The 144,179-nt window shown below is 45.5% G+C and overlaps 1 protein-coding gene across 1 annotated transcript; it reads left to right on the forward strand.

Annotated features, from left to right (window-relative positions):
• Positions 1 to 28,146: 28,146 nt before the first annotated feature.
• Positions 28,147 to 97,472, forward strand: PRKX (protein kinase cAMP-dependent X-linked catalytic subunit). Its single transcript, XM_081041848.1, has 9 exons — positions 28,147 to 28,324; positions 54,439 to 54,607; positions 67,898 to 68,161; positions 77,721 to 77,840; positions 84,350 to 84,445; positions 87,454 to 87,511; positions 90,235 to 90,312; positions 90,912 to 91,062; positions 92,989 to 97,472. Exons 1-8 carry the CDS (start codon positions 28,159 to 28,161, stop codon positions 91,035 to 91,037), a joined length of 1,077 nt encoding a protein of 358 aa, XP_080897974.1. The 5' UTR covers positions 28,147 to 28,158; the 3' UTR covers positions 91,038 to 91,062; positions 92,989 to 97,472.
• The last annotated feature ends 46,707 nt before the right edge of the window (positions 97,473 to 144,179 follow it).

The raw sequence follows: 144,179 nt of genomic DNA on the forward strand, positions 1-144,179 counted from the left end.
CTGGCGTCAGTGCATAGCTTCCCAAGGGGAGTCCTTCAAAGGTGACCGTGGTGATATTCAGCAATGAGGTGTGGAGCACTTTTTCGCAGATGCGTTCGCAAACTACACTGAGAAGCAGATAGGGAAATGGCAGTAATCTTGTAACTCACCAATGGTGAATGTTTACAAGAAGAAATTACATTCTATAGGCCAATCCAGAGACAGAAAACAGACTGGTGATTGCCAGAGGCTGGGGGAAGAGAGGATGGCGAGTGACTACTCAGTGGGTATAAAGCCTCCTTCTGGGTGATCAAATATTTGGAACCAGATACAGGTGATGGTTGCATGACATTGTGAGTGTACTCAGTGCCCCCGAGTTCTGCATTTTAAACGGGTTCATTATGTAGTGTGTGAATTTCACTTCCATTAAAACAAAAAGAAATTGCTTGCCAAATCCCTTTCTTGTCCAGACCTATGACCCAAAGAGGCAGGTATGAAACAAAGCCATCACCGTTTTACTTTCCCGATCTACTATCCTGGCTGCGTTCATGAGTCATATGTAATTTCAACGTGCCCTGGCTGAGGGGCAGCCCCAGCAACAGACCTGCAAACAGCGGGGTTCGTGGAAGAGCCAAGATTTCCATCTGCCACGTTGGCAAAAACGTCAACAAAGGGCAGAGCCCAGGGTCGGGCTGTGTGGGACGACAGTGTCCCATGTCAACACAGGCAGCAACCGTGAATGAAAGCGGACTGTGGCAGACACTGTGTGTGTACTTTATGTTCTCCCTGTCGGTGTGATCATGGCAGCGACTTAACCATTCTGGAACCAAACAAAGTGAAATAAGTCAAACAGAAAACGTAGAGAACCGTACGATTTCCCTGATACGTGGGATATAAAACTGAAAGCAACAAAGGAACACGACAGACATATGAAGAAACAAAAACTGATAGACACAGACAATAGTTTAGTGGTTACGAGGGTGGCGGGAAGAGGGGGGTCCCTAGGCACTGGCATGAGTAGATAGCTTCCCAAGGAAAGTACTTGGAAGGTGACCGTAGTGATATTCAGCAATGAGGTATGGAGCACTTTTTCTAGGGTGCGTTCACGAACTTAATTGTCAGATCTCATAAGTATGGGCTCCCTGGACATGGGGTGCGGGTGGAGGGGAAGGAACCTTGGTTTGGAGGAATCAACCACTGAAGTGTTTTCAATGACAAAAGAAGAAGCTTTCTTGAGCTGTCCCTGACAATACCACCAACCTCTAGGAAACATCGTTCTATCTGCCGCCATCAGGGTGTGTGCCACGGCAGAGACAAAGCCAGAGGCAGGCTGTAATAAGCAAGCGTGAGCCCTTGCCGTCCTCTTAGGGGCTTGATGAGAGAGAAGAACAGACACAGGTTCAAGGTGGAAGGAGCTGATAAGAACCCTGTCAACAGGATGTGGTGACGGAGTCGGCTCTGAAAAGGAGAAGGAAGGCAACGAGGATTTCTGATTCGGACTGAGGGGAACAGAAATTCTACTATTTTTCTTTTCAATATTGAGAAAGGGAACCAGATTGAGTGTGTGTATGGGGGGGAGGAGGTAGAGGGGTTAGAAACGAATTCACTTTTAAAAAAATTATTTTTACTCCATAAAATCAATGTTAGACCCTGAGCATTGACAAGAAGTAATAAGAATTAACGAATTCCTGTTATGATCACATGCAAGTCCCCTTGTGCTCGAAGGGCGTTGACCTGCTGTAACGCTCCAGAATGCTCATGTTTCACCATATTTGGTTATTACCATATTTGGGTTATTTGTTGAATTTCAGATTACTTTTATCAACCCAAGAAAATAATGAAAACGTATACTTGTAAAATAAAGAGTAAATTGTATTCCTGTATAAAAGGATAGGATCCGTTTTTAGAATTGCTTCGTGTGAAACTTTTAATCTCTTACCTGGTCTTGTGCAATTGTGTTGTCCTTTCAAGTTGACATGTAAGAGTTCTTTATGTATTATGAATACTAATCTGTTATTATTTAGAGCAAACGTGTTCTCTCAGTCTCCATCTTCTCTTTTCGTTCTTTTATTGGAGTATTGAGGCAAAGAAGTTCTAAGTTTTAATGCAGAATACATTTTTTTTTCCTTTCAGGGTTTCTGCTGGCTTCTTGGTTAAAAAACCCTGTTCTTCCAAACAGCACAACTATACGTGGTCATATTTTCTTATAAAAAGTTGAAGGTTTTGCGTTCCATATCTAACTATCTAATCTTGCTAGGTTTGACTTGGAAGAATGGTTTGGTCCCTACGGACAACCAGGTGTCCATATTGCCTAGGTCACCATTTTCCCAGCAATCTGTCACACACGAACTTGCCTTCCATTGACTCTTCTCAGTCCCAGAGCCTAGGCTACAAGACATTCATACCAAGCCTTCTTTAAAATAAGCTGGATAGTCTCTACCTTATTTTCTTTCCTCAAATGCATGTAAATTTTTAAAGTCAGGTTGTCAAGCACCTTGGAAGAAAATACTGCAGGGACTATAGTTAAAGTGAGTGACAGAAAGAGAGAAAGACAGACAGACAGATCACATCATTATACATCTTTATGCTACCAAATGTTTCAAACTTTAAATATGACACACTTCTTTAATTATGTCTGTCCAAAGAACAGTCAACTTGTCTAGTTGTCTTTATTCATGCATTTCTTTTGGTAGGCATATCCGAGAGATCGTATTTTTTTCTTGTTATTATAAATGCTTTATTTTTTTATTATATGATTAAATATTCTTGTGCAGGTGTAGTGGAAAGAAGTTGGCTTTGTTTACTGATTTTATAAATGGCAATTTGCTAAACACTTATGACTTCTATGTTTTACCTTGAAGTTGTGTTGGGGGAAATACATATAGAAAATTCCGTCTGAAAATAATATGATTATTCTTCTTTCTAATACTTGTACTTGTTTTTCTTTTCCTGATTTAATTTTGTGGGGTAGGACCTCCAAGACAATGGTGCGTAGCAAAGATGATAACAGTAAGCTTGAACTCTTCCTGATTTTAAAAAGTCTGTTTTCCAAATTTCACTATTTGGTTACAACGTGCAATAAGTTCTTTTGTAGAAAGCTTTATTAGATTAAATAAGTTTTTGTTTACTCCTGATTTGTTAAGTCATGAAAAGAGAATTAATCCTATCAACGTTATTTCTGCATCAATTCATTTAAAAAGTATTTCTTTTTGCTTTGTTCTCTTCTTTAATCCGTTAATATTTAATGTACAATCATGGGTCCATGTTGAACCTTGCATTCCTAATATAAACCAAACTCATGTAATGACTTACTTAGTTTTCCTTACACTTTGCTTTAAAATTTGCAGTTTTTACTCACAAAGAGTGAGATTGGTCTTTCATTTTCTGTCTATGCTTTCCTTATTGGGTTTGGTATAAAAGTACTACTGGCCTCATAAAGTACGTTGGAGCTGTTTCTTTTTCTATTGTCTGGAGTAGTTTTTTGTTTGTTTGTTTGTTTTGTTTGTTTTTATTGGGGAAGGGGAACAGGACTTTATTGGGGAACAGTGTGTGCTTCCAGGACTTTTTTCCAAGTCAAGTTGTTGTCCTTTCAATCTTAGTTGTGGAGGGTGCCGTTCAGCTTCAAGTTGTTGTCCTTTCAGTCTTAGTTGTGGAGGGCGCAGCTCAGCTCCAGGTCCAGTTGCCGTTGCTAGTTGCAGGGGGCACAGCCCACCATCTTTTGCAGGACTTGTCAAATGGAACTGGCAACCTTGTGGTTGAGAGGACGCGCTCCAACCAACTGAGCCATCTGGGAGGCAGCTCAGCTCAAGGTGCTGTGTTCAATCTTAGTTGCAGGGGGCGCAGCCCACCATTTCTTGCGGGAGGCGAACGGGCAACCTTGTGGTTGAGAGCCCCCTGGCCCAAGTGGGACTCGAACCGGCAGCCTTCGGAGTTAGGAGCATGGAGCTCTGACTGCCTGAGCCACCGTTGAGTAGTTTACCTAATGAAGGAATTTTGGGCTACCTGATGAAAGGTCCTGGGCCCAGCATTTCCTTGGTGGGAAATTTTGTAACTACTGATGTAATTGATTAAATTTCTATAACACTATTCATGTCTTACATATGGACTGCTGTCAGTTTTAGTAAAATAATTGTTCTGTGAATGTGCTCATAGTGTCCAAGCTTTTTAAATGTACTAGGACAGTTATTCATCCTATTATCTTATTTTCTTTACAAACTCTGCTGCCTGGAATTTTGTTGATTGTATTTCTAATTTATTTAGAATCTTTTTAACTTTATTACAGATTAAAATTTAATCTAAAATGAGATGAATTGAAGGGAAGATTTTAAAATACAATAACATTATTAATATTAAAATTAAATTTGCTCAAAGTAGAAGTTAAAATAAAACTAATTTTGCTAAACTTGAATTTCCTTGTACAATAAAATTAATTTATTAAAAATTGTAAAATGCTTTTAATTTGGACCACGTTGATCCTCTCTGTTTCGTTTTGTTTTCTAATGTAATACACACTGCTGTTTTTCATTTCTATCATTCCATTTTCCTTTGTGTGTGTTCTGTTGTTGTTTTTCTCATCTCTTGAGCTGGACCCCTAGCTCATTTTTCTGTGCCATTTCTCCTGTTCTGGCATAAACATCCGACGCCCTTCCGTTTAACGTCACATGGCACATAAGCTACATCCCACAGGCCCTCCACTGTTGGTCTGGGTACCAAGTTGTCAAAAACAGAACTTGCAAATGTTTTCTTGGGAAACTGAAATTGTCTCTGACAATATGAGGACACTGGGTATAAAAGGTAAACCTTTGCTTCATGTGAAAGCCACAGTGTCCCACCTTCTCCAAGATGCACTTGGAAAGAAAGGATGGTTTGCTATAGTTTTAGGAGAGCACCCGGTGTTGGGAGCTGGAGGCAGGGACAAGATGCCCTGAGCCCTTGAACGGACATGTCTGTCATTGATGATGAAAGAAGTAGGCAGATGGGATTATCTTCATGCCTTTCACCTGTGTTAAATTTCCCTGCAACCGCGTGGCAAGAGGACAAAATAGCACAACCAAGACCCGTGTGCAAGAACACTCCCAAGGGGAATTAGAGCTTAGATCTGCATCTTTGCACAAGACTTAGACGATTCGTGGAAGATGCTTTGTGCCTCCTCTGGGTACAGGACAGGGGTGTGCTCTGTGCTGCTTTTGAAGAGAGATGGCGATTGGGGAGTCGCTGATGGGGAGCTGGTACCCAGACCTGTCCAAAGCTCCATCGTGCCTTCTGGGCTGATGCTGTGGGACGACGGGTCCTCCTTGGAGCCTGACAGCACATCTACCCTACCTTTCCAGGCAGGAGGAAAGGAGAAGATTAACTGGACTGCTTGAGTATCCTCTGTGTGTACTAAGCCTGTCTTTCTTGAAAACGTTCATTTGTAGCTCAGCATACCCCTTTTTTTGGCATTCATTGTGATTTGTTGAAAAACAAAAACGTTGCATTAAAAGTAGCATGGCTCGCGGCGTGGTCGTGCTTGGTGTTTTTCATGGCTATTGAGCTCAACTTTACTTCCGTAGTCGGCATTTAGTTAACACCGGCTGAAGTCATGTACATCATAATATGTTTACAAATATACATCCACGCACGATTGATGTTGTAGCATTCATACATACCTCCATCTGTAGTTTCTTTACACGGACTTGGTTACCTTCTTATGCCTTTTAGTGTAGTTAAAACCTGCTGAAAATGCAATGAACTGGTCACAGGACAACTATAAAATCTTCAGAGCTGCTAGAAGACACTTTAGTTTTAGTAAGTATGAACCATATAAATAAAAGTAATATTCTGTAATAGTATGGATCACCATCACTGAGTTTTAGCTCTCTTATTGTGAGTTCAGTGGTGCCCCCCACTCCTCACCCCCCACACAAAAGATGTGCTGAAGTCCTGACCCTGGTATCTCAGAATGGGTCTTTCTTTGCTTATGACGTTGGTCAACTGAAAATGTAATTGAGTTAAGATGACGTTGTACTGCACCAGGGTGGACCCCTGGTTCAATATAACTGAGGTTATAAGAAGATGAGCTTGTGAAGACACAGAGACATGGGGGAAAAAACGTATGATGATGGAGGCAGAGACCGAATGATAAAGCCAAGGGACGTCAACGATGGCAGAAGCTGGGCATAGACAGGAAGGAGGTCCCCCGACAGCATTTACAGTGAGTGTGGACCATCCAACACCTTGATTTCCAACGTCTGGCCTCCAGAACTGTGAAAGAAGACATGTCTATTGTTTTAAGCCACCCTGTAGGGGGCACTTTGTCACTGCAGCCCTTGGAAACCTATACACTGAAAGAAGCCAGACGCGACAAGGACACAGAGCTTATGATTCCATCGATATGAAATGTCCACAACTGGAAGATCTACATTGGTGGGCTGGGGGAAGGGGAGAGGCAGTGACCACCTGTTGGGGATCGGGTCTCCTTTGGGGTGATGGAATGTTCTGGACCCAGATGGAGGTGATGGTTACTCAGCATTGTGCACGTGCTAAACGGCACTACATTGTGTCACTTTACAAGGGTTAAAATGATGAGGGGGAACATCATGGGCGCTTTCACACTCCCTCCCTCCCTTCCTCCCTCTCCCCTCCTAGAAATTAATAAGAAAGTTAGTCCCACTAGGCGCAGGGCAGAGCCAAAGACCGAACACCGAGAACTGCAGGGGAGGAATTAGAGACACTTTCTTGCAGGACACCACTTAAACACTACGGTAAGCTATTGCTTAAAAACCCAAATTAAACAATGGCTTACAATGGAGGGGCGGGTGTCAAGAAGCTTATGGGTAATCGGTGTGTGGAAAACCTGGTGGGGCAAGTTGTACTTGGAGGACCTTGGAGCTTGGTCATTTATGGTAAGGAGCTTCAGCAACGTATCTTCCTGGACCCTTCGCGTCTGAAAGAATTGTCATGTTCAAATCTAGGTTGTGTTCTGGTCCTTCGATTTCATGCGGGGAGGGGTGAGATTTTGGTTCCCAGTACAGCTGGAGGTCAAAACTCTCTCCCCTGCACAGACTTTGGCTGCGTGACTTGCAGTTTTGGTCTGTTGTCTCCGAGAAGTAACTCAGTCTCTCGTTAAACAGGATAAGATCACTTTGAGGTGGTTGTGTGTTTACACTCCCGGAACCAGACACTTCTCCAAACATGGCCAAGTTGGGGGCAGGGGAATCATCTTGCCCTTGAGAACCACTGGTCTAGTCCAGTAACGAAGAGACAACACAGTCCCCTCTCAACATTTAGGGTCATCCATCATTCCACGCACCTGCAAACAGATTAAGTTGTAACTGCTGGCTTTTCTTTTTCTGACAATTATTGTTTACCCACTTCCTGAGCACTAAGTCTTTCAAGCTACAGCTGTTCATGCATGAATCTAGTTGCTGCGATAAAGCTGTTAAAAATGAAAAGATCTACGAGGAGACAAATCAGAAACACATTCACAGACACAGAGGACATGTTGAGGGTTGCCAGATGGGAGAGGAGGGTTGGGAAGGGCTGAAAAGTGGGAGGGGATTCAGAAGTACACACTGGTTGTTACCCAGCAGTCACGGGGATGGAGGGTGTAGCATAGGAATATAGTGAATAATATTGTAGTAATTACGTATGGTGTCAAATGGGTACTCGCTCTATCGGGGTGATAGATGGGAGGGGTTTGGGGGAGAAAGGGAAAGGAATTAAGAAGGACAAATTGGTAGTTATAAAGTAGTCATAGGGATGTCAAGTAAAGCATAGGGGATATAGTGTATAATATGGTAATAACTGTGTATAATGCCAGGTGACGACTAGACATGGAGGTGTGGGGAGGATCATTGTATAAATTATATACCTGTCTAACCACTACACTGTACACCTGAAACTAATATAATATTGTATGTCAACCACAATCGAATTTTAAAAATCTAGAGCCTTTCTCCTCCCCCCAAAGGACATCTCCTCCTCCTACTAAACAATAAACAAAATTAAAATAATGACTTTGGATGGTTTTACTTGTTCACCCTCTCAATCACATCTTTAGTTTACCTGGCACCTTCTGGAAGGTTCTCAAAGCCAACAGAGGTCCCAAAGAAGGTCCTTTCACACACCATGCACAAATCCAACAATTGTTTTGTTGTGTTTTATTTTCAGGCATCTCAGCCCTATTCACATCAGAGAATACTATGGGTTCTTCTGCCTGCTGGCACAGATAGCCTGGTTTATCTTTATTGCAATAATTCATACACTTATAATAACTAAAATGGGAGCCTTGGTTGACAAAGTGCTTTCACGTGTATTGTTTGAAGTCTCACCACATTTCTGTGAAAGATCTTTCCACCAAGAGCGCAGAATTTACATTGTGGAGCTCGTATGTTCCACACAATGCAAAGAAGAAGGACCATCATCGAAACCAATGCAAGGACTCTTCTTGAAGATTTAAATGTACACTTGCATAAAAAAAGAAAATGTTATTTAATGAAGAGGAGCTAAACAAACAAACAAACAAACAAAACCCATTTTTTTCTTTTCTTTCTTTTTTTTAATAAACCACTGAGATAACACTATAATTGTTTTGTTAATGAAAGGAAAAACGACACACTCCTTTCCTTGCAAAGGACGTGCTCCCTTCATCAGGCAAATGTCTGATTATATAGTAATTAGGCTTGTAATGGCGCTTTTATTATGCATTGGATTAGATGGGGAGCATAATTACAGCAGCCGGTTAAATCTGTATTGGAACCATGGAATTGCTTGGCAGGCCTGGGTGACGGCGGGACTCAGTGTCTGGCAAACAGATTCTGAATAAATCCTCCCCCATCCACTGAAGTTCATGTCAAATGTGCTCTTTTCAAAACAAAGGAACTGAAACAAAATAAATGAAAAATAATGGAGTTACATGAGCAGCGTAGGAGCCTTTCCCAGTAAAACATGGGGGAGGCAGGGGACGACGGAAGAGCGTTCTGTGTATTTTTTAATGTTTTGTTGGTTCGAAATTGGCAAATTGTCCATGTTTCAGAGACTGACTGAAAAAAATGAGTGGCCTGCGTGGCATACAAATCACCTTCTTTGGGGCATCTCCTGGGGTTTCAAAACCTTCCAGAAAGCGCCAGTTGAAATAAAGACGTAACTGAGAAGGGAAACGTGAAACCATTAGAAGGCATTATTTTTCTTTCCTTATTTATTATTTTAATTGTATTTCTTGTTTACTAGAGCAAGCAGACGACTTTTAGGTTAAAAAAAAAAAGGCTCTAGATCTTTTCCTTTTTAAGGCTGTTTGGAGAAAGTGTATCCATGTATTTTATTATTGAATGGAGAGGGAACGCTGCAGGTAAATGTGTGAGTTTTCTCATTTGGAAATACATTGAAAAAGCATCTCTAAGAAGATGGGTGCCATCTGTGGGGTGTTGTGTGGAGTGTTGAATGGTGTCCCCCAGAACCTGCAAATGTGACCTTATGTGAAAACAGGACCTTTGCAGATGCGAATGTGGGGACAGAGTCCCAGAGGGCAGTTTCCAGACTCTTGGCCTCACATGGAAAGGTGCTGGCTCGGGTAGTAGATGGCCATCAGCTGTAACCAGTTAGCCAATTAGCTACTGATATAGTTTCTGTGGCTACGCTGGTTGGTTACTTGGTTGTCAGAGAAGCGGACAGCGGATTGCAGATGGTGCGGCTCCTGCCTCCTGTGTCTCCAACCCAGCCGCCAGCGAGAATATAGTGGTGTGACTCCCCTACCTATGGCTCCATGGGTGTTCGTTTTTGGCCTCACCATGTCCTGCGTTCTTATGTGGGGAGCGGGAGCAGAGACCCCGCACGACAGTGACAGCGAAAGATCTGAGATGAGGTCGTCCTGGATCCGGGGGCCCTGAACCCAATGACAATGTCCTTATAAGGGACAGAAAACGAGGGACACAGACATAGAGGAGAAGGCATGTTTAGACCAGAAGTCCAAAATCAGGGTGTCTGAGGCTCTCGGAGAGAATCCGTTTCATGTCGCTCCACCTTTGATGGTTTTCCGACCGACAATCCTTGGCATTCATTGGCTTGTAGCTGCCTCGACCTGAATAAGGTCTGTCTTCACACGGGCTTCTCCTTGTGTGTATGTCCCTGTTCTTCTGAGGACCCCGGTCCCATTACACTAGGGCCCACCTGAACGACCCTGTCATGCAGGGTCTCTAGTCCCGCTCCCCACATAAGAACGCAGGACATGGTGAGGCCAAAACGAAACACCCACGGAGCCATGGATAGGGGAGTCACACCACTATATTCTCGCTGGTGGCTGGGCTGGAGACACAGGAAACAGGAGCCACAATCTGCCATCCACTTCTCTGCCAACCAACCAACCCCCTCGTGTAGCCACGGCAGTTATATTAGTGGCTAACGGCTCACTGGTAACAGGACAGCCACCAAGCCACAGTGAATGGCCATCTGATTACAGCTGACGGCCATCTACTACCCGAGCCAGCGCCTTTCCACGTGAGGCCGAGAGCCTGGAAACTGCTCTCTGGGACTCTGCCCATAACCCCATCTTAACTAATTACATCTGCAACGACCTTATTACCTAATAAGGATTGCATTGTGAGGGAGCGAGGGTTAGGACTTCAGCATACGGATTTGGGAGCGAGGGATACAAGTTAGCCCACACATGAGCCTTGACAAAGAGCCTTAATCCCCAAAGAAAGGGTGTCACTGCCCCATGCGCAAACCACATTGTGGAACATCTTTCCATTCACAAAAGACCCCTAACCTAACCCCAGAGCAACTGGGTAGATGGCCTCCTTTGGCCGTCTTTTCCACTTCTGCACACGTGAGAATTGCCTGGGGGGTTCAGTAAATGCAGCAGCCTGGGCCCCACCCCACATGTGTGGAATCCGAACCTCCTGGGATGTGGCTATTTTTAACAAGTGCCCATGTGCTGGCTATTCAAACCCTCTGTGGTGAGCTCATTTTTCTAAGCACGTCTGACAGAGGCAGCCCCAATGCCAAGCAGGGACGCTATTCACTGGGTGAATAATGCAGCCTGAGATTAGATTCCTGGCCGTTGTATCAGGTGCAACGTGGAACAGGAAGCAGAGGCCGCAATTGCCACTCACCTGCACACGTGGGTTTAATTAGCGGCTGCTTTGTAGACCAGAGACAAACACCCCATCGGGAAGCATCCAGAATAAACCCAAACGAGTGCACCGTGAGAATCAAACACGGCACAGGCTTCAGAACGCCTCCTTCCCAGGTGTCACAACCTGTTTCTGTCCATGAAATTGTTGCTTTGAACTTGGAAAGACTGCTCGCCGCATGACCCACAGCTTCCACTGGGTCTGAGGTCGATAACGTGTCTGAGCCTCCATTTCCCGAGTTGTCAATAATATGGCAACAACAGGTCCCGGTCTGGGGGCCACAGAGCCCACAAAAGCATGAAATTCCTTGAAAGGACTCCAGAACAGTGGCTTCTCCCATCATCGTTGGCTCTTTCCCTAACGTATTGTGCACCTCTTCTTGGCCGAAGCCAATCGCGGAGCTTATGAATGCTCACAAGCTTATGACTCCGTGTGGAAAGGAACCGGACTCTGGCATCTGCCAAGGCAGGATGAAGCCCAGCCCGGTTCCAATCAGCCGCCTTTCAACTCAGACCCATCTTCTCTTTCAGACTTGCAGTCTTGCTGGACGAGAGGTGAAATCACGATGGCTAAGGTAGGTAGGGATACATGGGGCAAGTGTGCCGGACGGACATTTTCCAGATTTCCAAGTGGCATCAGGAGGGGCACTCCGTCTGCCCACAGCACGATGCCCACATCTGGAGCCAGGTTTCCACCAGCGTCTTCCCCTTGGGATGGTCACACCAAAACCCGCCTGCGGCCGGACAGCAAGGGCGGTGGCATTCCCACCTGACTTACAGCCAAACTCTCTTCTTGGCGCTGGTGCCCCCACCTTTTTCACCGTCCCCCATGTTCAGTTCCCCATGACTCTTTCTCCTCCAACTCTCATTACCAGCTCAGTGTAACCCGTGGCACTGGCTGTGCCATTCGCCTAATCTGTACGCGCCCCCATCTCCCCATGTGCCTTCTGGACTGCCCATGCCTCCGTCAGTCTCGGCAAACTCTATACCTGTTTTCTTCTTCCTCCCAACACCACACCCCGCACAAAATGAAAGGAACCAGCAGTGCTTTGCAATGCCCCCTTCTCATCCCCCCAGAACACCACCTCTTCCGGATGGGAGGAATGAGTCCTATATGAAGAAAGCCGGGTTCACGGCCGGCAACCCCCAGTTACCAGCAAGACATACTTTATCCACGTCACGTCTCTCCCACGATGCAAGAGACTGCCTGCCTGAGAAAGTCGTGGAAAGCAAACGATTCCTATTCTGTCGGGAGAAATGAAAACATAACGGACACAAAAACGTGTCAGCACGTGCCCAGGGCAGCTCTCTTCACAGCGGTCAAAAAGGTGCTGTGGACGAAAAACGGGTTCTGCAGACGGCAGCCGCCCGCACTGGGTCATCTGTTTGTAAATTCCTACCTGGGCAGGGCAAGGTGGATCGTCCCCTCCCAGGTAGATAACATCTTTAGTCAAAGGTTGTTCTTTGCCGTAAGCCAGCGCTGTCCTTTGTTTTCGGGCATCCAGGTAAGCGCACCTTTGAAATGCCAGCAATAACACCCCTCGAAGGCACAACTGCCCCCCAGAGAGCCCAGAATCTTGGTGACTGGCTTGTAATCCAGACCCCATGAAATTACCCGACTGTCCCTTCCTTACGTCCAAATGCGTGAAAGGAACTGCCCTCCCAGCCAGCGTTTTTCTCCGTCTGTTCAGATTTTGCTTCTAGCTGTGTCCTCTGCGTGGCTCAAACATTTTCAATAAAAATTCTCTTGGGCTCTGGATGGTCTTTGGTGGACAGGTACTGGAATCGTGGTAGTGGCCACAGCTGTCACGTGTGCCCCCATTGTTTTGGAAGACGTTTGTGGCCACAGGGGACGCACCATGAACAGACGTGACAGCATATGGGTTCCAAAGGTGGCTGTCTGCTTTGCTTTGTCCTGTGTGCTCCTGTCAGCATGGCCTGAGGACGTGCTTCCTTCACACCTGGGCCCCAGCACCCCGACACACGCAGGAGATCTGAGCTCCCCCTGAGACTTGGGACCCGGCCCAGCAGAACCCACGTGAGCCCAGCAAAGATCAGAGTTTATGATGTGTCACGTGCTTTGTAGACTGAACTCATTTCTTTAGAGCAATGACAACATGGATGATTTTGCTCTCAGGGGACACGAGGCAATGAGTAGGGACATTTTGGTTGTCACAGCTATGAGGGAGGGGGTGCTCCTGGCATCTGGTGGGTGGAGTGCAGGGACACTGCTCAACACCCCACAGAGACCAGGACGCCCCACATCAGAGAGCCACCCAGCCCCAGATGTCAGGAGTGTGTGGCCAGGAGACAGTGACACACAGTCAAATGAGCAGACGAGCCGTCTGCAATTTCTTTGTGCTCACTCCTCTTAGCGAAGCGCTTGCATTTTATGTCTTCTTATCCAGAGATAAAACGTGGGTGTAATTTTCTCCATCACTTGCCAGAGAACAATAGCCACCTTGGAATCATAAAATGCCTTTCACACAGAGCCAACGAAAATCCTCAAAATTTTAATTCTTACGCATGGACCGTTTAAACTTTTTCTTTGGCTGGATTCTTCTTCTTCTTCTTTTTTTTTTTTTTTTGAAACATTTTATTCCACTCAAATATGCAAAATATATTCTAGGAAATGCATTTGGGTTTGCAAATATGTTTTTGTAATACAGATACGCGTGTCTGGAGTCCATCTTGCGAGTGTATTTCTATATGAAAAAATAAATCATCCTACCTGTTAGTGGAACCAGCGAATATTTAAGAAATGATTGAATGGAGACTGTAGTCCCAGTAATTTCAGGAACATTGAGAACATGGAGACTAAACTCAGGGTAGAAACTACAATATAGTTCCATTCCATCTTCTTAAATCAAGGAAGTATTCATTTTACTGCTCATTCTACATTTAAGATGTCACTCACCTCATGTACTTTGCCCTTCTAAAAGTCGGCCTAGAAAGTAGACTAATTACACAGCGTTTTACAAGTTAAAAGGACTTTGTTACAATTATCAACACAATGACCATTATTCACTGTTGACCTTGCAAGCCTCATTCTTCTCCCTTCTGAAAACCACGTTGAAACAAAATATCAAATGAATGTTCCACGGGGGAAATGCCTTTTCAGTGTGTCAGGGAAAGGCAGATGAGTGAGATGTAGTGACCCTAAATTTCCCCCATGGGAAGCCCTCTGAGAGAAGCATAACCCTTACAAGGGTAGGGGCTGCTGACCCAAACCATCTCAGCACCCAGGAGGTTGGGGGCACTAATCCAGGGGTGTCTCATTATCAGAATGCAGTGGGGTGAACGCCCCTTCCCTGTGACTGAAGTCTTGTGTTCAATGACACACACGTGTGCACGTACACACGTGTGCACGCATGCAATGGGGGTGGGGGTGGGCTGCTCCACTCAAACGTTTTCAAATGGTAAGCATTAAACTTGAGCATCATAGTCCAAATATTTTAGGGTCCTCATTACCTAGCTTCCTCCTAATGTTAAGCTGTTCATTTATACAAAGTAACGTCACCCTGCACTGGAGGAGGTGAGGTCTCTCTCTGCAGGGAATTGTTACTACGTAGCAGAGCAGACCTTGGAGGTTTGGAAGCAGCTACTATTCCCAGAGGAAAGCTGCATTGCCTGTGTCCTCCTCTAAGAGAGCTCAGATGTTAGCTCCTGCAGGGAGTCCAGGGCATTCTAAGAAACAACAGAAATGAGCCTCAGAGCTGCAGAGACGTCCAGCCTCATGTTTCTCTCACTGCTCTGAAAATGCCTTGCAAATGCAAGTTGTTCCCACATATGCCATGTGGTTGGCGCGTTACCTACACAGGTGCAAAGAGAAATAGGCTAAAACACCCACAAAAACAAGCAAACAATGCTTAGGCTTCTAGAACTATTTCAACTTAAAAAAAAAAACACGCAAATGTGACTTTTTTTTTTTTTTTTTTGGTCACTGTGATTTCTGCACTGCATTTCTTGCTCTACTATTGTCTATCCACATAGAAGCTCTGCTTCCCGGAAAAGAGTCTCTTTCACGGGGTAACAGAACAAACAGGAGAGTTGCACAAAGCATGTGAGCGTGAGGTGGCTGCGGCACACTTTAATTATAATATGCTTAGCTGGGTATTATGTGGCAGCACGGACTCCTAGACACTTGTTACCTTGGTAAGACTATTCATTTTTTTTTTTTTAACATTCACTGGTGACAAATCAATAGGAAGAGTGTTTTCTTTAAATGGAAATGGTAGCCAAATTCAAAAAGATAATTAGGGCCTCTCCATGAATGTATGTCTAATATATAATATCTATCTATATCCATCTAACATCTATCATTTATTTATGTATCATCTATCTATCCTTCAGTCTGTCTATTCAATCAGCTATATACAATCCCGCCCCCCCCAGATTACTTGCGTTCTTTTAGACTGCTTTTGAACGCATAAAAAAAAAAAAAAAACAACGAAACCTCTCCTGAGCCTCTGCACCCCAAAGCACGCATCGCTTCCCCGTCGAGATTTAGGAAGGCATTCGGATGGCTTTTCACTGCAATCTCGACAGGAAGCGGGAAGGGTGGGGCTGGGCATCGGTGGCAAAGCGCTCTGAGAAGTCAGGAAGGTGACATTATGAAAAGTGTCTCAGATGAAGTGTTTCTGTCGCGTCACGCGTCCTAGGTGACCACTGACCCACTGCGTTTCGGAGAAGAGTCAGAGGACCTCAGATAAGTGGCGTCCTGTGTTCCTCTGCCCCTGAAGAAAAGGCACCTTGGAGAAGGTGCCACTGAATGGATGTTTCACAACCAACCTCACAAGACCTGTACCCACGTTCTGATCTTGGCACTCCTCCGTTAAGAAGCGGAACCTAAATTCCTTGTTGTTGGTTTGGATATGGAGTTACCATGTGCCACGGGCCTTAGTTTGCTACGGCTATCATGACAAAATACCCAGCCTGGGCGGCTTCAACAGCAGACATTTCTCTTTCCCCGTCATAGAGGTTGGAGTCTGACATCCAGGTGTCCCAGGGCTGGTCCCCCCTGAGGCCTCTCTCCTGGGCGTGTGGACGGCCATCTGCTCCCCGTGTCCTCACACGGTCATCCCTCTGTGTGTGTCTGTGTCCTCATCTCCTCTTCTTATAAGGACACAGTCCTATTGGATCAGGGCCCACCCTAGTGACCTCATGTCACCTTAATCCCCTCTTTACAGACCCGTCTGCAAATACAGTTCCATTCTGAAGTGCTAACCCTGGGGGTGAGGGCTTCAGTCTATGCATTTGAGGGGAAGGGGACACACTTTCGTCCACATAATAGAAGTGACAATTCCAGGAGTTGTTAGGAAACAAGGTACACCCTTTCTCTGTTCCTTCTGGAATGCCCCCTGCCACCAAGCAGTGAGAAAGTCCCCAGCACGTGGAGGTGGCCGGGTTGACAGTACCAGCTGAGCTCGGTCCCTAAGTCACGCCATTCCAGCTCGCCAAGTGGTGACTTCTGCATTTGCTTCCCAATACAGCCCTCAAACCGCCTAACTAGGAGGTGGACCCCATTGCACAGAAGGAAAGGACATTACGTGAACCTGACACCGAGGAGAAAGTCAAAGGGCAGAACTTGTGCTAGTTCATTCCTAGTAACGACGGGGGTAAGATATTTGGTTTATTTCCAGAATAAGTGCATGCCAGTGTTCTCCAGATTCGATTTTTCTCAGCAACTGTGCTTTTAATGTTCGTGAGCTGGTGTAGCACCTGGCCGTAGCCATGGTGACTAGGGACATACATGCACGACCACACCTTGCGGGGAATGGATCCCTCGGGCCCCACAAAGCTCCCTGCCTGCGTAGGGTCTGCATGCAAGCGTCCCAGCTCCCACCACAGGAACTCAGGGGAACCAAGACCCCACCCCCTCGAACCACAAAACAACCGCCACCTAACAACCCCAACTCAGACAACAACAACACACCCCTGGTAACAAAGCCGTCAGTCACGAGTGCCAGGGCCGTCCCGTGTGGCTTCTGCGCCCAGGTCCCACTGTTCACCGCAGACACAATTCTACAAAGAACTGTGAGAACAAGAGCAGCAAGGGCAGGTCAGAGCTTTCAAGCCGACATGCTCTGCCAAGTGCATGGCTCCTGTCGTCGGGTGGGCTGGATTCTGGAACATTCCTGCAGCCGCCTCCTCAGACGTGACATCAGACATCTCAGCAATCCCAGGCCCAACCTCCTTTGTTTGCAAAAAAAAAAAAAAAAAAAAGACAGCAAGCTGCCAAGTTGCTGAAGGGACCAGCGATCGTGCCAGGAATATCAGGATTACAGTCCTGAAGGATGGAGAAGTTTCCAGCGCATTGACAGACGGCGGCCCCCCTGAGAAAACACAGAAGGAGCACAATTTATGGACTCTTGGCTGTCCCCAAAATGTGACCTCAGGCCATCTTGTTCTCCAGGTGACGTCATGGAAGCACTCGTTTTCATGCTGATGCTGGTGCCATCAGAGGGAAAAAGCCTGTTCCTCTAGGAGGTACAAACAACCTGAAGTCCCCATCATCAACAGACAGATATATACCGGGGGAGGGGGGGGGGGCAAAAATGTATACAAGTGGACGCTTTGGTCAGCGTTGCTTAAGCAGTACTTTGCCGTCATCAGAAGTGTGTGCACCCCCTTGTCATTGCAGAAGTCAAAAGTGACTTGTATTCGTTTTTTGTTATCGGTATATATTGAGTATTACAGTTTTAATAGTTTTTTTTTTCCTTTCTAACAATGTGTATACGTTTTTCGGCACCCTCTGTATTTATATACACAGCACGCCCTCAAATAACGTCGTCGCGGTCAAGATCGTTTCCCCGTAGTTTTGATGAGATCTCAGTCTTGCTTAGTTAGCCTTGGCTCAAGTTGTTTTTGTTACACGTCATTTTGTCTGAAGTGCCAAGAACCTATCCACAATGTTTGAAAGGACTTACCGCGTGTCACAGCCACAGAGGGTACCGAGAAAAGGGAGAACTGTATTTCAGATACAGGGACCCCTCCCAACACACACTGCAGTCTGGGCGTTCCCTGGGGTGCTGGGATAGGACGAGCCACCTAAAAGCAATCCTTGACGTTCCATTACCTCCTCCAAATGGGTCCCTGCAGGTGGAAGGCTATTCAGACGGGGCCACGAGTGTCCTGGGATGTTCTTGGATGAGTGGACCCAGGTCCTTCCTAGCTGATGGTGACGCTACTGAAAACCTGCAGCCAAATCCTAAATAACGCAACGCTCAAAGCACGTCTCTCCTTGCCCTTATTGGGGGCACTGCTCCGTTCTTTCGCCATGCTGTCGGGGCATGCCCTCAACACAAAAGCCTTCACTCAAAGGTTTCATCCTCTCCCCCCAGACCAGGTCCCTGCAGCGACCTTACTACACCCCAGCAGAGGGTTCCAGAATCCCATTCCCTACAGTTCTGAAGAAGCCTCTTATCGGTCAGCTTCAACAGAACAAACACTGCCCTGCTGAAAACTAACCAAAGCGCAATGCATGGGGCTATTCCTAGCGACCTGGCTGTTTCCTGGCTCCAGCCCCGGTCCAAATGCAGCAGAACGTAAGGCTGAGACACTTGGTGAGATTTCCCAAGCCCACAGACGGGCATTGTCTGTAAAACCAGCCAAGTACAACGCTTCAGAGGACAGTTTACTTTCATGTATGTGGATGTTTTCTTTCCCCGCCCTCTCTCCGGGCGTCTTACGATGAGAACGGCTCTCACAAATTCACAGATAAATAAACAGTCCTTCGTGGCCTGAGTTATTCATAGCCCATACTTTTCGGTCATCATCACCAAAGGTCCGTGGTCTAACGATACCCAAGAGATCGTTAGCCCTGTCGAATACGGGACATGTTATTTCCCCCAGTCTTTATGTAAGGTTTTTCTTTTCTCTTTTGTCTCCATCAGCTTCATAAATACAGACGGCAGCGTGGGAACAGCAGAAAGAAACCCTAATTGTGATGCATTCGTAATACGGATCTCTTGACTACGATTAGAAGAGATAACAGCCCCGCCTGTCAGGAAAGGACATCTTTCGATCACCATCTTCGTGATCCCAGCAGCAAACACAATTAATGTATTTGTTTTAAAACGACTATTATAAAGTAACAGGTCCCATTAGGAAATTCAAACTGAACTGAAGAGGATGAGATGAAAAGTAAACTTTCCACCTGTCCTGTTTAATGCCCCCATCCTGTCCCCACCCCAATCTGTACCCGCTTTACAGCCGGGTCCTGTTTGTCAGGACCTGTTCAGGAGTTTTGGTGACAATCACAAACGAGTCAGAGAATCATATACGCTTGTCTACGGCACCAACACATTTGATAACCTAAGTTGTACCTTATCAATGTTACTTTGAGATCCCCTCTCCCGCAAATATACACGTAGAGATCATCCTGGTTTACTTAATTTTTTTTTGTCGTGGCTGTGTACATGTCCGTTGCAAAGGCATGCATCCAAGTATTATATATTCTTTGAAATAAAGACTTTCCTTCTTAGAGCAGTGATGGGGGCACAGAAAAACGAAACAGAAAAGCCCAGGGGCTGGCCTCCCGTTTCACCCAGTCTCCCCCTTAATGACATCTTGCATTGCTGTGGTATCTTTGTGATAATTGGTGAACCACTCTTCACACGTCATCACCACCAAAGTCCGTGGATTACGTTAGGGTTCACGCTTGGTGCATCGGTGGCTTTGCACAAAGGCACCAGGTCACGTGGCCACCCGTATGGTGTCATACACAATTTGTCACTGCCCTCCAACTGACTAATTCATTTCACCACCATTCCTCCTCCTCCCATAATTGCAACAGGCTCCCTCGGGATTCTCAGCCCTCACCCAGGAGCAAAATCACCTGAGGAAATGATAAAAATATCTCTGCCTGGGCCCCGCCCCCCGAGACGTCAATTGGTTGGTCTCTGGTGGGGCCCGGGCCTGTGTGGGTTTTCGAAAGTTCCGGGTGGTTCTACCCACTGTCATAGGCCCTCAAAAATTATCTTCACCTCAGCAGGCAGAGGGATCCTTTTAAAATCGAGCAGAGCACGTCACCCTTGTGCTAAAAACTTCACAAGGAGTCTGCATTTTGCTCAGACTTAGGATAGGCAAATGAAACTCAGGATGCCGTTTGAATTTGAATTGCAGACAAAACCACGAATGATTTTTTTTTTTTAAAGTGTATGTCCCAAAGATTGCATGGGACATACTCATACTAACACTCACAGTCAGCTGGGTGCTTAGTCTGAATATATACCAAATATTCCACGGGACATACTTGCAATAAAATATTCATTGTTAATTTTAAATTTGAATTCAAGTGGGTGTTTAGGGTATAAGTATATCCCAGATATTGTATGGGATATACTTATACTGACCACTCGGTTTGTAAATATGTGTAACGCAAGTTTATATATACTTATGTACACATGTTACATTTGTGTGTCTACTATGTATACATATATGAATGCAACTACTGTGTTTCCCTGAAAATAAGACCTAGCCAGACCATCAGCTCTAATGCATCTTTTGGAGCAAAAATTAATATAAGACCTGGTCTTATATTATATCATATTATATAAGACCCGGTATTATATTATATTAGATTATACCCAGTCTTATATTACATAAGACCCGGTCTTATATTGAAAAAAAGCTGGTTCTTATATTAATTTTTGCTCCAAAAGGCGCAATTAGAGCTGATGGTCTGGCTAGGTTTTATTTTTGGGGAAATATGGTATATTGTATTGTACTGTAATATGTACTTTTGTATATATATGTCAACATAAAAACGTGTATATTTTCCCTATGCAGTATAAGCACAAATATGCCCTTATTTTATGGTTTTTTAGAAAAGCCTCCCTGTTCCAAATTACGTATATGTAAATTGATAATGTAAATGGTATATTTTATATGTAAAGTACATGTAATATAAATGATATATTGTACATATAAATTAAATGTAAGGTAAATGATATAGTCTCTACATAGAGTTATCATTATTATATTTTAAAAGTCCCCATTTTCATTTCCTACTCCCTGGTCTTATTTTTACACGTGCATTTTGACACGTGAAGAATTTACTTTGGCATAAGGAATAAAGAAGAAATGCCGCTTTAAAAAAAAAAATTGAAATCACCGTGTAGCTGGCTGAGTGACATTTCCCCGGCGAGCCGTGTCCCCTCCCCCATGCTGACAGGCACTTGCATTCTGGACTCCAGAGTGATGCATTGCTCGGTGTTTCTTCTATGAAAACTACGTGTTAAATCCTGGTTCTGCTTTGACAGGAGCTAGTTTTCACCTCACGACGAGCCTTCTTTCTCAGCACTTTACTGTCGTGTCTCTCACACTTTTCTTCCAGATGAAGTTAACCTCACATTGACCTTGGTCATCCCAGAAGGAACAAGTCCAGTAGCAAATGTTTTTCTGCAAGGTCATGGAGTCCCATGTCCCTTCCGGCCTCCAGGAGTTTCCAAATGTCCTTATTATCAGTCTTTTACAGATGACAGGACCCATGACTAAGGACCACTATCTGCCTCGCTGATAAGACGCGATAAATGTTTTCTTACCTCTGCCCTGCAAAGTAAGATAAACTACAGAAGCACAACTCCTTAGCAAGGACGAAGATAACACCAGTCCAATTCATCCCGTCTATAAAAATCTGGTTTCCAGATCTCTCCATTTGTAATTCCCGTGTAATCATTTTTGGTGTGTTCTGAAGTCCGTTCCCTCACTCCAAGAAAACCTGTAGAACGTTGGAAAACAATGACAAAGAGTTGCATTATCCAGACACAACCTTTGGTCACCTGGTCCTACCTGTTTTGGGGCCACCTCTTTAGTTCACGAAGATCAAAGTGTGTCATAAACTTTGGATTCCATCTGCTGCTTACATTTCTTAAAATGTACTCAAAGTGCTTCCATGTTGTTTAGTATTTGTGAAGAGTTTCAAAGTTTCCTCACATCAACACATCAGCCTAAACATACACATTCCCCTATTTTCGGCCTTTGAATACATCTCTTTTATTTCTCTATAATAAAAATAGCCTCCAATCATGGGTAATAATCTGCTAGGGCCATCCTAACAGAATGTCACAGATTCGGTGGCTTAAAAACCAGACATTTATCTCTCCCAGTCCTGGAGGCTGGAGTCTGAGGTCCATGTGTCCCAGGGCTGGTCCCCTCTGAGGCCTCTCTCCTGGGCGTGTGGACGGCCATCTGCTCCCCGTGTCCTCACATGGCCGTCCCTCTGTGTGTGTCTGTGTCCTCATCTCCTCTTCTTATAAGGACACAGTCCTATAGGATCAGGGCCCACCCTGGTGACCTCGTGTTACCTTAATCTCCTCTTTAAAGTCGTGTCTGCAAATACAGTCCCATTCTGAGGTCCTGGGGGGGGGTGGTGGTCAGGGCTCCAACATATGAATTTGGGGGGGGGGGACAAAATTCAGCCCATAACCCTGGGTGACTCCGATCATGAAGCTTTGGATGTACTTCAAAATTTCATTTTCAGAAACAAATTCCTAGCTATAAAATTCATGGGCCAAAATGTGCGATCATTTCTGACACCATAAAGGCTTTTCATTCATGGACATTACAACCGCAAGTGTGTAAGAGTTGTCTCCTCAGCATGGAACCTCCAATCTGTCTAAAATGAGGTGAATTTTTGAAAACAGGGGCCACACTTGCTCTCAATCATAATTCTTTGATTGTTGGTGAGTATAAACAATTTTTTTTCCTTCCTAGTGGATGACCTATGACCTTTGCTGGGGATGGAATTGTCTTTTAACACCCTCTGACCGACCATACATCAGTTTGGCTCATGGACACTTTTTACATACTAGGCACGCTTCCTGTGCATGTGTTTCTATTACGTTTATGTTTCCATAATATTCTTACATTTTTAGGTAGTCAGGTCTCGTCGTCTATTTACCTCGGTGGTTCTCTCAACTTTAGAATGTTCTTCCATGAACTACCAGATATTTGAAACCTCCTTATCCTCGTCTTTTTGGGTTAAGTTTGATATTTTTTCTCCTTTAAATCTAATACTCCTGGAATTCATTTCAGTTTTCTTTTCTCCTGATGTGTTTGTGGTGTTTTAAAAATAGGGTCCAAGCTGAGACTCTACAAAAGCTTTGACTCCGAAACAGAACGGTTGATACTAGCATATAATTTATTATGTCAAGAGATACACATACAACGTGATTGGATATCATTCTTCTCAGGGTACTGTGTCATACCTTGAGTTTTTTAAAAGCTTCAGAGATGAGCACACGAGCCAGCGGAGAGTATGATCTATCCAACCCACGTGCTAAGGTCAGTTTTGTAGATACTGGAAGGCAGGTGACGAGGTGCATGGTATCCACCCACTTTTCCGCTTTCACAAGCCGAGGTGCTAAGTTTCTAAAGGAAACTCCACTGACATTTTACAAAATAGAAGGATGCGTGCCCTGGAAGAACTTCCCCTCAAGTCGTCACAGTTTCTAACTTGCTTACTTACTAACCATCACTGCCATTCTCTGGATACAATATGCCCTTGAAAGTTCAAGTTCAGAAATCCAGTGAAACAGCCACCGGCCAGGAGTGTTACCATTACGTCCTCTTTGGGGGCAGGATGGTTCTGCCCAGCACACGTGTAGGCTTTGGAAAGCATTCTTCACCTGCGTTCCTTCAACACGGGGAGGGCATTTTCCAGGGACCCCTCTGGCGTCTGAGAAGTAAAAACTCTCATGTGTGGTGTGGGTGTGGTGTGAACTCAGAAGACGGTGTTACCATCCTCAATGCTTTCCCGTACAGTTTGCTTCGAAATCACTCAAGAGAAGCCTCCGAATACATAGACACATGTGGAGGCAATTATTTTTAGAAGTTAGTGCTCCATCCTTGGATGAGAGCATGGCGGGGAGAGGGTGGGGAGTGACCGCTGAAATGTCCTCGTACTTTTTCACATTGCCAAACTTCCGTTTGTGGAGAGAGCGGATTGGGGTTTTGTTTTGTTTTAGCGATTGATGATGGATTGATTTTTACCTAACTCTGCAGTCATTTAACCACTCAGGTTTCTAAATTAATAAATTAACCGCTCTAATCCCGTTTGGTACTCACGACCTCCCTAGCTAGAGGGGTGATATCTTTACGGTAAAAACTTCATTTCTGTCACCAGAGAGGGCGTGTCCATGTGTCCTACACCTAGCTTGTTGGGTCAGGGCATGTCTTCAAGTGACATTGGAGCTGTTTGAAACAGGGGTCCTATGTGCACGAAAGATCTCTAGAGAACCAAGTGCCACAATGTGGCACTCAGAGACCCTGCACTCACTCAGGGACCTGGCAGAGGGTCACCGAATAGTCATGATTCAGCTGGGCTGGGCCTGGAACAGGTCTGGCATGATTGTGGTCACTGTTATCACACTTTATAATAAGTTTCGTCATCTGTCAGTAGTCACGTTCGGGCAGGCTCCATCTGCAGAGGCAGAAGGAATGAGGATTGCAATAGAACCCAGAGAGCCAGCTAACTAGGTTATCCTGAATTCTTACCACATTAAACCAACACAAATCCTCCCCAGGGTCATCCTGGGCTGAGGGAGAAATGAGAAGCAGGTGATTGCCGAGCTTCCCACCCACAATGAGTGATCACACCTCCTCATCCTTGCTGGGAAAATGCTCTCGGGGATTAGGGCGAAAAACCCCCAAGTCCCCACAATCGGCTTTCCCACAGCTCATCTGAGGATGTCTGAAGAGCACTGAGCCTGGCAGATATTCCTCTTACAAAGTGGAGACTCCGGAAAGGCTTCATTTGAATTAGGGTAAAATCTGAGTACTACAACCTGAAGCCGTATTCTGTACGTGAACACCTCTCGGATTTTCTGCTTGCCTTCTAGGCCCAAATCTTACATGGGCATATATCATCACCCAACAAATGACACGAAATTTCCATCCCTGCCCGGGTTCGGATTCAAACCGATTCCTACACGGCACGAAAAGTCTCTTTCCAGGCACCTGGGGAGACCTCTTCTGACATGTGGGAGAATGCCATCAATCCCTGCCACGGGTCTTTTCACCTGGGCAAGGGGCAGTGGACGTAGATCCATTCATCTCAGAAAACATACAGACATATTTTTATTTCTCAATGTTTCTATACATGTACGCTGACATGTCCGTGAGGGCAGCTGAACACTTCTTTTCGAATATACATTAGAACGTGTAATAAAATATATTAGAATATATAAGATAGACTACATAGTACAGAAAATATTAGAATGTAATATCTAATATATGTAATACCTAATATATGTAGTCACTGTAAATCTGCGGAGGAACACTTCTTTTAGAATATACATTAGAATGTATAACAAAATAGATTAGAATATAGATAAAATAAATTAGAATATATACGAATATAACATATAGTATATATAATATCAAATATTATACATATGAATTGGAAAGTCTGCGACGGCAGCTATACACTTCTTCTAGAATATATATTAGAATACATATTATAAATTATAAGACACATTAGAATGTTATAAAATATATCAAAGTACATATTATAGAATATATTAGAATATGTAACATATTATATATATAAAAATTGTAGGGGCAGCTGGGTGGCTCCGTTAGTTAGAGCACGAGCTCTGAACAGGGTTGCCAGTTCGATTCCCACATGGGTCAGTGAGCTGCACCCTCTACAACTAGATTGAAGGACAATGACTTGGAGCTGATGGGCCCTGGAGAAACACACTGTTCCTCAATAAAATTTAAAAAAAAAAGTGTTTTAAAAAAATTGTAGGGGGCCGGCCCGGTGGCTCAGGTGGTTAGAGCTCCGTGCTCCTAACTCCGAAGGCTGCCCATTCGATTCCCACATGGGCCAGTGGGCTCTCAACCAGCGGGTCCTCCTGGTTGAGGCAGAAATTCATTCCTTGTGGGTCACAGAGCTCATTCTTTCTTCACACCCCACAACATCACATGCACATCACAGAGGCAGGACCGGCCCCAGAACGCCCAGCTGACAGGGATTTTTCTGGTCTTTCAAGGGCTATGCTGTGGTTTCTGAGGAATGCTTATTATCCTTCCATTTGTGAGCTGCTGTGTTCGGCCAGGTGTTGCGAAACCTGCTGAAGACTTTTATAGGAAGAGGAGGTACGTGGTCAGGCTCACCGGTGGGTGAGGAAGAGGATCACAGCAGCTCCACAGGCCAAAGTGGAATTCTCCAAGTTCCTGCGTGGGTGCAGTGAGAAGGGCAAGGGACTTCCCTGAACGCAGTGTGAAACCCTGGCCTGGGCCACTGACCTGTGTCAGCCAGCAGCTTCACAAGGTCTAATCCACCGAGAGGCCGCGCGCTCCTGCGGGGAGACGCGCACTGGCCTCGCGTGGACTGTCCTGGTCTCCCCGAGCCCGGCGTCCGGTGGATAGGGCCTGATGGCCGAGGGCGGGGGACGCCTACTTGTTGTAACCAGGCGCACTGGCACGCATTTTTCGCATGCCAGTTCAAGATTTGGCAATCAGCCGGTGGAGATCAGGAGTCACGCCAGGGGAAAATGCCACCCACCACGGGCAGATGAGGGTTGGGGCGAGGCTGGCAGGCAGGGCCAGAACGCCACACCCAGAGCCCGCTTCTGCTTTCCTGTCGCCCCCTCCCGCTGCGCCAGCAGGCTTGACCCGGTCCCTGTAAAACTCCTCCGTTCTGAAGTTGTCACTTAGACTCGGCCATGCGTCTCCACCCCGGGCCGAGGCGAGGACTCTCCCTCCATGGACGGAATCGCTGGGTGATTCCCAGCAGGGTGACCTCTCGCTGCTTACACTGCGGTCCGCGGGCCGGCAGCCGACAAAGCCCCCGGGCCTGGTCAGGTCCACGGGAGCCCAGGGCGCATTTTCACCAGATCCCGCCCTGCCCCCACCGGGGGGGGGCGGGGCGTGGGGGGAAGGGAAAGTGGCCAGGGAAAATTCAGGACGTGCAATCGCATGAGAATTTCAGATACACACCAGTCGTTTTGTGGTCGGTACGTGTGGCCTGGAACACAGGGTAGGAGGACAAAAAGGATGTGATTGTGTATTTGAAACTCACGTGTCTGGGCGCCCTGCACTGCCTTTTCCTGGGGGGTGTAAACAGTGCGCAAGTTGCCTGCAGCGCATTTGGTTGGGCTCTTAAATCGGTCTCTCCCCACGATTCTTTTTTTTTTTTGTAAACGTCTCTTTTGAAATAATTGCGGCTTCAGAGGAAGCTGCTAAGAAACGCCCCGCCCGGGGAGGTCCGCGCACCCCTCCTCCCCACGCGCGCCGCCAGCGTCTCGCGTGGCTCTAGCCCAACAGCGAAAGCCGGACGCCCACCCGGGCACCGCGGCCGCTGCGTGGGTAGCGCGCTGTCCACCAAGCGTCCCGTGCGCGTTTCACGCCACGTTCCGTTTTGTTGTTTTTTTTTAAACTTTACTTTTGTTGGAGCCCCGCCCTCGGCGTCCGCAGCCGGCCCCGCCTCCAGCCTTCCGGTCGGGGGCGCAGCGAGCGCGGGACCCGGGCCGCGCATCCCCCGGGGAAGCTCGGCGGGGACCCCAGCCCCGCGCGCCCCGGGACGCGGACAGGGCGCGGGCGCCTCCCCGAATCCGCCCGCCCAGCGCCGGCCTCGCGCTTCCAGGGCGGGGACTCGGCGAGGGCGGAGCGCGGCGGCGACGGCGACAGCCCCAGCCCCCTCCCGGCGGGCGGTGTCCGGGCGGGCGGAGCGCGCGGCCCCGCCCCGCCTGCTTCCGCCAGGCCCCCCAGGAGCGCGAGCGCCGGCGCCGGTGGCGGCCGAGCGCCACTCGAGGAATGAGCAGGGAGCCGGGCACCCGCGCCCGGGACCCCGCGTCGCCCCCGCCCGCCCGGGCCGCGCCCCCCTCCGAGGCCGCCGGCTGCTCCCTCCAGCCGCTGCCGTGAGCGCCGCCCCGCGGAGCGCCGTGGGCCCCGCCGCTCCGCCAGCTGCGCCGGGCCGCGGGCCGGGAAGCGGGGGGCGCGCATGGCTGGGCGCCGCTGATGCCGCCGCCGCCGCGCCGCCCTCCGAGGCTGCGTCCCGGGAAGCCCAGCCCCTCTCGCCCCCCGGCCCGGCCCGGCGCCCGGGACTGGACCGCGCCCCCATGGAGGCGCCGGGGCCGGCCCACGCGGCCGCGGCGGACCCCGAGCCCCCGGAGAGCCCGGGGGACGCCCCCGACGGCGCGCCCGCGCACTTGCCGAGCCCCGACGCGCCCTCGCCGGAGTCGCCCGCCTACCGCCTGCAGGACTTCGACACGCTGGCCACCGTGGGTGAGTGCGACGCGTGGGGACCCGGCCCGCAGGGGCGCTCGGGGCCGCCCGGGACGCCGGCGTCAGACAAAGGGCCGTGTGCCGTCTCCCGCCGCCTCCCGGGCGGACTGAGCCCGGCCCCGCCTGCTCGCGCTCCCCGCGCGGGGCTGCGCCTGCACCGTCGGCCGCCCGGGCGCCCCGAGAGTTGGGAGCGCGTCCCCCAGGCCTCCGCGCGCCTCCCAGCCTGCGGGCGTGCTGCCTCGCGCCTCCAAAAGCCCCTTATGTAGACCTCCCCCCACTGAACCACCACGATGCCTGGGCATCCAGACGTCACCAAACTTCCTGGAGGTCACCTCACATTGGGGACCTCAGGCTCCTTGCTGGGCAGGGACCCCCCCCCCCCCATAGGACAGGGGCAGAGACCCTGAAGGCACCTGCAGACCTCACCTGGGCCAGTCTCCCCTCTGCCCTGCGGCAGGAGTCTCCTGCGTGCACTCCAGACCTCACCGGGGCTTGCGGGACAGGTGTCCCCTGGCGTCGGGGGGCGGGGTGGGGGGGCAGGCCTTGGAGATGGATTAGACACTTCCTTACATCGCGCGTGCTTTCCGTCCGGTGCTTCCCAAGCATGGCATTCTTTCATCAGACACTCACTTCTTTTTGTCCTCTGCCGTTGAACTTGACCCCAACCGGGGAGCTGGAAATGTAGGTTTCCAGCTCCCTAGACTCGGGGATCTGTAAAAACGCTGTTTCATGGGGCCGCCCTGACTGGGTCAAAACATCCCAGCTTCAGCTGGCTGCAGTATTGGAGCTGTGGGCACAAGCCAGCCTGTGGCTTCTTGGCAACTCTTTGTTGCCAAGGGGGTTGTGCCAACATGTTGCTGGGTAGGAAGGTGAACAGGGAGAGTGTGACCGTGGGACCCTGGGGCAGGGGTGTTGAGGTACTTTCCTGGGCCTCCCCTCCAAATTCCGAACGGTGGAAGCAGGAAAGCAGCACACAGTGGGCCCAAGGTCATTAGGGGTTACTGACACCAACCAGCATGGAAACCACCAACAAACAGGGGTTCTTCTCTTTTCCTCGGTGGCCTCTTTGCCCCTGTGTACTTGGGTGTGAGGAAGGGACAACCAGGAAACCTGATTTGGGAAGGGGGGGGTGGGAGGCAGGCACCCTGTCTCTCTCCAGCTTCTTTCCCTGTCTCCCTCTCAGCCCTCTCTTTCTCCTCCTTCATCTTCTCTCTGTCTCTCCTCCCCTCCCCCCTCCTTCCTCCTCTTCCTCCTTCCCTCCCCCCTTCCTGGGAAGGTCCCCTGGGAAGCTGTGCTGGCTGATTTCAGAGCAGGCTGTTTTGCATGGCATCAGGGCGGGACAGAAACCCAGGCCAGTGCAGTTCCACAGTAGGTGGAAATGCAAGCGAACAATGGAAAGTTGGTGTAGAACCCGCCGTCCCTTGGCACACAGCACAAGCCATTGTGTTTCTTTTGGGCACACACTTGGGTCTATTGTCAAAGGTGCGGGGGCTGGAGGCCGGGGCAGCCAGCCAGGTTCTGGCAGATGTGTGGGCTGCAGATGAGAGCTCGTCTGGTGCCGTGTGGGCACTGCCAAGTGGGCATAGGTGCCCAGCGACTCCTCTGGTCCTTAAAAACAATGTTGCCGCCCCTGGGGCTGGGCTGGGAAATGAGTTTTTGCCAAGGCCTCTTCGCTGCTCTTCATTGAGACGATGTTTGTTCAGCAAGGATAACTTCCGGTGGGCTCCAAGGGCGTGAAGGGTGACTCAGGGTCACCAGAGTTCCGGGGACAAGGACCCAGCCTTGTGTGCGTGTGCCCCTTAAAAGCCTCACTCACATTCTCTGCGCTCTTTCACCCAAACTCCTTTCTTTAATATTGGTGAAAGATTAATCTGAACGTGATTAATCTAAGAAACTAAGAATCAGCTATAGAAACACACACGCACACACGCCTTTCTGAGCTGTGACAATCATGTCCCTTGAGACACAATCTCCAGGAGCTTTAGATCATTTCATAGGTGCGGTGGGCAAAAGTAAGGGGCTCGGCTGGACTCTGTACCTACAGTTAGAACCCAGTCGGGGTGGGCACGAGTGCCCTTTATCCTAAGCTTCCAGCTCAGGAAAACAACTTCCCTTGAAACTTCTCCTCGTCCCCATTCCTAACTGTTCGAGGGCATCTGTGTCCAGTTTTTAGCTCAGCAATGCTGCTTCTCCACTATGGGAAACCAACCCACATGCAAAAACAAACACGAAACAAAAACTCCAACCGTCTCTCTTAACCTTTCTTTACTATCATAATCTCCGCCTCTTGGAATCTTCTAGAATGAGTCAGGGTGGAAGCACTGGACTCAGCTTCTCCTCCTCCCTGAAGGCTGTTGGAAGCCTTTGTCCCCACACAGGTGAGCCTTTCCCTTTGGTCTTGGTCTCCCCCTGTGTGTGTCTTATCCTTTTCCTGACCCACACGTTCCTGCGTTTGGTGAGCTGTACACGAGGGGGGGAGGGGTGCTAGTGTAGGTGAAGGAGCCCTTGGCACAGAGTCTCTGACTCACAATCACTGAAACACAGTTGAAATGACTTAACATTTCAGTGCAAGTGGAACACAGCAGGTAAACACACGTGGGCTTCTGTTCGTTGGGCAAAGCCCATGATGACCGTGCCGACTGTCTGGGGAGAGTCCGTGAGCCAAGATCTAGCTAGAAGTATCCAGCCGAGTTCACGGGCAGCCACGACACCCTGGTGAATGCATAAGAACGAAAGTCAGTGGTCACGTGGTCTCAGATCCTGTTATTCTGTGCTTCTGGGGAAGACGGCTCTGGAAAGATGGTTGGTGGTGATGAACCTCTTGTCCACAAGGTCACACGGTTTGGATGAATGCTGAGCATGCATTGGTGAAAAATCGCATGGTGACTTCCCCCCCCGCCCCCCAAAGAGCTCACAAGGGCCTCTGGGGGCACAGAAATGGTTTGCAACCCCATTTTCCCCAACTCCGGTCCATACCCGGTGTGCATAAACGATGGCGCTATTAAAAAAAAACAACTTTGAAATCATTCTAGACGCCCAGGGGATTCCAGAAACCATACCTAGCGTCCCGGAATGGGGACATCTTCTGCAGCTTCAGCACAGTGTCAAACCAGCCCTGGCTACAGTCCTGCGAAGCAACTAGAGACCCTGTTTGCTGCTCCCCAGTTTTCATAGGCTCCTTTGCAAGCAAGAATGGGGGGTTGTGGGGAGTTCTAGGCCATTTTATCCCATCCATCGATTTGGGCGTCCACCCCTCCAACTTCCAAATCAAGGCACAAAACTCACTCCTCACAGTCCACTCGCCCATACTTGACATCTCTCTTGTTCTTCACCATCTCACATGATGGGATTGGAAGCTGGTGTTTTCTTAACGTCGGGGTACCTCGCTTAATGGGAAATTACTTAAAACCCGTTCACTGTCAAGCATTTACTACAATCGTTTTCTGTCCCTCTACCCTGAGAGGATTTTCTCCTTCCGTCTGGGTTCCCTTCAGTCGGCCCTCATTTCTCTCTCTGGCCTGGGCTGTCATTTGTCCGAATGGAATGGTCACACCAGCATCTCTGTGCACAGCTCCTGAGTGGAACCCGGGTCACGGGGATACATAGTCAGGATGGGCGGCGCGGACATAAGCCCCTAGGAGTATGGTTGATTGCTGAATTGTGCACGGAAAATCGTGCTCACCCTTTCACGCTATGTATCTTGCCTGGGCGCTTCAGAGTACATTGGTGAATGCACGTGGGTGACAGTGTCAGCTTACGGGCATCACAGAGATGTCAGAAATTAGATACAGTACTAGAAAAGAGCATTTCCAAGTACAGAAGTCTTGCAGGCTGTTCCTCTGCTTTTTATTTTTTTAAAATTTGAGGTGACAGTCACATGATATAAAAGGAACCACTTAAAGTGAACCAGCCAGTGGCATTTTGTGTATCCACAGATGTGTGCAACCATCATCTCTGTCTAGTTCCAGAACATTCCATCGCCCTAAAGAACACGCCATATCCAGGAGCATTCACTCCCATCTCCCTCCCCAGCCTTTGGCAAATACCAGTCTGCTTCCCATCTTTATGGATTTGCCTGCTGTGTGCTCTTCATTTTGTAAACACTTCTTCTCTCTCATCTTCCATCTCTATGAGGCTGACGGGCCGATGGGAAGGGAAGGTGAGATGATTGACAGCCACAAACCAAGTGTAGACGTGTGCAGTCAGAGTGACAGAGAGTAACAGTCGCACAGATGACAGACCCACCCTTGTAACACTTGCTTTCCTGAGTTGAATAGACCCCCTCCTCCATTCATGTCCTCTTCGGAATCTCAGAATGTGACTTTACATGTAAATAAGGTCTTTGCAGATGTGACTAAGTGAAGGATCTGAGATGAGGTTGTCCTGGATCAGGGTGACCCTGAACCCAATGACAGTGTCTCATCAGAGACAGAAGAGGAGGGACACAGACAGAGGAGACACCACGTGGAGATGGAGGCAGAGATGGGAGGGAGGCGGCCAGCAGCCCAGGGACGCCTGGAGCCCCCAGGAGCTGGAAGGGGCAGGAGGGACCGTCCCCTGGGGCCTCCAGAGGGGGTGCGGCCCTGGGACACCTTGATGCTAATCACAGTGTTCCTTCTGGGAGATGCGTGTTCAGAATTCTCCATCAAACACTGTCAGTCTCTGCGAGTGACATCCTCGGGCTTCCTCCGTATTTCCCCTGAATGTTTTTTTCCCCAAGTAACCTTACAGCGTCACCACCTTGAGTGCCATTTAAACGATGTGCCTCTTTTCCTGGCAACTCCGTACGCTGTTTCCTGCTGGGAAGACTAAAGTACTGCATAGTGTGGTACTCTACATAGCAGCTCTTTTCAGATGGTAAACAGTGTGCCAGGCAGAGTCCAAACATGTCCCCTGGTTTGCACAAGGATCGGTGAGGGGCCCCCCTTCTCTGCAACCATAGAGGGCATGGCACTTGCCACTTCCTTCCATCAGTCATCCTCTCCCAGCTGGGAGGAGAGGCGGCGTCCTGGGGGTGAAACCACCTCTGGGGCTGTTTGCTAGCTGAGTTTCTTTGCACAGGTGGCATCCATTCTCTCAAACCCTCTTTCCCCTCCAGAAAATGTGACTAGTGAGAACACTGCTGAGCTGCTGTGGGTGTAGGAGCTAATGCATGTATTGTGCCTGGCAGCCCCCCATAACACCATCGTCCATCCATCCATCCATCATCCATTCCTCCATCCATTCATCATCCACCCATCCACGCATCCATTTAGTCACTCACACGTAGGGGAGCCTGTGTGTCCCTTTCTGATGGGACTGTCCCAGATAACACTAAAGGTACCTCCTCTTGGGAAGCCCCTGGGTCTTCGTGCTTTTTTTATGGCTGAGTGATAGTCCAGGGCATGTCTATCCAGATGTTCTATTAGTTTGTTTAGAGAAACAAAGTTCAAAGACTGGGACGGCTTAGACAATAGACATGTATCTCTCCCAATACTGGAGGCTGGAGTCCGAGATCCACGTGTCCCACAGCGGGTCCCCCCTGAGGCCTCTCTCCTGGGCGTGTGGACAGCCGTCTGCTCCCTGTGTCCTCACATGGTCGTCCCTCTGTGTGTGTCTGTGTCCTCATCTCCTCTCCTTATAAGGACCCCAGACTTACTGGACCAGGGCCCACCCTAGTGGCATCATTTTACCTAAATTACTCTTTAGAGACCTATCTCCAAATCCAGTGGCCCTAGAGATTGGGACCTCAACATGAATTTGTTTTTTTTGGGGGGAACAAATACAGCTCAGTCCATTACACCCATGAAACTTTTAATGCATCACGTGATGCCTCAGTCTCCTGAGTTCCATCATGCCGTATTTAGCATCTCCCCAGGTAGATGGGGCTTACCAGATTTGAGGGCAGTGGCCGAGTCCTTTTATTGCAAAGGGCAGGAGACAATGGGAACAGTAGAAAGACCCATTGCCCTGCGTGGTCCTGGCGTCAGCCCTACCTGCCTTTCTCTTGTGCACCACTGTCCACCCATGCTCTTTCTTTCTGTCTCTGTTATTGGTTACTGTCACACAAAGTTGTGACTTGTGTTTTAACTGGTGCCCATCAGAGCCCGTCAGCTCTAATTCAAGTGGCAGCTTAGCAGACATCTGCCTGGGAGGTGGACATTCTTTTTTGAAAAGGGGCGGTTATGTAGATGACCTGTGTGGTCCCTTCCCTGGGATTCGTGGGTAGCTCCTGGTTCTCACATGCCAGACGTTCCAGTGGCTCTCCTTGGGTGCTCTGTGGATCTCTGTCACTCTTATCGTGACGGGCAACCTTCCCCCACGTCTGTGGGTCCTTCTGTGTTCTGCAAAGTCTCCTAGAGTAGCCGCTGTGGGTAGTCAGGCATCTCTGTCAACTTCCAGCTCTGGGTTAGGGCAGGGTGGGGTCCCAGAGAAAGCCCACTGTGACGTCATCTGAGGTCATCTTTACTTCGTCTCCTCCTTTGGTCTTTCTCTTGGTCTTTCACACTGTTTGCTCCTGCTACGGCTGCTGCAGGAAATCACCCCACACTTAGGGACTTAAAACAATGGGCGTTTATTACCCTACAGTTCTGCAGGTTTCGAGTGTGACAGGGGGTCTTAGTTACAAGGAAGGGTCTGCAGGGCTGGTTCCTACTGGAGGCTCGGGCAGCTTCTGTTTTCTTGCCTTTCCTGCTTCCAGAAGCCTTCCCTATTCTTTGGCTTATGATACATGCCTCCACCTCCCAGACCAGCAGTTTTGGGGCACATCCTTCTAATGCTGCCATCTCTCTCTCTGCTGCCCTTCTCTTCCACTGCTAAGGACCCTTGTGGTTCCACCAGACTCACCCAGATGACCCAGGATCATCTTCCCATTCATCGTAACCGATTAGCATCTGTAATTAACACCTCGAAACTGCCTTGTAGACTGACATACAGGTTGTGGGGGTTCAGGGGAGGACATCCCAGAGTGTGGTCGTGTGGACAGCTGCCCTCCGGCCTGGTCTCATCCTTGGCCAACTGCAGGGCCTTCCAGAAATGGAGAAACCACAGTAACCGTAAAAAGCTCTCCCATGGCTACCTGGGAGGAGAAATGCTAGTTCCAAATAGCAATGGCTGTGGCTGTGAATCTGTGTGTGTGTGCACGCACGTGCGTGTGTGTGTGTGTGTGTGTGTGTGTGTGTGTGTGTGTGGGCGTGCATGCCGGGAAAGGGATTAATTGAGTTAATTGACGTTCTCACGTCTTTGCCCTCTCCTCCCTGGCTGGAACTATGTGTAAGCACTAATTGCTACCTCTGTGGTCCCCTCCCCTGTGCTGGGTGGGCAGAACCAGTTCTAACGTTACGAGGGAGCCCGAGCAACAGGGTTGTTCGCAGATGAGACGGCATAGTCTTACCTTCTGGCAGTTGGAGTCCCGCCCTAGAAGTCCCACAAGAAAAGCTTGAGTCCACCTGCAGGAGGGAGATAAAGGCGACTGAGGGAAGATTATTGGCTAGGAATCTCGAGCATGTTGAATAAGTGATCAAGTACCATGGGTACTTCTTTTTTTCTTTTTTTGGTAAACTTGGTAGGCTCTTTTTTTCTGAGTTACCTTGTGGAAAAATAATAAACACACTATGAGTGCTTCTGGGAACATTTCCCGTCCATTTCACCGGTGGGATGTGGGTTGTGGTGGGATGTGGATTGCGGTGGGATGTGGGTTGGGTGGACAGGGTGGTACATTGTTGCCCTCACCATTGGGGCCACTCAAGTGGGAATCCAGTTGGTATTTGGGTTCCCTTCTGGAGTAGGCAGAAATGTAACAATAGCCACTGGATGCATTTGAAGTTGACCAGCCATTTGTTCCTCCATGGACTCCTCCTAAGTGTCCCCAAGGCTGTCGTTCCATTGGTGCCAGAAGTGGATTGGACAGGAGGCGTGCACTGCACAATGCAGGTCCCTCCTCCTCCACACAGCTGGGTCCAGCTTCCCTGTGGCGTAAGGAGAGAGTCTTCATGTCGGAGGCTGCTCCAGTGAGTCAGCCTTGGGCTCATGGAAGAGTTGCCTGCAGGACACCTCGAGGCAGTTTTCCAGCCTTCCAGCCCCCGGGTTCCCGGGGCCTCTCCAGGATCTGCCCACCCCACTGAGTCTAGGGGCATGTCAAAGTTAGACCCAAGCGTACAGGAGCCACACCCACTGGTTACATCCACGTTTGAAAAAATGACCCACTTTTCTCTTTATTTTTTTAAAGATTTTTATTAAAATAGAGCTAGTATACAACATTATATTAGTTTCAGGGGTACACCATGGTTATTCAACATTTACATACGTAAAGAAGTGATCACCATGATAAGTCCAGCAACCATCTGACATCATACCATGCTGTCACAATATTATTGACCACCTTCCCTATGCTGTACATTACATCCCCATGAGTTGTTTTATACCGGAAAATTTGAACCTCTATTCCCCTTTACCGCCCCCCCTTTTAATTTTTCAATTGTAGTTCACATTCAGTATTATTTAATTTCAGGTGTACAGCATAGTGGTTAGACATTTACATAATTTAAGAAGTGATTCCCCTGACTAATCTAGTCCCCACCTGGCACTGTACATAATTATTATCACATTGTTGACTACATTCTCTATGCTGTACTTTACATCCCCCTGGCTATTTTGTGACTATCAGTTTGTCCTTAATCCCTTCCTCTTTTTCACTCTACTCCCCAACCCCTTCCCACCTATCACCCCAACAAATCTAGTACCATCTGACACCATACATAATTATTATAATATTATTGACTATATTCCTTGTGCTGTACCCTACATTCCCATGTCTACTTGTAACAACCAATTTGTACTTCTTAATCTCGTCCCATTTTTCACTTGTCCCCAAACCCCCTCTCTAGCAACCATCAAAATGTTCTGTATCTATGAATCTGTTGCTGTTTTGTTTGTTTTATTCTTTAGATTCCACCTATAAGTGAAATCACATTGCATCTGTCGTTCTCTGTCTGACATATTCCACTCAGCACAGTACCCGCCAGGTCCATCCAGCACATGCAGTGGTTTCCAAGATAAATTGTTTTGAATTCCTTTTTCTTTTTGCTGTTCTGATTTGGTGTTTTCTGCTCCCTTGTTTTCCAAATTGATGATTTGATCCTCTGCTTCATCTAGTCTGCTGGTGATTCCTTCTGTTACATTCTTCATTTCAGTTATGGTATTCTTCACTTCTGACTCATTTTTTTTTAATGGTTTCTATGTCCTTTTTTATGCTGCTATCTCTCTGTTTAAATTCTCATTAAGTTCCTTGAGTATCCTTATAACCATTGTTTTTAACCCTGTCTCTGGTAGGTTGCTTTCTTCCATTTTGTTTAGGTTTTTTTCTGGAGTTTTCTCCTGTTCTTTCATTTCAGATGTAGTTCTGTTTCCTCATTTTGGCTGCCTGTCTATGTTTGTTTCTATGTATTAGGTAGATCTGCTATGTTTCCCCATCTTGGCCAGGTGGCCTTATGTAGTGGGTTCCCTGTGGGGCCCTGGCACAGTCTCCCTGGTCACCTGCTATGGCAGTTCCAGGAGTGTCCCTTGTGTGGGTGGTGTGTGTCCTCCTGTTATACTTGAGCCTTGACTGCTGTTGGCATGTCAGTGGGTGGGATTGACCCTCATCTGATTGGCTGCGGGGTTTGGCCACGTCCACAGCTTATGGGCTGCCAGGCAGGGAGGCTTACTCCACTGAATGGGATTTGCCCCAGTGGGCTCTGGTACCTGTTGAGACCGCCCTTTGTGTGTGCCACTTATGGGGCCACTTATTGGGTGGTGCTCTGCTGTGGTCTGAAACCAACCTTCAAGTATGTTAGTTCTCAGACCTCTGGGGAGGGACTCCAGTGCCGGCGCAGGTCACCCACTGCCTGTGACTGGCCAGGGACTACCTGGTAGGAGCTACAAAGTGATCTGCAGTTGTTTACTGCCTGTGCTAACCCTGGAGGTGTGTGGGAAAAGCCACTCTGCAAAGTGAGGGTGGTTGCCACCAGTACTGGGCCTGGCGTAGCTGCACAAATAGCCAGAATCCCCTGAGGCCTGCTGTCTCCTGCCAGCTCCCTTTAGGTTCAACCATGGATAAATCCTCCAGGAGTCACTAAAGTGGGAAGAGTTGTGGTCACCAGGTTAATGTAGACTCTGGTTTGGTGCCAGTGCTGAGCCTGGAGCTACTTAGCAAAAGTCAGAGCACACCGAGGCCATCTGCCACCGCTTGGGGCCCGGAGACTCTCATAGTTTTCCAAGAAAGAGGGCAATGCAGGCAGGGCTGGCTGACCACAGAGAAAGTGACTGTGGTGTTCCGGGAGTTGGGTGGGATGGGGTCCCAGTGAGTCAGCAGGACGGAGCGTCGGAGCTCACCAGGTCAGTCAGATTCAGATTTGGTCGTAAGCATCGGGGGGCGGGCTCAACACAGGAAAGATGGCACCCGCTTGCCTGCTGCCGAGGACGATGGCCCCTTACAGGGAAAACGCTGACTGTCCTTCAACTGTCCCCTGGAAGTCTCACACCTCAGTCTGCCCCCCCGTATGTCTCTGATGTTCTCCCGAGTCACCTTCCCTCTGCTGGATCCCAAAGTGAGTGCCTGTGAGTGAGCGGGTCTGTGCATGGGCCATTTAAGAGGACACTTGGGTTTCCCGCCACTTTCCGCCCCACCCATATGGTGGGAATCCCCACTGTCTTTCAGTCAGATGTTGTGGGGGCTCCTCTTCCCGGCACCAGTACTCTGGACTGGAGACCTCGGTGTGGGGCTGGGTCCCTCGCTCCTCTGGGGGGAGCCTCTGTAGCCGAGATGTCCCACCTGATTCTCATCCACCACATGCAGGTGTGGGGCCCGTTTTGCGTCTCCACCCCTCCTACCAGTCTCGACGTGGCTCCTTCTTTATGTCCTTAGTTATAAAGCTTCTGTTCAGCCAGACTTCAGATGGTTCTCCAGGTTGATTGTTCTACAATTTAGTTGTAAATTTAATGTGTTCACGGAAGGACACGGGCACAGTATTTATCTACTCCGCCATCTTGGATCTCCCCCCCAACAATGACCCACTTTTGACACAGTGTTTTTCATGCTGGTATTACCCAGCAAGGCCTCGCTGCCCAGTGTCTGTAGAAACCAAAGCTATGACATATGCTTTTGAGAAAAGAAAGAGCTTTTATTTACGAGTCAACTGGCCCCGAGACAGGAGGCAAGGCTTAACTCTTTCTCCTGGATCCAGGGTTTGGGGAAGGTTTTAGGGGTTTCAGCACCAGATCTTCGGGACAGCAGACCTTTCGCTTCTGAGACAGTTCTGGTGTTCAGTTTCCCATCATGTGTTGGTCGTTTGGTTCTGTGCGAGGAGCAGGTAAGAGTTCCCAGGTGTTACTCGTAAGTGGTGTTAAGACTGGTTTCAGGTCTCGTTAGAAATAGGACAGTCTGAGCTGGTTCTGCAGTTACCCTGGCCTCGGGTACCCAACTCCCTCACTTGGAAACTCATCCTGGTTTTTCCAGCAGGTGTCAGAAAAAGGAAATTGTCTTACAAATCCCTATAAAAACACACAAGTTCCTACAGATAATTGCAACCACCGCTGTAATATATGAAGCAGGTCTCACGTGCAGGCATTATATTGACTGTCTTGAGGATGTCAGTTTGGACGTAGTGCTGATCGTTCATTTGGTGGAGGATTTCGCCCTGCTCGATTGTGTCAGGAGCCTCTTTACAGAACACAGGGCTGTGCTATGTGAGGCAGGGTGTGGCTTCCAGGGCTGGGATGTGACTTTGGATGGGCAGATGGATGTGGGAGTCTGGGTGCGCCTAAGTGTGCATGTGTGTGGGTGTGTGTGCTCACGTCGGGGGCTTGCAATTAGAGGGTAAGAGAGGGGGGCTCAGTGAGCCAGCTTATCTTTGGGGAAAACTCCAAAGGAAATCGTTCCACAGAGATTGGAAAATAAAGCTTGGAGCAACATTCCCCAAATTGAAAGGGCATCGAGAAGGCAACTCTAGAATTTCCTTTTCTCCTGACAATGTGAGGAAAAAATAATTTACATTAAAAAAGTCAGGAGTGACTCAGAGTAATCAGCTGGGTCCTTGAAGAAGTAGTCATTCTCGGATGTGATCTCACGTACGAAGACTTTTCTGTGGTTCGTCCTTAAATAGTTTAGCATTTTATTTTGGTAACAGATTCTGGTGTGTCTATTGTATTGATTTTGGCAAAAAAACAGCTTCTGGTTTTCATGATTTTTTCCCCTTTTTTTCTGTATTGATTTTCTGTTTTCAATTTCATTGATTTCTGCTGTCATTTTTGTTATGTCTCTTCTTCTGTTTGCTTTAGGTTTGTTCATCTAAAAATGAAAGGCCAAAGTGAGAGGCGATCAGCGTTTATTTGAGATCCATGAGAACAGCTATTCGGGAAGCCCTGACTCAGGCAGCAGCCCAGACAGTGTTCCGATGAGGAGACAAAGGGGTGTTTATGACAAAGGGAGGGGACAATGACATCACAGAACGAAGGCGTTGCTATTGGTGCAGATAACATGACACGGTGACACTGATGCTAAACAGTGTTTTTAATTTTCGGCCTAGAGTCATCCATCCTGTAGTCACGACACCTGCTTTCTTATTGTCTTTGCAAACAGCTCTTTGGGACAGCAGGGTGCTAAGGCCCCGTCCTGAGGTGACTTTGTCCTGCTTTAACATCCACAGGTTTGAGACGTGCCAGGCAGCTCTGGGTCCATGTTAAAGGGGTTCCATTTATGTTATTGTTTACAGGCTTGTGACTCTTCTTTCTGTCATTTCCTAAAGTGTTTTATTTTGATCAACATTCTGGGCTGTTACTTGGAGTGTCACAAGGAACCATGGAGAATTGGCATTGGAACCCAGGAAAATGGCCCAGGAAAGCTGTCTTTCCCTTTATTCAAGCCATCCTCAGGACAGCCTAGGGGTGTGTCTTGGTCTTCAGGAGTCTGCCGTGTTTGGTTGCTTGCGTGCAGTTGCCTGTCCTTAGGGAGCTGTGCTTTTTCGTGGGTGGAGGTACCTCTCTCCCAGAGGGTGCCACTTTAGCTCGGAGAACCCCCCTGCATATAGCCAGCACCCCCAGCTTCTTCCCCGGCAGACAAGCCACAGTCATAAGCATGAAGAAAACCCATTGGCCGTCACCGGCTCCAGCATCGTGTCTATAACTGGGCTGCGTTTCAGCACAGCTGCTGGCAGTTCCAGGCACTTGTCTTCCTTTAAAAGAAAAAGTGAAATAAGGGTGCCATCAAAGCCTCCCATGTTGGTGGCGGTGTGGACGTTCCTAGCTTGAGTGTGCAGGTAGAACGTGGGCTGTCATCGGCAACGCTGTTGGACAGAGTGGAGAAAGGGGCAGGTGAGTGGTATTGCTGTCTGGGTTCTTTAGTGCTGTATAGTCGGGTGGAGAGTCTATCTTTCTCCTCTTTATTCAGTGGGCCACCTGTGGCGACCTTTCCTTCTACCCCCCGTGGTGCGTGGTGTGGTACATGTGCACACACAGCAGTTACTGGGACATCCACGCACGTGCACACGCCCATACACATTGAAAGGATTTTGAAAACCCTCTGATTCTTCGGATTTGGGCAAATACTCTGATGAATCCTGAGCCTGGGAAAGAGGTCTCCCATTCCAGCGCTGGCTCCCTGAAGTGAAGTGAGCTAAGCAGGGGGCCCTCACAGTGACCTGTGTTCTGCCCCAGAAAGCGGTTTGTCCATTGTCCCTTTGGAATACCTCTGTTCTGCAAACAAGGCTGTGTGTGGCGGGAGGGGGGGGTTGCAGGTGACTACATTCATGGCACAGAAGAGACTATGCGTCGTAGGAAGCATCCCACGGTGACACAGAAGTCGAGCGCAGGGTTAATAATGGCATTCGGGCTCTAGCTAAGGAGGAACTCCACAGTGCAGAAAGCGGTGGTCTTGGATGCTTGACGGAAGGTCCATTGGACAGGAGGGCCGTGAAGATGGAGAGAATGGCTTTGATGGACACGCTCGAGGAATTTGCGCATTGTCTTTTTATCTTATCGACTTTTTTGCAGGTGTGGAACGTCACATCTCAAAAGGATGGCGTGTGCTTTCCCTTGGTCTTTGTGGTGCCCTGACTTGACACGGGCTCCGCAGGATCGGGCTTGTATAAAAATGTGCCTTGGGTACGGAAACTGTTCTCTGGCTCTCACTGGGCAAAGGTCAGACGCGGGAGGTAGGCGATGGGCTCATTTGATGGAGACGTTTGGATTCTCTGTGTCTGCCCAGGAGCTGGATTGCAACAGGACTTTATTGGGGAACAGTGTGTGCTTCCAGGACTTTTTTCCAAGTCAAGTTGTTGTCCTTTCAATCTTAGTTGTGGAGGGTGCTGTTCAGCTTCAAGTTGTTGTCCTTTCAGTCTTAGTTGTGGAGGGCGCAGCTCAGCTCCAGGTCTAGTTGCTGTTTCTAGTTGCAGGGGTCAAAGTCCACCATCCTTTGAGGGAGTCGAGGAATTGAACTGGCAATCCTGTGGTTGAGAGCCCACTGGCCCATGTGGGAATCGAACTGGCAGCCTTCGGAGTTAGGAGCATGGAGCTCTAACCGACTGAGCCACCAGGCCGGCCCCCCCAGGGATATTTTTGAGATTTCTCTTGGGACCCTCCAGTTCCACCCTCCCAGATCCTCGTGGGGCATGATGCTTCTTAGTCTTCATGGAAGGGAGAGTTGTACAGCGGGAATCGGGTGTCCCTGGGGACAGAGGAGAAATGCTGGAGGAAGACACACGTCTCAGTCACATTCTCAAGTGGCCCTTTTGATCCTGGAAAAGAAGTTGTGGTTGGAAGCAAGAACCAAGAGAAATGCTTTCCATAGAAGGCAGTTTATACGTCTGGCTGTGACACGTGACAGCATGTGTCCTTTCTTCAGGATTTTCAGCATGCACGAATGTTGTGCGTTGGGCTCTAAAATGATGGCAAAGCAAGTACGAAATGAGAATGAAAAGGGCCGACTGCAGAACCTAACAGAGTAAACATCCGTGTCTGTTGCAGAGAGGATAAACCAAAATACACTGAAAATATACATCTTGGTCGTGTTTGGAGAATGGTGGCCCACGTGAAACACGCTATTTAAGAGCCAGAAACAGTAGAGATCAAAGCAGTCCTCCAGGTGGGGTCCCGAAAGGCATGCGGTTCCCTGAGGACTTCTTCAGGAGTCCATGATGTCATAGTTGTAGGAAAACATCACTCGTCTTGGTCTGTTGGCACCTGGCAGGAGTGTGGCGTGGAGTTCCCAGCGGCTGCTGAAGCGTGACGACATCATCTCTGACCAGCAGTGGAATGTGCCCTTGTCACTCTTGTATGTGCTTTATTTCTCTTTCACTTGTTGGTATCTGTAGATTTAACCTGTCTCCCCCATCTTACTGCACTCAACGGAAGTAGACATGTGTTCAAAATTCCCTCCTTTGAATTGCATTCCTTTCTTCTCCAGATGTTCATGGTCCCCTCAAAGGCTGTTCCAAAAGTGGGATTAACACATTCTATGCACAAGGAACTGCAGCCATTATGTGTGGGGGGACCATCAAAGGATAGACAGGATGTAGTCCTCATTTTCCAGAAGCTTCCTAATAGAAATAACCATTGAATGTGGCAACGACTGTCGTCCAGGTGCCGAGAAGGAAGTAGGGGTTTGATAGCACATGTTTCGTGATGGGTCCGATCTGGGTAACACATAATTGGAGAGAAAGCAAGGAGAGGAGACAGAGGAAGTGCAGATTTTTTTGGTGGGGTGGGAATTCAGAGAACCAGTTGGAATGAAGGTGTGTGACTGGGATGCAGAGGTGAGTTAGATCCACATGATGGGAGTGTGTAACAGTAACTTAGAAGTTTATGGCCATTTTTCAGTGAAACAGCGCCCTGCAGAATCAATGCAAGGGGAAGGTGGTTGATGCAGGATGGTGTAGGAGGGATTGCAGGCAGGGACCAGCGCCATCCTTCTGTCCAAGGGATCATGGGTGTGAATTGAGGCCGTGGGGCAGGAGATTTCATGGCATCCAGTCCCGTTCCAGTTCCCAAGAGACTGAAAGCGTGGGGGGCTCTGAGGTGGACCTTGAACAGGGGAAAGGAGTCATTGGTCTGTATCTCCCTCACTCTGTAGCTACAATACATAGCCCAGTCCCTGGGGCACAGTGGGTACCCCAGAATATTTGTCCAGCCAAACACTGGAAAAATGGGTGCGTTGCTGAATATCAGTTAACCCTGGCAAGAGTACTACTAAGTGTTAGGTCAGTTTGAAGACCTGAAGACTAAAGTTTGCCTCTTAGGAATCTCGTCTGTGAGAGACAGAAGAGGCTAGGAATGGGTTCGCGACTTTAAGAAATGGAAGATTCTCCTGGTGGAAGAATTCAATATTCGGTCCATAAGGAGATGTTTGTTTCCAAGTGTAGCTCACGGTCTGCAGGCTTTTCGTTAACTATTATGTGACTGGCTTACCCATTGTACAATTCATGTTATTACACGACTTTAATGTTTTCTCTGAGTGAGAAAAAGTTTAGAGTTGAGTCCTAACTCTCATACGTGAAATAAGGATCATTCTCAATAACTTGGGAGCAATATGGCCACCGGCATGCCAGATTCTCTTGTAGACACAACGTGTTGGCGTGACTCGTTCAACCTGTTGGCATGACAAGCTCATGAGTCATCCGTCTCTGCTGGTGACTCTGTCATAACAACCTTCCACTGTTGTTTTTTGATTCCTCAGAGTAGGGCTGTCCAGTGGAACTTGATGACCAGGTCTCACTATCTGTTGGACACCCCACCCCTTGTGGCACTTACGTCTTTACTTGATTTAATGTCCCTTCATTTAACTTGAAATAGCCACCTGTGCTGGTGACCACTGCATTGGATAACCTTAGACATTTAAGAATCTCTACAATGATATGAGTAGATAAAATCAGAAATCGCAAATCCACCCTCCTAGGAAGTCAGCAGATCTCCATAGTTTTTAAGGGATTTCTCTGACGTTGCTGTTGATAGCAATGGAAACAGCTTTTTTGATAATATTCTCCGCTGTCCTGATTCGCATGACCTCTGAGGTACATCACGTCCATGAGACCTCCTTTTCCTAATCTAATCAAACGTCTAGACCAGGGGTGTCCAAACTGGCCTGCGGGCCAACTGCGGCCCATGATCCATTGTTAATTGGCCCGTAGCAAATTCCAAAAATATATTTAGTTTACTTAAATAAACCAGGTGAGGCAATACGTACTTCACCCTGAGTGAGTGGCCCGGCTGTTTGTGTATTTTATCGCATATGGCCCTTGGTGAAAACCGTTGAAAAAAGTTTGGACACCCCTTGTCTACACGTATAATAACGTTTTCCAAAAGGGATTAACAGCATCTATAATTTTCTAAATATCTATCGTGCCAGGTCCCAGGTCAACCCGTTATAGTATCTCTTATTTTTATATGACCTATAGTTTAAACGTTATCTGAGCATTTCCTAGCAAAACTCTTACAAGTAAGCAAAACATCTTCACTGATGGAGGAGACTGAGTTTGTCAACAAGCCAGTAAACTTGTTTGAGAAGATATAGTGAAAATAGTAGTTTATATAGTACTATATATAATGTATTTGTTTCCAGTCTCTCACCACTGTAGCTATTTCATGTGTCAGGCTACACACATAGACACACACACACACACACACACACACACACACCACCTCATAGCCTACTCCTCGCAAATTTGTATTAAATTGTTAACACACTTTATTTGCAGGAACACAGGAGTAAAACAGATGTAAACACACATCTAGGAGGGAGTGGAGGGGTCCCGTGCAAATGAGAAATGGCGTCAGGTTTTGGGAGGACCAGAAGCTGATAACAAAGTGTTGGGTAAACGGGGAGGAAGCTATAGCAGGAGAAACATGCACGGGCCAGACCTCAGACCAGCTTTAAGGAGCGTGAGGGGGGAGGGCAAAGCAGGAAAGCCCCAGAGTCTCCTGGTTTGAGCAGAGAGCTCAGAAAACCATCAGCACCTAAAAACCAGTCTTCTTTGTACGGAAATGGAAAGACATGGGCAGGGGCACTAAAGTTCCCCCAAGTTTTTCACTCCCAGGGACCCCCGGCCTCACGTACACATGGAAACTCAACTTTTCCTCTCTAGCGTCTCATCCTTACGCAGGGAAAGACCACAGACCCAGCGCTTATCAGTAGCTTGTCCTGTGTGAAACGTCGAGATAAGTCAAGACATGGCATCCCAGAAAAAGCAGATCATTCCGGGGACCGAAGAGATTAAGATGAGAACAAAATGGGAAACGTAAGAGACATTTAAAACCCTAAGTCTCACTCTTAGTCATCTATTCAGAGACCTTGGAGAAGGTACTGTCTTTATCGGCAGAAATAGTGTTCCAATAAAAGAACAGAAAGAAGCTTCTCCATAGGATTGCCGAAAAAAAACATTTTTTGAATGAAAAAAATTTTTTTTAAACATCGAAAAGGTATTCTTATGCATGTGTGCTGCTTCGGTTACCTTCCCGCAGCTCGTGGCTCTCAGATGCACCGCTGGAGTCTGGGGACATCTTTTCTTTGAGTGCGGGAGGGTGTGTTCCCAAGGCCATGCCTGTTGGGTGTCCGTCTCTCCCTGGGCATCAGGAGGCTCTCTGTGGTGGCTTTCTGTGGCTGTCGTAACAAACCACTGTGAACATGGGGATTCACAACCATAGACACTCACCTCCCCCAGTCTTGGAGACCAGGAGTGTGACATCAAGGTGTCCCAGGGCCACGTTCCCTCCAGAGACTCCAGGGGACGGTCCCTCCTGCCTCTTCCAGCTCCTGGGGGCTCCAGGTGACCTTGACTAAGGATAGTTGTCCTTGGATTTAGGACACACCCAAATCTAGGAAGATCTCATCCTGAGATCCTTAACTCATCACATCCGCAAAGACGCTCTTTCCCAGGAAGGTCACCTTCACAGGTACCAGGGATTCAGACTTGAACATGCCTTTTGGGGGACACAGTGCCAGCTGCCCTATCCCTTGCCCTCATCATCTCCCCAGGGACCATCGTGGAACTTGGGATGTTGTTCCCACACAGAATAACTCAGCAGACCTTTTGCACACCTGCCAGGTTACCTGTCTGTATGGCTGCCATGACTAACTGCTCATTAGCCTACCCCTGCCCTGCAGCCATCTGTACCCTCCATCTCATCCTCACCCCCCAATCTTTTCTCTCACACCTTGGCTGAGCATTCCAAACCCCCACACCTTCACCTCCCAGTTCACCCCTTGTCTCTGGCCTCCAAAGCGTTCTTGCTATTCTGCCTACTGGCTTCTCCGAGCACAGGACAATCTTTAAAACAAAATGAAAGTGTGCACAACTGAGACCCACAAAGGCATTTCCCTGCTGTCAGCCCCGTGACTTCCTGTTCCCTTGGCGTGAGGATATCAGTTCAAAGGATTTCCAAATCCCTGCCATCCTCCAGCCTCAGGAATCCCAGGGCTTTATGAGCCTTACCTCCCTGATCTTCCATTCTTCCCTAGCATGGTGCGCACCTTATCCTGCAGTCTGCACCACCCTCTGATTTCCCTGTGAAACATGACTTCCTCAAAAGTCGCTCGGGGACGTTCCAGCTGTCACTCCCTGAGCCCCCCACCTGTCTTCTGAAGTCCTGATGCCGGAACCAGGCCATGAACGCCAAGTGAGCCTGCCACTTATTCCAGCTACGACAAATCATGGTGGCCGTCCATGAGTGAAAGGATGTGACATCACAGAGCAGCCTGTGTGCGTGACTGCTGTTGCAGTCGTCATGGCGCCCCACACACAATAACATAGCGACAGTGGCCGCACCAAGGCCTCACTTCATTGTGTTGACTCAGTGTTTGTTTAGAGAGCTGCGTTGTATTCATAGCCCGTGTTGAGATGGAGTGTGCTACATGTTTCTGAGCTGGCACTTGGCAGTGGCAGAAGAGCTGGATGGGAGCTGAGGGGTATAAACGCTGCATCTGTCACAACAGCAGCCACTAGACACGTTCGATAATACAACAATGCAGGTGCCACATTTCAGAGCCTCCGTGGCCCCTGGTGAGCTCGTGGCTGCTGCAGGGACAGGACAGGTGTAGTGTTTCTGTTGCTAGAGAGAGTTCTACTGGACGCTGCTTGCTGGAAGGCAGTGGTTCTCAGCAGGGGGTGATGCCACCAGACACGTGGCGATGGCTGGAGACATTGTGGTTATAACAACAGGGACACCGGAGGAAGTGGTGCTGGCATCTGCTGGCCGGGGATCGGGGATGCTGTTCAGTGTCCTGTGATGGGCAGGAGGATGGCCCACATCACAGTCATCCAGCCCCAGTCGGTGGTGGTGGTGCTGAGGCTGAGAGACCTGCCTTAGCACGAGACTGTCTGTCTGTCTGTCTAGCTATCATCTATCTAATCTATCTATTGTCTTATCATCTCTACCTATCTATCCACCTACCTACCTACCTACCTACCTACCTACCTACCTATCTAATCTATCATCTATTGTCTTATCATCTCTACCTATCTACCCACCTACCTACCTACCTACCTATCTAATCTAGCTTTCTATCCACCTGTCAGTCTCTCTCCCTCCTCCCTCTCCCCCATCTCCCACCCCACCTCTCTGTCTCTCTCTCTCCCTATGGCAGTGGTTAACAACCAAGCATCCCTGAGGAGACATGTGACAATGTATGGAGACTCTTGGTTGTCACACTGGGGGTGCTCCTGGCATTCTAGTGGGCAGAGCCTAGGGGCGCTGCTCAGCCCCCCAGGGCACAGGGCGGCCCCCACCACAGCGTCCTCCCACCCCAGACGTCAGTAGTGCTGAGATTGGTAGACCTGCCTGCCATAGCATCAGAGATATTTCCTTTCTCTGTCTCTCTGTCTCTTTCTCTCACACACACACACCTCTGTCTCTTTATACTATCTGTCCATTTATTATCTATTATTTTCATATGTCTGTCTATCTATATCTATCATCCATCCATCATCCATCCATCCATCCATCCATCCACCCACCCACCATCCAGCCATCCACCATCCATCCATCATCCATCATCCATCCATCCATCCATCATCCATCCATCCATCCATCCATCCATCCATCCTCCATCCATCCATCATCCATCCATCCATCCATCCATCATCCATCCATCCATCCATCCATCATCCATCCATCCATCCATCCATCCATCCATCCATCCATCCATCCATCATTCATCCATCATCCATCCATCCATCCATCCATCCATCCATCCATCCATCCATCCATCCATCCCTATCTCCTATGTAGCTAGCTATCTGCCATGTATCATTTATCTCCATGCTTCTTGACCAAGACTGATCTGTCCCCCAGGGACACTGGGCAACATCTGGAAAGATTTTTGGTTGTCACAATTGTGGGGACGGGGTGATGCTACTGGCATCTCGTGGGTAGAGGTCAAGGATACATCAGCCCCCCTCTCCCGCTCCTTAGGGAATCCTCCAGCCCCAAATGTCAGTAGTGCAGAGCTCGAGAAACCTGAGCCAGAAGGTAATGCGTCTTTTGCATTTTGTGGGGGGTGGTGACATCATTACGCCCCATCTGGGATGCATTTTAGGGCTGCATGCTTTAACGCGCCAGCATGTCCTGTGGGCACATGAAAACCAGCCTTTGCTCTTCTTGGTGAAGTGTCTGTCACCAGGTGGTCTTCAGGGCTGCAGACACAGGCTCATGTGAGCAGCCAGGCTGAGCCAGGAATCCCAGGCATTTCCTTGCATGACATTTGTGAGTGGGGGGGAGGGGGAAGGACTTCCTGTGTTCCTTTTGTCCTTTGTGATTGTTCCTTTTCTGTCTTGGAGAGTAGAGAGGATAACTTAACAAATGATTTGTAAAAGGAAGAATTGTGGATCTTAAATCACTCTTCTGTGTTTATCTTTTAAAATAGGAGAATGCGAAATTGAATGTTGCTTGACTCAACAAAATGGTGAGGGGAGTTACTGGGTTATTTTGCTTTGTTTTCTTTTTTGTAAGCTGTCTAGACAAGTGAACTCAGAAAAATAACCCCCTCCCCCAGGGCTGAGCTAAATTTGGTCCACTTGATTCAGCTGACCTTTGAATAAATAGTGCAGTTTTTTTGTTTTTGCTTTTTGTTTTTTTTTTTAAATCTTCATAAGATTATCTAAACCACACTTTCTTTTTTTGGTACGTTTTGATTATTGAGATGTGATATCCATTCCATACATTTCAGCCTTTTTTTTTTTTTTTTAAGATTTTATTGGGGAAGGGGAACAGGACTTTATTGGGGAACAGTGTGTACTTCCAGGACTTTTTTCCAAGTCAAGTTGTTGTCCTTTCAGTCTTAGTTATGGAGGGCGCAGCTCAGCTCCAGGTCCAGTTGCCGTTGCTATTTGCAGAGGGCACCCATCCCTTGTGGGAGTCGAACCAGCAACCTTATGGTTGAGAGGACGCGCTCCAACCAACTGAGCCATCTGGGAGGCAGCTCAGCTCAAGGTGCCGTGTTCAATTTTAGTTGCAAGGGGCGCTGCCCACCATCCCTTGCGGGAGTCGAGGAATTGAACCAGCGGCCTTGTGGTTGAGAGCCCTCTGGCCCATGTGGGAATCTAACCCACAGCCTTTGGAGTTAGGAGCACGGATCTCCAACCGCGTGAGCCACTGGGCCGGCCCCCCCGTTTTGGGCTTTTACAGTGTCCAGTTCAGTGGTTTTAAGTTTAGTCACAGAGGTAGCACACATTGTTTTAAAAATACTGTTTAAAGTCTTTTTTCCCCCCATAAAAAGGAAGTTTGACTCTACTTGGGTGTGACAATAATTTCAAAAATTGACTTTTTAAAGGAGAATGAAATGCTTTAGATAAACATTTGTTATTTCATGTATTGCAGTTTATAATGTTTTCTGATATCACTGTGAGGGGGAAAATGCCAAGAAAAAGAACTGAGTTTTAGTGATAAATTCATGTTATGATGTAGTTAATTATTTTGCAATAATTGTGTATTGGGTCAATTTCATTTATCAATTTGACTTAAATTTTACCATTATATAGATGAAACAGTCCTATAGTTCACAAGTAAAAATTTAATCAACTTATATAGTGAAATGTATCTGTTGTTCTCCCCATCTGCCCTCCCCCCACAATAAGTCCAGTTAGCATGTTTCACCTCACATGTTTCTCCTGTGATGAGAACTTTTACAATTTACTCTCTTAGTGACTTTCTTCTTTTTACGTGTACTATTATTGATTTTTCAGTTACAGGTGGCATTCGGTATGATTTCATATTCATTTCAGGTGGACAGCATTGTGGTGAGACATTTGTATAATTCACGAAGTGATCTTTGCAACATTCAAATGCAATATGGTGTCAACGATAGCCATCATGTAGCATGTTACATCCCCCGAAGTTATTCATCTTATGGATGGGATTTTGTCTTTTTTGACCCCTTTCACCCATTTTGCCCCCATCTCACCCAGCGTTGGCACCCACCAATCTATTCTCTGTATGTAGGAGCTTGGTCTTTTCAGATTCCACATATAATTGAGATCATATGGTATTTATCTTTCTCTGTCTGACTTATCTCACGTAGCATAAAGCCCTCAAGGTCCATCCAAGTTGTCCCAAATGGCAGGATTTCCTTTTTATGGCCGAGTAATATTCCATCGTGTGTCTTACTGGGCAGAGGTGGGTTATGTGACCATCCTTACCTGCAGCAAAGCTTTAAAAAACCATGGATTTTCTACTTTCAAGTGCCTGATAATGGCAGCTGGCGATGTATATTGGAGAGCCTCCCAATACCAAGTAGGAAACACTCTATTGGCCCTTTTCCTTCCTACTGCACTGATGATGACTTAATAACAATGCATTCATGTTTTCTTTGTCTTCAGTACACTTAAGTGGACCGAGTTCAAAATTACAGCCTGCTGGTTTTGTCCTCCTTGATCACGATTGTGTACCTGTGTCGTGTTGTTATCTGCTTGTGCCGTTGAGGGACTGGCCACATCTCCCAGGGTAACAGGGCACCTGCTTCAGTGCCCAAGTACCCTGATGTGACTTCTGGATGTTTACAACTCACACAGCTCAGAGAAAGAAAGCTTGAAAGATGTCTCAGACAGAAATGTAAAAAGCAAAATAGAACATTCTGTTGTCCATCCCTAGCTGTGTTGTTTTTCACATAGGCATAGAGACCCTCTCCGTTGAAGGTCAAATACAGGTACTAAAAAGACAAAATATTGTCTAGGAAATATCATCAGGGCATGAATGGGCTCCTTGTTGCGGACAGTAGAGAGAGATGATTCAGAAGAAAGGGACCAAGGAGTAGAAGAAAGATCAAAAGACACACAGCCTCTTTTTTATTGGTAGAATCTTAGTGTGTGGCAAGACATTTATGTTTTTCATAGTAATTTACCTACCCTATTGGAGAGATGAACCATATGAGACCAAAAAGGGTTAATCTGTTTGCCCAAGTTCATAGATCAAATCAAAGTCAACACTCAGACTACATGACTGTGTCTTCCATTTCCATGCACGTGACTCAATAGAAACATCAGTGTTTGCATAAAAACACCTAAACTATCAGTTCACTATCCCAAAGCCCTTTCCCTACTTCCTCTCTGTTTTGACCTGATTCCACATAATTTTATCAACACGATGCTGCTTTACTCTAATACAATTCCATCTTTATTTCCCAATGATCTTTTTATGAGAATATACTTAAAAAATGTATCGTTCATCCTTTGCTGCTTCTTTTTTTGTTATTGATGCTTTATTGTGTCAATATTTAAAGATTGGTTTTTTAAAAATTATGTTTTTCGTTACAGTTGACATTCAGTAGTATTTTACATTAGTTTCAGGTGTACAGCATAGTGGTTAGACATTTATATAATTTATGCAATAATCCCTCTGATTAGTGCCCACCTGGCACCATATTTAGTTATTACCATATTATTGACTATATTCTCTTATACAACACTTTCTTCATTTTTGTAGATCTCTTTCTTCTTCTGCTATAATAAAATATTCATGATGAAAACTACATTTCAAAGCCAAGGTTACTTATCCTTTCTTCCCCACCCCCATCTACCATCCCATTAGCTAATAGATTTATTTTACAACACGGAGCTTTTAATTTATAGAAAGTGCTAAAAAAAAAAAAAAGTAGTGCTTGAGTCTTTGTTCTTGTTTTCATCTTGCTTACCATGTGCAATTCCAAACTCTATAAAGAAAAAAAAAAAGGAAATCCATTGTTGTGTGGTTATGTTGGAGGACTTTTTAATTCTCTAGCCATCCTTGAATTCTTTTTTTCTCCTTTTTCACCAGGTTGATTGCCATTTTTTTCCAGTCAGGGTGCCCTGTTAATGGACTATTTTCTACACTTTTGTGCTCAGGCAGAAGACCTTTTCCCCTGCATTATTTGTTAGACCAACAGGGACAGAAAAGATAGCTGCCATTTATAAGCGTCCTGAGTGCCTGGCAGCACACGGACAGAGTTGCATTTTTCTCTCTTCTCTGGCCATAGATAAAGTTCCTTTGGACCTTTGGTTTCATAGTTGCCTCAAATGACGGCCAGCCTATGAGAAGGGTAGAAGGTAAGCTCCATGGAAGGCTCAGAGGACAAGGAGAGGCTAGAAGAAGAAGGAGGCAGACAGGGGAGGAAGAGGGAGCATTTGGGTTGAAAATGCCCCACCTGGGTACCAAAGAGGGTTTGATTCCCTGATTTCCTTTCATATTTGTAGTGGTTGCACGTCTTAAATTGTCCTCCCTCTCTCTTATTATGAGCATCACTTTATTCCAGCCCGTGGCCCATTTTAAAATAAAAAACAAGCATTTTGAGCAGGCGTTAGTATGCGAAAGAGCCTTCTTGGGGAACGTCATGTGCCCTGTCTTCAGGTAAAAAGCTCGAAGAGAAGAAGGCACGTTGAAGGAATGCATTTTACACACTTTCCTGTTGTACCTCTCCATGTACGTGTGTGTGTTCATCTGAGTGCATTCTCATTTGCACACATGATGGCCCCTAATTGAAGAACGTTCCAGAGGCAGGTGCCCTCTATGTGAGCGTGTGTGTGTGTGTAAGATGTGCATTCAGTTGATAACTCCAAGCGTGAGCTTCTCAGCAGGTGTATCACGCAGGAATGATGGGCTGAGCCCTCGGTCTCAGTGCAGCCTGGGTTCTCCTTCCCCTGCAGGCACAGGCACGTTCGGGCGGGTGCAGGTGGTCAGGCAGAAGACGGCCAAGCGTTTCTTCGCCCTGAAGGTCATGAGCATCCCGGACGTCATACGCCTGAAGCAGGAGCAGCACGTGCACAACGAGAAGTCGGTCCTGAAGGAAGTTAGCCACCCGTTCCTGGTCAAGCTGTGAGTATGCCTCGGGTCTGTCCCCACCTGTCCCCCCAATCCTCACTGTCCTTAGGACCCTGAGCGAGACTGGGCGCGGCTGCCCCGCCTACCATGTGTGCATGTGACCCTCAGACCAGCCAGGTACCACCTGAGACATCGGTCTACTTCTGATGGTGCTCACATCATGCTACAAAGGCTACTGAGCTTGGGCGGCCAGGCCCACACACGCAGGTGCTGCTTCTGGAATGTCTGCCCTGCTCAGCCTGTCGAACATGCACGGGCGTGGGTGGCCGCGCCGGAGACTTTGTCGCCTCTCCTTCCAGCATGGTCAGCTTCACTGGCTCCCTGGGGGGCCTGCTCAGTTGGCTTTCGGGGACCTCAGTCACCTTCTCAGCTTTACTCAGTCAGGTCGTTCTTTGGGTTTCTCGTTGACTGTTAGACGTACCCGTGTAGACATCCCACACATGCCTGCAGGGGAAAGCGCCCTACGTGAAGCGAACACATCCCTCTGCCCCCATGCGGTTTGCTGGTACACAGGGAGACCATTTCCCACCCAGGTGTCAGACATTCGGACGCCCAGGCATGGCTGTCTGTCCCCAGCCATGACTGCCTTTTGCCCACTTCCCAGCCCTTCTCTCTGCCATCTTCCTCTCTCTCCTCCCCAGCCCCTGCCTGCCTCAGGTCCCCTTTCTCTGCCCTGATTTTCTGCCTGGGGCCTCCCTGATGTACTTGCCCCACCCCCACCTCGCTTCCTTCTGAGGTGCTCTTCACTTTACACCTATGGCGCTCCTCCCCACACACCTGTCCAGTGAGCTGCGTCTCTGCTTACGGATCTAAAGGGGCTTCCCAGGGCTCCCGGAATCGAGCCCCAGTGACGTGATGCCCTGTGAAGGGCTCGTGACGTCCTGGCCTCTGGCCCGCCCTCCCTCCCCTTTTCCCGCCGTCCTCCAGTCATGGAAGTACACGTGCAGTCGAAGGTGCACAGTGCCGTCCGTGTCATCGCTCCAGGGCTACTCGGGCCCTGCAGGCCTCCTTCCTCTGTGTCCCCCGGTCCTGCACCCCTCCTAGCTGACCGACACCTGCCTTTCTTCACCGTCACCCTGCCCTCATGGAGACAGATGTCTTCTGCCATGCTGTTGAAGCAGCTCTGCAGCCCAACACAGGGAGGTACACCCCGAAACTCAGACACCAGAACAGTGTCCTCTAAGCCTGAAACGGCGTCTTCCCAGAGCGGGGATGTGTGCCACGCTTGATGACGGGCAAAAGGGAAGCAGTTGACTTTTTGTTTTACTTTCCTTTTATGGAGCGAAAAGACGGTCTTGTGCCAAAATGAGGGGCCCCTGAGAGTCTCCTGCTTTCAGGTCATGGAAACCAAAGTAGCACCCGCAGCAGGGTCACCACCCGTCCCTCGTTGGCTCCCAGCCTGCCCTCGGCTAGTGGTAGGAGGACGGTTAGAAAAAGCACATGTGTATACACCTTCCGCTGGGATGAAAAAAGGCTTCTAGTTGTGTGTCTTCTGTGACCTGAGGTAGTGATTCTGAGAAAGGACGTTGGCTCACTAGGGTTGTCAGCAAACATTTCCTAAAGGAGACATGGACTTCTCTATAAAACCACCAACTTGTCCTCGTGTGTGTGTGTGTGTGTGTGTGTGTGTGTGTGTTAGGGGTTGGGCTTCTGCCAAATACGAGGTGCAGTTCAGAAGGTGCTTTGTAAGCGAGTTTTCCAAGGAAGACAGTACACGTGGCATTCCGGCGTGGCCTCTGTTTGCGGTGACATTGGTGGCATTAGGAGAACAGGAACACAGAGCATGTAGAATTGATGGTGAACACGAGACGTCTCAGACGTTGTTGACAAGAAATGCGTTTCGAGAAGAGTGAGGAGCCCAATGGTTGGAGAGGTGGGGCCTGTGGCCATCGTATGTATTCTGGGGTGCAGGCTCAGCCTTCAGGCATCGTTAGGGTGACATTGTAGGGAGTGTGCATCGGCTCTTGGGTGAGGGGCCCCAGTGCTGGGAGTCTCACCCTGTGCGGGTGGCTGTCCCGCCACAAGATGTGTTCATGTCATCTCCCATAGCTGAGAACGGGCCCTGTCTGGAAACGGGGTCTGTGCAGGTGTGACTGAGTGAGGGGTCTGAGATGAGGTCGTCCTGGATCAGGGGGCCCTGAACCCAATGACAGTGTCCTCATCAGAGACAGAAGAGAGGGACACAGACACAGAGGGGACGCCACGTGGAGAGGGAGGCAGAGATGGGAGGGAGGCGGCCACCAGCCCAGGGACGCCTGGAGCCCCCAGGAGCTGGAAGGGGCAGGAGGGACCGTCCCCTGGGGCCTCGGGAGGGAGCGTGGTCCTGGGACACCGTGATGTCACCCTCCTGGTCTCCAGGCTGGGGGAGGATGGATTCCTGTGGTTTTAGGCCCCCTAGTGGGGGGCATTTTGTTACAGGAGTTGCAGGAGATTTCATACCCTGTCACCTCCTGGAGTGGGGGTCAGCCGAGACGATGGGCAGTAGAGGTGTTTCAGTAGAGGTATTTCAAAACGATGGGCAGTAGAGCTGTACAATTCAAAAGTCTAAAATCCCAAGAAAGAGCCCCATGGATGCAGGGGTCCAGGTAGAGTGTTCAAGTCAAAGTTTCCAGGATGGAAGCCTTGGGCTTTGGGGAGTTACAAACGAACAGGGAAAGGGAAGAGCTATCCAATTGGAGCTTCAGTGAGATAATCTGCTTTCTGTGGTCAGAAACCACTAACAAGGAACCGCTAATGGCGGCTTTCCTTACCGGACAGTGGAGTCCAGAATGCACAGGGACATGTTCTGTCTTTGGCTCTGTCTTGTTTTCAATGAACTACGTGAGTCGTGTGTGTATTTACTTGTTTAGAAAATTATTTTACTTTAGAAATAGAAAGCATCCTGCAAGAAAAAAAGAAAGAAACACACAAAGGACCTACGTAGTTGAGATCACAGTCTGTAAGCTCTAGGTTTGGAGGAATGGAATTCGACCCAGGTGTCCGAATTGGCCAATTTTTATCTTTGAGGGAGTGAGACTTCCCTATACTTGGCTCCATAATCTGCCCATTGGTATGTGACCTTGACTTTCCTCTTGCCTCCACCCTCCCGGGGGCAGGTCAGAATCCAGTACCATCTTTTTATACTTCACGTCCAGTAGGGGGTATGGCTGGGAGGCAAGAATTTTGTTTTGTCCTTTAGTCTGCGAGGGACCTCACGGTCATTTGGATATTCTTCTCAGGGGGTAACACTTCACCAGCTTGGGGAACACATGTGGTGGGAATTCCTTTAAGCCCCCTGATGTTGGTCAGTATTTGTTTGCCCAAAGCACGGATACAGCATGTAAAACAAGGCAGGCTCTGGGTGCCACAGATCTCGTAAAATGCATAGGATCTTGGCACATTATTGTCATAATAGATGTTGTAGAGATTTAGTATGATATGAATTTTCAGGTTACCTTTATCCAGAAATGATGGAAAAAGATCGTGCCCACTGCGTTAGTTTGCTTGGGCCACCATAACCAAGGACCACAGACCAAGTGGCTTAACAAGAATGTATTTACTCCCGTCCTGGAAGCTGGAGTCCGAGGTCCAGTTGTCCCAGGGCTCGTCCTGAGCGTGTGGACGGCCGTCTGCTCTCCGTGTCCTCACATGGTCGTTCCTCTGTGTGTGTCTGTGTCCTCATCTCCTCTCCTTATAAGGACACCATCCTATTGGATCAGGGCCCACCCTAGTGACCTCATGTTACCTTAATCCCGTGTTTAATGCCTCCAAACACAGTCACACTCTGAGGTCCTGGGCATGAGGGCTTTGATATGTGAGTTTTGTGGGATGCATGTCAGCCCGTAAGATGTAGGTACTTAGTGAGCAGCTAACGGTTTATCCCTCAGTGCACGGGGTCTTATTATAATGCCCTCATGGCATCTTTTTTTCTGTGCATTATCACATGAGGGACCAGCCATGTTTACAAACTGGGTTTAAAGTTGACCTAGTGTGATCAGGTTTCCCAGTACGTGGACATCATGCTGTATATGGCAAGCCCCATGGATGACGCGGAAGGGGGCCCGGGCCACAGGATAAGGGACGTGTTTAGTGGGAAAGCACTGTTAGCAAAGGATGCATTGAATTCCCCAGTGGTACCGAGTCTCTTCGAACTGGGAGTCGCTTCCTCCAACACCTGCTTCCCATTGCTGAATTCTCGAAACACGTAGCCCGTTTTGCTACCTTTCAGCAAACCCCATGCATCGGCTGTCACACTGAACACGGACGTCTGTGAGTGTGGAATTCCCCTTGAACGACTGGATGCATTCATTATCAGCCTTCAGTCTGTGAGCTGCTACTGGCTCTGGTTTTGGAAAGATGCCAGGATGTTCATTCAATACACATGAAGGGACAGCATGCTGTTTGGGGAGGAAGCCGTGTCCCAAGGCCGGCTGAGCCAGGGAGAGAGAACTTTAGAAGAGCCGAGAAACTCGGGGACCAGGGCGTAGAAGAATTGGGACAAAGTCAAGGGCCAGGGAGAAAGGCTGGGAGTCTCCCCAGAAACCAGAGTCTTGTGATCACCCATCCCTCACCCTTTCTGCATGGCGAGATTGCTGGTGTCCTAAGAGATATTTGAGCCCAGAAAGAACGGGTTCTCAGCCCTGGCACTGCTGACATTTGGGGCAAGTAATTCGCTGTGCTGGGGTCTGTCCTATGTGGTGTAGGATGGTGAGCAGGGTCCCTGGGCTCTACCGGCTCGGTGCCAGTGGCACTCTCCCCAGTTGTGACCATTAAACATGTCTCTAGACGCTGTCAGAAATTTCCCTGCAGGTGCAATTGTCCTGGATTGGAGGCTACGGCCATGGGTGCATGATGGATGGATGGATGGATGGATGGATGGATGGATGGTAGATGGATGATGGATGGTGGATGGATAGATGGATGATGGATGGATGGTGGATGGATGGATGGATGGATGGATCGTGGATGGATGGATGGATGGATGGATAGTGGGTGGATGGATGGATGGTGGATGGATGGATGGATGGATGGATGGATGGATGGATGGATGATGGATGGATGATGGATGGATGGATGGATGGATGATGGGTGGATGATGGGTGGATGGATGATGGATGGATGGATGAATGGGTGGAAGGATGGATGGATGGATGGATGGATGGATGGATGGATGGATGATGGATGGATGGATGGATGGATGGATGGATGGATGATGGATGGATGATGGATGGATGGATGGATGGATGATGGATGGATGGATGGATGGATGGATGGATGATGGATGGATGATGGATGGATGGATGGATGGATGGATGGATGGATGATGGATGGATGATGGATGGATGGATGGATGGATGGATGATGGATGGATGATGGGTGGATGGATGATGGATGGATGGATGAATGGGTGGAAGGATGGATGGATGGATGGATGGATGATGGATGGATGGATGGATGGATGATGGATGGATGATGGATGGATGGATGGATGGATGGATGGATGGATGGATGATGGGTGGATGGATGGATGGATGGATGATGGGTGGATGATGGGTGGATGGATGATGGATGGATGGATGAATGGGTGGAAGGATGGATGGATGGATGGATGGATGGATGGATGGATGGTGGATGGATGGATAATGGATAGATAGGTGATACATGATAAATGTATGGTAGAAGTATGTATAGATAGATGATAGATGATATAGATAGATTGATGGATAGGTAACTGATAGGCAGGTGACATGATAAATAGATGATTGACAGATAGATAGGTAGATAGATAGACAGACAGATAGGATCTCTGATGCTTAGGTAGGTCTCTGAACCTCATATACTGACATTTGTGTCTGGATGACAGACACCTGGGAAGTGTGTCAGCCACACACCACATGGCAAGTCCTTCTCGTTACTGGTGCAGTGACATCTTCTGTCTTCACTGGGAGGCATTCACGTGCCCGTAGCCTAGAGAGCACGTGCCCAAAGCCTAAAGGAAAGATCTTTGTCAATATCAGCGCCTCAGATCTTCTCTCACTCTCCGTTAGTCCACGGACTGGTAGTTGGTAAAAGCGTTTCTTTGTTTTTCTGGTGGGTAAGGAGGAAAGAACACAGTGTTCCACCTTCCCTGCCCTCTAAGCAAAGATCTAGAAATAGCCGTCCTTCCTCTTTCGTCATCGCCTGCGAGGAACAGATGTGACAGAAGGAACACAGACACCTCCCAAGTCCTGTTCCTGCTTCTTGTCGTAAAATGATGTAATGGATGTGTTTCGTGGGCAAGCTGGATGCTTATAAAAGGGAAATTTAGACTGTGGTGACAGAGGGACAATGTGAAGTCCCCAGTGGATCGAGGGGTCACAGATAACGAGGGGATCATCTGCTTTGAGGCAGGGGACGTGGGGTTGGGATGAGGTGGACACTTAAGCAGAGTTGTGCAGAAGGGGGAAGGGTGGCTCACGGGGTGTGGATGGGGGGAACCCTTCCAGATGCAAAATGACATTGCAGCTGCTGATTGGTCACCAGGGGTCCAGGACACAGTGAGCAACCTGACTCCGTGTGGGATTCAACTCTGGCTGTGGACGGGGTGAGAACATCGATGGTGGTGGGCATTATAAAGAAGAAGAGATGACACAGAGGGTCCGGCAGGATCCCTCAGGGGTTCGATGGCAGGTGGTGTGGGCACAAGAAAGCACAGCCTGGGCACATAGTAGATGCTGGGCTTCCCTGTGAGTTCAGGTGGGAGCTGGTGTGTGTGGCTGCTGACAAAGGTGACACGCTTCTGACTGGCACAGTCGAGTCCTTGGGGTGGCACACGGCTAGGAAGCTGAGCGGGAGAGAGAGGGGATTCTCATTTGGGATACTTTGAGGGCAGAGGACCAGTCTTGGAAGAGAGAATGAATCACTGTCATTGGTGGGAGCCATCAGATGCCACCGAGGGTGGGGGACCCTTGGGGCCAGGAGCAGAAAACGGCCGTGAGGTGGGGGGAAGGGGGAATAAGCCCAGGTCACCTTGAGTGGGGGGTGGGGGGGGGCTGGTTACACGGAGCCAGTTCGGAAAGGAGAAGGAACGTTCCAAAGCCTCAGATTGCACGGAGAGATGGGGCTGAGGAGATAGGGTGATGCGGGCCGAGGAGATAGGGTGACGCGGGCTGTCTTTCCTTCTCTTCTGTCGGTGGCACATGTCCAGGTCCCGCTGTATTGCAACATTTGGAGAGATGACAGTGAACGTTAACCTAAGCAGCTGCAGATGGGTACGGCTGATTTCCAGCTCCCTGAAAATGCCTTAGGGTCGGGGCCCTGGCTCAGACTTTGCAAGCAGAAGACCATAGAAAGATGGAAAGTGATTGTTTCGGATAGAAAGCTGCTCTGAGCTGGAGTCTCCGGGGCAGGCCGAGGGGCCAGGGTTAGAAACCTCCTGAGACATTGCAAACGACAGTCTTTCTGCTGTTCCCGATTCATAGGTTAATATGCACGTGTGGACACATTTAACATTTTAATTCATTTCTCAATTGTGGTAAAATGTACACGACACACAATTGTCTGTCTTAACCGTGTTTTGGTGTACAGTTCAGTGATGAAAGGACGTTCATGTTATTGTGTAACCTTCTCTTCTTCCCCAACTGAGACTCTGTCCCCAGGAAACACTAACTCCCCATTTCACCACCATCTACGCCCCATCTCTACGAATTGACTCCTCTAGGGACCTCCTCTACATGGAATTATGCAGTATTTGCCATTTTGTGACTGGCTATTTCACATAGCGCGGTGGCCTCAAGGTTCGTCCTGCGCCCAGCAGATGACAGAATTCCCTTCCTTTGTGTGGCTGCTTACTGTTCCACTGTACATACAGATGCGTGGGCCCGTTTTGCTTACCATCCATCCGCGGATGGATACACCTTCTCGCCCATTTTGGCTGCTGTGAATCACGCAGCTGTGATCCTGGGGATCCATATCTGTTACAGTCCCTGCTTCCAGCTGCTTCAGTGCGTTTTCAGTATCTAGTCCTGTGTCTTCCGTGTGTGGGAAGGGGGCTTACGTGTCTTCCTTTGTTTGTTTCTGTTCTCTTTCTCGGCTTGTCTCGTGCTTGCCTTTCTTCCTCCCACCCTCCCTCATCCTCAGGTGTCCTTTTCTCTGTGCTTAAAGCTGTCTGCATGTACACGCACACGCACACACGACACAGACACATGCACACATTCGCACACGACACATGCACAGACAACACACGTGCACACACGTGCACACACGTGCACATACACAACACGCACCCGCGTACACACATGCACATACACACACGCGTACACACACACACAGTTTGGACATCAGTGAAGCATATTATACACACTTTTGCCTCTTACTATTTCCCCTCCCACCTCATGGAGTGCCCCGTAGACGTTTTTGGGAGGACACGTTCCGGGACGTGTGGTCGGGGTTGAGGACGTGCTGAAGGTGAGGCCAGACATCCCCACCTTCCCATGGAGAGAAGCAGGGCCATGCAAGGTAGAGGTGCAGGCGGTGGGAGCATGGATGCTGGTGAAGGGGGCAGGCATGCGTGCACGTGCCCCCCAAATCGTGCCCTCATCCCCCGTGACCACGCTTGCTCCGTAGTTTAGACTCAAGACTCCTCCTGAGGTATGGTGGTCCCTCGGCGCCTGCCCCCTTCTGCGCGAGACGTCTGTGTCTGATGTGGGCCAGGTCCATTCTGTTCAGGCGTTTCACTGGCCGTTCACTGTCCTTATGTCCAAAAGCGAAACCTTGACCTTTCTCCTGGTCCCTTAGACCCGTAGGTCCCTCCTTTCAGCTTCCCCCACATGGTCTCCCAGGCTTTGCATCCCATCGGGTGCCATGTTTGGTTTCCTTTCTTGGCCTGTGCATTCACTCTGTCAGGGGTACCCCCTTTTCTCTTCTAAAGCACGTCTCAGAGTCTGTCCACTTCAATCACATCTTCCCAGAAGCTAACTCCGTTCATCTGGGTCCCCTTGTTTTCTTCTCAGTGTCCTTCCCAGGGCTCGTCCACTCCTGATCCCAGGCTTCTCTCTGCCTTGAAAATCAGATGGTGCCGTTCTTGGCTTTGAAATCCCATCCGTGGTTCCCCTCCACGCATTTGACAGAAGGAAGACTCTCTGCCATGTCTCCACGGTGCTAGCTGGTACCTCACGTTCCAACCTTCCTTCACGCCCCTCCTGGCCTCCTTTGGGCAGGAAGACATCCTGCCCCCAGGTCCTCCCAAGGCCTGTTCTTGCTGTGACTCCACCCGGCATCCCCCTGTTGACTGTTTAGGGTCAGCTCCCCTGCTGACCTGCAGGGCTCAGGACACCCGCAGCTGGATCTGCCCTTCCCATCACTGTATGTCTAAGACAGGACGTCACCTGGCACAGGTGGGTCCTTGGCCAAACTCCACCCACTCCGTGAGGAAAAGAGTGAATGGCTTATGGAGGTCAGTACCGAATGGGGTTCGGGAGTCATGATGGATTGACGTTGTTCGGTCAGACTGATAATCCCTATGGAGACTTCTGACCCCAGAACTCGCCTCTTATTGTCTTGTCACTTGCGGTAAACCCTCTCACTCTTTTGCCTTTGCATTTTTTTTTTAATTTATTTACTGGGGTGACAATTGTTAATGAAATTACATAATGCATCTTTATTTTTTATTTACGTGGTACAAGGGACGGTGTCTTGCCCATAATGAGAAGCGTTTGACCAACAGATGGGCTGATGCAAGTAATCTTTTTTCTGATTTTCTGAACTTGGATTTGCATGTATTTGTGGCCACACAGATGCCTTCCTGTCAGTCCAAAAGCCCCAAGTGGTGACTTAATGTTTGTAAACGTTCCAGGGATGGTGAGTCGTCTTCCTTGGGCTATTTCGGTTCTTATCATTGATAACACCAAACTCTTTGCAAAGTCTCTCCATGTAAGAAAAGTCTTATTGAGGGAGACGTCAAGCAAAGGTGTGCCACAGGATTTTTTTTTTTTAATTTTCTCATGATATTCATTTGATGTTAGTGATTTGGAGGAAGATGGGTAAATCAGGGGTGTCAGGAATGATTTTTTCATAGCCACAGTTTTCTGCTCAGTTCTCAAGGATGCAGATGACTGCTGGCTTATGAGTGTGGTGTGTGTAGGTAAAAGTGACTCATCCCCCTTCATACATAGTGTCTGTCTTAGGCATTATCCTTTGTCCATCTCTTGTTTGATTTTATTGAGGTATTTGTGGAACAAACTTCTCTTATATGGCCTTTTATCGTGGTATAATTCTCCCCACTCAATCACTTGTGACGTTTGACAATAATATTCTGATACATAATAAGAACTATATATTTGGTTCTTCTTATATATTTGGTGTCTTTGGTTAACGAGATATCTTTCGGACCAGACATAAGGACAGGGGCTGGTTGCCTGGAGAACCAGCCAGCTGATTAGAGGGTTGGAACTTGCAGTCCCACCCCCTGACCCTCCTCAGAGAGGAGAAGGGTGAGGTGGAATCAGTCACCAGTGGCCAGATTTCATCAGTCGTGCCTGTGTCACGAAGCCACCATGAAAACGCAAAAGGACGGGGTTCACAGAGCTCCCGGGTTGGTGACACGTGGCGATCTGGGGAGCCTGGCACGCCTGGCAAGGACACGAGGCTCTGTGCCCTGTGCATGCCTTCCACCTGCCTGTTCCTGAGCTATGTTCTCTCATAATACACCGCGATCCAGTGAGGGCCCTGTTTTCCTGAGTTCTGTGTGCCGCTCCAGCAAATGAATCAAACCCAAGTAGGGGGGTCGTGGGACCCTGTGATTTGTAGGCAGACGGTCAGAAGCACAGGTGACAACCTGGGCTTGCGACTGACGTGTGAAGGTGGGGGACAGTCTTGTGGGACCGAGCCCTTCACCTGTGGAGTCTGATGCCACCTGTCTCTGGGTAGACTGTGTGAGAATGGAGTGGAATTGTAGGACACCCAGGTGGTGCAGCAGAATTGCTTGTTGGTATGGAACAAAACAACAAACCCACACGTTGGGATTGGGAGCAGAATAATACACACTAAACGCTGACTCTTCGTATATGTATTGTCTGCCCCATGGATGACACTGCAACAGAGCTGGACCCCAGCTGGCCGAATCTGAAATCTTTGAGCCACTGCTCCAGCCTGGGTCACCTAGTCTCTACCCACATTATTATTAGGGACCAACACACTCCACTGAGTGGCTTAATCCTAAAGGCTCTTTCATGCCTTTATCGCTAACCCTCTCTTGGCGCTGTTCTAATCTTCTGCCATTGTTAGTTATTTCTCTGATGGCCCTGAAGGGTGAAATGAGGTGCCACTGGAACGTGGTGAGGCATGGTTTTCAAGAGTTGAGGAAGGAGATGGACTGATTATTAGCCTTGTGGAAATCTATAGATCTGGCTATAGGATTTTTGTAAAGAGTGGGTGCATGCTAATTAAAGAGGAGAGTGTCTGTGTGTGTCTGTGTGTTAATGTATTTAAGGTGTCCTGTATGTTCTTCTACCTTTTCAACCTTTCCTCAGTTGTAGGAAATGGTAGCCCCATTTTGGGGTAGTTTGGACCATTTATGTTCTTTTCAAGGGCTCAGTGACACCCCCATGGCCCAGAACACCAAGCCTTTCCTGGAGCACTCTAGCTAAATTTGCCATTCACTGGGCCCCATGGGAATCAGACAGTCACCAGTTTACATAGAGCCTCATTGTACGGGCTCACCAGTCAGGTGTTATTTGCAGCCTGCACCCTATGTCCCCACCTGGGCATTGAAATCACTGCAGGATTCTACACTCAACCTCGGAAACAGTGTGGCTGCCTGTGATTTTCCTTGGAGTGCGTCTTTAAGTCCTTACAAGCTACCTCCCCCAATGCTTTGTCTTTCTTTCACTTTACTGTATTGGGGTGGCCCATCCCAGTGGGCGGGACCCTCTGGTAGGTAGATGGTTCCCTGAGCTGCCTCTTCATACGGTGGCCGGTTCCCTGGGCTTCGTTTAGTTTTGGCGAAGCCCAGATGGACACTGGTCATCGGCCAAGCTTTGCAGGAAAGGAGCGGTCATATTGTCCCAACCCAAGAGGATGTGGGGACATCATTACGGTGTCATTGGTGCCCGATCTGGGTTCACATCGTCCTGTGTGTCCCCATGCCTGCGGGTGGCTCTTATTGGATGGCCCCTCACCTTGGCATACTCATGCCTCTGAATTCTCTAAACACATGGCCCTCTGTTCCAAAGCGCTCTTCTCTTTATCACGTGTTTCCTTTACGTGAAAATGTTCTTCCTCCCTCAACACTTACCTCCCTTTCCCCAAGACTTTTAAAACACAGATGTGACACAGCCTTCTCTTCCCTCTCTCTCAACCACTCTTTCTCCTCGATCCCTTACTGCTGCTGCCTTTGGTTCCATTAACAGAGCTAATCGAGCCTCTGAAAGGACGATGTATCTCTTCTGATTCTCTCGGGCAACGTCCTACCCGATAATTGCCCAGAAATCTCTTACTTTGGGCTTTGGTAATGGCCACCTTTTCCTGGCAGGTGTTCGAGAGTCAGTGCATTAATTTACTGTAAGTTTCCAGGCGTGATTACCGCTCTGGGTCCCTGCAGATGTGCCCACTGTGTATGCATTTGCTGGAGATGCCAAAACAAATATACTGGGCAGCTTGCAAAAAACAACAGACTTATTTTCTCGTGGTCTGAGAGACTGGAAGTCTGAGATCCAGGTGTCCCAGGGCTGGTCCCCCCTGAGGCGTCTCTCCTGGACTTGTGGACGGCCGTCTGCTCCCCGTGTCCTCACATGGTCGTCCGTTTGTGTGTCTGTGTCCTCATCTCCTCTTCTGATAAGGACCCCAGTGCTATTGGATCAGGGCCCACCCTAGTGACCTCGTGTTACCTTAGTCCCCTCTTTAAAGCCCCGTCTCCTAACAGAGTCCCATTCTGAAGTCCTGGGGCTGAGGGCGTCACCATCCATATTTTCAGGGATATAGTTCAACCTATAGCAAGCTGTTAGCTAGTGTATTATCTAAACATGGTCTTTACTCTTCTCCATTCTGAGACCATTGCACGTTTAACAGGATGCCCGTGTCTTAACACTTCTATGCACGTAACCTCTGTGTATTATGCTGTATGTTAACGTCTATGAGTACCCATCATATCTATACTGGGTCTTCACATCCATCCACATGCACACGTTTGCATGCCTCCGTGGGTGAATATCTGAATATCCTGCCATACCCGTATCCCTGTGCCTCCCTGTGCCCACATCCTGTCAACTGCGCACACCTGCCCCCTGCATCTCTCATGGGGCCCCTTCCATCATCCTCGTGTCCCCGCAGGTTCTGGACGTGTCATGACGAGCGTTTCCTCTACATGTTGATGGAGTTCGTGCCTGGTGGGGAGCTGTTCAGCTACCTGCGGAACCGGGGGCGGTTCTCCAGTAACGCGGGGCTCTTCTACTCGGCCGAGATCATCTGTGCCATCGAGTACCTACACTCCCGAGAAATTGTCTACAGGGACTTGAAACCGGAAAACATACTGCTGGACAGAGATGGTCACATCAAGCTCACCGACTTCGGGTTTGCGAAGAAACTGGTAGACAAGTAAGTGACCGTTTCCGTCCATTCTCTGTCTGACTTACGTCCCTTGGCGTAATGTTCTCTCAGTCCATCCACTGTGTCCCAAATGACAGGATCTCCTTCTGCTGTGTAGATGAATAATAATCCATGGCATATGTGTCACGTTCTCTTTATCCATTCGTTGGTCACTGGACATTTGGGTAGTTTCCATGTCGTGGCTACTGTGAGTGAACCTGCAGTGAGCATGGGGTGCAGACATCTCTTTGAGATCCTGATTTCGTTTCCTTTGGATAAATACCCAGGAGTGAAATGGCTGGATGACACGCTAGTCCTGGTTTTAATGTTTTGAGGACCCTCCATACCGTTTCTCGTTGTGGCTGCACCAATTTACGCTCCCACCAACAGTGCACGAGGGTTCCCTTTTCTCCACGTCTTCACCAACACGTATTGTCTCTTGTGGTTTTGATGGTAGCCATTCTGACAGGTGTGAGGTGACATACGAAGGTAGCTTTTCTTTTTATCAAAATTATACACACATACTGTGAATCAAGGAGCTTTCTCTCTAACCCCCCTCCCCCCCCATTTTCCATTCTCAACGACAACCACTTTCAACTGTCAGGTCTGCCCATCCAGTTTTCCTGGCCCCTCACTTGGGCACCTTCCAAAATTGTACTGCATTGTCTCTTTGTCCCCCTTAGTTCTTGTGCGTTACACTTAAAACAGTTTTTAAAATCATTCTTCCTTATAGTTTGGGAGCGGGTAGAGCTGAATTTGTTTAATTCACCATCTTGATAAGAAGGGAGTATGCATTTAAAAACATCGAGGTCATCTTTATATGGTTTTTTAACAATGGTCTCTTGCTTTTTACTTCTTAAAATAACAACAAAAAAAGTCCACTGGCTGAACAAAAAATGAGTTCCAGTGTTTTCTTATGTAAATAAAGGTCGAATACATACACTACGCATAAATATTTGTGTTTCAGATTAATTCTGAAATTATGATGTCGATTTCCAAAAAATGGAATTACTGGATAAACGTTCACGTCATTGTTAAAATCAACCAGAAAGTTGATTTTATTAAGAATCATGACCTAAAATAATCTTACACAGTTCCGTACAGATATCTTGGCTTAATTCACCCCAGTGATCCAGAATGCTCTACTGAATTGGAAAGATGTTTGTAAGTACTGTGTATAATTAAATAATATATAACGTATAAAAGCCCAGTGTTCAGCCTAAGTGGGGCTAACGTTCTCACAAAGCCCTGTGTATTGCATTTTCTCGATGTTAGTGCCTTGTTCTGTAAAAAGTGCATTGTCTCCCTTAGGAATAATGTAGCCTTTACTATAAAGAATACAAGAACACTCTTAATATTTTATTATTTTTTTTAATTTATCAATTATAGTTGGTATTCAATATTACATTAGTTTCAGGTGTGCAGCAAAAATCCTCAGCAAAATGTTAGCAAGCTGAATTCAGCAATGTCTTATACACCACGATCAAATGGGATTTACTCCTGGGAGGCAAGTTGCTTCGATATCCGCAAGTAAATGAACGTGATACACCACACAAACTAAATTAAGGATAAGAAACACTCTGAGTAGTTTAAATCCCATGCATTTAAGCCAGGAGTACCTCTTACATGAAAGCACTGGGGGCTTCTCTTGGGGGCTACACATTTGATGTGAATGCAATTCTAGATTTTGAGTTCAAAGAAATGAAGAAGAGGGAGGTGTATAAAGGTGGGTGATAAAACTTTGATATTTTCTATGTTGGTACTTCCTTTCACATCACAAAGTCGTTTTCTAGGGGTTTTGTTTCGTTTGGAGGTAATTTTGCTGTGGTTTTTCTTGTTGTTTTTATCCCCTAATAAGATGTAAGCTTACTTTCTTGTATCCCCAATTGCCCCCCAAATTGTACAATTAGGCATTAAAGAGAGACACACCCAGACAGAGCCGGAGAGAGAGTGTGCTAATATTTCTAATGTCATCGCAGCTGCTGATAATAACGTGCATTCCTAATTTTGTTGCCCTGGACAATTTTAGTCATTTATGTGCCTAAAATGGCTGCTTATCAACAGCAATGTTGTCTAATAACCTCATATGTCATTTGAAATTTTCAAATCACCTTATTTTAAAAAGTAAAACAGATGCATATAATTTTAATAATAGAGTCTATTTAATTCACTGTATACCAAGTACGACCATTTCAACATACCAAGCCTTGTAAAAGTTGAGAGTTTCCATGCATTTTTTTCCCCAGGACTTTATTGGGGAACAGTGTGTACTTGCAGGACTTTTTTCCAAGTCAAGTTGTTGTCCTTTCAGTCTTAGTTGTGCAGGGCGCAGCTCAGCTCCACTGGCCCATGTGGGAATTGAACCAGCAGCCTTGGGAGTTAGGAGCATGGAGCTCTAACCGCCTGAGCCACCCGGCCAGCCCCTCCATGCATTTTTGATACTAAGATTTGGAAATCCCAGGTATGCTTTATCCTCATGGGACGTCTGAATCTGGGCACTAAATTTTCTTGAGAAATACTTGATCTTAATTTAGTGTCCAGAAACATTCATAGTTGTAGAAGCAGATTCACAAGCTCTCCAAAAATCCTTAGCCTTTTATCAGTAACTGTGTAGAGTTTCTGTTTTTAAATTTTAGTTAAAATTAGTTAGAATTTGAGATCCTCGATACATTTCAAGGGCTCAGCGCCTGCATATGGCTCCCGAATTGGACAGGCAGACCTGGAAAACTCACTCCTGTTGTCCCAGGTGGAAACTTCTGCATTTGTGGGACACTTGATTTTGGGGGCCGTGTTGCACTCAATGACTCATCTCACTGATGGTATTTAGAAAAGGACCAACCTGCAAATTCCTTGTGATAGTTACATTCAATCTGATTTTCCCCTATAGAACTTCACTGATTATATTCCTAAGAATAAAGCACGTAAAAACCAGGGGACTTCACCTAGATGAATGGAGACCTTGTATTAATATTTTTTTCCAGGTTGGTTTAGAACACTCGTGCTGCCCCCTACTGGTAAAGGACATACCCTTGATTTGTTTTTTATTCATTTTATTTGGAAGTTTGATTCTAGTGAATCAGAAAAAGAAAACGTTTCCCATATTCACTTGATTATAAGTTTGGCAAACCGTGTTCCTATCTAGTTAATCCATTAGGTCCATTTAAGATTAAATAGATGTGGTCAATTCAGTACATAACATCAAGCAATTAATTTACTTAATGAACAGGCTGTATTTTGGGAAAGAAAGCCTCGTTATGTTGAAAGAAAGCCTCTTGATATGTTGTTTTTAGAAAGAACTTCATCTTTCTAATCATGGGTAGTGTAGTTTGAGAAAATATGTTCTTGGTCTTTTTATCTGCTTTTCATTTTTCTTCTTGTATTAAACTGTTTTGCATACATTATTATTATAGTTATTTTAAAAAGCACTCCTAAAACACTTAGGGACAAACTAGAATTATTGTTGATTTTCTAAAATCAAAAGAAGCTACTGACATATTTAATTTGAACTTATAAGTAGACTACATAGCATTCCTTTTCTGATATGGGTGTTTTCTGTAAAGAGATCTTTTGTAGTTATTCGACTGTAATTTTGTTTTGTTTTGTTTTTTAAACTGAGATGTTAAATTGAATACTATCTTTTGAATTTTCAGTTTGGTCATCTTGCTAGGGATAACATGCATCATAATCTTTTCCAGTTGTTACCGAACATTCGAACATACACAAAAGTAGAGATAAGTGTTTACATTAAATCCTTGTGTGCCCATTACCCAGCCTTAGTAACTATCAAAGCTTTGCAACCTTATTTGATCTTTCTGCCTGTCACATTTTTGTTTCTGGAATTAGTTTAAAGCTAGTCCCCACCACCCTGTCTCTTAACAGGTAATGAACTTAAAAAAATAACTTTGACACTGTTATTGCATCTTACAAAATTAAAGACAAAAATCCTTAATATCATGCTGACACCTAGCCAATAGGCGAACTCCTAGCATCTCAAAAAAATGTCTTTTTCTTTCCCTGCAAACTAAGGTTTCTACGTTACATTTGTGTCTCACTTTGATTTAATTCATCAAGTTCACTCTTTTCACCTTTTTTGCCATTTATTTACCAAATACACTGGGTCCCTTGCCCTGTAGGAAACCCTGTAGTCTAGATTTGGCAGCGTACATCCTCACGGTGTCATTTTCCTTTGTTTCTCTGTCCTCAGTATGTATTGTAAACTGGTGGTTAGATCTATGGATTGGATTAGATCCACGGTTCCTTCCTTTTGCATCCTAGCAAGAAGCACAGAATACCTCCCTGTCCTTCTGTCAGTGTGAGTGAAGATGGCTGACCTGTGGGTCCCAGTGTCACCAGCCCAACCTCCCTCCCCATTGACCACTCTTTTGTTCCCGCCAATGTTGAGCCTCTGGGTAGAGGGTCCACCAATGGCAGTGGCCCTGCTCTAGCATTCCATGAGCGATGGAAAAAATGCTGATGTTCCCGCTCTGTCATCTCTTCTGCATTTCTTATCTGGAATTCTTCTATTTAAACAACAACAAAAAAAACAAACAAAAAACCACTTCCCCTCATCAGCCATCGGGTGACCTTGAAATACCACCTTTGACAAGAGGCAGGGTACATGTTCCATTGTGTCACTTTATCTTAGTGTTTCAGAACCATGACCTGGGGTTTTAGTGACCTCAAATGGTGCCAGTGCATTTTCTTTTTAAAAAATATTGCTATACGGACAGAAAACATGGTGTTGCCACATTCCCACAACTGCCAAGGGATAGTACCTTCCAACTTCCAGGTCCATTTCCTTTCTCTTACCATGAGCCTCTGTTAGTGGGAGCACCGCAAGCAGCTATTAGGAATGAAAGGTGCCCTAGGGGACGTTTGCTGCTGTTGGACCCAAAATATTGCCCAGTTGGTGAGCTTGGGTGTTATTGCTTCTGTTAGCCTTGCTTTGCTCGTCTGTCAAATAAGAATTGTTCCTACCCCATAGGGTTGTCGGTAAGAATGAATGGGTCTGCTCATTCGAAAGTATTTCCTTAGACCAGTTCCTGGCAGATAGGAAGCACTGAGTAGACATTAGTGCTTCTGACTTTATTATCCCCACTATCACCACATTATCATTGTCATTATGATTATTTTGTCATTATCGATATTATAACCATCATCATCATCATCGTCACCATCATTACCATTGTTGTTACTGTCATTATCAATATTATAACCATCATCACCATCATCCCCATCATTGTTGTTATTGTCATTTTCAGTGTTATAACCATCATCATCATCACCATCACCACCATCATCCCCATCATCCCCATCATTATTATTGTCGTTTTCAATGTTATAACCGTCATCACCGTCACCACCATCACTATCACCACCATCACCATCACCACCACCACCACCATCACCATCATCACCATCATCATCACCATCATCCCCATCATTATTGTTATTGTCATTTTCAATGTTATAACCATCATCACCACCACCATCGGCATCACCATCATCACCACCATCATCCCCATCATTATTGTCATTTTCAATGTTATAACCGTCATCACCATCACTATCACCACCATCACCATCATCACCACCACCACCATCACCATCACCATCATCATCACCATCATCCCCATCATTATTGTTATTGTCATTTTCAATGTTATATCTGTCATCACCGTCACCACCATCACCATCACCACCATCATCATCACCACCACCATCACCATCATTACCATCACCATCATCACCATCAACACATAATTGTCACCATCATCACCATTGCTGTGGACTGTATCGCATCCCAAATTCATGTGTTACAGCTCTAACCCCCAATGTGGTTGTATCTGGAGCTAATGCTTTTAGAAGATAATAAAGGTTAAATGAGGTCATGAGAATGGGGTCCAAATCCCCCAGCATTGATAAGCTTATAAGAAATTCATTTCTCACTGTTCTAGAGGCTTGAAGTCCAAGACCAGGATTTGGCCAGTTGAGTTCCTGGTGGAGTTCTCTTCCTGGCTGTTAGGTGGCCTTCTCACTGTGTGCTCACATGACAGAAATGTCTCCCCCAAACCACCTCTCTTCCTCTTATAAGGACACCAGTCATTGAATTAGCCCCATCGTAATCCAGTATGATCTCATTTTAACTTGATTACATCTGCAAGACCCTGTTCCCAAATAAGATTGCATTCACAGGCAATGAGGATTAGGACTTTTGGGGGGACACAGTTCACCCCCCAAATCCCGTACACGTACCCTGGAAGGCAGTGGGGCATTAAGGTCACATGAACATCTGACATCTGTACTTGACAGAGAATCCCGTCTTTCCTTGGCTGTCACGCTCTCCTCCCCTCTGCTGTAGCGGACCTGGTAACAGTGAGCAAACTAAGAGCAACGGTGTCACCTTGCCTTCTGTCCAAAAGCCAAGTGAGCAAAATGAGATAAGACTGGGGGCATAGATAATTCAGAGCCCGACCAAGCAGTGGTGTCCCAAGTATACCCAGGGCTCTTTGTCCCATCTTCACATGTGTACAGCATTCTGAAGCTCTTTATGGCAGCTAGGCCTCTGTACATTCCAGCGGATTTGGGGCTCTTCCTCGGAATCTCCTCCTCTGATGAAGTGTGAGGCTACCCAAGGCTACTTAGAAACTGGAAATTTGTACCACCCGTGCCCCTTACCCTGGGACGGAGCCCACAAGAGACTCACCTTTCCAAATGTAAGTGGAGATGGTGCGTCTACTACAGGTACAATTACCTGTGGCCACCTCCTCCACTGGGTCTTAGTATCAGCCAAGAGCTAGGCTTCCAGCTACCTGCATAGGTGCCCTTGGATGTGCTACCAAGAGTAGGACGTGATGATTTAATGTATATGTGAAGTGATCACCACCCTCCTGTTAATTAACACGTCCATCACCTCACACAGAACCATTCTTTATGTGATGCTGACAGCACCCAAGGTCAGCTCTCTTAGCAAATGTCAAGGATATAAATATACTATTATTAGCTGTCATCACTTTGCTGTACGTTAGGTCCCCACAACATATCCTATAACTGAAAGTTTATAGCCTTTGACCAACATTCCCCCATTTCCTCCTCCCGCCCCCCAGCCTCAGTGACTGTTCTCTGTTTCCATGCGTTCTACTATTTTAGACCCCCACATGTAAGTGAGATCATGTAATAGTTGTCTTTCTGCGTCTGGCTTCTTTTGCTTGTTGCCGTATTGCCTTTAAGTTTGGTCCCTGCACATTGTTATAAATGGCAGGATTTCCTTTTCCTGGTAAGTAATATCCCCTTGTGTGTATATCAAATGTGTATCCATTCATCCATCAATGGATACTGAGGGCATTTCCAAGTCTTGTCCACTCTGAGTAGTGCTTCAGTGGACATGCGGGTGCAGACATCTCTTTCAAATCCTGGTTTTTGTTTCCTTCAGATAAATATCCAGAAATGGAATTGCTGGGTCATATTTTTTTAATTTTTTGAGGACCCTCCATACTGTTGGGTTTCCATAGTGGCTGCACCCATTTACATCCCACCAGAGTTCTCTCTCTAGTTTTCTTCTTATAAAGACACCAGTTATCGGATTAGGAGTTACCTGAGTGACCTCCAGTTAACTTGATTTCCTTCTGTAAGGACCCTGTTTTAAAATCAGACTACGTTTTTCACCCAGCCCCGCCAACTCCCTCCCACCTGGCTACCACCAGTCTGTTTTCTGTATCTATGAGTCTGTTTCTGTTTTGTTTGTTTTTTAGATCCCACACATTGGTGAGATCCTATGGTATTTGTCTCTCTCTCTCTGACTCATCTCATTTACCATAATACCCTCTAGGCCCATGCATGTTGTGGCAAATGGTAGCATTCCATTCTTTTTCATGGTTGAATAATATTCCTTTATTTGCACGGACCACATTTTGTTCATTCATCAGTTGATGGCTTTTTGCCCTTTTTTTTTGAAATGAGGTAAGTGAATACAATGACACATACCATTGTATTTGTTTCAGGTGTACACCATAATGATTTCATACCTGTATTTATTGCAAAACGATCGCCAGAATGAGTCAAGTTAACAACCATTAACTCATTAGCTACAATTATTTTCTTGTGATGAGAACTTTTAAGATCTACCCTCTTAGCAACTTTCAAATAAACAGTGCAGTAGTGGTGACGGGTCACAGTGTTGTATATGACATTCCCAGGACTCCTTCATCTTATAACAGGAAGATTGTCCTTTATCTTTTTACAAGTGAGTTTTTTCTTAGCCAATACCCCCCCACCCCCGCACACACACACACACACAAACAGTGATAGAGACAAATGAGGAGACAGTTAAGAAAATCAGTCTTGCGTTTTTCATACAGCGTAAAATTGAGAGATGTCAGCAGAAACATTACACCGGTCGATTTTAATTAAACACTGTGGCTCTTTTTGGAGTATAAAGAGAATTCTTGTATAAGGAGAGAAAGGAACAGCTTCCCCCACCTGCTGTGAGAAAGAGAGATTTCAGGCCTGTCAGGAACGGATGACCAGAATTAAAGCAAACCAAGAAAACAAACAGCCAATCAGAAAACTCCGTCATCCAGGCGGGGTCCCCACTTGACTATCCAGAATCTCTTGCTTCCTCTAGCTGTGCTCTAGGTGGGGCTAGAAGCTAATTTTTTGCAAACCTCATGTGTCTGCAGCGAAAAGCCTTTTCCTAGCCTCTCTGCTCTGTTTAATCCCCAAGTAGCCCTGTGTCCCTTAACCTAATGATTTCCAAAAGCCGCAAAATGACAGGAAACCCACACACGCCTTGCAAACACGTCAAACCTTTGGAAGAGCAGGTGGAAAAGAAAATGAGCAGTAGCTTTGAGTATGGTCTTGGAGGCCACCCCTGGCCCTGAGACTTGTTAATGATTGTTTTCTTTTTAACATTAAGATACGTGGATGTATTTTACGGTATTTACAATTTCACCTCCAAAAGAATGAGGTAAAATTAGGCAAAACAGATTTTTTGTTTTCTGTTTTCTTTTTATGGAAAAGTAGACTAGAACTAATACTCCCTGCATTTTTTAAAAATAAACTTTTGAGGACAGAAAAGTTGCAAAGATGATTTTGAGGGTTCCCAAAGAGCCCGCCTTCTATCCCCCCTCTCGTTCGCATTTACATTTGTCATAATTAATGAACCAGAATCGCTACATTATTATTCATTAAAGTCTCTACTGTGGTCAGATTGATTCAAAAATTCATTAGCCACCGAGACTGTTGAGTCATTCTTTGAGATGCTATTTCATAGGAAGCCGGGCAGTGCATTGTGAGCTTCTGAGTGACAGTGCCATCCATGCAGTAATAACAAGGGACAGCCGTGCTGACAGGGCTGCTCCTTAGGTTCTGTTCGGGTTCCCGAGTGTCTGCAGGGGAACAGGTCAATGGAGACAGTGTTTCTGTCTGTATCCAGGGCAATATATCGCCAGCGTGGGCCCCGGGCATCACTGGGCTTGGTTTCCTTACTATAGTGTTCAGTGTTTCTGATGGGTACCCATCGCATCGCCCAGCATGGCTGAGTTTTGTGGTCGCCCTTCTGTCTCCCCAGGACGTGGACTCTTTGCGGGACACCCGAGTATCTGGCCCCTGAAGTCATCCAGAGCAAAGGTCATGGCAGAGCGGTGGACTGGTGGGCTCTCGGCATCCTAATATTTGAGATGCTCTCGGGGTGAGTAAGGGCTTCCGTGGGGAGTCAGGATGTGCTCCCCAGTGCCGCTTTTCCCTGCTCCTCACCCTGCGTCTGTTAGCCTCAAGGATGGTGCATTCGGGTGGCAAACACTTGGGGTGTGGTCCCATGGCAGTTTCCCGTGGCCAATGGTGTGACCTCAGCGGTGCAGCTTGTGTTCGTATTGCAAACACACAGGCTGTTTTGGTGAAGGATCAGCCGTGCCTGTCTGTGGGGATCTTTGTCCTGTCTCAAAGTGTCCCGTCTTTCTTCCGGGAATGTGACATTCACCTTCTACATGGACCCTTTCTGGAGCTGGGTCTTGTATGGGCTGGATAAACCCAAATCAAGCACAATTTAGGGCTTTATGAACGAACGAACAACGTGTCTGAGGAAAGAGGGTGTGCTTTCCTAAAATCCCCTACCTGCATTGGAGGAGATTTGGAAGGTCATGTCTTCCCCTCGTCCAGGTCCAGATACCCACGAGGTGGACCATTTGTCAAGGTGTCGTCGGGATTCAATCACCAACGATGCTTTGTGTGTCAGATCTGATGTTCCTCTACGTAAAGCATCTCGCTCTTCACAATCTTGGACGTGGGGACTCACCCTCCTTCTGTGAACGAAAAGCTCTTGTCTCTGATGGGCTGCATTCAGGCAGCCAGCCGGGAGGTGCCCAGGACACAGGACACAGGCGGGGCCATTGGGCCAGCTGCCTGGCTGCCTCCTTCCAACCGCTGTCCCCTTCCCTTTGGTCTTCTGTCATCGGCGTGCCTGTTCCCTGCCTGTGAGTCACAGACACGCCGAGTTTGCTCCTGGTTGTAGCAAAAGCCAGCCCCTGTTCCTCACCTGTCTGGTGCCACACAGGGCAAGTCCTGAGGCTTTTACCAGGAAACCTTCCCTTTCGGTTGGAAAGAAAGTTGGAAAGGGGGTCATTCTTCTGCATTGAGGGTGTGGCCGACCTGAGTGGACTCTGAAAACCTGGGTTTATTATCTGTCTGTCTATCATCCATCTATTCCTAAGTTAACTGCCTACGTATCCATCCACACACCATCTATTTATCTGTCATCTAGTTATCTACAATCTGTCATCTGTGATAGAATCTATCTGTGATGTAGTCATCTATCATCAGTCATTTCGGTCATATTTATCTACCGTCCTCTATTACCTATCATTTGTATATGTCTATTTATGTATCTATCTGGCCATGTATCTGTCATCTATCTACTCTTTTGAATTTTCCATTACTCTTTACTCAAACGTCTCTAGCAAATCACATAGAACCACTTTTCTTAATACATTCTGTATGTAGCCCAGGAAGATCCCAAGCAAAGAAAAAGGTTAAAGTCAATCGCATATAGGGTCAATCCTTGAAAAAAGAGACAACAGCTGCAAATGTGCGCCCATATCGATCAGCTTCCTTTCAAACGACCACCACGTTTTGCTGCTGAAATTTTGTTGACCAGTAGAGGGCAGTATAGGCTGACGATAATTGAATCCTGGCTCGGAGGATATTTAAATTGATTTCTTTGTCCTTATTATTAGGGTAGAATACAATATTACAGAACATAATACGCAATATTACTAGTAAAATATGTGACATTAGTGGTAAATACGATATTAGAGCATTGCACACTGTTGAACATGATGGAATATAATAGAAAACCGTTAAAATAAAATGAGTATAATATTAGGATATATGAGAATTATGTTAGGATTATTATATAAAATAATTATTAGAATGTTAATAGAATATATTTGACTATATTACAGTATTAGAAAATAGAATACTTTTGTTATTGTAATAGAGTAGTAACAATAGGGTATTTCTAATGGTCTAATAAATATTAGGAATACAATGAAAAATAATGTAATTAAAAGCTGATACATTATTAGGCTCTGTTATTAGAATAATTGGTGGTGAATAATTAAAACTTTTCTAACCCAAAGGACTGTAAGCCAACCTTCCCATTTCATACAAGACAGCGGCTGTGTATTCCCAATAAGCATATTCCCATTTTCCACATTTCTAGTTGGAGAGAGTCAGGTTTTGTGGGTGGATTTCTTGAGAGCCATCCATCCTGGCAGATACTGCAAGCCTGCCCGACCCCTCCTGCGAGCCTCAGCTGTCACCTGGCTCACTCCCAAGTTTCCACACCGTGTCATCCAGCTACTCGCTCTCCTGCCCAGGGCACCTTTCCCTGGCAGCAGCCGGAGGGGTCTCGTACCCACACCAAGCAGGCCACATCACCCCTCCCCACTTGCAGCCCTCTGGTGGAAAGCCCCAGAGCTCATTATATGAGGCTCTGAGATGGTCTGTATGACATCCGGCCAGCCCAAGTGGTAGCCCGGTCCCTCTTCTGGGTTTGCTGGCCGTCCTGTTGCCTCTCCAACATGTCACGAGGTTCCTACAGCGTGTCCCCTTGGCTAGCCCCTTCTGTTCTCTTGCTCACAGTGTAGGTTCACCTCTCACCTGACCACAGGACCCTCCTGTGCTCCTCCCGCCACGGTCGGCCCCACCACCCTCTTCTGTTTTCTTTATAGCGCTTAGAAGGTTGTGTGTGTTGATCGCCTGTGAGATCACTGGGCCCAACATAGAGGGTTCTCCTAGTGGTCAGTGGAAGGCAGTTACTGTATGGAAGGTAGAGGTGGCCTTTTTTTCAAAGTCCTCCTGTCTCCAGCTGGCTTATTCGATTTCCATTTTCTGTATTTGCACGCTTAGCGGGATCAAAGCGAGACTCTGCCTTTGTCTGTTTGTTTATGGCTTTAATTGGTCGATTACATCTTTTATGCACTCTGAGAAAAACCCAGTCGTTGGGTAAAACCTGCTGTTTGATTACGGTGTGAGATCATAGCATAAGCAGGATTTTATTTTCACTGAATGAGAAATGTTGACGTCAGAATGAAAATGTATGGCCCACTCCTTAAGAAAACCATTCATGGGCTTTCCCTGGAACGCCCAATTCCGTTCTCGTTTCTTCTCCATTCACACCCATCCGTGTGAAGAGTTGAACCCTACAGACCAGTTTTTGGAGAAGATGGAGTTTATCTGCATTTGGAGATAAATGCATGATGGGTGGTGGAACCTATCAACCCCAGAGAGCTTTCATCTGCGTGGGGTATATCTGTCACTGTGTACTGCATTTGAAACTAAAACTAAAATGAAGATATATGGGGCGTGCCAAAAAAATGTATATTCATGACTTGTATTCATCTTTTGTTATCGGTACAGTTTTTTCCTTTCTTAAAATGTGTATACATTTTTTTGGCACCCTCTCTATATCTCTATATGTATTTACATAAAATTATAATAAACTCACTAACAGTGAACCCAGATAGAATTTTTAATGGGAAAAATACTTCCTATAATTACAAATATTTAGAGACAAGAGTGGCCTTGTGTCAACACTTTTGCTACTCTCTTTAGTGTCTGGCTGCTGGGTTTTTCTCTCTTCTTATGTACCCTGCCAGGTGTGTTGCGTTGCTTTGGTTGAGGTGTATAAAGAAAATGCATCCACATTCACATTCAAAGCTCCTGGAAACAAACGCCTTGGGGAATCTCGGGATTCACTGGCACTCCACTTTGGGAATCAAGGCCGGCATGCCTCAGAGAGTGCCCATGAGATTCCTTCATACTCTATACTTTCCCTAAACCTTTGCACAGCCTGGTGCTTTGTTCTTGCCACTTCTTCTGACTCCACTCCGTTCTTCCTTCTCCAGTGCCAGGCACAACGGTGATATTGCAGCTGCTCCCTTTCTGTTCTCTCTCCGGAAGCTCCTTCCTGTTTTCCGTGAACTCATGTCAAAGGACCTGCCTTCCAACGCCACCTCCCCATTTTAAAAATGTGGGCAGATAAAGCGTTCAGCTGATACTAGTTTAGAGTCGTATTTGTCTAACGGGGGCCTCTGGGTGGGGGGGCGGGGTTCTGAAGAGGATCGTGGAGTTACAATGCCTGTGGCGCCTCTTTCTGGCCAATTCGTTTTACTGGACGGTTTAGGTAGGCAGAACGGGTACCTAAAAATGGTCATGGATACACGATGGAGAAAATGCCAAAATGGTCCTGAATTTTGAAAATCAGAACTTTTTTTTTTTTTTTTTTTTTTGGTTGAGAGCCCACTGGCCCATGTGGGAATCGAACCGGCAGCCTTCGGAGTTAGGAGCATGGAGCTCCAACCGCCTGCGCCACCCGGCCGGCCCCATGGTCCTGAATTTTGGAGATGCAATTCTTGAGGCTGCCGTCATCTGAGCACATTCTCCTTCCATGCCCACCTCTCCCAGCAGATAACATGTATATAAATGCCTATAAACTGCTTATACATCCCATTCCCTATAATGAGTACCATCGCCTGTTTCTTAAGAATTGGAATGTGTGTTGCACTTTGCAGCTGCCCAGGGGATGGCTAGTTCTCTATACTGGTCCTTACTGGAAAGATCTGTTTTGCGTTTTTTCTTTTTTTCGGTCGTTCTACTACTGCTAACATGCCTTTCCCATGATATAGTCATGGGATGCCTGGATCCCAAGAGGATTTTGTTTGATATTCTCCATCAATGCGTTTAGGTCTCTGTGACACGTTTGCACGTGTTTAATGTCCCATTTCCCACCATTGACCATTTCCCTGATGAAGTCATCCAGCTGAATGTACTCAGGGCCACCACCCAAGAAAGGGGAGTCGGGTCCCCCAAGCATTGCTGGAGAGAGTGTCTGGCAGACGAATGAGGGCGGACTCGGGAGTCAGAAGCTGAAAGGTGACTGAAATGGCCAGACTGGATGACTATCCACACGTAGACCTTTGCTACACACCCTGGGCTGCACAGCTCCTCATTATGTGGCAGCCCGTGAGTCTGGAAGCACCAGAGGACAAATAGTTGTAGTTAGGAGTCCTTATAACTGGAGACTCAAAGACATACGGCTGTTACCTTCTCGACACTGTGCCTCTCTGTTCACACCAAAGTGTAAATCAGAGCATCTGAGTGAGATGTTACTGAAGACAAATGGGCTACTTTATGCCATATCACCCAAGGCTGCAGCTTTACATTTCTTTATGATCTTCCATTTTTCCAATTAACTCACATCCACTTTCCATTGGTTTCTCTGTACTTTATAGTTCAGTTCCTTATTTTTTCTTCAATTACTCTACTCCTCTTTAATATATTTGGAGCATAAATGTGGACACACTGTGTGTGTGTCCTGGGGTGGCTGTAACAATTGACCGCAAACTGGGGTCTTACCACCACAGGGATCCATCCTCCCCCCGTCCTGGACGCCAGGAGTCGGCCATCAAGGTGTCTCAGGGCCATATTCCCTCTGGAGGCCCCAGGGGATGGTCCCTCCTGCCCCTTCCAGCTCCTGGGGGCTCCAGGCGTCCCTGGGCTGGTGGCCGCCTCCCTCCCATCTCTGCCTCCATCTCTATGTGGCGTCTCCTCTGTGTCTGTGTCCCTCCTTGTCTATCTCTGATGAGGACACTGTCATTGGGTTCAGGGCCCCCTGATCCAGGACGACCTCATCTCAGATCCCTCACTGATCACATCTGCACAGACCTTGTTGCCAGATAAGGTCCGACACACATTTTCCGGGTCAGAATGTGGAGACATCTTTTTGGAGGCCACCATCCCACCCGCTATACTCGGGGATGGATTTGGAACCCACAGGAGAACCATCTTTGCTCATTGATATTTCCACCTTTGACCAGGATGTCATGTGAAAGTTCTGTTTTCTGAGATATTTCCATGGCTTATTTCAGCAGAATTAGAAGATCTCATCTCGAGGAAGCTAGGTAGAGGTTATGCTTTTGAGTTGAGGGTCTTTACTTTATTTGAAAAGGTCAGTCTGTTGGTTTTTTACCAGGATTACAATCTTTATTTCTGGGAACTCTGCCACAGACATATATAAGTGCATGGGGGTGGCCGTGTACCCACACAACTTTTTTGACATAATCAGGCTGGGGGCCATAATTTCCAAGCACTGGGCCACATCTGTATGCCCAAAGTCTCACAGCCTGGAAACTAGCCTTGCTGTCACCTCCCAAAGTATAACCTAGGTGAATCCATCTACTATGGAATTTCATATATTGGTTTCTGTAAAATTATTCACTACTGGAGCCAGACCAAAAAAATAGGATACAGTGGAACCCATCCTCGTCCATTTGTCCCATGCACATTTATTAAGCACCTACTGTCTGCCACGCACTGCCTGTATGAAGAATACAGATGTCTACTTATGGTCTACTGGGGCTGACATGTTTCATGCCTCAGAAGGTGTCACAGTAGTTGGTCAGATGGTGTCACCATGGTTGCCCGTCTCCACTGATGTTTCTTCTGCTTCAAGCTGCAAGATTTCACGCTTTGCCTGTTAGAAACATCCCTTCCCAGTGTGTCCCCTGATAGGACTGCAAGGAAAGCGTGCACGTGAAGTAACTTCCGCTCTGCGTCTGCCAAGCAGAAATAGTAGTGATTCCATAGTGGCGATTTTTCCATACTGGCTGTCCACTAACCACACGTTTACTTCTCCAACAGGTTTCCTCCATTTTTTGATGATAACCCATTTGGCATTTATCAAAAAATTCTTGCCGGCAAAATAGATTTCCCCAGACATTTGGATTTCAATGTAAAGTAAGTAAACCATGTCTCTCGTCTTCGGGTGTGTTTATTTTTAAAGCATCTAAAAAAAGAAAATCACACTTGAGGCGTGTGCTCAGCAGGGTACCACACTGCGTTATTCAGTGTGCTGTTTAAACTACGTTGGGCAGTCAATTTTCCGCAAAAAGCAAAGAGGTTTCCATTACCCTGCCGTACCTACGGGCACTTACCCTCTTAGTGACTCTTGGCTGTGTTTTACGCCTTTTGAGATCAATGAGATTTACCATTAGCAAGTAAAGGCATTTGTGGTCTTATTTAATGAAGAGCCGGGTTGGGGATTTCACACATAGGGTTCCCCTCCTCCAGCTGGTTGTGTAGTTGGCAGAAGTGTTGGTGGGCTTAGCAGACTTTCTCTTTTCTTTCCCGCTCAAAGCCTTCCCATCCTTGAGCTCCTTCTTTATGCTTAAATTTTGAGTGATGAGTGTGTCTCTTTGAGAACTGTTGCCTTGCGTCAGTGTTAGTAACCTTAGGTCCGAGTTTCAGTAAATTTGTGGCCATTGGGGTGGGAGCGTGGTGGAGAAAACACTAAGTTTAAAAAAAAAAGGTGTAAGAACGTGTTTAGTTTTCCAGATACCTTACTCCATCTGGTCAGTTTTTAGCCATTTTGCGCCATAATGAGTTGTGATTTCTAGCTGTTTCACTGTTTCCCAGGTGAATTGATGGCTGCACCCACCCCTGCTGATGACAAAGTGGTGTTAATGCTTTTAGTTCAGAATTGAACTTTCCTTTCATGTTTGCTATTTTTTTTTTTTAAAGCAGCCTATGGAAATTGAGTTCAGAGGAAACTTATTTCATGAGAGTGGATCAGCGACTGGGGCCGTTGGCTGCATCTTGTGGTGTTTCTTATTCTTAGTGCTCACATGTACCTCCCTTGACCTAGAGGTTCTCAGTTAGAATACAAGACTCTGCTTCCCTGGATGTGTGTGGGCTTGTGCTTATGTTGTGTTTGACACACCAGCCAAATTTTAAACGATTTTAGCAAAAAAGTAAAAGAGACTCCATTTCAAAATGATTCCCTAAAAGGGTCATGACAGCCTGCCTTGTGAATGGCAAGGCAGGGAGGTGATGGCTGCACTCAGCAGCGTTTCATCCCGAAAGAACCGTATTGCATAGCATTTCTCTCCCAGGGTGCAAATCCCAGCAGAGTTGAGTGACGCGATTTCAAATGGATGGCAACACACTTTGAAAACTGAGTTGCATGTTTATCAATAATTGGCCAACGATTTGGGTGGATTAAATGGTACTCACAAGCATTGAGAGGTCTGCCAGTGGACAGTCCTCCTCTTAGGGCACCTAGAATTCTGCTGGGTGGACCTGTAGGGTGTGGGCACAGCTACCTTGGCACAGACGCACGTGTAGGGGGCACTGTCCACGGTGGGTGTCAGTGAGGAGTCGCCGCTGGTGCATTTGCGTCAGCTGAAATAACTGTGCGCTGTCCCTTGTATTCTCGCACTCAGCTTCTTTCTTTTGTAGACTCCTGACGGTCGCAGGCAATTCAGATTATACGATTTATTCCCCTTCTTCTTGCAAGGAAATGCCATAAACTCTTCCAAGAGAAGGCCTCCCTCCGCCCCCTCCAAAGAAAGGATGGTCCATAAATCTGGGGCATTGGACACAGACCATTGATATCAATATATCGAGTAAAAGGCTCAGATCATGTATATCAATAGATTGAGTGGGTTTCCAGCATTTCGTAGAAAAGAAGGTATTCTAGAAATTGTAGAGTGAACGTAACCATCATCTAAGTCTGGTGTCCTCCCATTTCCACTTGTATTCTCAGAGTTTATCCTTATTTTGAAGAGACAATGAGCAGTGGCTGCCTGGTTTTCTTTGGTCTAACGTCCTCATAATTTAGGCACCCCCAGGCCCTTCCCTGCACCCTGGGGCTCCCCCATGTCACCAACGAGAGGTCTGGGCAAGAGCAGGAGCCGGGGACCCCTTCTGCCCTTGGTGACAGCACACGGACCTTGAGCAGAACGTCATGTCTTCACATGGTGGGCTGGGTCTTAGTGAGCTGGCCGAGAACCAGGACCCTCATGCATCGTTTGTCATCCAAATTACTGTCATCGGTGGACCTGAGGGTAGAATTTCGACGCTGAGTGTTTTTTAAGGTCATCTGTTGATTCACACAACGGCAGCATCTTATGAGTATATATCATATGATATATATATGCCAAAAAATGCACACATTTTAAGAGACGTTATGTGTGTAGTACTTCTCGAAGTTGAATTGAGTAACGGTAGCAGTGAGTAGTATGCCCTTCGCTCAAAAGATGGTGTTCGTCAAATGAATGCTAGCGTAGTTTATGGTGTGAGAATCTTGATACAGTTTTTTCCCTTCTTAAAATGCGTATACATTTTTGTGGCACCCTCTGTGTCTATGATGGAAGAGGAAAGGAAAGCTCTGGAGCTTCTTGCCAGCTTGGTAGAACTAATATTTACCAGTGTCTCTTCATGTCTGATCGTGTCTGTTGAGAGAGAAGCCAGCTTCTAGTTACTAACTAAAGGATTTCAGCCGCAGTGGATGAAGGTACTGCCAGCAGACACACAGCCCGTTTCACAATCAACGCACCCACTCCGGAATTCCTACCTGGCTTTGTCATACTGGGTGGCCCCTTTTCATTGCCCCCTCCACCCCTTGCTTTCAGGATCGGGCTGTTTTGCAGGGGTTTGCTTTTGTATTTTCAATAAACCTCTATTTCCTTATAATCCCAGTATGGCAGCTTTAAATATGGGTACTCGTTGGGTCGGCAATGGTGTAAATAATGGGGGACGAGAAGAAATACAGTCCCTGTGTGCAGGCAGCCCAGCATTGCGTCAATTATTCAGAAATAAGTGCTAGAAAATGGTGAGCCAACGTGAAACTCGAACCGCTGCCCACATGTATACGTAGAGGGTAGTTTTATGACTGTTGACATGTGGCGTTCGCTCGGGTCTGTCTCGAGACAAATGCGTTTTTTTTTGTCTCCTGCCCAAAACAGAGACCTCATTAAGAAACTTCTTGTTGTTGACAGAACAAGGCGTCTCGGGAACATGAAGGTCAGTGTTTGCGTCCCTATCTATTCAGTGGTTTCCGTGATGAGTCCCCGTCACTTGACGCCATGCATTTCTTTGATAGATAAAAGCAAAGGCACAGGATGTTTGTTGAATCGTTGGCCGAATTTCAAAGCTGAGTGTAAATTTATTTTAAAAAATAAATCCAGCTGGGTCTACACCCGTCTTTACTCTCTCCGTAGGAGCATAGGACTCAGCCGTGATCTATAAGTGATCACTTGTTTTTGTATTTATTTGTACTTTTTAAATAGCATCATTGAGACCCAATTCACACGCCACACAATTTACCCACTTAAAGTGTACAGTGCATTCGCTTCTAATACACCGTGATTCCCCAAAAATAAAACCTAGCTGGACAATCAGCTCTAATGCGTCTAATGCAAACATTAATATAAGACCTGGTGTTATATTATATCATATCATATATCACATATCGGGGCTATGTTATAGTAAAATAAGACCCGGTCTTATATTAATTTTTGTTCCAAAAGACGCATTAGAGCTGCTTGTCCGGCTAGGTCTTATTTTCGGGGAAACACAGTATTGGCAGAGTCATGCCATCATCACAACGGTCAGTTTTAGAGAGCATTTTCATCACAAGGAATCCAACAACCCTTACGCTCTCACTCCCTGTGGGCACAAGTCAGATGACCCATATGTAGAGTCAGCTGGCAGTGGCTCAGAGTCTGTGTTACGAACCCTGCGATGGATGAGAACAAGCTTTTCGAATCAACAGAATCTGCAAAACTATATTCACTGACATTCAAGCTAGGACTTTAGAGTATGGGGAGGGCTTCCTGACGTGGAGATTGGCTGGAAGAGGGGGAAGACGCTGCCTAATTAAAATGAAAGCACATTCCCACTCGTAAGCAGTCTACTGCGGGTACTGCCCTGATGACGTTGGAACGTTGGCCAAGCCTGACCACCTATCTGCCGTGCCTGCGTCCAAGGTCAGGATATGTTCCTGGCTTCTGGGTGATGAGGGTACCTTCCGACAGGCCGGGACGGCCATCGCGAGTCTGCTGTTCTGAGGGAAGAGCCCAAGGAGCTTAGCTTGGTGCTCAGCAACCTTCCCTTTCCTCCCCACCCCCGATTTCTCACCTGACCATTCACTGTCCTCGTGCTAAACCCAGGCCAGCCTGGGTGGGTGAATCACCACTTCCATCTTCCTTTCATTATCACACCATGCTGTTTTCATCCTCTTGGGGTTCCTTTATTGTGCGTGTTTCTCCTTTTTCTTCCTTTATTTTTATGGCTACTGGTCTGTCCTCCACACATGGAAAATTCTAGCATTTACTTTCTTTTCCTTTCATATTAGATGAATTTTTCTCTCTGTCTTCCTTCCCTCCCTCTCTTCTTTTCTTCTTGCTTCCCTTTCATCCTTCCCTCCTTCCCCCGTTCCTTTTTTCCTTCCCTCCTTCCTCCCTCCCTCCCTCTTTCCTACCTTTCTTCCATCAGCTATATCTATTATCCATCAATTTATCTATCTATCTATCTGTCTGTCTGTCTGTCTGTCTGTCTGTCTACCTATGCTCGTATCTATTATCTATCACCTGTCTATCATCTATCTATGTAATCATCCATTCATCCATCCATCCATTTACCTATCTATCTATCTATCTATCAATCTACTTATCTATCATCCATCGAGATACCATAATATCTTAGTATCTGTACTAGAATTTGAACTAGTGAAGAGTAAACTTCAAGTCTTACTTACCTTCTCTCAGTATCACTCAAGGTAGCACTCAACAGATACTTGTTGTTTGACTTAAATGTGGGTCGAATACACTTTTTCCAATAGGAAGAGAAGAAGAGTTGTCTAAATGATAGGATTAGAAAAAAAGGAGGAACAATTCACATGACTATTTCTTGCCTTTTGTACTTGCCAGTAATGGAGAATTTTCTTTTAGAGGATGAAAAAAATGAGAACTAGAAAAAAATATGAACTTATACCCATTTGAAAAACGTAATGTTAAGTTCAGGTCCACTGTCTCCCATGTTACGGAATTCACATGTATCTCTCTCACAACTTCCAACGTTGCATTGATTAAAACAGTGACTACCAGTGTGATACAAAAGGGAGGAGGACACAGTTGAAGACTGGAAACTTGGCAGGGATTTACAGAGGTCATGATGACATTGGGCTCTGCAGCGGGACACGAGCACCACACTGGAGAATGAGGGAGACAGACTCTAGTAAACATTGTTAGCTGGAAGGTAACGTTGGGTAGTTCTTAAGATCTCTGAAATCGGATGTCATGGGATGTCTTAGTCCTGTGACACTTGCTGGGCCATTTTGACCAACCTCCATCATTTACTGAACCTTAGCTTCTTGTGTCTGTAAGATAAGAATCATAAACAGCACAGAAAATTGTCACGGTAAAAACAGGTGACAAACATGGACATTACCATCTGTCAAATTCTGTGTCAAGAGGTTCACCCATCATTCCATCTTTGGTCCAGAGTAGCACACACGTGGGCGTGATGACTATTTGTTTCTACTTTGCAGGAAAGCCAGTGAGACACAAACAACTCCATGGAGAGTTTTCACTAAGAGCTCACACGCCAGGGACAGTTACTCCAAACGGAGCAGACTTTTTGTGTGTGTGTTTCTTTCTGTACTACAAAAATGCTGATGCTTTAGAATATTTAGTTTGCGGTCCTGTCAAAATTTTGTGTGTGGATGACACGTGTTTCTTTTAAAGAATGGAGCAGATGACGTGAAGCACCATCGTTGGTTCCGGACGGTGGACTGGGAAGCTGTGCCCCAGAGGAAACTGAAGGTACAGTTTCTGGCAATGGTGATGCTTAAGGCCGCATCTTTGAACCCGCCTTATAAAATCGCTGACTCTGTGACTTGGTTGTTTGTGCTTGATACATAGTTAGTTTGCACAGCACCACCAATCGTATCAAACCCCTGGTAAGCCGCATCCCCGATGCAATGCTGGTCTTGGCTGTAAAGAGGCACCTAGACGGGGTTTAAGACCCCGCTTTTGCAGTTGGACTTTTCGAGACCTGGCTCCATGCCTCATGAACTGTGGCCAGTGTGGGTCTGAACCCCCCGCCGCCCCACTTTCTCAGGGGGAATGGTAAGTGAAAGCACACCGGTGTGTCTCACCCTTGTGGATACTGTGCAGTGATGCTGGTAAATTAGATGGAACATACTCTGGGGGTCGTCGTCCTCTGGATGGAGGAAGATGTTTTCATAGGAGCCCTTACTAGTAGTGTCCTCAGCTTGGTACTTTAGAGTCAGTGGAGAGCCTAGAAAAACACTGATGCCTGGTCCGCAGCCCAGCCCATCCATGTGGACGGTCGCAGATGGAGAGGGATGTCCAAATCATGTCTTTCTAACCGTACCTTTGGGTCTTGGCTCATCTCGTAGCCCCCCATCGTGCCCAAAGTGTGTGGCGAGGGGGATACCTCCAACTTCGAAGCGTATCCTGAGAATGACTGGAACACAGCGCCTCCGGTGTCACCCAAAGATTTGGAAGTCTTCAAGAATTTCTGAAGGCTAGGAATCCACATTCTGGAAGGTATATCTTCATCTTTAGTAATTAAAACAGGACCGCATGTCAAGGGCATATGTGGGACTTCCCTCACCTGTTGGGACACAAGTGATGGAGCAGAGGGAGGGAATCCTTCCAAGTCTCAGCATAATAAACACCGCAGTTGGTGTCACTCAGAGCATGTGGTGTGACCTGGCGGTGTCACCACCATCTCTAGGAACTAGCCCCTGAACAGTTCTGCAGGGGCAGAGTCTGCATATAAATAAGACCCCGTGATGAGGAATTTTGCGTGTGCCGAAGCATTAGAGAGGCACAGCTTTTTTTGGTGGGAAATGCTGAGTTCTTGTGTTATGAAAACCCTGAATTCCAGAGCAGTGTCACCATAATACTGGCCAAGTATTTTCAGAAGGGTTTTTGGGTCCCTCTTAGTTAAAATGTGATCATACGGGATTTGCGAAGTTTACTTTAGGATCCAAAAAAACCACACCACGTGACTTTGAGTCTGTTATTTCCTTGAATCTTTGAAGGTCTGTGACTATATCACTAGAGTCTGTGACTGGCTTTGAAGGTCTAGTTTTTTTCATATGGGGAGTAAAGATGTTTTGGTTACTCCCCAATTCTAAATCGCTTGGTTATACCACTTAAAGCAAGTCTTTCTTCCTGTATAACACGCAAGCAAGAAAAACATCACGTGAAGAAAGACAAGCAAAATATTGCCAGTGATATGTTTACCCACTGGCCTATCTTGTTTTTCCCATTTTTGATTCCCCAGTGGCAGTTACAAGGAATGGAAAAGTAATTATCCAGACGACACCATTTGCAGATGACACCCTCATGGCAACCTGAATCTGTTTACTTTTTATTTTTCCTGGCCTACTCAGTTGCTTGGATTTTGTTTGTAACTTTTTATGATATATTATTATGCATTAATCTTTAAATGATGAAGGGACTCGATTTGCTTTGTCACAAAGAATACTTCCTTGACAAGCCAAAAGTGCAGAACCTTTTTCTAATAGAGATACTGTGAAATTTCCTTAAAGAAACAAAAGGCTGCCATCCGATGGATTTCACCTTATACTCAGTGAATAGTTTTGTCATTGTGTTTCCAGCTGCCCCAGCTACCTGATAAGGAGATTCCACACCTTTCTCAATTCTCTGTGTATTCTTGGGAAAGTACATGTAAATAGGATTTTTGCTCCTGGAATTGTTTTTAATGTAATTTGTCCCATGCTGGGGGCGCTGTCTGATGACATGCTTGAAGAACCTTTGAAAATTAACACCTCATTTACTGATCACATTACTTTCTACTTACTCAACAAATTTGGATTTTACCATCTTCTTCGGAAAGCCCGACACGTTCGTAGTCTAACCCAGTCAATCATTTTACCAGCAGGAATTTGTACTCGAGGCAGAAGAAAGCCCTTGCCTTTTTAGCTAAGAGTCGGTCCATGCAGGAAAATACTGCTGCATGACACAGAACCGTCTCTTGTAGAAGCGACAGGGTCAGCAGAGATGACTGATAATTGTGTGATGTCACCTCTCTTCTCTGTCTGAATCCCTCGTGTGCTTCCCAGCACGGAGAGGAGGGCATGGGACAGCTGGCCCGGAAGGGCTCACCTCGCTTGGCCTTTTCGTTTCCTTCATCATAAAACGTGTTGTATTGCCGTAAGCACGTTGAAACAGGGATTCGATTTTGCTGGTACCATCGGTCTCCTTTGTTGGCATGCGTGAGGGTGTGATAATTCAAGGAATGAGAGTATCATTTAACATTTGCAACCCACCTTTAAAATCCGTTCCGTGTCTCTTAGGAGGCATCTCCCCTCCTGAGAGTTATGGATCTTTGCAGTTAGCATTCCAAAGACAATCGGATTTTTTTTGTGTTATCATTTACTATTACGTAATTTACTCAGTTATTTAGATAGTAACCAAATTCTTTGTCTTACTTCATCCCAGAAACTGGAGGAGGTGGGCCGGCCTGGGATGCCGAGCTGCATATATGCAGACCTGAAGAAACACCGTCTTGTTGTGAGAAGGACAGGACCACATGTAGACACGCCTCTCTGTATATAAAGAGATGGGAGAGCAGTGGACAGTCACGGACCTGCCGTTATTTAAGCAACTGGAAACCTACTGCCCAGTAGGACGTTCTGAGAACTCGTTTGGTGGTAGATTTTATCTTTTCCTTTAGAATTGGGTTCCTACTGTCTTATCTTGGTGTTTCTCCTAGACTCAGCTTTATAAGTTTGAACTGAATATGTTCATTTATAACCAGAATTTGTGTGTGTGCGTGTGTGTGCACGTGTGTGTCTGTGCGTGTGCGTGTACAAAGACAATATGACTGGCTCACAGGACTGTGCGTGTTCGTGTTCATGTAAATGTTCACCGTTTGCAGAGCGTATGATGTTAAGTTTTCAAATTCCTTTTTCTATGATTTGTTCTTTTGGGGACAAAATCTAAAAAGTATGATGCGTGCATTTGTTTGTTTTTTATTACTACCTTCTATGCATTGTTCGTTACTTGTGCAGAAAATGTCACGTGGCATGTTATAGCTAACACCTTTAATGCTTCAGATATGGTAAGTGTAGGTCTTACCACAAGGAAGGGAAGGAGACGTGGGTTTGCATTTTAGTCCAGGAATAGCCAGTGAGCATTAAAGTTGTTCAAGGAAGGGAGTACCATCAGGACATTTTCTGTTTCCCCCAAATTTCATAGTGCATAGAGGGGGAGGCTACCTACTAAAACTTCAGTTCGAATCTCTTGAATAGAACACACCTCCCAAAGCTAACCGCCGAGTGTATTGGCTCGTGTGCATGGATGACCTCCGTGCAAAGCTTTCCTGTTCATTTTCATGTGGGAAAAGTGAGAAACAAATGACCTATAGGACGTCAACGTTTGACATAGTAAGTTGAACGCCAGTCATTTCTGCCCAGTTTCTTTTCTCCTTGCTGTAAAGACGGTCAAGTTGAATCCATCCAGCATCTTTTGGTCTCACTGACAGGACGGATTGGAGGAGGGTTAGTGGTGGGTGACATTTGGAGCCTGATCATGAAGAGAACTTGATGAGAACCCTGGGACTCTTTCCTCTCAGGATTGACTGAGGAAGGCCAGGTGTGGGTTTGGCCACGATACGTGTGTGACTAGATGTGGGACCTTTGAGAAATGGGTCACTGATACAGGTCCCTGGAGTCTTCGTTCTGTGTATTTCACTTTCTTCTCTACTCTTGTTTTCTGCTTCCTGCGTCTAAGTTGCGTTGTAAAAATCCAAAGGGGTTGCCCATTCTCTGTTGACTGAGTCAGCTGGAAAGACTCAGTTGCCTAAAACTGGTGTGTGTCTGGTTAGAGGCCCTATGTATGACCTTCTCTGTGGAGATCTGTGCATTGAAGATGGAGATTCCAGAAACTTCTGTGATGACAGGGCTACACCCACGCGGACTTCCAGGACTCCTTCTGCACCCTCCTTTTTTCTCTTGTGCTATGCCTGAAATGTCCTGTTCCTTGGGCAGCTGGCATGGGGCAGTACCAGAAGAATGCCTGGCACCCTCTCAGACCCCTGCAGCTCAAGTGCGCTCGAGTCACCTGGTGGTTTCTTTGTCGTCGTTACTGTCTTCCCATGCTGTGCCCAGGAAGGCATGCTGCCCCCAGCACTTGCTACCTCTCTCTCCTGCAGACACATCTAGGGATATGGAGAGCTGCCACTTGGGAAAGTCAGACTTTGTTTTTTTAAGTAGAAACATGTCAAAGGAAATACATTCTCCTGTCAGCTTTGGCCAGATGCCAGTCACAAATGAGAAGGCGAGGGCTGTGTGTATGGGAAGAGAACTCGCCCCTCTGAAACGTTAAAACACAGTGAAATGAAAGACCCTAAACATTCTGCCTTCTCATACATGACCTGTTCTTCAAACAGGGATCAACTCAGGACATGAGCGCCGAGTACAAAATTTACTACAACAAACTCTTTACAAGTAACTCAGTGAAAAATTATTTCCCAAGGGTGCGCTATCCATGTCCCCAGAGAACTTCGTTCTCCGTCTGTACTTCTCCGTCAGCATGCTGTGTGGCTTCAATGGAGGGCAGCCATGGGCCAAAACTTTAGGAATCTCTGAACTGTTTCTTCACTGAATGTCAGGTTAGATTGGCAAAGTGACTTTGTACAATGAGGTGTGGACCCAGAAAGAACAGCCTGTCTCATGTCTTCTGACTATAAAATAAATAATAACTATCGTTATTATTGTTATTGTGGATCCTTCTACTTTAACAAATAAATGAACCACCGTCCTTGAATACAATAAAACACTGTACTTAGGCACATCCCCCCATATACTTATTTTTAGGTTCAGTTCTTATTATCCAGGGTTTAATAAGGAATATGAAAAGAGCATCCAGAAAGCATGAAATGCACGGCCTTAATTTTGAACAAATATGCAGGAGTGTTTGAATGCATCGATGACATTGTCCTTCAAAAACCCTGCCATCAGCCAAGTGATACAAATTGGAAATGAAAAGGAATTCCAAAAATACCTGAGGGTGTTAAAGCCACGTTCGGCAGTCGTGCCAATTTTCGTATCTGAAGTGGCACGTGCTATATGTTAACTGCCCGTGGCGGGGCCGTAAATTAAATGGTGTGATGTAACGTACAGGCTGGTTTAATCAAAATGCGACTTCAACCCATGGCACACTCACTGCATATAACTGAACCATAGTTTACTCAGTGGGGACTTTCTATGTTCAGATAGAGCCAGGGTGTACAGTTCTAAAGAAAATGCATGGAAATGATCACAAAAGTCAGATCAGAAAAAGTTAGAGATTTGCTTTATGCAATTTTATGAGTTGGCAAGATTTTCTTAAGAGTACTCTTTAAAAAAAATCTTTGGGATATGCACATAACCGAAGAAGAGGTGTCTTGCGGTGGTCTTGTTTCCCTCTTGGGAATGTCACTAGCCTGCTTTGATGTGAACCTGTAAATCTAAGAAGGAAACAAAATCACAACTAATCATTCCGCAGCATATCTTCCATTATTGTGGGCCGATTTCCAGTTTCTTCCCAACAGACGTCAAAACTTTGTTCAACATATCTGTTGTTGGCAAGGGCAAGTTATGATTTCTGCTGGCGTCATGAGAGAAGAGCAAAAGAAACCCCGGCAACGAGATACGTGTGCCCACTTCACGACATCATGATGTGGTGTAAGACTCCTTTTCCCATCCACGCCCAGGAAGCAGCTGCACCACCACCCGTTATCAGTGTCTAGAACGTTTTGTTTCATTCTATACATCTAAACAGTTAAAGACCAGCTTGGCGCTCATGACAGCATCAACAACAGCGCTAAACATTGGAACGATCTGGGATGCATTTGCCGTTTCTACGTTGACCTAAGTTGCCTCTCGATTTTGGACCACTTTAACTGTGGCCAAAAATATGGCCAGGAAAAACCCCAGCTCACCTCTCTGTAGGCACCAAGGGCTACATCCAGTCTCCTCCCTCTGGATACCTGGTTAATGGAGTGCAGCAAGAACATTTGGTTGGAGTTTGATTTTCGCATCACACAACTGTCACCATCACAGAAGCCCCAGATTCCTCCAATTGTAGACATTTGAAATTCGATGCCTGAGTTCTTCTTTTCGCAGTGGTCTGTCTACCTAGTGTGTCTTTTACATGTGTTGGGTGAGTCCCATGTACTGTATTCCTGTTTCTGACTCATTAGTTCGGCTTGAGTATAGGATGTCCACTTAACCAAAAACAAAAAGAAAAGCACATAAAGTGTTGTGTGGAAAATGTGTTTGGATAGTTTGTTTGGTGTGTGTGTGTGGGGGGGGTGGGGGTAGGGGGGGTCTCCGTGGAAATAGAATGTATGAGGGGTGGTGTTTTCACCAAATGAAATGTTTTCATATCGGGTTTGCTTTGTAGACCCTGTGTGCTTGCACCCAAGAGAACAAGTTTTCTGTAAATTATTGTGTTTTAAGATATTCTGTTTAGCTTTTCATTTGGTCTTCCATGGGGGACACTTCAGTTATTTAAGTAAAAGTCAGGACATGCGTGTGTTAGCAGATGGGAGTCTTTCCTGGTCCTCTGAGACTGTTTTTCAGCTCTGTAGACCAATTGTAGCTTTGTTGTTTCTTGTGCTGGGCTGTGGGCAGCCTGGCTGGGTTGCCCAGGCGCTTCTAGGGCTGTACTTCTGCCGTAGGGTGCCACAGACACGAGACAGAGTGCCTTTGCAGGTGTGGCATGTCCCAGCATGCCACCACGGGGCTCCATGTGGGGTCGTCCCAACTTCTCATGTGGGGGAGTGGGGGAAGAAAAAAACAATTTCTAACTCTGTCAATTTCTTGCACAATGAAAATCACTGTGATTTGTATATATACCCTAGGAAAATTTTACTGCTGTCTAATTTATGGAATAATACTATGGATTCCAGGTTTGTGTAATAAAACTTTGTATCTTTTAAGAAGTCTGATTCTCGTCTGCGTTTTCGGGTACAGCTTTGTCTGCTTTAATCTGGTCCAGGAGTCAGCAATCTTTTTCATTTTTAAAAATTAGTTTTTTTAAAATGCAGATATAATTGGCATATAACATTATATTAGTTTCAGGTGGACAACTTCATGCTGCGATATGTGTGTATATTGTGAGATGATCATGCCAGTACGTCTGGTTAACATCTGTCACCTCCCAGAGTTACACATTTTTTTTCTTGTGATGAGAATTTTTCAATTCTGACTCTTAGAAACTTCCAAATATATAACACAGTACGATTGTATCTTTTTTCATAAAGGCTAGATGGTAAATATTTTCAGCATTGTGGGACTCTGTAGAATTTCTATAGAGGAGGTGCTTTGGAGGTCACAGTCTAGTTGGGAGAAGGAGTGTGTGTGTGCGCACTTTTTTTTGCAGGTGGGAAAGATACGAGGATTTTTGAAGAACAGATTATATAGGGGGGTGCATGGTACAAAGTAACTAAATCCTTCTCTAAACTTTTAGATGCCCTCGGATTTTTTTCTTAATTTTTCTTTTTCATAACCACATTGTTCACGGAAGTCTCTTACTTTCCTCGAAGCCAAGCTCATTTTGCATTCTCATTGAGAGGATCTGATAGCCTTTTCTCAAGAAAGTTAAAGAAAAAACATGCGGAGGGTGCCAAAAAATGTGTACAAATATTAAGAAAGGAAAAGACTGTGTTAAAATTGTAATACTCGGGGCAGCCGGTTAGCTCAGTTGGTTAGAGCGCAATGTTCATAACACCAGGGTTGCCAGCTCGATCCCCACATGGGCCAGTGTGAGCTGCGCCGTCCAGAACTAGATTGAAACAATTGCTTGACTTGGAGCTGATGGGTCCTGGAAAAACCCACTTAAAATAAAATAAAATTTAAAAAAATAAAATGTTTAAAAAGAATTGTAATACTCAATATGTACTGGTAACAAATGATGCGTACAAGTCGTGTATACATTTTTTGACACCCCGGGTAGATATGCCCCTGTGATGTCAACCTGAGGTTGTCTCAGCTGTTGTCTGCAGAGAAAGAAAAGAAGCTCGTCTTTGGAGCGCCCCCTAATGGCAGGGCAATGAGTTGCATGTTTGTATAGGTTACCATTTTATTGTAATACAATTGCCCTTATCCACACTTTCCAAGACCCCCAGGGCATGCCTGAAACTGCCGATAATACCAAACCCTGTATAGACTGTATTTTTTTTTTATATACGTACACACTTTTTCACCTAAGGGAAGCACTGGATGGTTTCTCTTGGGCATATCCGAATCACCAGCATCACTGCTCTTGTGCTTTGAGGCCATTATTAAGTGAAATGAGGGCGACTCGATCACAAGCCCTGTGACACCGGGATAGTCAATCTGATAAGCAGGATGGCTGTTACGTGACTAGCGGGCAGGGAGTGTCTACAACGTGGAGACACGGGACGAAGGGATGGCACATCCCGGATGGGATAGAGCGGGATGGCACGAGGGTTTATCACGCTACTCAGAACAGCACAGAATTTAAAACTCACAAGTTATTTATGTCTGGAATTTTCCATTTGCTATTTAAGGACCGTGTCTGACCTCAGGTTACTGAAACCACATGACATGATATTGAGTAAATTTAAGTTAGACAACATGTTGATTCGACACATGTAAATATTATGGTGTGCATGACCTTGTGGCATTAGCTAACACCTTTATCAGGTCACGTAATTATTATTTTTTGTGATGGGAATAATTAAGTTCTCGTCTCTTAGTAAGTTTGATGGTTATAATACAGTGTGGCGGTTTATATTCCCTGTGCTGTGCATTACATCTCCAGGGCTTATCTACTAGTTGCAAGTTTGTACCCTAAAAACAATATTGGTCCTATTCCCCACCCAACAGTTCCTGCTAACCACCGTTTTACTCTTTGTTTGTATGAGTTTGGCTTTTTTTAGATTCCACATATCAGTGAGATCTTACAGTACTTGTCTTTCTCTGATTTATTGCACTTAGCAGAATGCCCTGAAGAGTCATCCAGGTTGTCGCAAGTAGCAGGACTTCCTTCTTTTTTTTTACGGCTGAGTGATATTCTATTGTGTATAGGTATCACCTCTTCTTTATCCCATCATCCATTCAGGGGCGCCTAGGTTGCCTCCATATCTTGGCTGTTGTGAATAATGCTGCATTGAACATGGGAGTGTACTATCCCTTTGACTACCGATGAAAACCACAATGAGACACCGGAATGGCTATTATCAAAAAGACGAGAAATAACACATATCGGGGGAACCCTCATGCACTGTTGGTGGGATTGCAAATTGGAGCAGCCACTATGACAAACAGTATGGAGGTTCCAAAAAATTAAAGATAGAAACACCTTATGACCCAGCAATTCCACTCCTGGGTACATGTTAACATTTAATAATTTAAAATACTGTGGAATAGGGTATCTGCCCACTTTACGGGTAGGACAATGGAGATCAAGACAGACGAAGTTATTTACACAAGGTCTCACAGTTAATAAATTATAGAGCTGAGGTTTAAGCTCCATCGGGTCCTCATTCCAAATACCACATGAAGTTTCAGTAATAAAAAGACAAAGAAATTTTGAACCAGATTCTCTCTGTTCCGATGAAAACATTGGAGGCTGCGTGAAACTTGCAAATACTGACGACCTACAAAGCGTGTTCTGATAAGACAACTTGGGATTTGACGTTTTGTTCTGTTTTAAGGCAATAAAACCATGATCTGTTTAAACCCTGGTCAATCAAGCCTTTGGAGACTCAAATGTATTTTAAGAGGTGAAGTTGCCTTCCAGGAATACGTGCGAGAGAACATGTTATAAACGGGTGAAGCTACAAGCTCCAATACAATATTTTTTTTATTGTGGTAAAAATCACACAACATGAAATTTGCCCTCTTAACAAAATTGAAGTGCAGAATCCACCATTGTCAGCTCCAGGCAGCGTTGTCCAGCAGCTCTCTAGAATTTATTCATTTTGTATAATCAAAACTTTATGCCCGTTGGACAGTGACTCCGTTCTTCCCTGTCGTTCGCCCCTGGCACCCACCTCTGGGCTTTGGCTCCAATCAGAGAAGTTAGGGACCTGACTGCCTGGGTCTTCAATTCTGAATTGTCTTTTCAGTTCTCAAGGACATCACGGAAAGTATACTCAGGCTTTCGTATCTCATTATAAACATCTGGCTTTAATCTTGCTGCAAACTCAGCTTTTACCATCCCTTTGGGGCCAATGTCTCAGAGAGCCACTGGCCCAGGAACAAATCTTTCATAATCAGAATTTGTGTGCAGGCAGTTTAAAACCAGTACCTTGGAAAAAGGAAAGAAAAAAAACACCCGCCAAGGGCAAAGTTTAAAAAGTGATGTCACCCCAGGAAGTGGGAACTGAACAAAGGTAATTTGGCCAGCGGAGGTCTCAGTTCTTACACTGATTTTCCACTGGGCTTATTTTTGTTGAATTGATGAATAAGGACGCAAATGCCTGACAGGCTAGGGGGAGAATTGTGAAAGATCCATCGCCAGGCCCTAGAGAAGGCCCATTTCATGGTGCCCATACGTTGAGATGTCTTTCTCTTGGGTCCCTTTGTCTTCCTAACCCAGCACCTCAGCACCCCTTCTGCTAAGAGAAGTAGTCCCTCGTGATCTAACATGGGAAATGTCTGCCTCTTTCACGATATGATCTTAAAAAATAATCGGGGCTTCCTCAGAGATGCTGTCAGCCTTGTTTTTCAATCCTTTACCGTAGCCACAGTGGGGAATGTAATTGGCTCGTTTGTCAGAACCATCCGGAACTCATAAATACACACACACACACCTGAAAGTGAAGTTGCGTGAGACAATTCTAACTTAACAAAATTAATAGTGTAGAAATAGTGTCCTGAAATACAACGTTATGAACATTTGACTAGAACAGTTTCCTTGCAGATTATTTTTTAAAAAAATGCTAATAGGGACCCAACTGCATGACCCACTCTTGGGTCTTGCTCAGTGTTTGAAAAACCCTTTTCTAAGAAACATGTGAGTGACGGCTCTGAGTCTGTACTTTTCCACATTAAATCGGAGCGGTGTATTGGCGATTTAAGGAGGGATTAAACGCCAGCTAATATCCAGAGGAAGCCCATTGCTCTCTTTTCCATGACATCTGTGAATTTAAAACTTGGTTCCCCTTATTTTCATTTCCATCATTCACTGTGGCACACACCACACCAGTTTTCTGGCGAATACGGCATTTTAGAGTATGTTTATTATTAGTCTGCCATTATAGGAGTAATGCTTTCTTTTCTTCAGCCTTCGTCTGAGTCTCTGCAAATTTGTACTGTACCCCCACCCCACCCCCCCAAAAAAAAACACAAACACAGTTGGTGCAGCTCTTTTTGTTGTTTTATTGGTATTTTTTTTTTTTTTTACAACTGTTGGGTCAAAATTGCCACTGACATTGTAAGTTGCCATTATTTTTTTACGATCTGCTTTGGATGCCAGTTGGATGGGTTTCCCTTCCTAACGCTGGTGGAATATCTTTGTCAGCTTTTGGCAGCTGGGGGACTAGGCAGGACGCCCCTCCATGGAAGGTTTCCAATTCTCTCTGAAGACCTGCATAGACGCTGGAGCTCTGGATACAGCTGAGCGCTCTCTTTTCAAAGGGGGACGAGGTGCTGGTGGAATTCCACGTCCATCCCTAACTCCTCAACTATTTCAAATCAGAGGGTGAGCTTTTGTGGCTTCAGAATCCAGCTTCTCCTTGTCCAGTATGGAAGACCCTGATGTTTTAACCATCTACCTATGTCTCCATCTCATACTCTATTTTCTTTCCTTGATCTAACTTGATTATTCCCTGATACTTTCTTTCTGTCTGTTGGTCTTCTCTGAAAGTCTGCTTTGTTTTCTGCATATATATATATATATATATATATATATATATATATATATATACAGAGGGTGCCAAAAAATGTGTACACATTTTAAGAAAGGAAAAATTATTAAAATTGTACTACTCAAAACATACTGATAACAAAAGGTGAATACAAGTCACGTGTGACTTCTGCAATGACAAGAGGTGCTCAAAGTGGTTCCCGTCAACATCCAGACACTTTTGATGACGGTGAACTACTGCTTGAGCCACGTTGACCAAAGTGGCTCCTACTTCAGCAGTAGATTTACTGTTTCTGCCCAGGCAAAATCAATGCTGGTAACCCACCTTTAAAAAATGTAGTTTTCTTTTAAGGGGCACAACAAATCCTTCAATTGATAATCATGAATATTTCAAATAAATGAATTACTCAAACCAGTTTTCGGTATTATAATAGTTAACTCTTGTGCTATTTCGTGAACATGGTAAATAGGACATTTAAACCCATGAAAATAAGTCTGAAACATGGCACAAAAGTAAAGCCTGCTTAGTCATGGATAAGGTCCGACCAGTAGCGGTATCTGCTGTGATCCCAGTGAGGCAGCCGTTGCAATCGTATTAAAATCTCTCAAAGTCTAGAGGCAGCTTTTCTGTTGTTCTCACTCAGCCACTTCCACGTTTGTAAGATACTCTTGGCTAATGACAAAGGCTGCAGTATTCTCATCAGGACGCCCTGGAGTTACCCGGTCTTACCTTTCCCTACAGATCTGCCAGGCGTCTTGCCTTGTTAAGCTCAGCCCTTGGCTCCACAAGTGGTGTTTGTTACATCGAGACCCCTGATCTGCTGACGCTTCAGTTTCCTCCAACGGGGAAAACCGCATACCCTGCACAACCAAGGTAAACATTAAAAAGGAAGTATTCCAAAGAAAGCCATCAGTGACTCCTGTGTGTATAGGACAGCATAAATGACTTTAATATTACAATTCTGTCCTTAAAACAGGCTTTCTCAACCTCAACAGTATGAACTTGTATGGCCAGGTCATTCTCTGATGTGGGGTGCCCTGGGCCCTGTAGGACGTTGAGCAGTGTCCCTGGTCCCCACCCAGAAGGTGCCAGGGGCCCCACCCCCTTGTCACGACATCCTAAAATGGCTGCAGATGTTGACAAACACCCCTTGGGACAAAATTACCCTCTATTTTCTAATAGAAATTACCCTCTATTTTCTACCTACCACTGCCGTAGGTAGGTTGACAAACACCCCTTGGGACAAAATTACCCTCTATTAGAAACCACTGCCGTAGGTAGGTAGGTAGGTAGGTAGGGAAATGGATGGCTAGATTGATAAATAGATAGAGATGATAAATAATTATGGGTAGATAAGTAGATATAGATACATACAGATACTTCCATATATAGGTAGATGAGTTGTTCCCCGAAAATAAGACCTAACCGGACAATCAGCTCTAATGCATCTTTTGGAGCAAAAATTAGTATAAGACTGGGTATTATACTATATAAGACCCGGTCTTAGGGTAAAATAAGACCGGGTCTTATATTAATTTTTGCTCCAAAAGACGCTTGAGAGCTGATCGTCCGGCTAGGTTTTCTTTTCGGGGAAACACGGTACATAGGCTCTCATGCTAAGGCAGGTCTCAGCCTCACACTACTGACCTTTGTGTCTGGATGATTCTGATGTGGGCCATCCTGGACCCTATACGCTGTTGAGCAGCGTCCCTGGTCTCCACCCACCAGATGCCAATAGCACTCCCTCCCCAGTGTGACAACCCAAAATGCCTCCAGACATTGTCAAATGTCTCCAGGGGGTAAAATGCCCTCCCCGTTGAAAACCACTGTCTCATAGTATTTTGTTGTTGGGGGACCATTTCTTTGCTAACCGAGAAAGCAAAGCAAGGAGAGAATCAAGACCTCAGTGATAAGCTTCATTCCAACGTTTACAAGATTGGTCTTCGAGCCAGAGAAAGATCCTGAATCAACAGCCATCCTCGCAGTTTGGAAACCAGGACGGGTCTTGCCAACTCACAAAACCAAGAGTGTGAGTTCTTGAAGTCATTCACTTTCATGGAATGAGAGACATCAAGTAGAAAAGTTGCAAGCTAGTCCATGCCACCACAGGGCCACTGAGATAGAAAAAAGCTGCCTCTTAGCAAAGAACAAAACAGGGAGAAAAGAGGTGTTACAGGTCTCCTTACAGAGGTCTTCCTTCCATGTTTTGAAAAGGATAGTTTTTTGATGGATTCTACTTCCTTTCTCTGATTCCATCTTGGATTTTTTCCCCCTAAATGTCATCATGTCAACTTCTGATCTTTTGCTAAGCTACAGGTATTTAAAGGAGCAGTAGGAGACACATTAATAATGAACAGCATGAGTGGTGGAAAGAACCCTGGACTTTAATCAGAACCTGGATTCCAGTTCACAGTGTCTACCTGGGGCCAAGATGGCGGGCAAGTTTCTTAGTTGCAATGTAGGTTCTGTCTTCCCTAATAGGGACTGCAGCTATTCCTGTGGGTCTGTTTCTGCTCAGAACACTGGAGTGGCTTTCTCTCTCACCATCTTAAAAGTCTTCACTCAACTATCTTCTCAATGAGGGTTCCCTCCTGCTCTCTATTTAAAACTTTATTCCTGCCAATCCTTCCCTAATTTATTTTTCTCCGTAGCATCAAGTACTTTCTAACGGGTTATACACTTTTCTTATGTAATCATTTTGCTGTCTCTCTCTCTCCTCATTAGGATGCGAACTCCATGCAGAGAGGGAATCTGGTCTTTGGTTTTTGTTCAGTGCTATGTTGCTGGTCCCTACAACAGTCATTAGTATATGGAAGATGCCTGCTTCATAGAAGACGATGTTATTTATGGCCTGTCCCATGCGTAGACTTAGGGCATTTGTGTTTGCAATGATGGTTTAGTATTCTAATATTATGGGTGTTTTGTAGTGTAACTTATTTATGCAGTTGCCTAAAATAAAGGAATTAAGTTTGCATTTTGTACAATTGACAGTGCTACATAAAATACCATTGTGTTTGTGTGTGTGTGTGTCTCTGTGTAAAATCAGTTTCTAGAAATGAATTGCTGGGTCAAAAGATTTGCACAATTAAATTATGATCAGATATTGCCAATTGCAATCCAGAAAAGCTGTGTCAATTTATACCCATCAGCAATGAATGAAAGGTCGTCATAGCCTTGTTAATTTTTATGGCTTTGCTATTTTTTATGGTTTGTGGTAACTGGATTAGTTACAAGTACTGATATTTGAATATTTTCAATCCACATTTCTTTATTAGTGAGATTTTTCATATTTTTAGGTTTTGAGCATTTACATTATTTTTTAATTGCTGTCCCTTTGCCCAGTTTTTTACAAGTGGGGATGAAGTTATAGTCTCTTATCAGGGATTTCGTTTTCTTTGGAAATAATGTAAGACTCACAGGAAATCGCAAATACAGTGCAAAGTTCCTGGGGACCCTTGACCCAGCCTCCCCCAATGATAGCATTTTTTTTTATGCCATAGTACATTGTCAAAACCAGAAATGTAACAACATAACTAACTCTCTCTGAGTTCAAAATATTTTCCAGTTAATTTCATTTTTTTCCAATCTGTTATATATATATATATATATATATAATTTTACTCAAAATGTAAACATAAATATAATTTTACTCAAAATGTTTATTTGAATATATTTAACACGTGTATGTAATACGTCCTTAACACAGTGCCAACATTTTGGTGTAATTGAGTGGGTGTTTTCAGTCCCTTGGGCGTCACTTAGACAGGATTTCATGAAAACTAGACCACCCCATCGTGATGCTCAGTTTGTTTTCAGGTTCTATTGATTGATTTCTGATTCAAAATGCTAAATCCTTTTTAGTTTATTGATGGATGGAGTGTGGTGGGGATTTCTTTTTTCCTGGATGGCTTTTTCCAAACTGCTAATTGACTGGTCTGCTTTGCTCTGCTAAGTGAGGTACCAGCTTTTCCACGTGCTATCTTTCCGTGATGGTTAACATCTCCTTGTTTGATATACTTGCACTCAAGCGGCATCATGGTTTGGAGCAAAAGTTATAAAGAAATCATTGTACATCCTCCTTCACCATCCCTTGAACTTCCGAACTTAGCATCTGATCCCATCATCCGGAGAGTTCTTGTTATTTTAGCTTATTAGATACAGCCAACTAAAACTCTTATTCATTTCTCTTTTTATGAGCGCCCACTTGGTATTTCGCTTTTTCCAGTCTGTGTGTAATGTTTGGATTCACATCAGCAGATGTAGGTCTATTTTCTACAATATTTGAAAGTCAATTAGCAGACGTATCAAAGTACATCATTGTCCCTGTTGCCAATTGCCCCAACAATGGGGACGTGGCAGTGAGCTACATGTCTGCATTCTGCTTTGTGTTTAAGTGAAAGCTGATAGCGGAAGGCAGTTGTCTCCTAAATTTACATGTGGGCTCCTGGGTCTCCTAGTTTCCTTTCAGAACCTTTAGCTTCTTTGGAACCTTCAGACTTTTTCCTGGAGGCGTTCTGCAGCTTCCCTCCCTATTTATTTCTCCGTGTACCAGAAGCCTCCAGGTCACCCCTGGAAAACACCATGTTGTGGCTTGGTGTAAAAGACCCCCTTAAATAGTACACTGCTGTCATTTTCTTGAGACCCTGAGAGACGATAGACCTCCAAAGTTGCAGTAAATAGGTTCAGAAGAGCTTTCGCAGTGGGATGCGGGTAAACCAATGGTCCCCGGTGAGAGAAAGCTGTGACTTGGTGTCTTTGCTCATTTCCATGGTGTAAGTACTTCATTTCCGCCACGACTGATTTCTAGCTGCCTGCAATTTCACAGCTGGCTCACAGAATTCTTCCTGATTTAACAGTCCTCTTTAAGGGCTGGCAGAAGCCAGGTCTTGCCCTTCTTTATGGGACTAATCAAAGCAGGACGAGAGCTGGGTTGTTTAAATGTCTGTAGAGGGACGAGGCCACCATCCACTATTCTCTTCCTCTCCCCCTTTTCCTCCTGGGGCATCTGGGAGGTTAGGAAGCATGTTGTAGGGTGTGTGTGCTGGGTAGGGGGTGGCAGCACCACCCCATCCAGGAGTTCAGGGAGGTGGCAGAAATGTGGCTTTCACCCTTAATCCTTTATCTCTGCGCTTCCAGTATTTTAACTTTCAACATCAACCCATGCATAGAAAATACAAAAACGCCTTGCTCTCTACCTCTCCTCCTCCAAACTTCCTACTTCCCTATGCTATTTAAAAGTTGACAAAGAGCGGCAAGTCAGCTCTTATTTCCACTGAATCAATGCTTTAAAAAATAAAAGACGTGTCTTCAGATTTTTGCTTGCATGCACTTAAACTTTCTTTTTGCCAGTTGTAGAGGTAAAAATTATTTAACCGTTTAATTGGCAGTTTTGAATGAACCAACTTAACCATCTGCTGTATGTCAGTGTCTACATGTTGCTTTCAAGTGGGTGACCGTATTATTTACATTATTTGGCCCTTGTGTTGGTTATCTTATTGATGTATAGTTCCCAAATACATACAACAAAGAGATAATGTCCACGCTGTTTGAGTTTTCTTACCACATGCGTACATTGCTTGTCTAAAAAAGGACAACCAAAATCTCTGTGTGGTGGCGTTATCAGATGGTTTGGTTTGGTTTGCCTTTCTGTATTAAAAGTACTCAGAAATAAACTAATAACCAAACCAAGGGAAAAAGTAGTTTGAAAAATAACCATACAATTAGGGTAGGGTTAGAAAATAAACCACAGTGCGTCAAATATGTAGAATAAGCTACAGTTTGAAAAAAAAATCAAAAGACCTTCATTTTGGGTCAGTGGAAAATTCTTAAGACATATCGATATGTGAGAAAAGCAACTGGCAAAATAAAGACTGCAGTGTGGCTCATTTGGGGGTAGAAATGACGCACCTCAGAAAGCTAGACAGTTTTCAGCATGTACGTATGGTCCCAAATCCATGGAAACAGACACATGGGAAAGATAACAACCGAGGGGAATTGAAGGGGACTGTAAAGAGAAACTTGATTTGTTTCCTTTTATTCCTCTATCGTTTGAGTTTTGTAAACACAGCCAGAATAAAGAGCACCACCACAATTTCAAAGACCATACACGTGGAATTCCCTGATGTCACATCTCTGTTTTCATCACAGAGCTTCCTCTTTCTCTTGGAGGTAAGACCTCCAACTTCTCTGCCCGGGCAAGGCCACCTGCGCACATGCAAATGCAGATGCCATGCTCTGTAGAAGTTCCTGACTCACCCAGCTTTTGTCCTAATCCATGCATTTCTTGCTACGGTCATGCCAGCTGCCTCCAGGTGGGGTTGAGTGGTTCTTTGTCTTAGATTGGGGACATACGTACCAAATCGCTTTCACCTTTGTGGCCCCTGCCTGGTGTGTTCTATAAATATCACATAACTATTGCTATTCATTCGTTCATTCAGTGAGAGCAGAATTCGACTGAATACCTCCCTTTGACAGCCGTCTCATCCTTACGGGGAAGATGCAAACATGTGTTAGGCATTATCATCATGCATGCTGAAGGAAAACATTGAAAAAAGGATAAATTACAATTCTTGGAAATAGGGGTAGGACGCCCCTTAAATCAGTATAATTGGAAAATAACTATTATTCAAAACTTCACTCCAAATAATTATGGATTCCAAGGACGTTTCGCAAGTTTGCTCTAGACTCAGGTAATTACGGGTTATCAGGGATGATTGCACTTTCATTTTGGGCTCCGGTGTCACTGAAGGCAGAATGATAATCACAATTGTATGATTTCATGATTTCTTTCTTTTCTTTTTTTTTAAATAGGGCTATCAAATGTAAATTCTGCACATAAGTTTAAAAACGCCTCATACCAGATCACTTCAGAGTCTATTTGGGGGTTATAACATTTTGCCTGTGGCATCTGACAAACTCATATGTTAATTTATTTCCAAACATTCTGGAAGGTGGAGACAACTTTTATTTCTAAACTACACTTCAATTCCACGGCAAGCCTTCACGCTCGTGTTTAAAAGATATGTTCTTATTTTCATACTGTTTGGACCACACAACAAAGATTTGAGTCAAAAATTGGCATTGCCTTGGGCTCCGGTGTCTCCTGAATTCCACACTTACCCCAAATAAGAGTGACTCAGTGTTTAAGTGTAAAAATGCAAAAAAGAAAAAAAAAAGTGAATGCATTCAGAGTTCGTATGACCTGGAGAATTCCACTGAAATGGAAGAACATTAATTGGGCATCAGAGAAAGGGATAAGCAAGTCTTTTTTTTTTTCCTTCAAGGCACTGAGCAACTTGACATTTAATAGAAAATTAACACAACTTCAGAGGAGTGTTTACCAGCCTAAGGAATACTCTAAACGTGTTTTAAAACATCCCACGATGGCATTCATCACCTCTGATTCTATAAGACACATTCCTCACTGAAATTCTCCCTTATTCATGGATTAGGACAACAATGGATTGAAAAAAGAAGAAGACCAACGATCAGCCACAGAGACCAAAACCATCATTATAAAAGCAACACACTGTGTGTGTGGAGTTCGTAGACAGGGCTGATTGTAAGAGGTTTTTGTAGTTAATTTTAAAAGTGTTTGCTATTGCCAGGAACGAGCTGATTGAAGGAACTCCCTGGCCCCTAGAGAACATGGTGTAAAGAAATGATTTCAGCATCACCCATGGATCCTACAGTTATTTATAATGTCTATTGACTGTTGCTTTTTCCAGTGCTTTGGAGACCCATAAAGGCAGGAATCATATTTTTTTTATTAGTGACTGTACACTTGGTAAGTAACCCAGGACACACACACACACGCCCACACATGTTGTGATATAAGAACATCTAGCAACACAGAAGCCTCGTTTCTCCCACACGAATCACACATCTGCTCTCTCCTTGGGTCCAGTTCTAAAGAGCTTGCCCTTCGAATGCCAACAGCATGTCCACCATTTTTGGTGAACACCTATTAGAAATACCTGTTGAGTACTTTCTTGATCTTCCCAGAGGGAAACTGAAAGTCATTTCTGTTTGGACCCAACAGGAGCTTTCTGGATAACTGGTGTTGGTCTCTTTTTTCCTGGTTCATGTCAAGCTGGCCTCAGGCCATGTTTGTTCCTTCTGCACTATGATTGGGTAACTGGCTACCATGCTTACTGTTCTAAGCTCTTCCTTCCCACCTCCTCCCCCAGGAACCTCTCAGGTAGCGGCTGTCAGCCATGTTTTCCAGCTTGGTATTTATATCTAGCTCAGGTCTACCAAGCCATCTGCAGTCTAGAGTTCCTGCCAGAGTCCAGAGCTTCTACCTCCTATCTCCACCCAAACCCCCAACAAGGTCCTCTGCTTCTCTGCACCCTCCCTGTTAGGCGGTCCTCACTCTGGATAGAGCGTAAGCCTTCTAATCCTGCTGGGTGTCTGGTGCTCAGAGACCACCCTCGCTGGGAATGTCTTGAATCTCATGGAGGTTCTGGGAGGCGGGCACTTCCCTTTATCCAGCCACAGGCAGTGAAAAGCAACTTGCCCAGCTTCCAACAGAGAAGATGGGAGTCAATGTGTAACTTCTGGTCTGAGTCCAAGCTCACTTTGCATTTCCGTGATAGAATACAGGGGTGCCCAGTATGCTTGTGCCTCGGACCTGCTTGGGCACCGTTGCAAAGACGTTGTTGGTGGGGTAGGAAGTGGCGGGTGTCGTGAGAAGAGAAAACTCAGGAGTGCAGGGCATGGTCCCCCCATAACTGCGTGGCATGGCCCTGTGTGGCTTCAAAAGACTCATTCTTGCCCATTTTCTTTTGGTGGGGAGTGTCCCAGAGAATTTCCATGGCTAGAGGTCAGACTCCGCAATGAGGTGGTCAGACGTTTAGTTACAACTGAGCTGCATGGATGTCCAAGGCTGCAGATACTCCCTTAGCCAATGATCCGTGTTGGAGAGTGATCTGACCTTCACGTCTGACCTTCACAAGGACAGTGATCCACTATTTCCCCAGACCAAAATGATGGTACCATCTGCTACGTACAAGAAACAAACCATAGTATAAGCTCATAAAGGTATGGTTGCCAGGTAGAGTACAGGACACCTGGTTAAATTCAATATCTGGGGTAAATAATGAGTACTTTTTAAAAAAGGATTAAGTATATCCTATAAATTTGGGATATACTTATACGGGTGATAAGTGTAAGTGGACCCCATGTAATATTTGGGACATAACACTAGTGGGCATCCTATAATTTAGTTTGCTCAGCTGGCAGCCATCCATAAAAAGCATTGTCACAAATGATTTGTGACAGATGAGTAATCATCTAGCAACCACCATATGCTTTTACTCAAGAGGAAGTCTAAGCAGGATTAACTTAAAGGAAACAAATCTTAACAAATAAGAGAGCATCTCATTCATTAAAGAGAGGGCGCTGGCAGATAAAAGAAATTATACTGTACAACAGCCTGAATCACACCATAAAGAAGCCCTTCTAGGATACCCTGATGGCTCCTGGCTAAAGAGGGGATACTGTTCTTTGGGTTTTACCCCCAAATCAGCATGTGAATGTCGGAGAGAAAAGATCTGTTGGACTTGTGTTTGTGTCAAGGCGGGCCATTCCTGAGCCCTGAAGGGTAATTGTACCCTGGCTGATAAAAACCTTGAGTAGAGTACTAGCAGCCGTCCATCTATGCCCTTTTGGTAAAAGTTTTATTATACGTCCATTAATTTAGACTCTCATCTCCCAGCCTGCTGCTGCTGTGAATTTAAATATTATCTCGTGTAGAAAAATAAACATGCGATTCGCTTCCTACTGTCTTTAAGGCTTTATAATAATAAGTAAACGGCTCTTGCCTGAGCCTCTAGTATTTAGACAGGTGGGGTTTATTTCTCTGGGCAAAAGAAAGCATTTGGAATGAATAAATGCAATGGCTTCCCATTTCCCGTAATATTTAATTTTTGTAGAACAATGACCTCAAAAGCAAAAGTCTAAATTTATTCCCAGGGCAGCCAGCATGAGAAAGGCAGACGAGCTTTAAACCAAGTTGTTTCTTCCCTGAAGCAAACACGCAGCACAGCAGTCACAATCTCAGCTGCCATGGCATAAACCCTGGTACCAGGATGTCAGGAAAGCATGTGCAAAAAATTGCTTTGCAGATGACCAAGTTGCAACAGATAGAAATGTACGCATCCACACAGGACCTGGGACAACTGAACTGATACTGCGATTCTAGAAGAGAAAGGCAGCCATGGTATGTCTCTTCCCATGTCTGTTGCTCACCTTTCTTCGATTAAAAAAAAAGAAAATGAAGCTATTTATGGAATCCTCAAATCAAAATAAACTAACAAACAAAATGGAAACAGACTCAAAGATACAGAGAACAAACTAATGGTTGCCAGATGAGAGGGAGGTTGGGGGAGGGGGTGGCAGGGTGAAAGGTTGAAGGGATTAAGAAGTACAGATTGGCAGTTTCGAAACAGTCATGGGGGTGTAAAGTACAGCACAGGGAGTATAGTCGATAATATGGTGAAAACCATGTATGGTGCCAGGTGGGGATTAGACTTACGGGGGGAATCACTGGAAGCTATATAAATGTCTCACCACGACATCGTACTCCTGAAACTAATATAATATTGTATGTCAACTGTAATTGAAAAGTGAATTTTAAAAAAAGAAAAAAAATGGAAAGGAAACGAACTATTTCTGAAATGTATCCAAGCTCCTGTTGAAAGGATGACGATGGAACAAGAATAGCCAGAATGGCTAGGATGAGCGGTAGGAAGTGTGTTGTGCATTTACAAATGGGAAGTTTGTGTGACCACTGAGAAGAGTTCCCTTTATGGCCTCAGGACATCCTCACCGAGCTTCAGGTTCATGTCAAAGTCCTCTTGGCGGATGACCACCTGTGTCAGGGTCTGTACAAGTTCACACACTCATGCCATGTCAGACCGGTGGGACCTGGAGTGGCTGGCATGGCTCCCTTTCCTTCTCCTCCACATGGTCTCTTACCACGGAGACATCTGGACTTCATGGCGCTGACACACACACGTGGTTTTAATTAATGAAAAGGAAGTTTGAACCGCTAATAACCGTAGAAATCCTTCTTTTTGTTACCTTTGATTTCTGCTATTTCTGGACCCAAGGAAACCGTGCTCTACAGCATTCCTGTTATGAGACTTAACTTGCAGGTGGGGACATGAATTATCACGAAAACCGTCAACTCGGGTCCAGCACAGAGGAGACGAGAGCGGCACTGAGAGACAACCACATGGCTTAGGGTACTAGAGACAGAGGGAGCTGTGTGTTGGCGATGGGTGTCTGCACAGGTGAGAAGCAGCAGCTGCACTAAGTCACACAGATGTGAGCTAGACATGGGAAGGTTGATCCTGAGCTAATTACGTACACGCCACCTTCTGTTCTGGCCTTTCTTTTTCCTTTCCCTTCTTTTTCTGGTCTTGGGTGATGCCATTCTGGCCAAAGCCTAAAATATATGCTACCCCAAACTTTTCCAGCATGAGGAAGATAATAATAATATTACATCTCCACCCTTCTTGTGCAATACCACTCTAATTCACCACTAGGATTTTATCGCTACAACCTTGTACAATATTTTTTTCCTTTTTTTTTAAATGAAAGTTTATTGGGTGACAATACTTAGTAAAGTTACATAGGTTTCAAGTGTACAATTCTGTATTACATCATCTATGTATCATGTGTATTCACCACCCAGAGTCAGTTCTTCCATCACCATATATTTGATCCCGTTTGCCTTCATCTACCACCCACCCTTCTTATAATTTCAAATATGTTGTGTTTATTGCCCTTCCGTTGTTCTTTTTGTCATTCGAATCCAGGTTCAGAGTTAATGGATGATTTACTTATTATTGCTTTAAATTCAGTGGGTTTCTTTCATCTTTTTGAGTCAAGTCTTCTATCATTTCAGAAAAGTTTTCTTAAAAAAGATCTTAAGGGCAGTAATGATAAGTAAAAATGAAGAAATTTCACTGCATCAGAATTAACTCTTCTGGGAAGGACATCACAGAGAAAATGTAATGGATGGTTGAGAGGATGGGAATTGTTATATATAATAGCCAAATATGTAGGGGGAAAAAAGATTCTTGTTTAGAATAGAGATGAGACTCCTGCAAATTGACAAGAGAAAACACTGGAAACCCTATGGAAAAAAAAACAAAAACAAAAACCAGGTAAAGTAGAGGAGCATGTAGGGCAAAACAAGCAGTAAGCCCTATTAACAAATCACTAATCGTGATCAGAGGATAGCAAATTCGAGCACCAGTGAGAGACATTGTTGTATGCATCCAAATGGCAGGCGCTATAAATCTGAAATACAAGGGCAGCCAATTAAGTTCATGAACTTGTTGCAACGATGCTGCTAACCTCTTTTGATATCAGAGGGATTATTCATTATGAATTTGTACCAACTGGACAGACAGGTAACCAAGTTGACTACTTGGAAGTGCTGAAAAGGCTGGATGAATAAGTTAGACGACCTGAACTTTTCCCCAACAATTCATGGCTCTTGCATCACGACAGTGCACCAGCTCACACAGCACTGTCTGTGAGGGAGTTTTTAGCCAGTAAACAAATCACTGTATTGGAACACCCTCCCTACTCACCTGATCTGGCCCCCAGTGACTTCTTTCTTTATCCGAAGAGAAAGGAAATATTGAAAGGAAGACATTTTGATGACATTCAGGACATCAAGGATAATACAACAATGGCAGTTCTGATGGTCATTCCAGAAAAAGACTTCCAAACTTGCTTTGAAGGGTGGACTAGGGACACGCATTGGTACATAGGTTCCCAAGGGGAGCCCTTCAAAGGTGACTATACTGATATTCAGCAATGAGGGATGTAGCACTTTTTCTAGGATGAATTCGTGAACTTAATTGTCAGACCTGGTATTGAAGAGTGTGAGCCTATAGGAGCTTTTTTGCCTCAATGGTGATGACCAACATCAAAGTTGCCGTTCTAAAGGGCACTTTGGCCAGACTTTAGATTTATGCTAAGTAAGATTTAGACTTTTGCTAATCTCATGACCCAGCAATATGCATTGTGGGTATAAATCCGGAAGAAATTCTTACAGAAGTGTGCAAGGTGACACATCCAGGGTGTTTCATATGGCTTAGGGACTTAGGTAGCCATCACCATGTAAGGCTTGTGCTTGTGCTAGATGCATCCAGCATAAAGATATACAGCATAATATTTATGTAGTCAGCAACATGATCAGGCCTTAGAAGCATTTTGTTGAATGAAAGACACTCAGAAACAGAAGGAGATTTACAGTATGATGCTATTTATATAAATGAGAAACACAGACTCGCAAATCAACACGGTGTCACTTACAACCCACAGGCATAGTTACAGACATGTGTGAAACAGATCACAATGGGGAACGTGGGTCCAGGAAGACACATGTCAACAAAAGCAATTCTTGCCATGGGTGCTGTGAATTAACAACCCACTGAACTTTTGGTTTGGAGGTCCAAGGAAGAACCTCGACAACAAGACATATACGACTAAGTAGAATGTAGCCATGCAAACACACAGGAATGAGGAAGGAAGGTAGAACCAAGCAGAGGTTGGAGGGTAAGACAACATGATGGATGTCGTTGAGGGTTTCTCCATCTCAGCAGCACTAAGATTTGGGGTTGTGTCATTCTCGGTGATGGTGGACTGAACAATGTGTTGTGTTTGTTGCCCGTCCATCGTGGTTATTTTTGTCATTTGAACCAAGGCTCAGACTCACTGGATTATTTACTCGTTACTTCTTTAAATTCAGTGGGTTTCTTTCACGTTTGGACTCAGGTCTTCTATCAACTCAGAAACATTTTCTTCTACTATTTCTGCTGGAACTTCTTTTGGTTGGATAGGCTTGTCTCCTTGGATGAATCTTTTTCTGAGGGTTGGCTGGATGTCTTCACGATATGGAAACTACACAATGGCAAACCTGTTACCGTTTTCATTGCTATGAACTTTTCCTCTAGTTTTGCATGTCCTGGGTCTGTCTGCTTTTTGTGGACTTGAGATGCTGTAGGGCGTGATCTGAGCTGTGCCATGTCCTGAGGACTTCTGCTTTCGTCAGTCTGGGTTTCCATGTGTACACGCTCCATCCTGAATTCAGAATCTATCTCATCCTTTTGCAAAGAATGTGTTTCAGAAACAGCCATTTCTTCTCCAGAAGTCCTTTCTTTGAAAAAGCAGTATTTTCTTTCTTTCCCCCATGTTTACAGAATTGATTGAAAAGGAAGGTCCGTTGAGGTTGCCTTCATTCAGAAAGTGTATACCACTCTTCTAGCCTTTGGGTGTCTGAGTTCTCACTCCATTATTGATCCTTCTTTACAACCACCTTCATTTTCATTTTTTCTGCCAAATTCTGAATGGTATAAATTCTTTGGCATTTCAGTGAAATTGTTGCATTCTTTGCAGATCTGGGGACTTTCACACCCAATCTCATGCTTCCTAAAATTACTGATACATAGAAATTGGTTGATATACTTCATCAATGTCTCCCTATACATATTACAAATTGTGTAAATCTCTATCCTTATGTTTATTCCACCACAAAACATGGTAAGACTCAATAATTATGTATCTCTTAATTATTCAACTTAGAAAAGGTGAATTTCTTGAAAAGTCAATGAAAACAAGAATAAAAACAAGGAAAGATACCACTTTATCTTTGCACTCAAGAGCAAATGAAGCATGTGTTTGATGAGATCCTTCTGAGTTAAAAAGTTGCTGATGCTAATAAAAACAAGGGGGAAATTGCTTCATCAAAGACAATTTGCTGAGGAAAGAGAAAGCCAAAAATACTTTTTTTTTTTTGAAGAGAGTGTTCTCCTCTGCAATTTGTTCCCATATAAGTGTACTTTTGCATGTCTGATTCAGTGACCTTTGTGGGCTGGGGTGTTAAAATGAAAACTGGCCCTTAACCTTGACAAAATCAGCTGCAAGAATGGATCCTTATAAAAACGATTACACACGAAAATGCGGTCGATGCTTGTAACCGCAAACAGCTGTCCCCAGCAAACCAGTGGCCGCTGGTCATCAGTTTGCAAATCTTGGGTGTGGTGCTTCCAGAAAAAGGCATCCTGCTCACTTTGTTATAAATAGTCTTCGGAAAGGACGGAGGCCCTTATGGAAAGGGAAAGAGCCAGCATCAGACACTGATTTCAACTGTTTCCCTGACTTTGCTTTGTGTCGTTTGCAGCTATTTTATTTTCCTAAGATGGCTTGAGTCCCACCATGTGTTTTCCCATCAGCTGCAACAGCACAGCTTCAAGCCCAGGGGACTCATCTTCCAATCCTGCAGGGGTCTCCCCATCTCAGAAAACTTGAATAGACCCACTGCTCTGCAAAAACATGGATTCCCATCTGCAGAGTGAAATGTGCATGGCCAGATATCATCCCTAGACAAGAAAAATTCATTAAAATGTTTTGAGAGGCAGTTTGTCCTGGGATCCGATCAACCCATTATCAACAATGTCAGCTTTGCAGATGGAAGATATTAATGTGTTTACAGTAGCAATGAATTTCTCACTCTTTTCAAGAAGATCAGATTTGAGGAAGACTTTCAAATATTTCAAGTATTAAAATGTACTTAAAACGCTGATATTAACTGGGCTTTGCTTCATCTTATTTATAGAGTGTATCTTTGGGGCTGATTGTGACATGATCAGTCTATACAAACAGATAAATAGGGCATGGGTTTCAAAAGGGATCACTGACTTATTTTGCTTAGCATGATACTTTCAAGATCCATCCATGTCGCAAATGGCAGTATGTCATCTTTTTTTATGGATGAATAATATTCCATTGTATATGAAAGCAACAAATGAACAAGACAAGCAAACAAACAAAAACTTATAGACTCAAACAATTGTTTAGTGGTTACCAGAGAGTAAGGGGAGAGGGGTGATGATAGAAAAGGGTAAGGGGGATCAAATATATGGTGATGGAAGGAGATTTGACTCTGGGTGGTGAACACACAATACAATATACAGATGATGTATCATAGAATCATACCCTGGAAACCTCTGTAATTTTTCCAACCAATGTCACCCCAACGCATTTAATAAAAAATTTTTAAAAAGGGGGGTCATTAACTACAACACAGTTTTATATTGGTATAAAAGGGAGATTTGTTTGGAAGGTCATCATGACCTTTGGCATGACCTCTCGTTTTAGGCCCAGTGTTGATATGTGATGTTCTAGACCCTTCAGCTGGAAGGCTCGAGCTGTTAACTTACAAGTCATTACACAAAAGCCAGTGGAAATCAGAACCTCAGCCCCAACCATATGAGTTGTCCCCAGCTCACAGACAGCGTACTCGGCGGTATCTGAGAACTTGAAGGGTGCACTGTCTGACACAAATTGAGCAGCCTGCGTTTTAAGCGATGGATATATTGACTCCAGCCATGGAACTGGGAGGCAATCCCACAAATGCATGGCCAAGACTTGCTCTACAGGGAATTCGAGCTTGAGCTCTGGACGCCTCATTTGAAATGTCTCTCCTTCCAGGAAACACTCCCTCCGGTTCCCATCGTGTGTGTCCCAGGTATCACCTATTGGCTGGGAGTCCCCCTTTTGTCTTTTTCCCCCACCAGACTGAATGCCATGTGTACACAAACAATGGGACTGCCCTGAGAGTGACACCCACTGAAGCCATTTGTGACCCAACCCATATCCAAGCACTGTCATTCTTCTAGACACATGCTATCCAGATGGAACAGCCCCGTGTACTTCTATTTTTAAAATCTGCTTCCACTGCAGAAATTAAGCTAATGGGGAGCCTATTTATAACCAATAGCCTGAGTCCAACTATGTTGAGGGATGACCTCATCCATCAAACACACACACGTCCTCCGAGAATACACCCGTCAGGGTTCCCTTTGGGCCACGTGAAGCCTTCCTTGACAGACTCTGCCCATCCTTCTTTAAAGAAATCCCCCTTTATGTTGACAATGCAAAATATTCCTTCTCTCTTTCATGAGCTCTGTGGGTTTTCTGTTTGGTTTATGGGATGGTCTCCCTTTTTTGTGGCATAAGGAATCTCAATGTGAAGAAAAAGATTTAAGAAGTGTAGACTAAAATCTAGACTCATAGATACTGGGGGGAGGGGTGCCAAAAAATAATCCACATTTTAAGAGATGTTATCTATGTATTACTTTTCGAAGTTGAGTTGAATAGTGTAGCAATGTGTAGTATGACGTTCACTCAAAAGATGGCATTAATCAAATGAATGCTAGCATCATTCATGGGATTACAATTTTGATACAGTTTTTCCCTTTCTTAAAATGTGGATACATTTTTTTGGCACCCTCTGTATATGTTGTATTTGTTAGACCAACATTCGGTTCCTTTGCGTTGTAGTAGGTGCAATGCTGGTTTCTCCACCAAAGACGTCCCATATCCTAGCCCTCCAAACTTGGGAATATATTTGGTTATAGGGCAAAAGGGAATTAAAGTGACAGATGGAATTGAGGCTGTCAATCAGTTGACCCTTAAAATAAGGAGACGCTCCTGGATTATACAGCTGGGCCCAGTGTCGTCACACAGGTCCTTAAAACTGGGACAGGAGACACAAAAGAGGTCACAGTGACGCTATTTGAGAATTCTCCCCACCACACTGGCTTTGAAGAGGGAGGAAAGGTCCATGAGACAAGGCATACAGGCATCTCTAGAAGTCGGAAAAAGCAAGAAAACGTATTCTCCAGGGGGGCCTCCAGAAGGAATCAGCCCCACTGTCACCTTGGTTTTTCCCCGGTGAGACCTGTCTCGGACTTCTGACCATCAGAACTGCAGGTGAATAACTGCATGTTGTTTCAAGTCACGAAGTTAGTGGTGATGTGTTATGGTGGCCCTAAGAAACCAATACTGCTTCCTATATTCGTGGCTATGGCCCAAATACAGAGGGGGCCAAAAACATTTTAAGAAAGGAAAACTGTATTAAAATTGTAATACTCAATGTATACCAATTACAAAAGATGAATACAAGTCCTGTTTGACTTCTGCAATGACAAGAGGTGCTCAAAGTGGTTCCCATTAGTGTCCAGACACATCTGATGATGGTGAACTAATGCTTGAGCAATGGTCACCAAAGTGTCCTCTTGTATACATTTTTTTGGCACCCCTGGTACTTAAGTTCAGTGAGTAGCAGTTTGCTCATGTAAAGATGGTATCTGTCTCATAGAATCAGAGTCAAAATCAGCTAAGGTTGTCCGATGTCATATTTAGCCCATGGAATGCACTGAAAGTGAATGAACCCTTGGTTGAAGCAGGAGATAAAAAACCAAAAACATCACAAACAGATTCTCCTTCTGTCACAGTGTAAGGGGTTGTTTGTTTGTGTGTTTTTAGCATCCAGGAGGAATTTCATTACTATCTTTCGAACCTCTATTCCCCACCCAGTTTCAAGGCCAATATACGATGCTTTAAGCGTGTGTTATGGCAACAAAAAGCTTTGGCAACAAAAAGTTATAGCAACAAAGAACTTTTAGTTTCATGTTTCAACATGACAAGCACTGTATTGGCTCATAACTCCATGAATCAGCAGCTGGGGCTGGGCTTCCCTGCGCAGGCCTCCTTTTGGTCTTGCCTGGGGCCTCTCACACAGCTGCCACCATCTGGATGGCCTGCAGGAGAATGGGTGGTGTGCAATACAGCTGACCCTTGAACCACATGGGGTTAGGGGTGCTGATCCCCTCAACCCCATTCCAGAGTCTGAAATCCACTTGTAACTGTTGACTCCCCTAAAACTTAACTATTAATAGCTGGCTGTAGACTGGAAACCTTTCTGATAACACAGAGTCAATGAACACATACTTTGTATGTTGTATGTGTTGTATACTGTATTCTTACAGTAAAGAAAAGAAAATGTTAAGAAAATCATAAGGAAGAGAAAATACATTTACAGTACTGTTCGTATTTATTGGGAGGGAAAATTCATGCGTAAGTGGACTCGTACTGTTCAAACCTATGCTATTTAAGGGTCAACCATAGAGTCTCACATTCTGCAGGACGATCCTGTCCATCAGCTTAGAGCCCTGAGACCATCATGTGAAGAAGCTAGCATAGCATCCTTGAGATGACCAAGCTGAGAGAGGGGCCCAGGCGATACCAGCACCAATAGCCAGACGTGTCACTGGACCCCAGCTTGGGTCATCCATCCACCCTCCCTCAAAGTGCCAGGTCACTGCTGCCACATGACAGACCATACAAAGGACCAACAGAAGGACCACCCAGTTGAGCCTAAATTGCTGACCCATCGCAAGGCAGGTAAGTAAAATGGTAGTTTTTAGCTTTTAACTGATATGGCTCCTTCACTAACAGACAGCTTATTTCTTTGAAATCTGGACATTCTCACACTTATGATGTCTGACAGTTAAGATCACAGACTTGTTGCAATGACATTGCTAACCTTTTTTTTTTTATATCAGAGGGATTATTTGTTATGAATTTGTACCAACTGGACAAACAGTTAACCAAGTTTACTATTTGGAAGTGCTGAAAAGGCTGCATGAAAAAGTTAGACGACCTGAACTTTTCGCTAACCATTCATGGCTCTTGCATCATGACAATGCACCAGCTCACACAGCACTGTCTGTGAGGGAGGTTTTAGCCACTAAACAAATAACTGTATTGGAACGCCCTCCCTACTGACCTGATCTGGCCCCCAGTGACTTCTTTCTTTACCCAGAGATAAAGGAAATATTGAAAGGAAGACATTTTGATGACACTCAGGACATCAAGGGTAACACGATGACAGCTCTGATGTCCATTCCAGAAAAAGAGTTCCAACATTGCTTCAAAGGGTGGCCTAGACACTGGCGTCAGTGCATAGCTTCCCAAGGGGAGTCCTTTGAAAGTGACTGGAGTGATATTCAGCAATGAGATATGTAGCACTTTTTCTAGGGTGAGTTCACGTACTTAATCGTCCCACATCGTATGTTTATAATTAGTTGCAACATGGCGGAAGAGTTCACCACTGGTTCTGTGGGTCTAGATGTGATGTGAGGGTGATGGGGTAACTGGTAGCTAGTTTTAGCCTCAGGGGTTAGTTGTGGATCTGAGCCAAGCTGAGCTTGAGTTTGCGAAGGGCATTCCTTTAGGGAAAGTTGGACACAGTGACAGGGATTTATGTTTCAGACAGGAATTCGTTTATTTATCATTTGACTTACGTGTAGTAAAATGGCCTTCCTGCCTAATCTGTCATGGTTACTCAACCTTTATCCTTACACTGGATTTCCCAACAAAGGCCTGAAAATGTACATAGTCAAGATTCCATATGGTGTAAAGAATGAAGACGTGACATTATTTGTTTTGCGTATAATATTTGACTTTTGTTAGGAATAGTGACTCTGAGCCATCATTGAGATTTTAAAATGTTTCTCTTGGGTAATTGGTATTTTTCATTAGTCTTCTAGTTTGTAATCCCTCATCTTCTTAGCAGTTAAATGCTTGTGTAATCTAAGAGAGAATCAGTCTATCTGTTTCTGATTTATTTTATATGAACTCACTGAATATTTTTTATGTGTACAAAAAGTCTTCTGGGAGTATTTAATAGACTATTTTGATCTTTCTTTGCTAAAAGCATGAACCCATATATTTTTTTCTCAGGGTAGAAATCTGGAAGTGATTTTACATTATGATCAAAACAGCAAACTCATGAAGTTTGAATGGTTTTTAAACTTGGGAAAAAGAATTTCCTCAGCCTTCTTTCCTTTAGAGGAAAATCAGATTTCGACTGTTTGGCATTGCACAAAATGTCCACACTTTTTCTTTTTTTCTACAACCTGCACAAGATTCAGTTTTACACGACGCTTCAATTGTCCTACCAATCACCTGTAGCTTCATTAAAGCAGTTCAAAAACATGTAAATAATCTAAATGATAATTTTACAAAACCCACCCCACCCCCTGGCATAGGGAGATACTCAAAAGACATATACGATTCCAATCTGGTGATGATTTTTCAGGAAAATTTCGGCATTGAACAAATTAAGGAGAACACAGGCTGGGAGATGAAAATTAAGTTTATATCTAGTCCTTTCTACATGGGTCAGTGGGGGAGAGATTCGAGACAGAACACTGTTCCCCACAACCACTAGCAAATATTGGAGAATTTTCCCAAGGCAACCCCAATATTTGCATATATGTGCCATGAGGCCTTGTTATGAAACACGCTTAACTTCCTTTGGCCTGAACTAGAACCAGATGCGTTGGAACCGTGGTTGGAGGAACACTGCAGGACGCCTGCACTACTGAATATTATACTGAAAAGACTCCCATGAATGAGGTACTTTTCACCATCTCCTCTCAGCCGTTTTCTGGAGCTGACAATAAACGCTCTTCCTCCTGTTAATTGGCTCTGAGGAGCAAAAATCAGGACAGTTGCAACAAGAGCGGGGTTGCCCTTTAATTTGCTTTGACATGAATGGAGTGATGCTGGTTGCCAGGGCTGGGTCAGGTACAGGGAGGCCTCTCGGTGCTTTCTGTGTGTGTGCTGCTGAGGGGAGATGGACAAACGCCCAACAGTCAGAGTGGTCATGCTGATTGATGCCGCTGAGATGGGCCAGGGACACGGATGCTCTCCAGGTCGGCCAGGTGCAAAGGTGGGGAGCGGTGCTGGGGATGGAGACGTGGATGGAGGGAACTAGGGAGGCTGTCTCCACAAAGGACCCCTGGCTGTACATAGGTGTGACGAGTGAACAGACGTCAGTCTGCCAATCACTAAATGTGAATTTCTGAAGTAGCAATTTGTACGTTTACCAAGTTACTCTCATTTCATCTCCCCCCACATAGTGTTTTATTTTAAATGTATGTCTATTTTACAAATTATCTATATTATAGATATATAATACGTAAGAATGGCATAGATTATAATATATTAGATAGAGATTGAATATATTAGAAAAATATATAGGTAGATAAATAGATAAGCAATAGGTAGATAATAGCTCTGTAGGCAGGTAGGTAGATAGACGATAGATAGACGAAAGATAGATAGATAGGTAGATAGATAGATAGATGGATAGATAGATAGATAGATAGATAGATAGATAGATAGATAGATAGATATGGATGGATGGATAGATGGATGGATGGATATATAGATGATAGACAGATAGATTAAAATAGATGAGATAGATGGATGGATGGATGGATGGATGGATGGATAGATAGATAGATAGATAGATAGATAGATAGATAGATAGATAGATATGGATGGATAGATGGATGGATGGATATATAGATGATAGACAGATAGATTAAAATAGATGAGATAGATGGATGGATGGACGGATGGATGGATGGATGGATAGATAAACGATAAGCAGACACACCAGATGTCTCATGCTAAGGCAGGTCTCTCAACCTCATATACTTACATCTGGGGCTGGCTGGGTCTCTGATGTGGGGCGTCTTGGGCCCTGCGGGGCTGAGCAGTGTCCCTGGTCTCCACCCACAGATGCCAGGAGCACCACCCACACTCCATTTGGACAACCAACAGTGTTCCAGACTTTGGCAAGTGTCCCCTGCTGGACAAACCACTGCTTCAGCTCCTCTTTGAAATATAGGTAACAAAATACTGTTTTGTCTGCCTACCTAGGTATATATCTGGAGAATGGGGTGAGGACTGGTACAGAATTAACCCAGCTGGGTGACTGCTGTCATCTAAAATATTATGTGGGTTTTGTTTCAGAGAAATGCAGAGCATGGTGGATGGATCTTTGGTGATCTTTTAATTCGATGGCCAACCCCCTGACTTTTGGGAAGTGAGGAACATGAGTAGGTGGTAGAGGTCTGCAGTACACCATCAGCCCTACGCCAAGAACACTGCACTGTCCACGTCCACAGCTATTAAGAGGCCAGCACTTATGGGAAGCGTTCTCACTACCAGAAGATCAAATTTAAAGAACAAATTCTCTTAATGAGAAAGGAAGAAGCACCCTGTGTTTGTTCTGTGTAGGTGCCATGAGGTGTGTTTTCAACATTGGGACATTGTTATTTTCTCTGTGTGTGAATGTGCTCAGCTGCCCTCAGGTTTTGGGGAGGAGGGATGATAAACAAACTTATCACTCTGCCATTGACACAGGGGATTAAAGAGCGAGCTGTGACCTGTGCCTCTCTGTGCTTTCCAGTAAAAGACACACAACAATAAAATACGAGGTGACTGGGTTTTTATCATGAATTTGGCAATTCAGAAATTGGCTCAGGCTGTGTTCACTGTATGTGTTGTTTTCCTAAGAGACTCCACCATCCTAATCCTTAAATTCATTACAGTTCAGAGAACTCAACCACTGGTCCTCTCCTTTGTAACTTGCGGCTCATTTTAACTTACTCATTTTTGGAAATAACTCACTGTTATTGAAACGGTTAATTTTCTCCAAAGTAAGTTACAGACATCAAAACAGAAAGATGTTCGTTTCTGCGTTGCTCTTAATGGTTGTCTGTAAACGCCAAAAAGGTACAGAAAATTATAAATTCAGATGGAATCATATTACCACTGCTACAGACACCTGCCTAGAGATCGTTGCAGAAATCCCTCATGTTTTTGAGCTTCTCTTTATGTGTTTTAGTACACCACTTGGCCATCCAGTAATCACTGGGGGAGGTATTCTACACGTTTTCCCCTTTTCTCCTGACTTGATAAGATGGTGACAGTTCGCCTCCCTTCCCACATCCTATGCCCCAGTGTGATGCAGCCCACAATCAGGTTTCACAGAGAGTTTTCTTACATCTGCTTCCCTCCATTTCGTAAGTTTTTGAGTGTCAGATAATTTATTACGTGGCAGGTCCAGGGGAAATATGCAGAGAATGGATGGGTGTGTATCACTTAATCGTTTAGGGATGTCTTGAAACCAATTCAAACCTACAGATATGTGTTGAAGGAATAAACAGACTGTTCTGCTATCGGGAATATTATAAGATGAGAACCTCCTCATTCTCTTCATTGTAATGAGTGGGCGAGTAAATTAGCAAGTGAATGAATGAATGAATGAATGAATGAATGAATGAATGAATGAAATAAGAGCCCTAACTGAAAATGGTACTCTTTACCACCCACATTAAATCCGTATGGATCAACAAATGGTTCAATAGACACTCCCCCAGAAAAACCCAAGGCATGTCTCTTTGTCAATAAAGCCATGAAATAAATAAGAAAAAAAGAATGAAGTTCCGATACATGGTTCTCTGTGGATGAACCTTGAAAATATGATGCTCTGTGAAGGAAGCCAGACTCGTATACTACATGGTGTGTGATTCCATTTACAGGAGACCTCCACAACAAGCAAGTCCGCAGAGACAGGAAGTGGGTGAGTGGTTGCCAGGGGGTGGGGGAGGGGCAGAGGGAATGACTGCTAATAGGTACGGGGTTACCTTTTGGGAGATAAAAATGTCTTGTAACTGGATAGAGGCGGTGGTTGTGCAACTTTGTGGCTGTACTAAATGCCCCTGAACAGGTCACTTTAAAATGGTTGTTTATATGTCATGTGCGTGAGTGTGTGTGTGTATGTGGTTTTCTAAAAATTAGTTTCAGGTGTACAAAATGTACTAGTTAGACATTTACACCCCTCACGAAGGGATAGCCCCCCTCCTCCAATCTACTAGCCCTCTGACATTACATATAGCTGTTACAGTTCCATTGACTCTATTCCCTATGCATGTGTTTTTCATCTCAATTAAAAAAACAAAATACTTCCAGCTCAAATCTTTCTCAATCCAGATTGTGCAAACAAATGAAAGAGAAGGAGAACCTGGTGAACTTCCCAATGAGCAGAGAGTAGTTTAGAAAGAGTGAAAAAATTTAAGAAGATATTCACACTCCAGGTCAGGGTTACTCAGACAGGAGAGTGAGTGGGAAGTGAGAATTCCAGGACACTCCCAGCCTGAATGCCTTAACGTTGCCAAGAAGTCAGATCCAGATGGGCTTTGCACTCGAAAGCCCGGGGAACAGTGTAGGAAATGGGACTTGGAGAAACAAGACGACTGTGGGTGAACACGTGGATTCTAAGATGAGGAAAAGGAAAACAGAACTTCTCCTAATGACTCCTAGAATCATGACGCATGATTCAGTCAGCATTCTCCGGGGAGAGAAACCCAACAGGACATATCGAGACAGGTAGATAATATCTATCATTTATGCACCTATTTTTCCATCCATCCATCCATCCATCCATCCATCCATCCATCCATCCATCCATCCATCTATCCATCCATCCATTCATCTATCAATCAAGAGATTTATCTTAATTGGCTCACACAATTGAGGAGGCTTAGAAAGTCCAAAATTTGATGGGTACTCTGGCAGGCTGGAGGCTCAAATAAGACTTGCAGTTCAAGGCTAAGGCTGTCTGCTATAGAATTCCCTCTTCTTCAGGGAGAGGTCAGCCTTTGCTCTCCCCTGGCCTTCAACTAATTGGGTGAGGCCCACCCACATTATGGAGGGCAATCTGCTTTACTGATTGAAATGCTAATCTCATCTAAACTCTATCCTCACAGAAGCATCTGGGATAATGTTTGACTGCGTATCTGGGGGTCATGGCCCAGCCAAGTTGACACATAGAATTAACTATCACACACTAGAATGAGCTGGCTGGCAACTGCTAAGAAAATTAGCTTATCCATTAACATCGGTGGTTGTCATTTGGGGAGATACTGTTCCCTCTCCCCTCTGGGACATTAGGAAATATCGGGAGATTTTTTTTTTTTTGGTTGTTCCCACTGTGGGGAGAGGATGGTACTGACATCTGGTGGGTGGGACCAGGGATACCCCTCAACAGTCTACAGTTCCCTAGGCAGCTCCCACATCAGAGAATTTCTTGGCCCAAATGTCAAATAGCACTTAGAGTGAGAAACCCTGATGGACAGTAAGTGAGAAACGTTAGAAGAGTCAGATAAACCTCTTAGAATACTGGTTTAATGACTAGTTCCTTTTATGACTAGTTTTACAATAGTGAAAATATGTTTGAAACTTAACTAAACCTTTTTCATTTCATCAGATATTTTGATGCATTTTGATATTTTTCCATGTCACGGAATCTATCTATCTATCTATCTATCTATCTATCTATCTATCTATCTATCTATCTATCTATCTATCTATCGTCATCTATCTAATCTATCATCTATTTATCTATCATCTATCTAATCTATCTATCATCTAATCATCTAGTCATCATATTTAAATGTCTATCCATTCACCCATCAATTATAAACCACCTAACTCCTTGCTTATAAAATGATTATGAAACTTTTCTACAGAACTAGTCCATAAGAGCCAAAGTATTAAGTATTCTTATAAAAAGTCATACATATGAGAAACAAAAAGCATAACAAGAATTTTCTGAGCTCATTCCAATCTTAGATCATTCTGGGGATTTCTGAAGAACTGACCTGGGTGGGCCACGGTAAGACAAAGAGCTTCAATGTATTCAGATAAAACTGAATTGGCTTAAAAATACATTTTCGTAGGAATATAAGACAATTTCTTTAACTTAATATTTTTCTTCTTTATTTTCCCCAAATGAGAGCCTCTGTTTTGATGAGCTGATCTATATTTTTAAAAATATTTTTACTAAAAATATAGTTAACATACAATATTATATGAGTTTCAAGGGTACACTATAGTTATTCAACATTTATAAACCCAAAGAAGTGATCACCATGATAAGTCCCCCAACCATCTGACACCGTCCCATGCTGTCACAATATTATTGACTATATTCCCCACGCTGTACATTACATCCCCATGACTTACTTGTCTTATACCTGGGAATTTGGACCTCTTATGCCGCTTCACCTTTCCACCCTTTTAAAATTTTTCAATTACAGTTGACATTCAATATTATTTTATATTAATTTCAGTTGCACAGCATAGTGGTTAGACATTTATATAATTTAAGAAGTAATCCCCCGATTAGTCTAGTACCCAGCTGGCACTATATATAGTTATTACCATATTATTGACTATATTCCCTATGCTTCACTTTACACCCCCATGACTATTTTGTAACTGCCAATTTGTACTTCGTAACCCCTTCACTTTTTTCACCCTGCCCTTCAAACCACCTTCCATCGATCACCCCAAACAAATCTGGTACCCCTCTGACACCATACATAGTTATTGCAATATTATTGACTATATTACTTATGCTATAACCTACATCTCCATGATGACTTTGTAACAACCAATTTGTACTTCTTAATCCTTTCCCCTTGTTCACCCACCCTCTCAACCTCCCTCCCATCCGACAGCCATCACAATGTTCTCTGTATCTATGAGTTTGTTTTTGTTTTGTTTATTTTGTTCTTCAGATTCCACATGTAAGTGAAATCACATTGCATCTGTCTTTCTCTATGGGCGACTCCACTCAGCACACTATCCCCCAGGTCTATTCACATGCTGCTGCAGATGGCAAGAACCCATTCCCTTCCATGGCTGAGAAATATTCCATTGTATAGTCATATGTGCCACCTACCCTTTATTCATTCATCCATTGACAGACACCCAGGCTGCCTCCACACCTTGGCCATTGTAAACAATGCTGCAATGAACATATGGAAGCGTACATCTCCTCAAAATAGTGTTTTGGGTTTGTTCAGATAAATACCCAGAAGTGGATTACTGGGTCCTTCTTTGTCTCTTGTTACACTCTTTGTTTTAAAGTCTATTTTGTCTGGTGTAATTATTGCTACCCCAAGTTTTTTTTCTTCATTTTCATGAAGGTAACTTTTTCTATCCCTTTACTTTCTGTCTTTGTGTCTCTTTCAATCTGAAGTGAGTCTCTTGTAGGCAGCATACATAAGGGTTTTGTTTGCTTATCCATTCAGCCATCTGATGCCTTTTGATTGGAGCATTTAGTCCATTTACATTGAAAGTAATTGTTGATAGATATGTAACTATTGCCATTTTATTATAATTTTGATTTTGTTTTTTCATCTTAAAGAAATCTCTTTAACATTCCTTTAATACTGGTTTGGTGGTGATGAAGTCCTTTAGCGGTTTCTTGTCTGGGAAGCTCTTTACCTGTCCTTCAATTCTAAATGATAGCCTTGCTGGGTAGAATATTCTTGCTTGTAGGTCCTTGCTTTTCATCACATTGAAGATTTTGTGCCAATCCCTTCTGGCCTGCCAAGTTTCTGCTGAGAAATCAGCTGACAGTCTTACGGGAACTTCCTTATAATTTACTAGGTGCCTTTCTCTTGTTGCTTTTGGGGTTCTCTCTGTCTTTAAACTTTGCCATTTTAATTAAAATGTGACTTGGTGTGGGCCTGTTTGGGTTCATTCTGTTTGGGACTCTGCACTTCCTGGACTTTTATGTCTATTTCCCTTGCCAGATTAGGGAAGTTTTCAGTTATTATTTCTTCAAATACATTCTCAATCCCTTGCAGAATTTCTCTGTTTTCCTTCTGGTACCCCTATGATGTTACACTTGATGTTGTCTCAGAGGTCTCTTAAACTGTCTTCTTCTTTTTTATGGGGGAGGGGTGAATTCTTATTTCTTTTTGCTGTTCTGGTTGAGTGTTTTCTGCTACATTGTCTTCCAAATCAGTGATTTGATCCTCTGCTTCATCCAGTCTGCTGGTGATTTCTTCTAGTGCATTCTTCATTTCAGTTATTGTACTCTTCACTTCTGACTGGTCTTTTTTTTGGTTTCTGTGTTCTTTTTTATGCTTGCTATCTCTCTGTTGAAGTTCTCACTGAGTTCCTTGAGCATCCTTATAACCATTGTTTTGAATTCTGTCTCTGGTAGGTTGCTTGCCTCCATTTTGCTTAGGTCTTTTTCTGGGGTTTCCTCCTGTTCTTTCACTTGGGCTGTATTTCTTTGTTTCCCCCTTTTGGCTGCCTGTCTATTTGTTTTACGTATTAAGTAGATCTACTATGTCTTTCAGGCTTGGCTGGAGAGTCTTACGTAGTAGGTGCCCTGTGGGGCCCTGGCACAGTTTCCCTGGTCACCGGCTTTGGTGCTGCAGGAGTGTCCCTTGTGTGGATTGTGTGTCCCCTCCTGTTACAGGTGAGTCTTGATTGCTATGAGCATATCAGTGTGTGGGGTTGACCCTCATGCTGATTGGCTGTGGGGTTTGGCCACGTCCACAGCTTACAGACTCAGTGTGGGTGGCTTACCCCACTGAGTGGGATTCCCCCCAGTGGGCCCTGGTGCCTATTGAGACGACCCTTTGGGTGGGCCACTTATGGGGCTAATTGGTCAGAGCTCTGCTCTGGTCTGAAGCCAACCTCCAAATATATTGGTTCTGGGGCCTCTTGGGAGGGGCTCTGGTGCAGGCCCAAGTCACCCACTGCCTGTGACCAGCCAGGGACTACCTGGCAGGAGCTACAATGTGATCCATGGTTGTTTGCTGCCTGTGCTGTACCTGGAGGCAGGTGGCAGAGGCCACACTGTGAACCAAGGACACCTGCCACCAGTACTAGGCCTGGGGTAGCTCCTCAAAAAGCTATGACACTCAGAAGCCTGCTGCCACCTGCCAGCTCCCTTAAGGTTCAGCCACTGATAGAGTCTTGTGCAAGTACTGGGTGAGGCAGAGTCTCAGGGAGTCACTAAAGTGGGAAGAACTGTGGTCACCAGGTTAATGTAGATTCTGGTTTGGTGCCAGTGCTGAGCCTGGAGCAACTCAGCAAAAATCTCAGAGCACAATAAGGCCAGTCACCACCTGCCTAAGGCCCACAGACTGACAGTTTTCCAGAAAGACTGAAGTTCAGGTGGGACTGGCTGCTGGGGAGAAAATGCCTCTGGCACTGGGGGAGTTGGGTGGGGTGGGGTCCCAGTGAGTCAGCAGGGTGGAGCTGTGGAGCTCACCAGGCCAATCAGATTCAGATTTGTCCATGTGGGAATCACTGGAGCAATCAGATTCAGATTTGGCCATAAGCGTAGGAGGCGGGCTCAACACAGGAAAGATGGCGCCCGCTGGCCAGCTGCCTGCTGCCTGGGAGGAGGACGTCCTCACAAGGAAAATGCTGACTGCCCTTCAGCCCTCGCCTGGAAGCAACACATCTCAGTCTGCCCCCAGTATGTCTCCGACACCCCCCGAGTGACTGTCCCTCTGCTGGAGCCCAAGGTGAGTGCCTGTGTGTGAGTGGGTCTGTGCGCGGGCTGTTTAAGAGAATGCCTGGGTTTCCTGCTGTCTTCCTGGTCAGTCAGAATCCCCACTGTTTTTTCACAGCCAGATGTTGTATGGGGGCTCCTCTTCCCAGCACCAGTACTCCAGGCTGGGGAGGCTTGTATGGGGCTGGGTCCATCGCGCCTGTGAAGGGAACTTCCATGGCTGAGATATCCCACCTGATTCTTATACACCACACACAGGTGTGGGGCCCATTTCGCATCTCCACCCCTCCTACCAGCCTTAGCCTGGCTCCTTCTTTATGTCCTTAGTTATAAAGCTTCTGTTTAGCGAGACTTCAGATGGTTCTCCAGGTTGATTGTTCTATAATTTAGTTCTAATTTTAATGTGTTCACGGTAGGAAGCAGGCACAGTTACTCCGCCATCTTGGATCCAGATCCTAGCTGATCTAAATTTAAAGCCTAAATCAAAGTTGATATCAGAAAATAACTTTTTGTAAATAACACAGAGATCATTTCACCAAAAATAGCACCGAGGCTCATTTTTTAAAAAAATTGGAAGCCATGCTTTCGTAGCTGGAATTTATTCCATGCCTTCAAATGTTCTATAATGAGAAGAGAGAATACATTCATTTTTAGAAGATGGCATTGAATCCTTCCATCCAATTGGTATTCCTTCATGGTCTTTTAAGAAGAGGGGTTTCAACTGGATTATTTCTAAAGTTGTATTCCATTACGTACTTTAATATTGTCGTTGTGAAAAGCACATGTAGTGTCCTACAGGGAGAGACTCAGTAAGTTGTGTGGTCCATGTCGTGGAAGTCTCAGCATTTGGGCAGACCCTTAGCACAAGTGTCGGCACAAGACTTGGGCTGTTTCAGTGGTCTGGGTCATTTATGTAACTGCACGCTGTGAATTTGCCTCTTAAGGACTTCTCCTGGGTGGCCTCATACTGCCTTTGTGGAAGTGGCATGGAGAGGTGCTATAGAGTGAATGTGTATGTCCCCCCAGAATTCAAAGGTTGGATCCCATCCCCCAAGGTGATGTTATGTAGGAGGTGGGGCCTGTGGGGGGTGAGTTGGTCATGAGGGTTGCGCCTTCAGGAACGGGATTAATGTGCTTTCCTAGGGTCCCAAGCAGTGCACTCACACAGTTGTACATTTCAGCAAATTTTCTAAAAGCAGGATATGTTGGAATTCATTTTTTTCAAGATGACTCCCCCAACTGTTGTGAACTTCAGCTCCCACAAAACCTGTGTCTTCTCCTAATTGCAGTTTGTTCCCAGTTGGGATGGTGGTAGTTATAGCGGTGGTTTTCAGTGTCTCAGGTAAGGAGGTAGTGGGATTATTTGAGAATTTAACTGATACACAGGATTCCATGCAGAGTGAACCCGTTAATCTGCAGAATGCATGTGACCTTTTCATCTTTCCCAGAGCTACCTCCTCTGTGAAGGGAATTCACCATGTGTACTCATTCACCATCCCCCAGTGCCCATGATGCTTTGCGTCCAATTTGTTTCATTGGCTCAGTGGAAAGAATTATGTTGAAATTCTTTGACTAGACTCTGTGTAAAGGCAGTAAAACTCAATGGATCTTGGAATTATGGATTCAGTTGCAGGTTAATGGTGACCTATGTTGAAAATGGTGAGAGACAAGACAGGAAGCACACCTGAGCTTCCCCCATTTGCAATTTTAAGCACATTTTCCTTATTCTTTGAAGGCCTAATACCTATTGGGATTTACATTTGGAATGCCAGATAATGATCTCTAATTTTCTAAAATAATACGGAAGTAAGCTTTATCCAGATTTTCCATCTTACAAATTAAATTGCTTTCCAGCAAAGTCCTCTGGAGCTATCCTGGAGAATAGCTGCATCTATTCAAAGGAAACTTGTAACTTTGGGGGAAAAAGTGACAAATCGTATTTGAGGAATACACATGAACTGACCCATCTTTTAATGTCTGGTGCGCCTTGAAAACCTTACTTCTCTCAAGCCACCATCTGTCCCCTGTCCTGGGCAATGGTGTTCTCCAAGCAAGTCATAATTTAGGCAAATTTTTCTTTTCATAGTTTTTTAATATATATATATATATATATATATATATATATATATATATATATATATATTTACTTGATTTATTTCCTTATTCCAGCAGGTAGAGTGACCAATTTGTCCTAGCTCTCTTGTAACTTTCATGATTTTAAAACTAAAGTTCCCACATCTCTGGGAAATCCTCAATCTCAGAAAAATATAGAAGGTTTCTCATTTATTTCTGAGTTATATTCTTTATCCTATTCTGAGAATCCTTGACTGAGATGATTGTGGTTGTCTAATGGCCTATTAAGTGATTAAGGGAAGTTGTTTGGATTGATTGGAAACCTTGGGGCAAGGATCTAGAAGAGCCAGTGGGGGGTCCTTTCCAAAGTCCCTGGGGTTGCTCTTCTGGGGCTTCTCTTTGCCTATTGTGGGTTTCCTTCCTTGTGAATAGTAACACAAGTATGCGTTCTCATTATGGGAGTCTGGATTCTACAGAGAAACAGAACCAATGGTTTATATGATGAATATAGGTGATACATAGATGGTGGGTGGATAGATGGATAGATAGATAGATGATAGATAGGTATACATAGGTAATGATAACTATAGATGATAGATAGATAATAGATGGATAGAGAAGTGATAGGTAGATAGATAGATAGACAGACAGACAGACATATAGCTGGCTGCATAGGTGGGTGAGTGGATGGATGGACTGATAGATTGCTGAATGGATATATAGGTAAATAGATGGACAGACAGACAGACTGTCATGCTAAGGCAGTGTTTCTTGCCCTCAGAAACAGACGTCTGTGGCTGGATGACCTCTGTGGTGGGGTGCTGTCCTGTGTACTACAGCACGTTGACACTGTCCCTGGTCTCCACCTACCAGATGCCATAGCACTCTCTCCCCAAACTGTGACAAACAAAAATGTCTCCAGACATTGGCCAGTGTCCCCTGGGGGCACAATACACAGAGGACCATGGAGAATGGAATGCATTTCATCTCTTCCCTGTCACCCACTGGAAACAAAAGGGACGCCATGCAGCCGGAGCCCTTTCCCCACTCCAGGCTTCGTGCAGCCACTCTTTCCCAACGCTTTGGAGAGTCCGGGCTCCCGAGTGAGCTCAGATCCTCCTGGCTTCATGGGTCCAGCAACGAAGTATTGCCATGTACTTTTTCAGCTCTGAAAATTGCTTGTGGAGCTGGAAATAAAAAAAGTAAATAAAAAATAAGTGTAACCAATCAGAATAAAGCCAGGAAAACCCTACCTTTCCTGTCTGGTGCCTTCAGGGGTCTTTGTCCTTATCAAGATATTTTCAACAATTGTACTATTGTGCAGAAATATCAGATATTATTCTGTTATTGCTGGTGAATTATGGCACATCATGAAGCAAGGAGATCTTGCAAAACTCTTTAAAGCTAAGTGGACTAAACAGACTTGAGCATGACAAATTTGAATATTTAAAAAAAATTATTGTTGCTTAATCTTTGGAGAAAGGAAGAGACAGTTTACTTTATAGTCGTTTGAATTGCAAAGCTCTCAGTCATTTGTATACATAATATTTCCTAACACTGCTGATTGTGGTTTTTCTGGATGATTAAACAACTGTATAAATTAATAAGAAACATTTGCAGACTTATTTGTCTTCTTTCTTTATGCTGGAAATAATCCATCTAATAATAGCTAAAAATATATATTTGGGGGGATCTTTTCTGTTCAAATAGTCTCCACAAGAGGGCAGTAGATATCATTAAAAGAGTCTTTCCCCTGGGATTTGGGGAATATTTTTATTTTTCCAGTAGATTTCTCTCAGTCTGCTTTAAAAGTCACTTCCTTTAGTAAATTATTTTATTTTATAGAATAAATACAGTTCTCTCATATTTTTGGAAGAGCTGCCCTCTTCTTTCTCACTAACCCAGGAACCCCATGGACTTGACGTCCCCCATCCACCATATTGAATATTCATCTAAGATGAAATACCAGCTAACCTCTTAATAAAAAGAAATGGCCTATGAGTTACCATTCAAACGATGACCACCATGGAAAAAGCTTGAACATGAAAATACCCAGCTGACCCATAATGTCTTATTATAGAGCCTGAAATTCAGCTTTTTATGTGCATTTGGCTGATATCAATTGTGTTTCAGAGTATTGAACAGAAGTCAGATTTTCATAGAACGCTGATGTTTCTTGTCAGTAGAAAATTAAAATCATGGTAAAAATGGAAATGATTTATTTCTATCTATCATTTATCTATCTATCTGTCTGTCTGTCTGTCTATCTATCTATCATCTATCTCAATCATCTACCTACACATTTGATGTAAGAACACAAAAATGATTGTGTTTCAGTGGTGACATCAGGACTAGCTGTGGTCAGTACTATACTATTTTTAAAACAATTTGTCGAGACAGAATTCACATACCATTTCAAACGGAACAACTGAGTGGCATTTAGTACATTCACAGTGTTGTGCAATCACCACCTCTATCTACTTCCAGAATATTTTCGTCACCCCAAAATCATGAGCAGTCACCTCCATCCCCCTCCCCCAATCCCTGAAAACACTGAGCCACTTTCTTTCTCTGTGGAGGAGCCCATTCTGGGTTTTTCACATAAATGGAGTCACACACGATGTGGCCTTTTGTGCCTGGCCTCTCTTATTTAGCGTCATGTGTTGAAGGTTCATTCTTGTTGTAGCAAATATCAGTGCTTCCCTCTTTTCTTGGCTGAATACTATGCCGTCATGGACCCCATTTGTTCATCCACTCATCCACTGATGGTCACTGGGGTTGTTTCTACCTTTTGGCGATTGTGAATCATGCTACTATTTAAAAAATAGCCTTGTCACAAAATGCGTGTGTTTCCAGTCTCTAAAGTAGCCCTTACTGAATTACAAAGCAGGAGATTGATTTTGATCACAAAGAGTTGCAATGTGGACCATGAGAGTCCTGAGGACAGTGGGACAACTTGCCTCCATGCCCTCAGTGGGCCCTGCTGCACACCTGCAAATACATCTGTCCATTGTTTTCTTTCTCAGAAGATGCACTTACCTTCTACATTTTGATGCAAACGAAGGCTACCAGGACCAGTGCTGCCCCCAACCTGTTTCCGTATACACATGTACCCCTTCCTGTCATCCACATGCCCCATCACCTGGAGACCTTATCCTACTTGTCGAGTTCCTCTGGTCTCGTCTCAGAATAGTTTGGGCGATTGTAAAACTGTGAACATGGGTGTATCCATTCCAATCAGTCCCTTTCATTTACAGCAGGGGATGGATTTCTTTTCTTTTCTTTTTTTTTTTTTTTAACTTGACAGGGAAAAAGTATCTCTGGCTTTGCAGGTTATCTGGTTTCCATAGCAGCTAGTCAGCTCTGCCACTTTATTGAAAAAGCAATCATAGAAATTATGTCAATGAATAGCGTGGCTGTGTGCCAATAAAACTTTATTTACAAAAACAGATGGTGGGCCGGATTGGGCCCATTGGGCTGTGGTTTGCTGGCCTCTGATTTAGAGGCTAAGTCCCAACGTTTAGGAAACTTGTAAGGTTCTTCATGATCGGCGCGAACCCCCCTCCCCCAAGCCATCGTTTCTCATCTCGTGTTATCTAACACCAGCTAATGGTGCCTGTATCCCTTTCTTCATAAAAATATGCAGCCGAGGCCAATGACATGCAGAACATTTCAGCACAAACACACCTTGTCTGAAGGGGCACTGTTGTGGGCTGGACTGTGTGCCCCCAATATTCATATGTTGGAGCCCTGACCCCCAGGGACCTCAGAATGTGACTGTACTTGGAGATGGGTCTGTAAAGAGCGGATTAAGGTAACACGAGGTCACCAGGGTGGGCCCTGATCCAACAGGACTGTGTCCTTATAAGAAGAGGAGATGAGGACACACACACACACAGAGGACGGCCATGTGAGGATACGGGGAGCAGACGGCCATCCACACGCCCAGGAGAGAGGCCTCAGGGGGGACCAGCCCTGGGACACCTGGACCTCAGACACCAGCCTACAAAGACCGGGAGAGAGCAATGTGTGCTGTGTTAACCCCTCCCCACCCCGGCACCCCAGTCTGTGGTACTTGTTATGGCCACCCTAGCAAGCTCATAGAGGTATATATCCAGTACCCCAGAAATTATACTGCTGTATATTTTCTTACCTTATTTTTGGCCATGAAGCCATTCTTGAAATAATGTCTTTCTGGAATCCAGTGCTGCTGTGTTGGAAAGAGACAGTGTTTCAGATTCAAGGTCGTAAGTGACGTCATTCTGTCTCCGATGGAAACCAGAAGGTAACTGTCCTTGCAAGCCCCCAACCCCATTTCCTCAGCTTAGGTGGATGGCTTGGTTCGGAGTTTTCCATTCTCCCTTCGTTCATGAGATGCTACAATGGACCTATTTTTCTTGGTGCAATAATCTTCACTATGTTCCTTTTAAGTATTCGATGCAGTTTTCAGTCTGGCTGAGGGAAGTGGAAACTTTCAGGCAGGGCTTCCAGGGTTTCAGACAGACTCCAAGCGCTTGCCATGGCATCGAAATAGTGTACGTTCCTATTTCCTGCGATCGGCCCAAACTGAGTTTCTGCTTTCATCAGATTCTCCGGGTAATGGACGGCCCATTTTTAATTTCATCTCCATTGCGTTTACTGCTTTGAAACCTGGCTCCCAGTGTTCTCATTTCAAATGACATTGTACAAGCCTTTCGCGGAATGGGTGTGTCTGCGTTTGTAAGGAGCCAACGTATACACTCTTGGAAGGATGAGGGCGTGCTTCTTCTGACAGCCGAGACTGCTGACATTGGCCGAGGTGTCAGACCTTACCCGGACAGGATATGAAATAATGCCCGTAAAATAATGGCACGTGTCTTTAAAATTCACATGTGCATAGATTGACCTTGATTAGCTTACGAAGCCTCGTCCCCGCTTGTTCACATGAGAGCGGGGGCCAACCATGCAGACTGTGTGTGTTAGATTACTGCTGGGTTATTTGAAAAACCAATACGGAAAAATGGAATACGCTTAGATGAGAAGAGTGGGTTCGTTTTGGTTTTAGTCAGCGCCGGTCTTAGTTCTAGTATTTTTCTTCCTAGAACTTCATAGCATCAATTGCAGGACATACGTTTCACTTTATTTGGTTCTTGCATATGAGTATGGTTACCCACAGGGCACCCCCCTGGAAGATGGGCACAATCCAATGTGGAATTCCACTTGTAATGTATGTGCTGGCTCATGAAAATGGTCAGAGTAAGAAACACAGAGAAAATGAACTTTTCACCACCATCTGCAGAATTCTCAGTAGGGATCTGCTGTGTTTCCTGAATTAGGGACCCAGGTCTGATAAGTAGTGACGTGTCCACCTACTGTTTTTGGAAACTTGGCCGTGCTCCCCCATCTCTCTGATCTCTCTGTGCTTCTGTCCCCTTACTTGTAAGATGGAGAGGGTGACAGCGCCCCCCTCCGCCTGGTGGTGAGGTCATGGCACGCCATGCCTCTGAAGAGCTTGGAAACGTGCCGTGAAAATTTGGGGGTGATCCCATCAATGCTTCTCTCTCTTTCCCGCTCCTTTTCTGTATTTCCATGTCATCTCGTTCATGTAAGAAAGTGAGATTTGGTCCAAATCCAGAGTACAGACAAATCTCTCTATTTCAGTTGCTGAGAGCAGATGTCAGAGTTCCCAGGTCTAGGTCTCGAGGACACAAAAGGTCTCTCGTTATGAAATGCCATCAGTGAAAATCCATGTGGATTCACACTCTGGCCACCCCTCCACAAGTGCCCCTGTCCATCCGTTTGGGCTGCTAGGGCAGAATACCATGGACTGGGGGTTCGAAAAAACACACATGTATCTCCCACAGCTCTGGAGGCTGAAAGTGCCAGATCAAGGGGACACCAGATTTGGTGTCTGGTGACAGCCCTCTCCGTGCGTCACAGACAATCTTCTGACTCTGTCATCATATGCGGGAAGGGGTCAGCCTGCTCTCTGGATATTCATCTCGCAAACTGTTTCTGTACAGCTCTGTCTGTATTAACGCAACAAACCATATTGTGAATGGAGCCACTTGCTGTGTTTATTACCTTGAATTCTAAGAGTTAGCCCTGCCCGTTTCATACGTAACAGCTTTCTCAACTTCTTGTTCCAGTGTATTCAGCACACATTTACTTAAAATCTAATTCCCTCGCTTTCTTTTGGAAGTGAAAGGAACTCACTTGTCTATTGGGCCCTCACCTGAAGCGTAAAGACAACTATCTTTTTTTTTATTTTCAAAGTACGTGCTCAAAGGTGGTTATCAGAACACGAGACGTGGGCCGGGCTCAGTTGGTTAGGGCACGGTGCTCTTAACAACAAGGTTACTGGTTCCATGCTAAAGCATTGTCATACGATTATGGTCACATGTAGCAATGTCAGACAGAGGCCACTTAATGCTCTAGAATTTAAGTGGCTTCCAAGTTCATCGCTGAAACATTCAGATAACAGCGACCCAAGTGGTAAATCATTTTTGGAAAAATCCTATGCTTCCTTGTCACTTAATTCAGAATCCTAAGTTGGGTGTAGCTGGCTAAATAATAACCCCTCCAAAAATAAGTCCATAGTCTCACTCCCTGGAACCCATGAGTATGTCATTTTATGTGGCAAAAGGGACTTTGAAGGTGTGATTAAATGAAGGACCTCGAGATGGGACGATGACCATCACAGGTGTCCTCATAAGAGAGAAACATGAGGGTGGAATCAGAAAGGGAGATGGGGCAAGACAAGTAGAGGAGAGAAAGACAGGGAAAGAGTGAGACTGAGGGAGAGAGAGAAGGAGAGGGAGAGGGATTGGAAGACACACTGCTCTGGGATTTGAAGATGGAGAAAGAGGCCGTGAGTCCAGCAGTGCAGGTACCAGAAGCTGGAAAAGACAGGAAAACAGAGTGCCCTGGGAAGCTTCCTGGAGGAGAGTCCCACTGATGACCCTCAGATTCTAAGCTCCAGTTGAGACTGGGCATGTGTGAGGGGAGGGGAAGGAGAGCAGGAACAGAAGACCCCCCCAGTGCAGAGAGAGCAGCTGCCTTGCCTGGGAGCACAAGTGGAGAAAGCTGTGCTGGTACCTGCAGGAGTTGGCTCCCCAATCCCGATTGGTTCCATCTCTAAGCCCTCCTAACGTGGGTTATTTCATGACATTCTCAGCAGAAACTACCTGTTGGTCTCCAAAGTCCATTCTCAATTGAACTCAACTTGTTTTGGGTTTTGTTTTTCATTTTTGAGCGTGGTGATACTGTCCCCAGCTTAACAAGCATTAACCAAACTCTCATTCAAGTAGCTGTGGCCGTGTGACTAACGTCAATATAATATCAGTCGTGGTGTGCGACATTTAGGAAGCCAGCCTGCTTTGAAAGAGCTAATTCAGTTGGCAGGTAAGCTCTTTGATTCCTCACCGCTTTCTCATTCCTACCTCCAGGGATGGAGACATGATGGCTGGAGCCTCAGTGCCCATGGTGAGCCATGAGGCTACCTTGACGATGGGAGCCAGGTGTTTGGGTGGTTGTGGTTCCAATTTCATAGTCATTATGCATCTCTAGTTTATTTGCTCTCGACACGAAGCTGCTAGTGCGGGACTGTAATTATCTGAGGAAACCCGACATGTCCATCATTTAACCCAAAATGGAATGATGTCATTGTCCGATTATTGGTTCCCTTGGCCAAACTGGGACAGATGAGTATGAGTTGACTCTGTCCAGGTCACAGATCTGTGTGTGTGCCTGTTTGGACTGAGTTGGGGAGAGACAGACCCTCTACCTCTTAACAGAGCAACCCTCCACCCACCGCACCCGCCAAGGGACACAGAGCAAGCCCACAGAGGATGAGAAAATTAGCACTTCCCCAACACACACAAGAATGTAAACTCATCACCCTTCCCAGGTTTCCTTGTTTAGCATGGTTTCCACACTGGGGAAAGCATAACGCATCTGGCCAGCCACCACTGCAAAGGTTTGCTTCATGACGTCTGCTTTGTGACATTCATTTTTCAGTTACTGACCTCCACCTTTGGTGAGAGGGTCATAAAATGAGCTGTGAAAATCTTTCAAGACCATTAAGGAAACTCCTAATATTACAGTTATTGCTGGCAGTCAAATTGAGCTGTAATTTTTGGCAAGAGATGCCCTCGTAGGTGTCTACATATTTTGGGTGCAAGCTTCCATCCACATACTGGTTGCTGTTTGCTTGGAATTAAAAGAAAATGATCTTTCTTATTTAAACAGCGATGGATGATGATCTTTCTCTCCGCTCTGTAATTCCGACCAACTTTAAAAGGTGGGAGTGGCAAAGAAAATTCTGCAAGTTTTATATCTCAGGCTTTTTTTTTTTTTTTTTTTTTTTGCCCCTAAATTTTCTTTGGGAAGCACTGGTCCCAAGATCTTTATGTAGGATAACAGGGTGTGAGGCTGGGATTCAAATGGAGTGAAACCGTACGCCACAGCTTACCGCAGGAGAGAGAAGGTGTAAAGGTGTAGGTGTCACAGCCTGGCCCAGGTGATGAGGTTTTTATCCAAGAACTAATTACAGAGCGTAAGCAGAGCAGGCAACTGAAATTTCCCTGGGAAGCTATCCTAATATTTTTTTTAAATTAAATTTATTGGGGTGACAATGGTTAGTAGAATTACATCAGTTTCTAACTTTAAGCGGAAGACACAGGAAGAGGGAGAAAGTTGCTAGAGCCTGTTGAGAAATAAGATGGTGGAGTGACCTTAGAGGGACACGTGGGGACACTGTGACCTTGAAAGACATGGGGGACATTGTGAGCTTGGAGTGAGATCGGGGTTCACACTGTGAACCTGGACGGACGTGGGGGACACTGAGCCTGGAGGGATTTGGGGACACTGGGCTTGGAGAGAGATTGGGACTCACGCTGAGCATGGAGGGTTGTAGCTTCTCATGGCCGAGGTCCAGGACTGCCTCCTGCAGCCTTTGCTGTCTGCAGCCCCCGCTGCCCGCCCTGACTGAGGCCAGCCTGCACAGTGCCCCTGCGGACTGATTCTGAAAGGGTCCATTTTTACAGGACCCAGATCACAGCAGTGGAGGGAAAATAGATGCAGGGCTGACCCTGTGACCAGTAACCAAGAGACTCAGTAGGAAAAGTTCGAGTTTGGACAAGCAATCCGTTACCAAGCGGGCCAAGCAAGGTGACTCAGAACCTCTCCTGAGCCCTCCCGGGTTTTTATGCAGTGTCTTAAGGTCAGCCTGGCCTCTGCAAATTCTGACACGGGGAGATGTGCATTATGTTTCTGTTATTCTGGAGTCTCGCTTTTCCTCCAGCAGGGAAACGCGTGTGGGCGTCAGAGTCTGCGTGTCTCGGCTGCTGGGCAGAAGTTTGTCTCCCCTGGGAGTGAGTCCCCTGGGGGTGGTTTTTCCTGACCGCCCCCCCCTTAGGTCTCCATGACCTTGTCAGGGCCACCCCCATCCATCCTTGTCAAGTTGTTAACACCTACTTGAAGCTTCTCACCCACACCAAGCGGAGAACTTTGGCGGTTCACCAGCCTCACAAGCCTTCAGGGTGGGGATTTTCATGACCCCAGTGGGACAAAAGGACACTGTTTTATCGACAGGGAGCCCTTGTTTGCCCTTTTGCACACAGTTTGCTGCTCTGTCCCTTCCTTTTTTGTCCCCAAGTTGTTCTCTCCTGGTCCCTCACCCTCTCTTAAATG

This window comes from Rhinolophus hipposideros (assembly GCF_964194185.1).
Source record: "Rhinolophus hipposideros genome assembly, chromosome: X".
Lineage (NCBI taxonomy): Eukaryota > Metazoa > Chordata > Mammalia > Chiroptera > Rhinolophidae > Rhinolophus > Rhinolophus hipposideros.

What these genes read in the sequence shown, in the direction of transcription:
- PRKX (XM_081041848.1), top strand. Translation starts at nt 28,159, where the DNA reads ATGGAGGCGCCGGGGCCGGCCCACGCGGCCGCGGCGGACCCCGAGCCC. An exon ending in GCGAAGAAACTGGTAGACAA is followed by an intron (nt 68,162 to 77,720) that starts GTAAGTGACCGT and finishes CTGTCTCCCCAG; the next exon opens with GACGTGGACTCTTTGCGGGA. An exon ending in CATTTGGATTTCAATGTAAA is followed by an intron (nt 84,446 to 87,453) that starts GTAAGTAAACCA and finishes TGCCCAAAACAG; the next exon opens with AGACCTCATTAAGAAACTTC.